The 142718-nt window shown below is 47.9% G+C and overlaps 3 protein-coding genes and 1 pseudogene across 4 annotated transcripts in view; 1 reads left to right on the top strand and 3 right to left on the bottom strand.

The window, feature by feature from the left end:
* Positions 1–16159: 16159 nt before the first annotated feature.
* Positions 16160–22916, bottom strand: Plekho1 (pleckstrin homology domain containing O1). 2 transcript variants are annotated; one of them, XM_051157721.1, is made up of 6 exons: positions 22820–22916; positions 22561–22707; positions 19182–19322; positions 18426–18530; positions 17992–18093; positions 16160–16908 (listed from the first exon to the last, which is right to left on the bottom strand). In XM_051157721.1, exons 1-6 carry the CDS (start codon positions 22844–22846, stop codon positions 16216–16218), a joined length of 1215 nt encoding a protein of 404 aa, XP_051013678.1. In that variant the 5' UTR covers positions 22847–22916; the 3' UTR covers positions 16160–16215. The 2 variants fall into 2 exon arrangements, with proteins under 2 accessions (XP_051013678.1, XP_051013679.1); XM_051157722.1 differs by lacking the exon at positions 17992–18093.
* A 4285-nt stretch (positions 22917–27201) lies between these two features.
* Positions 27202–88545, bottom strand: Vps45 (vacuolar protein sorting 45 homolog). The gene is made up of 15 exons (XM_051157723.1): positions 88346–88545; positions 87648–87782; positions 83785–83845; positions 78437–78516; positions 76968–77036; positions 76712–76849; positions 75834–75944; positions 72718–72852; positions 72105–72218; positions 71272–71439; positions 62930–63088; positions 62068–62175; positions 59997–60118; positions 49293–49424; positions 27202–27324 (listed from the first exon to the last, which is right to left on the bottom strand). The coding sequence occupies exons 1-15, from the start codon at positions 88436–88438 to the stop codon at positions 27240–27242; spliced, it is 1710 nt and encodes a 569-aa protein (XP_051013680.1). The 5' UTR covers positions 88439–88545; the 3' UTR covers positions 27202–27239.
* Positions 47630–48050, bottom strand: LOC127199595 (cytochrome b-c1 complex subunit 7-like; annotated as a pseudogene).
* A 39222-nt stretch (positions 88546–127767) lies between the features above and the next one.
* Otud7b (OTU deubiquitinase 7B) overlaps positions 127768–142718 on the top strand; it is a 50191-nt gene continuing 35240 nt past the window's right edge. Inside the window, exon 1 of the mRNA XM_051157724.1 lies at positions 127768–128046. The gene's annotated coding sequence lies outside the window, so the exon portion shown is untranslated. The remainder of the gene's footprint in view (positions 128047–142718) is intronic.

The following is a 142718-nucleotide window of genomic DNA, read 5'->3' on the forward strand; positions in this document are numbered from 1 at the left end:
TAAAGGAAGCGGGGAGGTTAGTGCTCTGTATTAAAAAAAAAAAAAAAAAAAAAAAGAACAAAAAACTATGTGGGGCACACTAAAGAATAGTAATAAACGAAACAAGAAAAAAATCCTCAAAAAACAAACAAACAAGGATGTTTTGGGGAAACTGCTTTTAGAGATATTTGTCAGTCTGGGTCTTTTCAGGTAGTCATGTCAACAGTGTGAAGATTTAAAAAAAAAAAATTAGGTTGTTGAGGTGAAATTCACCCCCCCACCCCACCCCCGAAAGATTCTTGTTCAAATTTGGAAAGAGACGTGGTTGATCTGGAAAGGGTGGGAGGGCCCCAGGTGCGTACTATTTGGCTTTAAAGCTTTTGGTGCCCTTGGACCTCTCTCTCCCTCTTGACGCCGCCGCCCGCGCCGGTTTCTCTGAGAGGCGAGGCCTTCCCTAACAGCCGAAAAGCAGGGACTTGGGTGTGGGGTGGAGCACTTTAAACTTTTTCTTTCCTCACCATTTTAACGCGCCCCTCGCCGCCCCTGTCTGTCACTGCGTGCGCGCCCCAGCGAGCGCAGAAAGGAAATGCTAAGCGAGACAGCTGGACGGGAGGCTTTGCCTTTTAAAGAAGTTGACAGACAAATGGCACCGGGGTCCCTGCTCTTGCCAGCTGAGGGCTTAGCTTCCAGAAAGCGCCCCTCTAGGGGGAACAAGCGGGGCAGTGTGGAGCTGCTGAAAGGCCTCATTGAGGCCACAGCCCGAGGCTCTTGTAGCGCATTGTCTGGTATGCGGCGCCTTTCCGAAACCGCTCTCCACAGTTCTGCGCCCCCCAGCACCCCCAGAACTCAGAAATCAGCCCGCCCATCCCACCAATTACGCTTGGTGTTTTTAAGGGAAACTCTCAAAAGGTATTGGCTTTTGTTTTTTGGTTTTTTTTTTTTTTTTTTTCCTTTCGCCTTTGGGAGTCAGGCGATGGTTCCCACACTCGCTGGAGTCCCTGCGTGGTCCCTGACGCTGCGCTCGTGAGACGCTCAGGGCTGGAGGGAAACTCAGCGCTTCGCATCACTTCTCTGGCTCCAAGAATCGTTGGGAGAGTTTTAAATCTACACCAAAGAACGGCTTTCCCAAGGCTTCAACAGTTACTGAGTTGGCATCAGCGAGGTTTGCAGAACCATCCAGAGACCCTAGGGGGACACACAGCCATCTGATAAAGTCTGGGGAACCCTAGTTACCTTTCGGGTATTGATACAGATGTTAGGATGCGCCAGACTTGAGAGGCCCTGCGCTTGCTTTGAGGAATCCAGAGCCGCAGCGCTCTGCACTCCGCGCACGGTGGTCAGCATGCGCCCCTCACTCGGAAGCAGAGGTTCTTAACCTGTGAGGCGGAGACATCGGGAAACACTGGGAACTGAGACACCGCTCGGTGACAGCCAAGGCGGCACAGAGAAACCCTGTCTCAAAAAAACCAATGATGATGATGACGATGACGATGATACTTTTATGGTTGGGAGGTCACCACACCATGAGGAGCTGTGTTAAAGGGTCGCAGCATTAAGAAGGCGAGAACCACCGCTGGACCAGGAGCTCCAAGTCCTAACTGACTGAGAGCAGATCTCACAGCAGCAGGGTGGGGGTCCGCCGTCTGCCATGGGTGAAGAAGCTGCCTTGTGGCTGTTAGCGGGAAATTCAAGCAAATATGGTTTGTGTTATGGCCTCGACCAGCAGGGCATTCTTTAGGGTCAGGGCTTTTTTGTTTTTGTTTTTTTTTTGTTTTTCGAGACAGGGTTTCTCTGTGTAGCCTTGGCTGTCCTGCAGTGACAGGGTTTCTCTGTGTAGACAGAGGACCAGGAGATTAGAAGACAAAGAGAATGAAGACAGAGAAGACAGGAAAGTTTGGGATCTGGACGACGTCTGCTATTCCTTCTGTGTAACACAGGGCCTCAGGGGGAGCCGGTCCACACAGGTGAAGTTCCTGGCGGGAATATTGGCATATTTCCAAGAGTGTGGCCTGGACACTACAAGATAACTTGATCTCTGTTTTTTATTGTTTGAGGTCATATGTAAATAAATAAATAAATAAAATCAAGCCGGATATGGTGGTGAATGCTTTTAATCCCAGTGGTTAAGATCACTGATTGCTCTTCCTGGGTGCATTCCCAGCACCTAATGGCAGCTCACCGCTGTCTGTAATTCCAGGATCTGACACCCACAGACATACATGCAGGCAAAACACTAATGCACATAAAAATAAATAGATTATATATATAATATATAGCATATAATATATATATACATACATATATATGCCAGGTGTGATGGCACACACCTGAAAAGCCTGTCTCAAAAAACAAGACAAAACAAAAAAACAAAACCCCAAAATCGTGTCCTTCAGTTCAAGCATGAAGAAGGCTTTAAATTCTTCAGACCATATGTCTGTCAGGCTGATATAGCTTCCTGAAAACAATGAAAGCCACCAGCGCTGGTGCCGTAGGGGTGTGTGCGTGTGTGTGTGTCAGTCTGTCTGTCCGTGCACATGCCACGGATGTCTATGGGAGTGCGGTTGAAGCCCTTGAGCTGGAGGTTTGTGAAGAGGTCAGTTGCCGGGATCTGGCCCTGAACATCGTCTCTCCAGCCCCAGGCTCTGAGCTTACTGAGCAAGCTTGTTAGGTTATCCCACCTTTGGGGATGAACCCCAGTTTGTTACAACATCAGCTCTTCCCCAGGAGTTGGCTTTGGAGGAGGGGCTTAGGGGGGCCCTGCTGTAAAGAAAACGAACTACTCTTCCTAACTCTGCTGGTCTTAAGACCTGCCCCATCTCACTTCCGCACTCTGCAGTTTTCTCCTTTTGCAGGACTTAATAAAGAGAAGCTATGGTCCTTTTAACACAAAGGACGCTTGTCCCAACAGAAGGCTGCGCCGCAGAGAGGCCAGCCTGTGGGGGTCTTCATGTTTGGCCTCCCTGTGCGTTTATTTTGGTAACTGCTCTCAGTTAGGCTGATAGATGAGGAGGAGGAGGAGGAAGGAGGACGCCCCCCCTCTCGACACCGCCCCGCTCCCCTGCCTAACAAGTTCTATGAAAGAGACTGGAGAGGGAGGGTGGGCAATATGGGTATTGGATTTGAAAATTGCAACCAATCTCATTGCACTGTGGCAATGGATTGTGGGAGAGGAGAAAGAGAAAGGGTGTAGAGCCGGTGGTAGACCTAAGCAGAAGGTGGCTGCAGTGGCTGAGCAGAGACTAAGTCATAGCTCGAACTAGAACCCTAAATAGTGACTTCGGCATTCAAGATGAGGAACTCGAAACCTTCAAACAGCTGTGTCATTCAAAACAGGGAACTAGCGACTGGAAACACATCTTCTGTTAATGTCAAGCCCAAGCTTCTGAGAACAAGAAACCTCTGGAATACTGATGATGACATAATAATGTTATTGTGCCATTACAAATAGAGCTGGAAATGGCCATCCTGGGACAGGCTTCCACAGCAAGGCTAGGGGCCAGTGGGAAGCCCAAGTACAGACAAACTGAAAGTTTAAGAGAAAGAAGTACACATTGCTTACATTGAATCTTCTTTTTTCTTCTTTTCCAGTGCCAAAGACTGAACTCAGGCCTTGTGCTTCCTGGGCAAGCAAAATGCCGCCCGATGCTGAGCTGCAACCCCAACCAAACCCTTCCACCTTTCCAGTCAGATTCTTACTAAGTTGCTCAGGCTGGCTTTGAACTTGCTGTGCTCGCTTGTGTCGTCTCCAGAGTAGCTGGAGTTACAGACCTGTGCCATGAGACCCTTCTGTCTGTTTGTTTTTCTTTTCCTTATTTTTTGAGGCAGAGTTTCAGGCTGGGATTACAGGCTCTTTAGGGAATTCTTACCATCATTATTATTTTTAAAAAAGATTTATTTATTATTATGTATACAGTATTCTGCCTGCCAGAAGAGGGAATCACATCACACTACAGATGACCGTGAACTACTATGTGGTTGCTGGGAATCGAACTCAGGACCCTTGGAAGAGCAGGTGATGCTCTTAACCACTGAGCCATCTCTCCAGCCCCCCATCATTATTTTTTTAGATGGTGTGTGTATATGTGCGTGCGTGTGTGTGTGTGTGTGTGTGTGTGTGTGCACATTCATGCATTTGGAGGCCAGAGGTCAACCTCAATCACTTCAAAACAGTGCTGTTTTTCAGTGAGTGTCTACCTTGTCAATCAAGACAAGGTGTTTCATTGGCCTAGAGCTCGCAGAATAGGCTAGGCTAGGCTAGCTAGGGGCCCCAGGGACCCACCAATTTCACCGATTTCTGTCTCCCCAGTATGCCAAGCATTTAACAACTGAACTGTCTCCTTTGCCCCAGATTTCTATATATGATAAAGCTCTCCATGGTCAGCAAATGGACTTTAGCAAGAGTCCTGTCTAATTGGACCTCCTAGCAAGCCTTCAAGAAGGCCACTTTGTGCTCCTCCTGTAAGATGACATAGCTGAGGTCCAGAAAGGATCGAGCCTCGGGGGAGACAAACATAAGTAGCAGAGAGGCCACAGACGTGTCCTGTCTAGACCCCTGGTGTCCCCACTGAGGAGGTCATGTTCCCAACGACTGGGACTGTAGTAGCTGAGAGCACGTTGGCTTCATGACCTCTCACAGCTTATGTCTTCGCTCACAGTAGAGTCTGGTCATAGGGCTGACTGGGGGCTGCAGACACTGCACCTTTTTTTTTTTTTTTTTTTTTTTTTTCTGAGACAGGGGTTCTCTGTGTAGCCCTGGCTGTCCTGGACTCACTTTGTAGACCAGGCTGGCTTGGAACTCACAGTGATCCACCTGCCTCTGCCTCCTTAGTGCTGGGATTACAGGCGTGCACCACCATGCTCGCCTCTCGCTGCCCTGGTTTGAGCACACATCCAATGCAGTGAGCGGGCCCAGGGAAGATAAAACGTCAGTCTAGTTTGCTGAATGCCTAGTGCTTTTGCACCATTATAAAGTTGAAAGAGTATAAGCCTGGCTGTTGTGGCTGGGGACCGCCGTTCTTTAGGACTGCCAGGGGGAGACGCAGTCCCGCCCTCAGCCTGCCCAGGCTTGCAATCCCACGTCTGTTCTCTAGTCATCCTTTAAGATGTATGCCATTCATGGGAAACTCACAGGTGCCTGTAGCCTCAGCACTCGGGAGGCAGAGGTGAGAAAGGTCAGGAGTCCAGGAGTTTAAGACTAGCCCTGGGGTTGGAGCGGGGTACAGCATTTGCAAGATGATAGCTGTAGGGGTAGTGACCTTTAAAAAGAAATGATCCGGGCGTGGTGGCGGCGGCGGCGGCGGCGGCGGCGGCGGCGGTGGCGGCGGCGGCGCACGCCTGTAATCCCAGCACTAGGGAGGCAGAGGCAGGTGGATCACTGTGAGTTCAAGGCCAGCCTGGTCTACAAAGTGAGTTCAGGAGTCCCCGGAGTGCTGGAACTACAGGGGTATGCTACCGTGCCTGGCCCTCACACCTTCTTAAATTGACTTTGAGGCATGGTGTGACTATGTTGCCCAGGCTGGCCTCAAACTTGGAATCCTTCTGTCTCACTTGGCTTTCTAATTAGCTGGGATTATAAAGTGCGTGGCTGGGCTTGGCTTTTACAAATATATATATATATATATATATATATGTGTGTGTGTGTGACGCATGTGTGCATGAAAGTGGTGCGTGGCTGTTATGTGGAGGTCTTACCGCCACCATTTTGACAGCAGGAGCCGTTCCCCACTGAGCCATCTCACGAGCCCCTAACAAGAGGCCTTGATGGCAGAATAATGGTTTACTCCAAAGCTATTGACCACAGCAACTTCTATAAAAAGTGGGAGAAAGAAGCCACAGGCACCGCACGACTCATTCACACATGCCAGTGTGTAGCCCGCCCCCTCCCAGAGGAGAGCACCTGAATTCTAGAGTTCCTACAAGCAGCTGGCATTTTCTTGGCATGTAATTCTGTAATTTCCAGCAGGAAATTACAGGCTGTCGTGTTGCAGTTCCTCCCGAGAGAGTGCCACACGCAGATTACAGGGGCAAGTTATGCCGATGGCACTGCCCAGCACTGCAATGGCTTTTTTCTTACCAGATACAATTCCTAAGTCTGGCTTCTCTATCATGTGGGAAAAAAAGAAGCCAGAATGATTTACTTAAGCAGCTATTCTCCACTTCCAGGCCCGAGTCCAGGGCCCTGCACATTGCTAGTAAGTGCTCTGCCACCGGGCTATACCCCCAGCCTAACAGTAAATTAAACGACAGAGGAAAAAAAAATTAAATGACACAGAAACCCTGTCTCGAAAAACCAAAACCAACCAACCAAATAAACAAACAAATGAGGAATTACTTTTACCCGTTGAGAAATCTGGCCTTGGTCCCACCTACCATGATTCTCTAGGGACCAGAAGCTTCCTGGGAGTTGGGCTCCTGGCCTGGAAAACTGAGGCTGACCCTGACATAAGAACTTGCCTAGTGTGTGCAAGATTCTGGATTTGATCCTCAGTACTGGAAAAGAAAAGTATATTTTGTTTTTAGTTTTTGGCCTTCCGAGACAGGGTTTCTCTGTGTAGCCTTGGCCATCCTGGACTCGCTTTGTAGACCAGGCTGGCCTCAAACTCACGGAGATCCTCCTGCCTCTGCCTCCCAAGTGCTGGGATTAAAGGTGTGCGCCACCACTGCTTGGCTCATACATTTAACTGAGGTTGTAAAAAAACCAAACAAAACAAAACAGAATAGATCCTCATTTTATTTTAGTTTATTTTTTCCAAGGAATAAAATATAATTTAAAAAATTATTTTATTTATTCTTTTTTAGTTCTTTTTAAATTTTTATTTTAAATTAAGATTATTCGTATTACATCTCAATTGTTATCCCATCCCTTGTATCCTCCCATTCTTCCCTCCCTCCCGCTTTCCCCCTACTCCCCTCTGCTATGACTGTGACTGAGGGGCCCCCCCAGTATATGCTCATAGGGTGTCTGACCCTCATGTTAAGCACACATAACTCTGTGGTGTTACACACGTTCCTAGCTTTGTGCAGCAGAACCTGGGATCTCTTCATATCGCAGCAGCAAAACTAAACCCGTTAATAAGCAAATCCATGTTTCCCTCCACGCAGACCCCCAGCAGCCACCGTTCCACTTTCTGTCCTCCGGCTCTGGCTACTCTACATAGCCTGTGTCCCCGTGTCCGTGGAATCACGACTGTCCGTCTTTTTGTGAACCATCACTTAATGATGGTTCATCTGTGTCGTATCATGTGACAGGATTTCCTCCCCCTTTTAAGGCTGCATACAGTTCCATCAAGTCTTTATAGCACATGTATGTGTGGGTGCACATGTATGTGTGGGTGCACATGTATGTGTGGGTGCACATGTATGTGTGGGTGCACATGTATGTGTGAGTGCACAGGTATATATGCTATACGTGCATATGTGCACCCATGTGGTTGGAGGCCATAGATCGACCTTGGGTGTTACCCCTCCTGAGTCATCCACCTTGTGAAATATGACAAGGCTCCTCAGGTGGCTGCCTCGTAAGCCCCAGGCTTTTTCATGTGCGCCTTCTTGGCTTGAGATTACAAGACGCTAAGCCTGCTTTGTGCGTGGCTTCCGGGCACTGAACCCAGGTGCCCACACTTCCACGGCAGGCACTTTACCAGATGAGCCCTCTCCCGCCCTGCCACACAGTACTTGCATGTTTACTCACCCCTCCTCACTGGAGTTGCCTTTCTTCGTTTCCTCCTCCCGCTTCTGGTTTTTCAAGACAGGCTTCCTCTGTGTAGCAGCCCTGTCTGTCCTTTGTCCTGGAACTCGCTCTGTAGACCGGGCTGGCCTCCAACTCAGAGATCCACCTGCCTCTGCCTCCTGACTGCTGGGATTAAAGGCGTGTGCCACCAATGCCAGTCTGATTATTTCTCCTTTAAAAATTACCTATTTGAGGGGTACCTTGTACGTATGTGCACCTCATGCCTGCCTGCTGCTGTCCAAACCCAGAAGGCGGCGTCACTGGAGTGATGAGGCTGTGAGCTGCCCTGTAGGTGCTGGGAATGAGACGTTGGTCCTCCGGAAGAGCAACCAGTGCTGGGAATGAGACGTTGGTCCTCCGGAAGAGCAACCAGTGCTGGGAATCAGACGTTGGTCCTCCGGAAGAGCAACCAGTGTTTTTACCCATTGAGCCATCTCCCAGCCCCTGGCGGTTCTTCCTTCCTTCCTTTCCTTATTTATTTTTAGTTTTTTTCGAGATAGGGTTTCCTTGTGTAGCCCTGGCTGCCCTGGAACTCACTCTGTAGACCAGGCTGGCCTCGCACTCACGGAGATCCACCTGCCTCTGCCTCCCCGGGTGCTGGGATTACAGGCATGCACCACCACTGCCCGGCTGCGATTCTCTTTTGAACTGTCACACACTTCTTTGTTATCAGCAGTGCGGAAGGGCTCCGGGTCCCTGAGAATCTGTAACTTCTTGCCTGCGCTTGGGTTGGCTACATGCACTTAGACTTTGTTGCCATCCGTTGGCCCCTAAGGTCCTCATGCGCTGTCAGCCAGCTGAGCTCTCCCTGTGAGTCAAGCCCTTGGCTCCTGGCCCTTTGATTTTTCTGGCCCTGGCTTCTTTTGTAGCCCCTGGTTTCTCTTGCTTGGTAATGGAGCTGGGAGTGGCAATCAATAGCCTCTGTCAATGACCCTGTTATTACCTCTGCCTCTGGCCTGCAGAGGTCATCATTAGTTTAGTGATGGGGGCAGGGGTGGGGGTGAGGGGGTAGGGGTGAGGGTGGGGGACACGACCCTCACCAGCACCATTCTTACAGCTGTGATGGAGTGAGTGGTGTGTTTTCCATGACTCATATCCATGCTTACGCCTTTTTAAAATTAAAAAAAAATTTTTTGAAGAATCTTGTAGCTGGGTGTGGTGGTGCACACCTTTAATCCCAGCAGAGAGGCAGAGGCAGGGGGATGGCTGTGAAATGGAGGCCAGCCTGGTCTACAAAGTGAGTCCAGGACACCCAAGGCTACACAGAGAAACCTTGTCTCAAAAAACAAAACAAACCAAAACAGTCTCAGGTATCTAGACCAGCCACAAATTCTACTAGTAGCTGAGGATGACCTTGAACTTCTGACCCTCCTGCCTCCTCCTTTTGAATGCTAGGATTACGACCTTGAAACACAAAGCCAGTTTTATGTGGTGGAGGATATGAAACCCAGGTCTCCGGGTCTCACCCATGCTAGGCAAGCATTCTACCAACTAAGGTTTCAGAAGAAACTGGAAGCCAAAGATCTCCAAGTGGCCAATACAGTGTGGCACATACCCATAATTCCAGCCACTTATGGCATGAAGCAGGAAGACCAGACCTGGGCAATGTACTGAGACACTGTCTTTTTTTTTGTTTTTGTTTTTCAAGACAGGGTTTCTCTGTGTAGCCTTGGCTGTCTTGGACTCACTTTGTAGACCAGGTTGGCCTGGAACTCGCATTGATCCACTTGCCTCTGCCTCCTGAGTGCTGGGATTAAAGGTGTGCGCCAACACCCCCGGCTGACACATTGTCTTAGAATGGGAAAATTAGTTCCTGATTAGAAATCAGACTCAGCTGCCCCTCAAGACAGCACGGATGGTTTTCCTGACATGGTTACAGAAGAGCTCCCTCAGAGCTGCCTCGGCTCATGCCCTGCCTGCCCGTGTGACAACTATGGCTAAGTCACAGCGTAAGTCAGCAGGCAGGCAAGGAGGGGCAAGTGAACACACCGTGGTGCGGTCGGGAGTGAGGGAGATTCCTGTGGATCCAGGGTTCCATGATCCTGGGATAGGAGGCTGGGTGAGTATCCCAGTCTTATTAACAGGGTCCTCATGGCACCTGCAGCTGGTCACAGTGGCAATGCCTCCTGTTTTAGGTTTTAATGATGGCAACGTTCTGCTTCTGCAAACCAGCTTCTTGTTTTCTTGTGCACTGCCCAGTAACAAAGCACCTTCAAGCTGGGAGTGGTGGGTGGTGCACGCCTGTAATCCCAGCACTCCGGAGGCAGAGGCAGGAGGATCTCTGTGAGTTCAAGGCCAGCCTGGTCTATAAAGTGAGTCCAGGACAGCCAAGGCTACACAGAGAAACCCTGTCTCAAAACAAAAACAAAACCAAACAAAGCACCTCCAAGTCTCAGTGCTACAGGTAACAAGGATTGCTAGTCCCTCAGCTCTTTTTTTTTTTTTTTTTTTTTTTTTTTTTTTTTTTTCGAGACAGGGTTTCTCTGTGTAGCCTTGGCCATCATGGACTCGCTTTGTAGACCAGGCTGGCCTCGAACTCACAGCAATCCGCCTGCCTCTGCCTCCCGAGTGCTGGGATTAAAGGCGTGCGCCACCACGCCCGGCTTGTCCCTCAGCTCTTGTTCTGGAACTTACTCTGTAGCCAGCCTGGCCTCAACCTCACAGAGATCCCCCTGCCTCTGCCGCAGCTGCCGGTTCCCTCAGATCTTTCCGGCTTCTTTGGGCCCTTGATGTCTGGTTTGGCTGTTCTACTGATTCAGCCGTGGGGCTCCAAGGTCTTTTCTTTTCTTTTTTTTTATCCTGTGGCCTTTCGCTTAGGATGCCGGCTGAGGCTTCTTACATGCAGCAGAATTTTAAGAGAGTCAAAGCTGAGGCAGGCGGGAGGCAGAGGCAGGCGGATCACTGTGAATTCGAGGCCAACCTGGTCTATAAAGGGAGTCCAGGACAGCCAGGGCTACACAGAGAAACCCTGTCTCGAAAAAAAAAAAAGTCTCTTGGGGCTGGAGAGATGGCTCAGAGGTTAAGATCACTGCCTAGTGTTCCAAAGTACCTGAGTTCAATTCCCAGCAACCGCATGGTGGTTCACAACCATCTATAATGACATCTTGTGCCCTCTTCTGGCCTGCAGGTGTAGATGCAGACAAAACATTGTATACAAAATAAATAAATAAATAAAATCTTAAAAAAAAAAGTCTCTTGATGTGTCTGCGCATGGATATATGTGTGTGTGGGTGCAGGTGCCGATGGCGGCCGAAGAAGGTGTCAAAGACCTGGGAGTTGTAGTTACAGGTGGATGGGAGCTGACTGGACCGGGGGGGGGGGGGGGGGGGGGGATGGTGGTGCTGGGAACTGAACTCTGGTCCTCTGCAAGAGCCGCGGTCTTTACCGCTGCGCCATCTGTCTCTCCGGCACCGAGGAGAAAGGAGTTTCTGTTCTCGTTGTTCTAATATTTTGAAGAATGAAAAGCAAGAATGAGATTGAGAATAGTAACTGAAAAAGAACAGAGTGGTTTCTGAGTTCTCCCGAGCCAGCAGGAATGGGGGGTGAGGAGGAGCGGCCAGGAGTTAGCGCTGAGGCCGCTGCAGACCCAGGTCCGGGGTGGGGGTTGGTGGTGGTGGGGCTAGCTGCAGACCCAGGTCGGGGGGGGGGCCTCGCTGCAGACCCAGGTCGGGGGGGAGGCCTCGCTGCAGACCCAGGTCCCGGGTGGGGGTGGGGGTTGGTGGGGGGGCACGCTGCAGACCCAGGTCCGGGGAGGAGGGGTGCCTCGCTGCAGACCCAGGTCCGGGGGGGAGGGGTGCCTCGCTGCAGACCCAGGTCCGGGGGGGAGGGGTGCCTCGCTGCAGACCCAGGTCCGGGGAGGGGGTTGGGGGTGGGGGCCGCGCTGCAGACCCAGGTCCCGGGTGGGGGGGTGGGTGTGGGGGCCTCGCTGCAGACCCAGGTCCTGGGGTGGGAGGAGGGGGGCCTTCTCCGAGTCACTCTTCTTCATAAAGTTCCACCAGCCTCTGTGCTGGTGGCTAGGGGAAGTTAGGAGTCTGTAGTTCCTCTGGCTCAGGCACGGCTTGCCATCCTCCTGCCTCAGCCTTCTAAGGCGCCACCATGCCTGGCTGGGAATCTAAACTTTCCAACTGCTCCCTTTTATATTTAAAAATAAGAAGATAAGATGCCAGGAGACGGGTATGATATTAGGTGAGGAGTTTATTAAATGAGCACGGTGGGGGGGGCGGGGAGAAGGAAAGGGGGGAGGGGTATGAGAGAGAGGGAAAGGAGGCAAGGCCACGCCCCCATGGCAGGTAGGCAATGGTGTCACAGGTAGACAGTAGGCAGACTGGAGCAGACTCCTAACTCTTCCCCACCCTAAATGTTCTCCTGTTGGTTAAATCTCCACGATTCCTGCAAATTTTCGCACTAACCCCATCCTTGCTTCAACCAGAGAACCACGGTGCGGTTGGACTGGGGGCACATTCACGACTTCCTCACCCCACCCTGTTTTCCAAGTGGAAGTGGACTGCACTAATTGACCTCGAGGGTCTCAGCTGTGCTAAGTTGGGTGCTTGTTAGAGCTCGTTAGGCTTGTAATTAGTGCAGGGAATCTAGGTCAGAGGCAACCAGTTGGAGTGATGCTCTCCTGGGGCACGGATAAAGGTGGGGAGAGAGAAAACACATCCCTTGTTTTTTTGAGGGTGGAGTGAACCAGGGACAGGGGACAGTGGGGCTCAGACGAGGGTCACCACGTGCAGAAAAGCTCCTCTCTCTCTCTCTGTGTGTGTGTGTGTGTGTGTGTGTGTGTGTGTTCGCTCCCGCTTTTACTCGGGTTTCCTCCAGCCTCTCCTTATATGGTATGGCTCTAGAGCAGGCTGGGGATTGGCTGCTGTTGTTGGGAGACCGGGAGGCAGGAGAGAAAAGCAGAAAAAGAAACCCAGCGTAGGGAGGGAGGGGAGAGCGTGCTAGGCTGGCTTCAAGGGTTACAGAAGGGGCAGCGGCCTGTGAGGTGTAGATAGAGACTTTGGGATGGGTTTCTAGGGAGAATGGGGACACGGTTCCTGCTGCTAGGGGCCTAGGGGAGTGGGTGGGGATGGGACGAGGATGGCTGTTGCTGGCCCTAGGGTCACAGCCTTAGGCTTAGAACCAGTTTGTGAGGGGGCCCTAATGGAGAGGGAGAGGTCAGAGAAACTTGTGTTCAGCCCCTCCCCTTTCTTTTCACCCTAGACAACTTACAGCAATGCTGTGGAAATCATATGCAAATTAGCTCATTAGCTTTCCAGGCCAACACCTCAGACCTCTTCCTAATGGAGGAAGCTGGAGACTGTACTTTCATCAGCCCCCTCCAGCCCTCTTCAACAGCTTACGGAGAGAAACAGGCAGAGCGGAGGGGAATGCCACTGAAAAAATGAGTTAAGCATCTGGTGCTTAGACTTACCTGTCTCTACTCTTGAGTCACCCTGGTTCAGCTCTGTCCTGGGTTCCCCCCTCCCAGTCCTGGGGCCTCCCAGGGGAGTTTCCCCTCCTCAGATCACTTGGGTAAGAGGATAGAGCCAGGCTGTTGGGAGGGAGGGTGAGTATAAACATCCTGAAAATGTTTGTCAGCAGCCACAGGCTCCTCCTCTCTCCTCCCCATGTGGAGGTGGAGAGGTGAAGAGAGAGAACGGCAGAGGAGGACAGCCAGGAGGAAACTAGCTTGCCGTGATCCTGTCACACTGGCGACGGTCTAAACATTTTTACATGATCAGAAATCTTGCTGGCAGCCGCCCCCAGCCGCAAGCGTGGAATTTAGGTTGCTTTTCTAGCGTGAAACATGGTTTGTGTTAAGCCCTGCAATAGTTGCAGAGCAGGAATCTCGCTTTTTCCTCTTACCTCGCGTGCCCTCCTCTCAGGAGAGCGATAGGCAAGGCCTGTGGCTCCTTCGAGGATGTGGGGTGGCGTGGCAGAGATTGGCCCTGTGGCCTGTGCCTCAGTCAAGCTATGGCCCGGCCACCTGAGCTTGCTGTTCATGACTTACTGAGCTAAACTAGTCACAGCAGCCTTGGAAGCCACTGATGGACAGACAGACAGACCACTGGCTGTTCTTTACCACGCAACAACCGTAGTTTGCAGAGGAGAAAACAAACTCTTCACCCAGGGCCTCTTAACCAAAAAGTGACAGTTGGGAACTTAAATCCAGACCCCTGTGGTTTCAAAAACCGAGGCTCTTTTTATCACTGGTAGAGACTGGGTACTGGAACACCTGCTGGGAGCCGCTGGCTTTGGCTCCCAGAGCCTAGAGCTTTCCCGCTGCTCACCTGGCATGTTCCTCCAGTGTCCGCTATGGTGTGCGCATGTGTGTGTGTCCCTCCCCTGGGTTCCACAGATGACTGGCATGTTGGGACACATATGCCATTCTTGTTTGCCTTTTTCTTTATTATGTGGGTGCAACGACAAGGAAAATGAAAAAAATGCTGATAAAATGAAAAGACAGGAAGGCATAAAGTGTATCCTTGGCAGCTGGGCGTGGTCGCGCACGCCTTTAATCCCAGCACTCGGGAGGCAGAGGCAGGCGGATCGCTGTGAGTTCGAGGCCAGCCTGGTCTACAAAGTGAGTTCAGGACAGCCAAGGCCACCCTGTCTCGAAAAACCAAAAACCAAACCAAACCAAACCAAAAAAAAGTGTAGCCCTGCCAATATGTGGCTCTGCAGACTCTGGGGTCAGAGTTGTGGGGAGTGAAGCCTCTTGGGGGTGGGGGCAGGAAGCCTGGGTCCCTTACTTTGGCCCCCTAGGAGAGCCCTGGGGCACAGGAAAGGTGGCACTTTGTGTACTTTCCTTGGCTCAAGTGTAGATTGCTCCAGGCTAGGTCTCGGAGAATGTTGATGAGGACAGTGAGAACAAGAGTCCCTCTCCCGGCAGGCTGGGGAGATGGCTCTGTGGTAAGAGCACTTGTGAGTTCAAATCCCCAGCCCTCCTGTGTGCCTGAAAACCCAGAATCTCTTTCCTCAGGATGGCTTAGTCTGAGGGACTACCCCAACACTTTTACAAGGCGACATGTCCCAATAGCGATGGTAACCCGATGCTGTTGCTCACGCCTAGAACCCAGCACTCCAGAGGCTGAGGCAGATCAAAGGGGCCAGATCAAAGGGGGTCCTCCCCCTAAAAATCTGTTAACAGAGCAGCCAGGGCCCCTGTTGCCTGTCCTCCCTCTTATTTCTCTAGGAAATGGCTGCAAGGGTGAGACTTCAGGAGGATCCAGGACAGAGGACTCCAAGGACAAGGGGCACTTGTAACCCCGTATTTGCCTGATTCACGTGGCTCTAGGACCCCTTATTTCTGGAATTATTCAGATCTTGCCCTCCTTAACCACTAATAAACTTCATCTTAGAAAATAAGCTCATCAGCCGGGCATAGTGGTGCACGCTTTTAATCCTAGCACTCCAGGAGGCAGAGGCAGGTGGATCGCTGTGAGTTGGGGGCTAGCCTGGTCTACAGAGCGAGTCCAGGACAGCCAAGGCTACACAGAGAGAGACCCTATCTCGAAAAAAACAAAAAACAAAACAAAACCAAAAATAAATAAATTAATTAAATAAAAAAAGCCCGACTGCCACAGCCGGGCCTCCGAGGAAGCCAGGCAGGTGGCAGTGTGGGGAGAGCTGCTCCAAGGAAAGGAGGTGGGCAGGGCAGAAGAAGCCTTGGCTTGGCAGAAAGAGGAAACTGGGTGTAGGTCTGGTTTCCCCTCCTTCCCACACAGGCTCCATCGCAAGGCAGTTTCATTCTTAGTTCAGTTCTTGCACTGGGTCAGCTGCTTCCCAGCTCCTGTATTCCTCCACCCAAGTCAGAGGACCAAGCTAGGCCCAAGCTTGTATCTTCAGATCTTGGTGGGAGGTAAAGGGAGCCCGGAATAAGATAACCAGGGCAGCTCAGCCTTGTTGGAGAAGATACAAGGGCCTCACCTATGCTGGGCAACCGCTTTGCCGCTGAGGGGCAGCCGCAGCCTTAGGTAGTATGAACTCAGACCCCCCCCCCCATACACACCATAGTGAGAAGCCAGTGATCGGTTGGGCGACCTTAGTCCCACACACCCTCCTCAGGGCTGGGGTAAATTTCACTTCTCTTGTGGCATGGACAGGTGGCATTGGCCCCTGTGTCCCTGGAACTCAAGTTGCACAGCTGAAATTTCACCCTCAGAATGAGAAAATGGACGTCCGAGGAAACCTCGTCCCCAGCCCGTTCTAACCCAGACACACGTGTGCATCCGTGTCCACTCCCTGCTGGGCCTGGGAGCAGGCGGCCTGAGCATAGGGCGCAGGCTGCCTACACGTAAGAGCTCCTTACTGGGGCCTTAAGGCTCACCTCCTCCTTCTGACTAGGGAGTTGACCCGGAGTAGGTAGGAAAAGGCGATAGTGGGTCAGGCATCAGCAAAAGCAACGGATTTTTTTTCTTTTTTCTTTTTTTGGATTGAGGTAAATTAAAAAAACGCTTTATCCTGCAACATTTAAAGAGTCTGTGGCCCCCAAAATTCCAGATTCACCGCCCCCCCGTCCTTCACATGAGGCTCTTCCGGTATTGACTGTGCTGGGAGGTCTGTCTGAGGTGGGAGTCAGGGGTGTGCAGGTCCATCTGTCTGTACAGGTCTCTCAGCTCCCTGACTTCCTGCAGCACCCTCTTCGCCTGGCTCCAGTTGGACGAAGCCTCTCCCAGCAGCCTCTCGGTCTCCAGCAGTAGCTGCTCCGACTCGGAGTCGGGCGGAGACTGTGGGGGGTCCTTGGCCTTCCGCTTGCCGTCCCCCAGTCCCTGAGCCTCCGCCAGCAGCTCCTGAGTCTTCTCAAGTTTCCTTGCTACCAGCTCCTGGATCCGGGACAGCTGCCCCGGCGGGGCGGGGGCGGGGGCTTCCTCGGCTCGGAGGTGGAGCGGGCGGGCTGGGGCAGTGTCCCTCTGGGATAGGATCTCCTCCAGGGAGGCACAGCGGCTCTTCTCTGGAGCGGGCAGCTTCTTCGGTGCTTGGGGGGTGTAGGTGGCTCCCTTCTCTGGTTTTCCCCAAGGCCGAGAAAGGCTGCTCGCTCGATGTGCCGAGGGCTGGACGCGGTCTGAGTCTGCTCTCCGACGACTGCCGGCCAGCTGCGCCACGGACTTGTCCAGATCGACCCGAAAGCTCTCGGCACAGGAGGCTGGCTCCTCCGGGGAAGGGTCTTCTATCAGGTCTAATGTTAGCATCCCGTCTGAGGTAGAGGTCGAAGCCTGGTCGGGAAAAAAATGTGAAAGGCGCAGTGAATGCGGAGTGCAAGCCTTTCTCAGCTTGCCTTCCCTGGAGGAGACCCTTCCAGCCCAACCCCTCCCCTTTGCAGTTTCCGGCCCCTCGGATGAGGATTTGAGTGTTGTTTGTGCTCTGTGCTCTGTGCTCTGTGCCCTGCTACCAGCTTCCCCAGGAGAGTCTACGTCTGTGTTGTGGACCCTTTAAGCATCACATGGGAGATACAGACAGAGGAGGGTGCTCTACCCTGTCCTCTCAGCCACAGCCTAGCCTGCTCTGATATTTGACCTCTGAATTTATGCCTTGTAATAAAACTTGTCTTCTTTCTTTTGATTTTTCAAGACAGGGTTTCTTTGTGTAGCCTTGGCTGTCCTGGACTCACTCTGTAGACCAGGTTGGCCTCGAACTCACAGTGATCCACCTGCCTCTGCCTCCCGAGTACTGGGATTAAAGACGCGTGCCACCACGCCTGGTGGCTTATTTCTTAAGTGCTATAATTTAGCAGAAGTGGTAAAGGGAATTGGGTACTTTCTATGCTGCACGTGTGCTGTGCTGACCATTTCTCACAGAAACCCTTTCCCGCAGGAGCCCTCAGTGCCTGGCTTTCCAGGCTACAGACCCACTTTAGGGTCTGCTCTGCTGACTTCAGGGCCTGTGCTGCTCCTCCTGTGTGGGCAGCCTCTCCCCCTAGACTTGGAGCAAGGATGAAGGGGAGAAACCTTGCCTTCACTCAGTAGAGGGTTTGCTGTGGGAGTATGTAGCACCTACCATCACCCACCAGGGTGGCTGGCCACCAACTGCTCCCAACACTTCTATCCTTCACCTTCCTAGGGCTATTTCTCATTTCCTCAGAAGTTACTGAGAACAGAGATGTCTGGTGGCAGGGTGCTAAGTAAGCCATTTTAATTTGGAGGAACTAGGCAGGGGCGTGGGGTGGAGCGGCCTCCTGAGCCTTTGGCCGTAGCTATCAGGACTCCCACTGGTGCTCCTGCTTGTACGTGGTTCAGATGGACCGACCTGCACAGAACTGGCCCCCAGGCAATGTTTGCCTTCTTGCAGTTTTAACATACCACAGCCATGAGGTGTCCCCGAGTTGGGGGGCGGCGGGAGTGTTGGATTTTCGCTCTGTCTCGAGTAGGGTGGGCAAGATAGCTGTCCTCCTCAACAGTGACCTGAAGAGATGTGCTTTAGGGCTCTATCCCAGCCGGGTGACTCCTAACGTGACTGGGCAACAGGCCCATCCCACCAACCCCTCCTGAGCAGGGCCCCAGACACATGGATTTACGGACCCAGTTGAACCAAGGCTGCCTCAAACATCATGAAGTTGGGGGGACAAGTCAGCAGAGAAAAGAGTTAAAAGAGGGTGTGTGTGTGTGGAAATGGACAACAGGGCCTTTAAAGAAGCCGAGAAAGTAGAGCTGGGGGGAACTAAAGGGGCCCCTCCTCTAGTGAGTCACAGCTTGCCTTCCACCCCAGCACCCCCTTCCCGGAACAGGTCCCTGACCTCATCCAAGATCCGGTTCTTAGCTCTGGTGATGGCGGAGCTCAGGGCGTTGATCCACGACTCCTTTTCTTCAGGGCTCACAGCCAGGAAGATCAGGTTGGGTGCCTGTGGGGGGAGGCACTCTTGTTTTAGCTAAAGTTTTACAAATAAATTAGACCTGCCCCCCACCCTCCACTCTCTCCCCCCAAAAAAAAGAGAAAGAAAAAGGACTGGGAGTCTCTTTCCCTTACAACTAGCTCTGCAAGGAGAGACTCTTTGGGGCTCATCAACGGTTCAAAGAAATCCCTGATCGATCCGCTCCTGCAGAACGTGCCCCATTGTGTTAGAAGAGGTGGAGGAAAAGCTGAGAGACACTGGATTTGGAGATGATACTGGGGGCAATTAGGGGAGGTGTGACAAGGCTTCTGTGTCTGAAGACACAGAATGTGACAAGCGTGGCTTCCCTGGGAACTTCAACCCTGCATCAGGGCACAAGGATCAATAACTTCTTCTAAGAGAAAATATGTGTACACACGGTAGGGGTGTGTTTGCATGTGTGCGTGTGCGCATGCGCGCGCGTGTGTAAGTGTGTAAAGGGGGTGGGGGGGGGTAGAAAAAGATATCTTTATGGCTGAACAGGATTCAGGCTGGCCTGCCCTGAGGAAAGGAAGTGGTCGGAATATTCTCCAGTTAACTAATGAGTGCCAAAGGGAGGATAAATCTGAGTCCTACAGCCAAGACTGCCTAGCCCTTCGGTGGCCAGGGCAGCGCACCTACCGTGGAGCCCGGCTGCTTGCATCGGGCCAGGGTGAACTTGCTGTGGTTTTTTTTGCTCCTGCTCTTGGATTTCCGGAGCTCTTCACACTTCTCATAGTCACTGAGATCAAACACCTCCTGACTGGTTTTCTCATCTTTTACCTAGGGGAGGTTTGGGGTGTGAGAAGGGTAAAATTATTCCGCTTCTCCTCCTGAGGAAAGGGCAGTGTGGCCGAGCAGGGAGCCCTCCCACCCACAGGGTGTAACTGGGAGTGGGACTGAGACCCAGTTCCTGTGTGGGGATGTTCAGCCCCCTCCCCACAAGCTACCATCCCATGACCCTCATGGTGTCTCTGAAGGACATAGCGTGCAAGTCCTTAAAGGGACATGGTGAACGGGCTGCTCTGGTCATTCCAAGTAAGGAAGACTATTAACAGCCATGGCAAGGTGAGGAAGGCAGCCATCATCTGGAAAAGGGACTTGCCTCAGGCCTCAGGCAATACTGTGCATCACCAGAGCGTTCCTTCCCACCTGGTCTCTCTTCTAAGACAGGGCCTTATAAATTTTCCCTGATCGGCAGGCTGTGCCCCTCTCTTCTACTTGGTTGGAAATAGGCCAGGAATGAGTGGGTCATGTGTCCCGGGAAAAGGTTGAAACTAAGCAAATGTGGATTGGTAGCCCCATGTTTCCCTTGGCAGCTGCCTACAAGCTTGTAGTTGATCTATTCCCTTTGGTTTGCTCATCACACGTGCTGGGGTGGGGTGGGGGTTGGAGGGGGTGTGGGGGAGGCACATTTACCAATCTCCATTTGTCTGGCAAGGTTTGTTTCTCCTCTTTCTAGGGCTCCCTGACTTTTTTTGGCTGGAAAGTGACCTTAAGAGGCCTTAAACATCAAGGCGGACATGGGACAAGGTGCCACAGGGAACATTCCAGAACAGTTCACAGGAACTGTGGGATGTGGGATGATACGTCAACCTCCTCTCCAGAGAGGCTATCAGCAGAGGCCAGAAAGCTTGGAGAGGAAAGAGCTGGTGTGTGCAGTCAGGGGAAGGGCTTACTTGTTCTGCTTTCCCAGGGGAAGGGCAGGGAAGGGGAGGGGAGGGGAGAGGAGGGGAGGGGAGGGGAGGAAGCTCTCCTGGCTGGGACATGGCTGATAAGGCATTCTGGGAGCAGGAGGTGTTGACAGAGGTTAGGAGTGGCACCGGGTGAGGCAGGCAGCAGAATATGTAGATGCCGGTGCCCAGAAAAGACAGATACTCTGGCATCTTGTTCTCTGTTGTAGTCCGTCTTTTCTGTCACACTCAAGTCCCGAAGTCTTATTTTTGACTACATCTTCCAAATTAACCCTTCCTTCTCATGGTCCACAAGCACAGTTGGCACTGCTTTCACGCTGACTTCCTCTACGATGGAGGCACCCTAATGTGTGGGTCTGTTCCTCCATCTGGGCCTCGGACCTAAGACACCCCCGGCCCTCTTTAATTGAAAGAGTGCCCTTGGGGGTTAAGGAATGACCCACAACAGGGCCTCACAGGGCGCTGCACAGAAAGGCTTCTCTGGGTGGAGGAAGCTGTGGAGGCCTTGTTCTCCCAAGGAAGGAAGACTGAGGTGGGAGGATCAGGAACGCTTTCTTTCTTTTTTTGTATCTTCAATCTACTGGTTTTCTGCTACTTTTGTTTACAGGCAGAATAAATGGTGTCCTGTGGCAGCTTCCCTTTTAGCCCAGGCCCGCTGGACCATGGAATTGACTCTGAACAAGGGTCAGAGTCCGGTGTGGTTCCCTGTTTTCCAATGCCCTTCCCAGTAGGGGGCATCTGGCCCCAGGTCTAGTCAGATGCTCCTGACTCAGAGGGCAGCAGACACTGTAGGCTGAGGTCATTCTGTCCTGGCTCTGCTCTGCAGCCCTCCCTTCACACACACGGTTATTAACAAACTAACCATGCTTTGTTTTTTGTTTTTGGCCCCAAGTTTTGTCTTTTGGACAAAGAAAAGGGGGAAAAAAAAAAAAAAGGCCACGTTCTGTTTCCTTTAGCCTTTCACTGTCCTCTGGTTTCTCGTCTGGCTTGTGGGAAGGCCTGACTTGATGCTCACTGCATTTCCTGCCATTATGAAGTTCAGGGAAGACAGGAGATACAACACAGTGACACTTGCTGCTGGCTTTTTTAGAATAAACAAAACAAAAGAAGCAAGCAAGAAAATCGCGGGAAGAGCTCTCTCTGTAGGGCTAGATAGATAGCGGTGACCCTGAAAAGGAAACTCTGGGCCACGTCTTCCCTCAGCTGGCTCTCAAGCCTCTCCAAACCCCTGTCTAGGCCCTCTGGGGCTCACGGCTAGTTAGCACTCTCCGCTGCCTCAGTAGACAGTTTTCGGACGAGTGCAAGTGTTGTCTGCTTCAACACCATAAAAGGACTTATTCACCCAAGTACAACGGCAGAGTGCAAGTGTCTCGTGCCGAAAGCAGAACAGGGTTAGAGCTCAGGGAGGGGTTCCTGGTTGGTTGGTTCTGGGCAAGGGCACACGGGCCAGGGAGGAAGGACCAGTCTAAAAGGGACACAAGCTGTCCAGCATGCTCTGGGGACAGCCACAGGGAAGCAAGCCCCGTTTTTGTTTTTTCTTTTTTTCAGCGTTCTCTCTAATGATTCAAGATTTAGGGCTTTACAAAAGGGGAAAGGGGCGGGGGTGGTGGTGGTGGTGCCTGCGATTCCATGACCCGGCTCTAGATTCTGACCCAACGTGGTCAACTACAGAGCCAAAGCCACGCAGACACTCACAGATGCTCACAGTCCTAACTCAATCCCCCCACTCCACAAATAAAGGTGAGGATATGAGTTTCTTTCTTTTTTTTTTTTTTTCCTTCTCTCTTTTTTTTTCTCTTTAAGTGGAGTAGAAGGTGAGGAACCTGCCTGGCTCAGGACGCTGGCTCCTACAAAAACCTAGCATCACAGCTACTCTACCTCAGGCCCCAGAGACTCACTCCAGGGTGTGTTTTCTATGATGTGGGTTACTGTGCTACCTAGGGGACCTACAAATGCCCCTGCTACAGACAGGGACAGAAAGGGTGGTGGGCTGGTGTGGGGAAAGGCAGGAAGGGCGAGAGACAAGATGACCAGTGTGTCTCAACAGCAAATTAAAAAATAAAAATAAAAAAATCTCGTATTTCAGGGGGCCAGGATAGGGTAAAAGGCGGCGGACATTCAGAACTTCTGAGAAAGGTGTCCGCAAAGGCACATTAAATAAGTAAACTCCTAATTCCCACTCGGTTCTCTCACTCGGGGGTGACTTTTCTCCGCAGACACAAGACTTTTGCGACCCCTGAACTTGCAGGGAGGGAGGGCGGGGCAAGCCGGAGAACAAGCCGCCGTGGGGACTCGGGGGTCGGGACGGCTCGGGCAAGGGCGCCTACCTCCTTCTCGGAGACGTAGAGCTGGTCGCCTTTCAGCACCACATAGCGGTTTTTCCAAATCTCCCTGAAAATCCCTTTCCCGCAGAATTTCCGGACCCAGCCGACCTTCTCGGGCGCCGCAGAATGATGGTTTCCATCCGGAGGTCCCTGTCCGGGCCGAGACAGGGCAAGGGGCGGCGGTTCAGGCGGGTCTCCGCGCCCTCCCCACCCCCCAAAGCCCGGCCCCGGCCTCATTGTCCGCGCGCGGCGGCGCACTCACCCGCTTGCGGGAGCCGCTCTTCTTCATGGCCGGATCGGGCGGCCGCGCCCGCTGCTCGCTCGGCGGCTCGCGCTACCCGCAGGCCGGGCCCCCGCTGCCCCCGCTGCCCATGCCCGCCCCCGCCGCTCGGGCCCCCGGCCGCCGCCGCCGCCGCTGACGTCGCGGGCTCCGAATGAAGGGCGGACCGCGCCGCCGCCGTGCGCTCCCCGCCCCCCGCCTTTGTTTCCGACCCGGCGCCCGGCGGAGGCGCGAGCGGATAACCGGGAGGCGCGGCGGCGGCGGCGGCGGCGGGGCGGGGGGGGGGGGCCCGAGGCGTGGCGAGCGGAGCGGAGGCGCTGTGGGAGAGCGGCCGGCTTGGCCCCCGCAGTCTCCCGCTAGCTGAGCTCCGGGGAGTCTCCGGTCTCGACCCACGCCGGGGCGCCCCGCGAGGCCTGCGGGAAACACGCGTGCGGCGGCGGGCAGGCCCGGCCCCGGGAGGATGCCCCGACCGGGAGCCCCGAGTTTCTGATGAGGCTGGGGGGGGGCGGAGCTCAAGTTTGAGCAGAGCTTTGCTCACCGCCGCTCCGAGGTCTCCGCTCTCCCACCTGGTGAAAGGAGGGAGGTGAGAGCCCTGTGAGGACCAAGTTTTGTCTTCTGGTCCAGTTACCACCACACGATAAGTCAAATAAACCCACTCCCTGGTGTAGGGTGGACACACCCACCACGAAATGAGTTAACATCCCTGGCACAGAGCAGGAGAATCTTTTCCCAGAGCCGTCCAAGATGAAGTGTTGGTAAGTTTGTGGTTTGAGGCGTGGAGGATTTTTTTTGTTTTTTGTTTTTTTTTTTGGGGGGGGGGATCTGTTAAGAAAGACGCCCCCTTCTCAGACCCACTTTCCAATTCTGTAATCTCATTGGCCACGCTCATTGATTTCTTTTCCAGGTGGATACAGTGCCTTATCCTTTAAAAACACACTTATTTTGGTACTTAAAACTGTCCAGTGCCATTTTGTAAGGCACATAAGAGAATATTATCCCTCGGGAAATGATCTGTCGGGCACGGCGAACCGAGTGACGCGCTGCCGTTACAGGAGTTAGAATGTAGGTTTTCTGACCCCCGTCACAAACGACACACTTCCCAGACTGTCCCCACGCCGTCTCACCATCGCAGTTTGGTACTGTCCTGTTTAAAAGGCGATGAAAAGAGTGAGAAAACTCAAGCTATGTGGGGAAGCAAATGTACCAGCCTGGGGATCCAGCTGAGGAAATCGGCCCCCAAGAGCTTTTGGGAACTTGTTGTCCGGGCAGGTAAGAATGGTTTAGGTTGAGGTTTTTTTAATTTTTGTTTTTTTTCGAGACAGGGTTTCTCTGTGTAGCTTTGGCTGTCCTAGACTCACTTTGTAGACCAGGCTGGCCTCGAACTCACAGCGATCCGCCTGCCTCTTTCTTAAGACAAGGTCTTACATAGCCGAGGCTGCTTTCAGACTCACTACATAGCCTGGGCTGGTCTTAACCTGCCAATCTTCCTGTCTCCACCTGACTTACCTAGTTTAAATAGGGGCTGGGGGTGTGTGTGGCTCAGCCGTTTGCCTCCGTGTATCACCAGCGCTCCAAGGAGGAAACAGAAGGATAGATTCTGGCTCAGGGGGTAGAAGGAATTCATGACTTCGCCTGTCTCTCTCCTCTCAGGAGCTTTCATTTAGTCAACAGATACTAGAGTCTCTCCGGTGTGCAAGACAGGGCTTTGTGCATAGCATCAGACCCGAGCTGGTGCTTTGCAAAACATCAGGCTTGGGGGGATGGGGGTGGGCGGGGTGGACTCGTAAAAAAATAACCAAAGTCATTTTCAGACTCCAGAGCAGATGCATGTGGGCTGCAGGACCTTCTCTGCCTGTCTGCGTCTTAAGACATTACATAAATCTCTGGCTGGTCCCCATCCCTCCCGGCTCCCGCCTTCCCAGCAGCCGCGACTATGAGGAACTGCTGTCCTGGCTTTCTCTCTGCCTTGGCTTCATTGGACCTTCCTGTATGCCAGCCGTTTGCTCTAACGCCGGCTTCTCTCCCCGGGTGACCCTCATGGCACCTGAATCTGGATCTAAGCGGGATTGTTTCTAGAGATCAGAGCTTACGTGAGAAAGTGGAAAAAGCACTTCTGGTTTTCTTTACATGCTGTAAAGACACACACACACACACACACACACACACACACAGCACACAAACGCACGCACATACCACACACCACACACATAAATGCACACACACACCACACACACCACACACATGCACACACACACACCACATATGCGCGCACGCACACCACACACACATGCATGCACAAATATAACTTGAGCCAGTTTCTCTGGGGAGAGAAGATCCGGGGAGGACCCCTGTGGCTTAGCGCGCCCACGTGTAAGGCAGCACTGCCACAGCTGTACTCCACAGCCGGGCCTTTTATAAGTGCTCCACTGGGGGGGAGCAGAAACTCTCAGAGGTAACATCTTGTGAATTGCTGCTTGTAAGTTTACAGGGCAGAAATATCTGAGTTGACATTTAAAAACAAATATCCTTGAATTCAAAATCCTATTTTTAAAAACAGGATTGGCATTTTTCTCTCTCTCTCTCTCTTTTTTTTTTTTTTTTTTTTTTTTTTTGGTTTTTCGAGACAGGGTTTCTCTGTGTAGCCTTGGCCATCCTAGACTCGCTTTGTAGACCAGGCTGGCCTCGAACTCATAGCGAGCCGCCTGCCTCTGCCTCCCGAGTGCTGGGATTAAAGGTGTGCGCCACCACCGCCTGGCTCAGGATTGGCATTTTTGACTAGGGCATTTTAACCTATGGGGCAGAGAGTTATTAAAAGCATTTTAATTAGAAGGGTTTTTTTTTGGCCAGCTTGGTGGTGCACGCCTTTAATCCCAGCACTCGGGAGGGGGAGGCAGAGGGAGAGGCAGGCAGATTGCTGAGAGTTCGAGGCCAGCCTTGTCTACAAAGTGAGTCCAGGATAGTCAAGATTACACAGCGAAACCCTGTCTCGAAAAAACAAAACAAAACAAAACAAAAACAAAAAAGGGGGGCATTTCTAATAAGGACCCGTAATAATAGGCTCTCTCCGCTTTTTGCTCTCTCATTTTATTTACTCCTTACCATCACACAAGGAAGGCACTAACTAGTCTCCCTTTATGGATGAGGAAAATGAGCCAGATCAATATTTCCAATATTAATCACATAAATATGACATACATTTGAATAATGCTAGAGGATACTTACCAATATGTAGGTTGAGGAGCCAGAGGGACGGCTCAGCAGTTAAGCACGTGGGCTGCTCTTACAGAGGCCCTGGGTTCAGTTCCCAGCACCCACATGGACAGGCTGTAACTCCACCCACGCATGTGTGTGCTTGTGCACACACAAACACACACACAACCTTAAAACATTAAAAAACGCTCTATAGAGAAACAGGGGAACTGTGCTGTGGGGCCTTTGCCCCAGGGATGGAGGACACCTTAATTTCCTGCCATCGTTGCCACGGCCACTTTTTACTGCGTTCAGGAGAGGCGAAACCCAAGACCAGGGCTTTCATTTGCTCTGGTCTAATTAAACACGCCCTGGGTACAGGCTGTGCCTTCGCTGTTCGGTATAAACACCATCGCAAGTCTCACCTTACGGATTCCCATGAACAAGCCTCAGCGAAATCAAACAAAATCACTCGTATCTCTGCAGAATGAACTCTTACCGCAGCCAGACGTGGGTTCTCCATGTGACAGCAAATGGCTCCCCAAGGACCGAGGTGAAGTGGACAAGGGGGCCGTCGGTGGCCGCTGAGGCTGGTCCTGGGACCCTGACCGGGGCAGTGGGGAACGAGGAAAGAATAGACACACACGGGTACAGAAAAGCTGGGCAGCTGGGCTGTGTACACTCTGATGGACCTGCAGTCGCGGCCACGGCAACCTGGAGCCTCAGTGCATTTCTGTACAGTCCAGGGGAGATGTTAGCTGCAGGCAGTGGGTGGTATCTACAGGGGAGCAGTCTCGGCTGGTGTCAGTGGGTGGTGTCTACAGGGGAGCAGTCTTGGGCTACAATCATCCTGGAGGAGGAAGTTGAGTTGCTAGTTTCTGTGGAGAGGAAAGGCTTTGCCAGCTCTCCAAAGGTCTGCTTCCAAGTCCTTAACATGGCTCATGTCGCTCAGACATCAAGAGAAGATGGGACCCAATGATGGCACCATGTATGACACGGGCCTTTCTGAACCCCTCTTATCTCTGACAACCATTTCTCATGATCAATTGCAACAAGGCCCAAATACACAAAGATGTCGAATACACAAAGAACACGTTTATTTGATACAGAATCACAGGTGGGCTTGTCACGGGCAGTGGGGTGTCTGTACCAGCAGTTCAGGAATCAGGGGAAGAGGGAGGCCGGGCCACTCCTGCGGCTCTCCATCGCTGTCTCACCTTCTGCTTGCTGGCCTGGAGGTGGGCTGTGAGCTCTCCCTGCGCTTGTGCAGCCCAGAAGCCAGGACTTCCTCGAGGAAACTGACAAGGAAATTCCCGGTTAATGGAGAGAAAAGCAAAAGTCTCACTGAAACAGAGCTGCGCCCTCACGGTGCTGACCTGACCTGAGTAAGAAACAGGGATAAAGCTGGAGGCTGTGTGCTGTGTGCTGATGGACGCTGTCTGCTGATGGACGCTGTGTGCTGAGTGCTGATGCTGTGTGCTGAGTGCTAATGCTGTGTACTGTGTGCTGAGTCCTGATGCTGTGTGCTGTGTGCTGATGCTGTGTACTGTGTTCTGTGTGCTGTGTGCCATGTTCTGGACTCAGGCCAGGAGGAGGACAACATCTTCATGCTCATTATTGTGTTTTCTTAAAAATTTTTTCCTTTATTTCTCTTTCTTTTTCTTTTAGGATATGACTTTGTGACACAGCTCTTGCTGCCTGGAGCTCACTGTGTGGCCTTTTCTCTCGGCCTTGTAAATGTAGGTGCCATCCTGTGTTATGCCACGAGCCACAGTGTTTGTGTGAACGGCAGAGGACACCTTGGAAGGGACCATCTCAGGTCATCAAGTGTGGCAGCAAGTGTCCCTACCCATTGAAACTTTAAAAAGAAATTACAGGACCCCAGATCTTTTAAGGGCCCTTCCTGACGCTGCGACCCTTTAATACAGTTGTCCACGCTGTGGTGACCCCCAGCCAGAAAATTTTGTTACTACTTCATAACTGTAATTTTGCTACTGTTAGGAGTCATAATGCGAACATATGATACACAGGGTATCTGCTGTGCCCATGACCTACAGGTGGAGAGCCTCTGCCTTAGGACCATGTTACATTATATACTGTATTTTTTCCTAAAACAGATTTGATCCTGTGGGATGTTCTTTCCTCTCTAAATTCTTTCTCAAAAGCCTTTGCACGTGTGATGCGTGTCACGGCGTGCATGCGGAGGCCTCAGGTGTCAATGCGTGTGTGATGTGTGTCACAGCATATAGAGGCCTCAGATGTCACCTGGGTTCTGCCTCTCACTGACACAGGGCCTGCTCATGCCAGAATAAAGTTTTATTCAGCTGCTTCTCCAGGGCTTGGCAAAGACACACAAAGCACACAAGCTGGACAGAGGAGTTACAGTGGCTCCCACGGGTGGGTGACGCTTCTCTCTGACATCAGAGTTATTTTGATGGCATTTGTAAGCACAGCTCCACGGGCAAGGGAAGCACGGAAGGCCCATCATCACCGCTTTGCAGTTCAGAGGACTTAAATTCTAAACTCTGTTAGAGACGAAGAAGCAAGGGAAGGAGTAGACAGCCATCACTTCCCTTCCAGCCTCAGACTGGAAATGCTGGAGGACACTGAATCGGGGTCAGGAGAGGAGGCAGCGGCCTCTGGCAGGTGATTTCTAGTAAGAAGGAAGCTGTCCCTATAGGATCTTGTCAGGTGATCTTTGCTCACTTTCAATTCCAGTACGCGGGGGGAAAAGAACTTGCTAAAATTATACAGTGCGCTCCTCCCATGTGCATCAATAAGACCACACATTCCTGACTGCAAAGAGAAAACACAGCATTTGCCAAACCTAATTTTGCTTCCCAGGGCTATTGTGACTTTTCAAACATCTATTTAGGGACTTTGATGAGTCACTGCTCAGAATGCTTAAAAACTATGGGCAACGAACATATTGGTAGCTGCATCCTAAATTTAGACTATGTTTAAAAACAATGAAACAAAAAGAATGCCTTGTCTAGATTAAAAAAAAAAAATCAATCTCACCAAAAACAAACTTCAAATCTGCAAAGCTAGGATCCAATGTGGTTCAGTTAAATTGAATTTAACAAATGTTTACACACACGATGGACCACAGCTTATGAGTCCTACCTTCAGGGACAGATGCACAACCACATCTGGGCAGGAGTGTGGCATAAACAGCACAGAGACTGGCTGCCAGCGCTGCAGCTCTTGCTCTGTCAGCAGGGTGCTGGGCCACAGAGCTGGCTCAGTGCTTAAGCATTTCTAGAAGACCTGGGTTCAGTTCCTGGCACCCACACAGTGCCTCACAAACACTTTAACTTCATTTCCAGGGGATCAGATGCCCTCTTCTGGCCTCTGCAGGCACCTGGATGCATACAGTGCACATGAACACACACATGCAAACACACATAACATAGAAATCTCTTAAAAATGCTTGTATCAGGCTGAGCATGGTGGCACATGCTTTTAATCCCAACACTGCGGAGGCAGAGGCAGGTGGATCACTGTGAGTTTGAGGCCAGCCTGGTCTACAAAGTGAGTCCAGGACAGCCAAGGCTACACAGACCCTATCTCGAAAAACAAAAACCAAACCAAACCAAAAGTGCATATCATCTTACGTTCTAGTCTCTGCAGTGTTACTGTTGTCCTCGGACTAGCTGTTGGCACACAACACAGCAGTACTGCGTAAGTGTGTGCACATCTGAACCAGCATCTGCGTCCTTTTCACTGTAGTCCTCAGGCAGGCATTAGGACGTGTGAGGGAGGATGGAAAGGCTGGTTCGCAAAGACTGACATCATATGATGTATACATGCATTGAAGTCGCTGGTGAGGAGGCTCTGTGGGTGAAGGTGTGTGATGCCAGCCTGGTGTCCTGAGTGGAAAGGAGAAGTGATGCCGCTAAGCTGTCTTCTAATGCCCGTGTGCGCCATGGTAGCAAACCCTTATCTACGCCAATATGAACAGTCACGAGCAGTGACAGAGATAAACCTTAGAGGCAATCCCTGCTGAGAAAAGCATAATGCCACTTTTGCTGTGATTAACGCCATGCAAAGTAAACGTGTGATTTAGAAGCCCGTGCCTCACTGGTGAACATGCACATTTGTAGCAAAGCCAGGGAGGATTCGGGGTGTAACTGCAGAGATGCAAGCCTGTGGGCGCGGGGCGGTGGTGTGTGCCTGAGCTGGGCCCACGGCGCCCATGCTCACTGCAGTGTGCTAAGGACATAGGGGGCGGAGGTGTGTGTCCAGGTCGGGCCCACGGCTCCCATGCTCACTGAAGTGTGCTAAGGACATAGGGGGCGGAGGTGTGTGTCCAGGTCGGGCCCACGGCGCCCATGCTCACTGCAGTGTGCTAAGGACATAGGGGGCGGAGGTGTGTGTCCAGGTCGGGCCCACGGCTCCCATGCTCACTGAAGTGTGCTAAGGACATAGGGGGCGGAGGTGTGTGTCCAGGTCGGGCCCACGGCGCCCATGCTCACTGCAGTGTGCTAAGGACATAGGGGGCGGAGGTGTGTGTCCAGGTCGGGCCCACGGCTCCCATGCTCACTGAAGTGTGCTAAGGACATAGGGGGCGGAGGTGTGTGTCCAGGTCGGGCCCACGGCTCCCATGCTCACTGACACACGGTAAGCCCACCATGCGAGTGGATCTTCTCTACGGTTCCTCAGTGTCTTTACATGCTAATGTGCCTTGTGACTTTCCCAGAGAACAGCCAGTGCTTTTCAACCGTGTTGTCTGTGCACTTCTTTCAAAAATGGATCTATCAGTGCCTCCTCAATCACTCTCTACAGAACGTACTGAGAAACGCTGACCTAACTAGAACTGCCGTGACAACCATCCTACTGAGGCTCCTTGGACCTCCTGCTGAGCGCTACAACTGTTGGCTAGAAACAAAGCTGCTCCCTAATTCCTGTCTTCCACTGATGCCCAACTTAGGAAAAAAGGAGAAGGAAAGCAGACAGGGGCCTTGGCCATTTCTCCTCTGGAGGGGGGGGGGGGGCACATGTGAATCCAGCACCGTGTGTGCTTGGCTGACGGGAGAGGAGGGAGGGAGCAGGCCCTCAGCGCCTGCCAGGGAAACTGAGTCAGGAGAAAGAGCTGCTTGTGCTATCAGTCACGCAGGTCCAAGGGGAAGCCGCCCAAGGCTAAGCTCCTTTCCCACCATGAACACCCAAGAGCAACCACAACTACAGCAGGAAAATCAGGAGTTCAAGGCCAGCCTTGTCTACAAAGTAATTTTAAGGCCAGACAAGGATACATAATACCATGTCTTGAAAAAAAAAATTTAAAAAGAACAAAACCCTTTCTCGCTGGCAGTTTAGCCTTTAAAAATGTTTATGCCTTATGTACAGTCATCTCTTCCCGCTGCTGCCCCGAGAAGGTGTGGGCTCAAACCCTGGCTCTGCACTTCCCAGACGGGATCCAGCAAATCACTCCCAGCCTTGGTTTTCTGTGGATGCTGGGATCACAATGACCTTATTTCTTGGACTAGGAAGGTCAGATGAGATGCCATTCGCACTGAACAAAGCGTTCCGGCACGTGACTTGTGCTCAATTGCTACCCAGATGGATGGTGCATAAGAATGCATATAAGATATTTATAGCACTGTCTCCAAGAGCGAGAATGCACAGAGACTGTCAGCAGGGGCTGAGGATGTGCCGAGTCAGCCCTGGGTTCAAGCCCCAGCACCACACACAGCAGATATGGTAGTGTACACATGTGATCTGAGCACCCAGGAGGAGAGACAGGAGGATCACAGTTCAAGGCCACCCCTAGGGCTACATGAGACTCTGTCTCAAAAAAAAAAAAGTCAACTAAGTGGGGAACGGTGGCACACGCCTTTAATCCCAGCACTCGGGAGGCAGAGGCAGGCAGATCACTGTGAGTTTGAGGTCAGTCTGGTCTATAAAGCAAGTCCAGGACAGACAAGGCTACACAGAGAAACCCTGACTCCAAAGACTAAAACCAAACCAAACCAAACTAAAAAAATATATTTTTGGGACAGGGTTTCTCTGTGTAGCCCTGGCTGTCCTGGACTCACTTTGTAGACCAAGCTGGCCTGCAACTCACAGAGATCTGCCTGCCTCTGCTTATCGAGTGCTGGGATTACAGGCATGCGCCACCACGCCCGGCTTCCATATTGTTTTATGACGGAAAGGTGTCTTTAGCTTAAGAGATTTGAAGAAGTTCTAGTGTGTACATACAATAGAGTCAGGAGACATACTTGGGTTGAATCCTGATTAAGTTCAACTTTGTCTTCTTACGTTAACCAAGCTTTTCTGTTAGGCACAAGGCTGCCGGGCACAGGGCTCCTCTCCCCAGCACCATGAACAGAACTTCACACACACTCGTACAGGGGAAGAGCTGGTCAGGTGATGTGGTCCCCAAGCTTTCAAAGGGGACCCTGAAATGCCCCAAAATGAAGGACACTGGTGTCTGGATCCCTTTCTCTTTGAAATGCAAATTCTGTCATAGTATCCCAATTTTTCTGTAAATAATTCAGGGATTGAGCTAACTTGTGGTTACAGGAGAAGGGCCAAGTTTCTAGTGTTACTTGCTAAGAGCGATCCGCAATGCACTTGCTGACAACATGCAATCAGCCCCTCCTGGCTTCAAGTCTGCCCAGGTGTCCTAAGCCTTCATCAGTTACCACTGAGGAATCAAACTAATTGTTTTGATCTACAGTTTACTTGGGATGACAAGAGCCCTAAAACGAAATGACTCTGGCTCCTTGTTTTATATTAATTCCTTACCCAGCAAAAGGCTGCGTAGTTTGCCTGCCTTACAAGTGCATTTAAAAGCAAAGGTAAATCTTCCCAAAATGTTTTCTGAGCTGATTTCAGGTGTTCAGGGCAGAAACAAACTGGGCTGCGTTCCAGCCCTACAACTGGATAGCTTGATGGCCTTTTACTGTGTCAGTTTCTTCATCTGAGAAATGAAGTCTCGGTGGGGCCAGGTGTGGTGGTGGCACACGCCTTTAATCCCAGCGCTCGGGAGGCAGAGGCAGGCGGATCTCTGTGAGTTTGAGGCCAGCCTGGTCTACAGAGTGAGTTTCAGGACAGCCAGGGTAGTTATACAGAGAAACCCTGTCTCAGAAAAAAAAAAAAAAAAACGAACAAAACCAAAATTGAAAGTGTTTAGCAGGTATAAATGTGAGCTACAGAGGTGATTTAAAATGTTCTGGTAGTCATAAAAAAAATGAAGGGAAATTAACTATAATGAATAGTTACTTAATTCATATACCCAAAGATTATTATTTTAGCACATTACCTTATGTTGCAGGATATTTGATCATACTGTGAACCCTGAGATTGTGTCGTTTACTGGAAAAACCTGTTTCTAGTTGTGATGTAGCCCAGCCCTGGCACATACCTTTAATCTAAGAGTTTTCTGCTTTAATTAAATAAAATCAATCATAGGTCAAGAGGCAGAGCAAGCATAAGTGAACGTAAGGAAAAACCACAGAGTAAGAGGAAGTGAGGAGGGCGGGCAGGGAGCTGCGCAGGAAGCAGCAGGGACATTCGGTTGGAGGTCCCTCTGAGCAGCCGTGGGTGAGGAAGGAGGTTTCCTTTTTTTCTGGTAGCTGAGGCAGAGAAAGCTGCGCAGGAAGGAAGCTGCGTATTTTCTCCACCTCCTTGAGCTTTCACCCCAGCTTCTGGCTCCCCAGTTCTTATTGGTAAAACTGAACATTTGGGATTTTGTCAAAAACAAGAACGTTAAAATTATTAATGAGATATTTTGCATTTTTTGCATTTTCTTTGAAATCCAAAATGTCTTTTACACTTGCAGTGCACCTCCAATCCAACTAGCCACAGTCAAGAGCTCAGCAGCCGTGAGTGGCTGGGGCCGCTGCACACACAGCACAGGGTGTTAAAGCAACGTGGAGCACACAGAAAGTGCACAGTGTAATTTAGTCCTCAGTGTTATATCTTCTTTAAAAAATATTTATTTTTATTATTTTTAAAGTTACATATGTGTCTGTATGCAGGTGTGTGCTGGATTCCCTGAGCTGCAGTTGCAGCCCACCAGAAGCCACCTGACGCGGGGGCTGCACACTGGACTTGGGTCCTCGGTAAGAGTCATACTCATCCTTAAGGACTGGGCCGTCTGGCCAGCCCTGTAATGTCCTCCCTAGGCGCTGCTATAGAGTGTATTTCCCAGTGTGCACTGCAGAGCCGGTTGACATCAGGTGGTTGTGGGCACTGACGTTCAACCGCACTGGGCCCACGATGGATCAAGGAGAAGGATGAGCCTGGTGCTGTAGAGCTTCGCTTTTTCATATCTTAATTTTGTTGCAAGTGGGGCTGGGGACTGACTAGGTCAGTACTCCACACCAGGCTACATCTCCTCAGTCCTACATTCTAATCTTAAAATTGAGATATAATCCATAGACTATAAAACTCATATTTTAAGGGCATGATTTGATAAGTGGCAGGTGGATAACGTCATCAGTGGAGACACAGGATGTTCCTGTGCCCTGAGCTGGAGCTTCTGAAAACCAAGAGACCAAACTCAACAGGAGCCATCACGCTGAGCCCACACTTGAGCACACAATACTAAGTGGCTTTCCAGAAATGTCAAGCAAATTTACATTTCCATTTAAGCCATACTTGAAACCACCTCACCATACATTTAAAAATAGTCAAGCCTAGGGAGGATGAATTTATTAATAGGCATAATAATTAGTATAGCATTATGTACTTTAAAATGCAATCGAAATGTCTGATCACAATAAAGACATATCATTTACATTTTAATTAAATTAAAATTATTGTAAAGAACATTTGATATCATAGGAAAATGTTTTCAATATAACAAAAATAAGAAAACCAAGTATGATCTGGACGTGGTGGCTTACAACTGTAATCCCAGCGCTCTGGGAAGGTGAGACAAGAGGAAAGCTGTAAGTTCAAGGCCAGCCTGGGCTATGTGGCCGTATGCTGTTGCACAGTTCTTCCTTGCCCAGTATAAACCTCGTATGAAATGGTCTACACAATACTATCCTAATTATGTCAAACAAAACAAAACAAACCCCAAAAGCCTTTATGTGGGCTGGTGAGATGGCTCAGTGGGTAAAAAGGTGACAGGAGTTCAGTTTAGGGGATCCACATGGTAGAGAGAGAAAACTGACTCCTGTGAGTTGGTCCCCACATACTGTGGGGACATGTGACTCTCACCAGACCCCAATACACGTGTGTGTTTAAACCTTTGTGTAAAGAAACAATTCAAAGAGCCACAATGGCTTGAGTTACCTCACCCTGAGTGGTTTGTACTTTCATATGGATTTCCTTATCGGCTACAGTGAGTAGGAGGAACGCCTGGTAAGGGGCTGCCTGGCTATCTGTTGCTGATACTACAAGCCTTTGCTAGTTGGAGGAAAGCAATTGGAAAGTGAGCTCTTTAATTGCTTTGCAGGTTTATAGCCACTGAGGGCTTAGCTGAATGCAGAGGACCACCATGTGTCGTGATTATTACTGATTCCAAAGGGAATCTGGCAGGGAAAAGATGGCTTGGTGTCACCTAGCAGGAGGCATCCTTGTCAAGAGTCTTTTTTTTTTTTTTTTTTTTTAAGATTTATTTATTTATTCCGTACACAGTGCTCTGCCTGCATGTACACCTGCAGGCCAGAAGAGGGCGCCAGATCTCATTAAAGAAGGTTGTGAGCCACCATGTGGTTGCTGGGAATTGAACTCAGGACCTCTGGAAGACCAGTCAGTGCTCTTAACCTCTGGGCCATCTCTCCAGCCCCGTCAAAAGCCTTAAGAAAAAATGGCTGGCTGGTTCTGGAGACTGACACTCCTGCGGGTCCTCTCGGCCAGCTAGCTAGCACAGTCTCCTCCTTGCCTTTCCCCTGTTCCGAATGCTGTGGAAACAAGGGCCCATCAGAACTGTGCTCCTACCAATCAGGGTCGTGGCCTCTTGGCTCACACAGCTGACCCAGCTGCTGCCAGTCAGGACTAGAGCTCTCTAATATCGACTGCTAAGGCTTAAAGTCCAAAGCAAGATGCTCACTCCTTTGCAAGGAAGGATTATGCTCTCCCAAAATACAAAAAGATGAAGATCAATTTATTGCAGGTGAATAAATAGACTATAGTTTACTGTACCTAGGATTCTGAGTTTTCATACTAAACAAATGTTCATGGGGAGGAGAGTGCTTTTAGTTCACATTAGCTTCTAAATGTCTTCTAAAAAATTTGTTTACTTTTAATCTATGTGTATGTGAGATAATGTGCACCTATCCATGCAAGCGCCTGTGAAGGCCGGAAGAGGGAGTTACAGGCAGTTGTAAGCTGTGAGCACTGGGAGCTAACTGAACTTGGGTCTTCTGCATGAGTGTAGCGCTCTTAACTGCTGAGTGCTACCTCTAGCCCCCCATGTTAGCCTTGGTAGCTCAGATGACACTCATAAGACCAATGTCATAACTCTTTTTAAACCCACAGTGCACAAAGGCTGCACAGAAATGTTCTGAGTAGCATTATTCATAGGAGCCAAAAGAGGAAAACTACTCAGATATCAAGCTGGGTGAGGTGGCACAAGCCTTTAATCTCAGCACTTGGGAGGCAGAGGCAGATGGATTATTCAGAATTGGAGGCCATCCTGATCTACAAAGTGAGTCTGGGACAGCCAAGGCTACACAAAGAAACCCTGTCTCAAAAACCAAACATACCTCAAAACCCAAAACTATTCAGATGTCAAGAAAATGTGGTCCATGCAAACAGTGAAGACCTCAGTCATAAGAGGAATGAAGTATGCTATTACACCATGGGTGAGCCTCAGGAGGGGTGCTAGTGAAAGAAACTACTCAAAAGAAAACATGTAATCCCTCACAAACTGCCTAGAGAAGAGACGCCGATGTGGACAGGGTATGAGGCTCTTTTTTTTTTTTTGGTTTTTCGAGACAGGGTTTCTCTGTGTAGCCTTGGCCATCATGGACTCGCTTTGTAGACCAGGCTGGCCTCAAACTCACAGCGATCCGCCTGCCTCTGCCTCCCGAGTGCTGGGATTAAAGGCGTGCGCCACCACGCCCAGCTTGAGTATGAGGCTCTTTTGGGGAAAATGAAGTGTTCTGACCTAGACTGTGATGAGGTTTCCCATGCTGGTAAATACACGGAAGGTCAGTGTACTCTACACCAACTACGTGAGAATGCATCTCAATAGAGCAGCAGCCCAGGCTGGAGAGGTGCTCTTGGTAACAAGACTTGCTGCTCTCCGAGGGCCTGAGTTCAGTTCCCAGCACCCACAGTGGGTGTGGCTGCTGCTAACCCTCCTCTAGGGGATGGGTTGCTCTCCTCTGGCTGCCGTGGGCACCCTCCACAGGTGCACACACACTCATACAGACACATAAGCCTTCAACTGATCTGCCATGTTCTAACTCACAGTGAAAGCCCGTCTTTATAACACGCTGCATGCCCTCGGGATCAGGCCTCAGGGGCGTCTGATTTCACACCCTTATATTTCACACAGACTCGCCAGCCTCCAGCTCCCCCAGTGCGCTGTGTGGTTCTGTGCTGGGACACTGGGCCCATGAGGCTTTCTTTCTACATCAGTTTGCCCTTATGTCTTTGCGTAAATCACATTAAGATGGTTTTCCTGACACCATATTGAACAGTGTGACCCACTCTCACTGCCTGTAAGCAATACCAACTTCCCTTTACCCTGTATCCATGTACCCTCACAGCACACATGGCTTTCTAGTTACTATGAAATGTATTGACTTGCTGAGTTTATTTGTCTCTTCTATAGCCCTTTGCTCACTAAACATTTGAGCAAATGAACTACTGACTTGTATCATTTCCATGTCTGTTCTAGCACCCTTGGGGGAAATGGCTGCTGCCTGCTCTGTGTAAGCGTTGGTGAAGGCACCTGTGGTTCTATGGCAATGTTCATATGTCATACGTACTTCATAGAAGCTGAAATGCGGCATTTCCACACCTATTTGAAGATATAGTAGGCTCATGTGATTAATGAGACAAATGAAGAATTAACCCTGTAAGAAGAACACTACTAAGGAGGTGCTGGGTGGTGGTGGCGCACACCTTTAATCCCAGCACTTGGGAGGTAGAGGCAGGTGGATTTATGAGTTCAAGGCCAGCCTGCTCTCTGGAATAAGTTCCAGGCAGGGCTACATAGGGAAACCATGTCTCTAAAAAAGAAAGGAAAAAAAAAAAAAAAAAAAAAAAAAAAGGAAGGAAGGAAACAAAATACTACCAGAAAAGCGTGGTCTTAAAGAAGTTACTTAAGAAAGAGACACTTAACTGGATGCTGTGGTGTACGTCTGTAACACCAGCAGTTGAGAGACTGAGTGAGGCAGGAGGATTGCTGTAAATTTGAAGTCAGCTTAGGGAACAAAGTGAGACCTTGTCTCAAAAAGACAAAAATGAATACACAATCAAACAAAATGTTTTTGTTATAGTGGGTCCATGTTAATTATGTTGTAATAAACAATCATTTTTAATATGGTTCTCTCTTGGTCATTTGTGTCTAAGCTGCCATGGTAGAAACAGCCAATGGCTCTTATCTGAAAAACTGTGTGTGTATGTGTGTGTGTGTGTGTGTGTGTGTGTGTGTGTATGTGTGCATGTGTGTGAAAAGAGACAAAGGCCTCTTTCTTTGAATGGCAACTTGAATTTTAGATTGAACTGTATATTTTCCTTGAAGCTCTAAAGGAGAAAGCCAGGCAGGGTGTGTGTGTCTGTAATCCTGCACTGGGAAGGCAGGCAGGGTGTGTGTGTGTCTGTAACCCTGCACTGGGAAGGCAGGCAGGGTGCCTGTGTCTGTAATCCTGCACTGGGAAGGCAGGCAGGGTGTGTGTGTCTGTAACCCTGCACTGGGAAGGCAGGCAGGGTGTGTGTGTCTGTAACCCTGCACTGGGAAGGCAGGCAGGGTGCCTGTGTCTGTAATCCTGCACTGGGAAGGCAGGCAGGGTGCCTGTGTCTGTAATCCTGCACTGGGAAGGCAAGGGTAGGAGGACCTTTCTCAAGCCACGCAGTGACTCCCAGGCCCTGGTTCAAGGCGCAGATGGGTGGGGCATATGTTTCCAGGTACCTTCTGGCTTAAAATGAAGAAATTTACTCAAGGTTGTATGTCAAAACTGAAACTAAACCAATAACAAACCAAGCAAAGGCCAGAGGCAGTTCTCTAGAATGTTCAGGTGCTGGATCAGGTCTTAGCATTGTCCCATGACCCCCAACACTGCAAAACAAAACAAAAAGATTGCTATCACCAAAAAATTATCTTAGTCCTAGATATCCCCTACGGCAAGAAGGAAAGACTAGTTTTTTATTTTTTATTTTATTTTTTTAACCTGAGATGAAACTCAATACTGAGCCCAGGCTGGCCCCAAATTTAGAGTTCTCTGCCTCTACCTCCTAAGAGGCTGGGGCTGCAGATGTGTGCCACCATGCTGGTGTTTTTATTCTTTATTTGTTGGTGCAAATAAAGAATAAACTTCACAACTAAGATTTAATTTCAATTTACAGCAGACAGTTAATAAATTTAGCTTGGGGAGAGAAAAGGAGCCTGGAACTTTTTGGAAAGCAGGTCAACTTTGACCCATTTATCCTGCACTTGAAGTAACTTCTGCCAGATTATAAACTGTGGTGTTTATGTATGTTGTAGCAAGTGATGTTTCCAACATTCATCTGCAGAATAAATCTATGGTAGGCTCAGGTTTTATTTAAGATTGCAAAGATCAGGGGAACCAAGTGACCTGTATCCACTGCAATTCTACAAGAAGCACTTCAGTCTGTAAAGACAGTGGCTCTGTTGTGGCCCGTCCTGTCTATCAGGACACGGTGACACGGCCATGCTGCCTCTTACACAATTCTGAGCATTCCTGAAGGGCATTTTCTATGGTTCTAAAAGTAGATTGCTCTGTAACCTCCACGGCTTCCCAAAATGATACTGAGCTGCAGAGCTCCTGAGTTCAAGGCTGCGACACAATTTCATCCTTTGGGTGTCACACACTGTAAAGCAACAGCCTCTTAGATAGAACCATAACAATTTACAGAAACAAATTACCCAGCTTATTTTCCTGACATTGTCTGTAGCGCAAGCTCACAAGCAGCCCCACTGTATCTAGCTATATAATTTTTTTTAATTTTTATTTTTATAGAAGGCTCCCGTCCTCTGTCTCCAGGGCCTCGTGACTGCTAAATGCTCACTCCACCACTGAGCTGCATGCCCAGCATAGGACTTCAGTGGTTTAAGGGATGGGAAACTGCTGGGCGTGGTGGCACATGCCTTGAATCCCAGCACTCGGGAGGCAGAGGCAGGTGGATCTCCGTGAGTTTGAGACCAGCCTGGTCTACAAGGTAGGTCCAGGAGAGAAGCCCTGTCTTGAAAAACTTAAAAAAAAAAAAAAAAAAAAAAAAAAAGCCAGATGTGGTGGTGCATGCCTTTAATCCCAGCACTGGGGAGGCAGAGGCAGGCGGATCTCTGTGAGTTCGAGGCCAGCCTGGTCTACCCAGTCAAGGCTACACAGAGAAACCCTGTTTTTAAAAACAAAACAAAACAAACAAAAAACAACAACAAAAAAAGAGAGATGGGAAGTTGGTGGTTGGTGGTTGCTCAGGCCAACCTGAGCAATACAGTAAGACCTTGACTCGGAACAAAAGAACAAAAGGAGTCGATTACTTAACAACTCAGTGACACCTCAGGTAGTGTGCACTCATGAACACAGAGCCTCTCCACTAAAAGTTGGATTTCTTGAATTACTTAAGCTTTCATAATAAATAGCCTTTGAGATGCAATAATAATAATTTCTTATTGTTAATCATATATTTTATTATTTATTTACTGGCTATAGGCTATATATATCTATAAAAGGAAACTATAAAAATCTGATATTGAATTGTTTACAAATTAATAAACATCAATTTTTTTCCCCTCTCCATTTGGCAATTGTCATAGCAAGTCCCTCTTCCTAAAAGCTTCGTTGGTCAAAAGCTATAAACGATCCTGTACTCAGTGTAAATATTTAGCATGCTATCAGGCAGACAAATGTAAAACCAAAGTTAGATGCACTCTGAAGGGCCTTGAGGTTTTTTCAGGGCTGTCTTCTTTCTTTTTTAAAAAATTAGTTCTGTGAGAATTTTAAACAATGTATTTTAGTTATGTCACCCCTCCCCCACCTCGCCCAGGTCCTCCCACCTCCCTTCCCAGCTCTGGGTCACCCCTCAGCTCCTTCACATCAAGGCCAGCTCGTGCTGCCCAAGTATTCTTGCGCGTGTGGCCGTCCATTGGGGTGTAGCTGACTTGTCAGGAGCTGACTCTTAAAAGCTGACCCTTTGTCTCCCAGCAGCCAGATGTGATGGGGTAACCAACCACTTCCTGATTGGCTTAAGGACTGCTGCTCCATAAGAGGACACTTATATCTGACACCATTTGGGAGCTCTTATTTCTTAATTTCACACACACAAAAAAATCATTTGCTCAGTAACGTTGACACTAATTTATGAAATTAAACATTTTTTTCCTTTGCTTTTTTAAACAGTAAAGTGAAATTTTGCTTAAAGCACTAATAATCAAAATCTGGGAATATGCATTTTTATTTACACATGGAAAGACTATTTTATAGGGATGTGCATGTGTCTATCTTTCTAACTCTACTTATTTTTAAAATGAGATATAGATGTTTAATTTATATACTTCTGATAATTCAAGTGAAAGGAAAAATGTTACTTTCTTAGGCTGTAGAGCTACAAAGACCTCAGAAGGTATATTTAAAGTGTTTAAAGGTCAATTAATCCTTTTGAACACTGATATTAGAATCTATTAAAAGCAAAAAACTATCTAAGTACATTTGAGCAAACTTATTTGGATCAAGAAGATAAAAACCACTGCATGGCTGCTGGCAAGCTGGGCTGTGAGTGTCAGAGAACAGGTGGGGACCAGGGACATGTGAGCTATACTCATGACACAAATGCACACTGGGCTCTGCCTTCCAATCTCAGTCTCGGTCTCTCTGTCTCGTTAATTAACTGCTCAGGATTAAGTGGATATAGGTAAAATACTTAGTATTGTCCTCAGCACACAGTATATGCCCAGTAATTATTAAGTGTCTTCATTGTTTTTTTATTAGCAGAAAGGGAAAAATCTGAACAAGATGATTATGAAAGCATTACGTCATTTCTATGCCACACCCCTCCCCCCAAGTTCATCTTATTTGCCACTGAATTAGGTATAAAACTTTAAGTTTATCATTTTAGGATGCAAGGCTGCCTTTAAATTTTTTATCCTCTAAAAGTTTGAAAATGAAATTTAATGTCATAACTATTCTATACACGCCCAAGTCCTAACTGTTAATTCATGAATATTTTTATTTCTGAATTTAAGGCAGATTATATAAAGGTTCTCTTACAACAGAACACATAGAAAGGCAAGAAATGCTTAAGCCTTAAACATGTATCTAAATGCTTCAAAAGCAGAAGGAAACAGGGCAGTGGCTCATCCTTTTGATCCCTGTTCCCAGGAAGCAGAAGCACTGGGACCTCTGAGTTTGAGGCCAGCTAGGAATACATAGTGAGATTCTGTTGAAATAAGCGAACAGCAAGACCCTTCAAAGGAATCAGAAATTAGATGGGTAGAGGATAAAGCAGACTATGGGATGGGGATGGACCAGCATTCTTAAACAAGGCCACAGCTGAACATTAGTGTGTGTGTCTATAATATGTAATGCTTATACAGCACACAAACGACAACCAGGGTGCTTGACCATTAGCTGGTGCTGTTCTTTCATGTAATTCACATTACAGAAGTAAAGTCTTAACTTCATTCTGAGACTTACCCTTATATCCATATACGGATGTATGCTTATATGCACTCACACACACACACGTGTAACAATAGTAATCAGAGAAAAAGAGGCCATTGAGAGGGTCTAAGGGGCATGGGAGGGATTGGAGGGAGGAAAAAGGAGTGATATATTTTAATTAAAAAATTATAGGACTTGAAGCCAGGCTACACAGAGAAACCCTGTCTCAAAAAAAAAAAAAAAAAAAAAAAATTATAGGACTTGAAAGAAATGAAGAACTCGGAAGCATGAGAAGAAAAAAAGAACATTAACAAAAGTCAGACAAATTTGAACAGGAAACAGACAGAGCATAAAGTATAACATAAACTATTCTAAAATAAAACTCAATGGAGACGCTAACCACAGAGTCCGCAGAGCTACAGAACAGCTGAAGTGGAATAGCGATCTGAAAATTCACACAGAAGCGAGCACACAGAGATGACAGAGTACAAAAGGGAAACTAAGGCATACAAGGGTCCAAAATAGACCTCAGCTCTAGGAGGAGACACCACAGGGAGTAAAAGAGTGGCAACTTTCGAAGAAATGTGATGAGAATTTTTCCAGAAATTACGCCAAACATACAATTTTTTAAAAGGTAACACATATAAGAATAAACTCGGGCTGGAGAGATGGCTCAGAGGTCACTGACTGCTCTTCCAGGTCCTGAGTTCAATTCCCAGCAACCACATGGTGGCTCACAACCACCTATAACGTGATCTGATGCCCTCTTCTGGCCTGCAGGTGTGCACACAGGCAGAGCACTGTATAATAATAATAAATAAATCTTTTAAAAAAGAATAAACTCATATTTATATTCAGAATACTAAAGCTAAAGCACCAAATATAACAAAGAAAGTCTTTAAAGAGAATAGAAGAAGTCGGACGCAGTGGACGCCTTTACTACCAGCATCTGGTCTACAGAGTGAGTTCCAGGACAGTCAAGGCTACACTGAGAAACCCTCACTTGAAAAAACAACGAAACAAACAAACAAACCAAAAACAAAAAAAGAATCAGAATATTGACTTTAAATTAAAAACAATTATAGTAAGAAAAGACTTTTTCTGCTTTTGAGGCGGAGTCTCTTTCTATGTTGTCCTAACTGGCCTTCTGAAAGTGGCCATGTAAACCAGGCTAGCCTCAAACTCACAGACATCCACCTGCCTCTGCCTCAGGAGTGCTGGATCAAAGGTGTGGGCCACAATGCCCAGCCTGAAAGAATATTTGTCAGTAGTCACAAGTGAAAGTAACTCCACTGACCAGGTCCTGCCTCCAGGTTCCTGCCCTCTGAGTTCCCTCCCGACTTCCTTCAGTAGTGGGCAGCATAGGGAAGTGTAAGCTGAATAACTCACCCCCCAAAAGAAAATAATTCCATTGACTTTTAAGTGCTGAACAAAAATTATCAGCCCAGAATTATTTTTTTATGAGTCCCCTCCCTCCCTCTCTTTCTAAAACAATTCATTTTAATTTGTGTGTGTGTGTGTGTGTGTGTGTGTGTGTGTGTGTGTGTGTGTGTGTAGAGGTCATCAAATCCCCTCATCTGGAGTTGTAAGCAGTTCTGAGTCACCTGCTGTAGACTCTGATCTTGGGTCCTCGGAAGAGCAGCACGTAATTTAACTCCTGAGCCATCTCCCCAGCGCTCAGCCCTGAATTCTAAACTCAGCTGAAGTAGCACTTTAGACATGTCCAGGTGACCAGCGGCTGGAGGAAGATGTTCTTTAGTGAGAGGAAACCTGTGTCAAAGAAAGGCCGAATGACAGGGACAACTGGGGAGGAGGGACAAGTCTATGTGGGAGGAAAGTTAAGTCGGACTGAGTTTAGGCTCTGTGTGGGCGGGGCGCCACCGTGTGTGGGTGGGGCGCGGCTCTGTGGGGGTGGAGTGCAGCTCTGTTGGGGCGGGGTGCACTTAAGTAGCACAGTGCTTGTAGCACAGATCCTAAAAAATTTAGTCTCAGGGCTGGAGAGATGGCTCAGAGGTTATGAGCACTATCTGCTCTTCCAGAGGTCCTGAGCTCAATTCCCAGCAACCTCATGGTGGCTCACAACCATCTGTAATGAGATCTAATGCTCTCTTCTGGTATGCAGGCAGAGCATTGTATACATAATAAATAAAAAAAAATTTTTTTTGTTTTTTGAGACAGGGTTTCTTTGTGTATCCCTGGCTATCCTGGAACTCTCTTTGTAGACCAAGCTGGCCTCAAACTCACAGAAAACCACCTGCCTCTGCCTCCCAAGAGTGGGATTAAAGGCATGGGCCACCATGCCCCGCTAATAAAAATTTTAAAAAGAAAAAAAAAAAATTAGTCTCTATATCTATTTATTAACTTATCTTCTTTTAACATTTTTTATTTTGTTTTTGATACAAAGTCTCACCCTGTTGCCCTTTTGGTCTAAACTTGAAGACCAGGGTGGCCTTGAATTCATAGATTTTCCCGCCTCTGTTTCCCAAGTGCTGTAATTAGGCATGGTCCACCATGCCTGGCTAACAAATATCTTTTAAGATCAGGTAAAATCAATTTCTGACCACAGGAATCCCACAAGCAGTGATGACCTAGGGGGTTGAGCAGATGCAAGAGGGACATTTATCTCTGAGGACACTGGCTACAGAGGTGTATTCAGTGTGACATTTCACTCAGAGGACTCCTCTATGTGGAATGACATGTATGCAGTACAACAGAGAGAGGGCTTTGTCCCTATTCTTGGCACAGAGCCCCTAAAACCCGGGCGTTTCCTGAATGTCTTGTTTCAATGAAGCTCCTCTTGTGGCTTCGGGATTCGGAAGAGACCAAGGGATGGTCAGAAGCCTGGACGTTCAGCCCGCGCCTCGGCCTTTGGGGAAAGTGTCTGGAGTCTTAGTCACTAGTGCTCAGTGATCTAATCAGTCACACCCACACAACAGAACCCCACAAACGCCATTAAATGGCAAAGTTCAAACGTGTGTCAGGCTGGTGTGTGCAGCTCCCACCCAGCCCACGAGACCTTGCCCTGCCGGTTCCTGATGGACACTCCTGAGCTGTGAGCTTTGTAACAAGTTAGCAAACAGAATGAAGTGTTTCCTAAGTCCTGCACATTGTTACCAAACCCACAGAAGGAGCTGTGGAAGCTCACCTTGCGGCAGGTAAGTCAGAAGGCACCTGCTGCATCTGAGGGGGCAGTCAGGGGAGACTGAGGCACTGCAGTCTGTGAGGTCTTCGCTAGCTCTAGGTAGAGTGGATGCTCGCCGTGCAGCCAGTTAGTGTCCAGAGACGTGGGAACGTGGTGTTGAAGGTGTCGGGAGGAAAGAACTATCCATAGAATCTATACAAGCTACACATCTCCACCACACAGCTTAAACCACGATGAAATAGATATTTCTGTTAGACTATTAAGATGCAAGTTTAAATATGAGTTCTAAAAGTAATAGTAAAGTTGTTAGCATTTATAAGCTTGGTTGGGAAAGAAATTTAACTTTCTAAGCATAACATCAAAGGCAGAAATCACTGGAAGCTTAACTACATAAAAATTAAAGACAACAACAACAATAGAATATAAAACAAAGCCATCTGGGGCTGGAGAGCCGGCTCGGTGGCTGAGAGCACTTGTTCTCGCAGAGCACCCGGGTTTAGTCCCCTGAGCCCACGCAACAGCTCACAGCCATTCTTAGCTCTAGCCCCACAGGCCCCAGGGCCTTCCTCTGACACCAGGCACAGGTCACACATGCTGAAACACACGCAGGCAAAAATACTCATACAGAAAATTAAATAGGGACATAAATATTTAAGAAAAAACTGTGAGAAAGATTGGAAAATGCAACATTAGTGGTTTTATCCTTAATTATAAGTACAGGAATTTAAAAATGATTATGAAAAATGGAAAGAATGCTCTAATTGTAAGTGGGCAGGGACATTAGCTGGCAACGGGCACACAAATATGCACGTGTCAGCACGCTCTGGCACTGGCAGTGGGGCCAAGTGACTTGTCCAAGTTCTCGAAAAGAGGCAGGAGAAAGCTAGGGATAAAACCCAGGCAGCAAGCTGGGTGTGGTGGCGCACGCCTTTAATCCCAGCAGGTAGAGGCAGGTGGATCTCTATGAGTTCCAGGCCAGCCTGGTCTACAGAGTGAGTCCAGGACAGCCAAGGCTACACAGAGAAACCCTGTCTCGAAACCGCCCCCCAAACCCCAGGCAGCCTGCCTTTTAAAAGTCTGTCAGTGTAAACTATTCAGTCCTAACAGTACTTACGGCAAGCTGCCAAGGGCAGGTTCTAGAGCAGGACCGCAGTGAGCAGTGAGGCCCCTTTTGGCTCACATGCTACCATGAATGTCTGTGCAGACCTGGGAGAAATGCTGGAAGGACCCTCGGATTAAGTGGCTGGGCAGTGGGGTTTTTCCTTCTCTGTATACATTTTGAACTAAAAAATGAAAACCCTTCACAATGTGTGCACAGTACCTCCACAATAAAGGCAAAATTATGTTGGAAAATAAAAAATGATATGCAGTGAAAGAACATGTAAATATTTTTCATGACTCTTAGTTACCCAAACCCACACATCTCAGCACAGACCCTCGGCCACGGACGACATGGACCCTCAGCCACGGACGACACGGACCCTCGGCCACGGACGACACGGACCCTCGGCCACGGACCACACGGACCCTCGGACTAACCGCTATGTGCAAGCATGACTGAGTTCTCTAGTCTCGGCGGCGTCACCCGTCAGGGCCACGGTACTAGTCCTAAGACACCATGTTTCCTGTAATTTTACTGCTTAAAAACTTCAATATTTTCCATTTTCTTTCTCTCTTTTTCTTCTTCTTTATGTTTACAACAGACTTTACTTAAAGTGAGGCATCTGCAGAGCCAATAATTCTTAAATTGTGATTTAGGTTGAAATACGTACATAAAAATATCCCGAGACCAGGCACAGCCACAGATCCCAACTGTGAGATCACTTCACCCACTCTTCTCTCTTTTCTTCCTCGAATAACCTCCTTCAGGGGAGGCTCATGGTAGACTTTGCCCTCCTCACATTTTGTCCACTGCTCTTTAGGCAAGGTCCGCAGCCTCACGCCAGGTCCAGGGCTCTGCTGTTAAGAAGGTCCTCAGCGAGCCTTCCTATGGCTTCTCCCACACCCTCAGCTTCATACACTGTGTCATCTCACACTGACCCCAGTTTATAGAACCCTGCAGCATTATAATACCATTGCAAAAACCACCCAGCCACGTGCTTCACACGGCAACAGCAGGCCTGCCTGCCATTTTGACCTGAGACTGAAGAGAGCTCTTTTTTTTTTTTTTTTTTTTTTGAGACAGGGCTTCTCTGTGTAGCCTTGGCTGTCCTGCACTTGCTTTGTTGACCAGGCTGGCCTCGAACTCACGGAGATCCACCTGCCTCTGCCTCCCGAGTGCTGGGATTACAGGTGTGAGCCACTATGCCCAGCTCTATTTTCTTATATAAGAAAATAAAAATTCCTCAGCCCCATACCCCAGGCCTTTCATACTATGGCACTTAGTTAAACCCTTTACTTTGAGGGTCTGGAGAGATGGCTCAGAGGTTAAGACGCTGACTGCTTTTATTTTATTTTATTTTTTTTTCTGACTGCTTTTTCAGAGGTCCTGAGTTCGAGTCCCAGCAACCACATGGTGGCTCACAACCATCAATAATGAGATCTGGTGCCCTCTTCTGACGGGCAGGAACACATGTGCGCAAAGCACTAGATACATAATAAATAAATAAATAAATAATGTTTACTTTGGCACGTGCCTTTAATCCTAGCATTCGGGAGGCAGAGGCAGGCAGATTGCTGTGAGTTCAAGGCCAGCCTACTCTACAAAGTGAGTCCAGGACAGCCAAGGCTACACAGAGAGAAACCCTGTCTCAAAAAAAAAAAAGGTTTCCTTTGTCGTGGGTGGTAAGCCCTGCAGCTCTCTGTTTATAACTTGCTCCTGGAATCAACTCTAGGGTGTGCCCGTCTTCATACCCTCAGGTTTTGTGTGAGGCCCTGCTAGCGTATTCTGCCACATGAGGCACTTGCCAGTTAGCTCCCTTTGCCTCTTGAAAACCCCATAGTTCCTTTCTCTCTCCCTGGGGCCTTACTTCCTTGATTCTGTTCTGCATTTCCTGACAGTAGGACTTGAGATGGACTCTTCAGCTTGTCTTTGCATCCTTCTCTCTAAATACATACTGAACAGAGATAATCCACAAACAGCAACCCAAAGCCAAGAGCGGCACTGAGCATGCTCAGCTTTTGTCAAAGTGCCTGCCTGATCAGAGAGTCTCCTCTGAGCACGGAGAACATGGCTTGCTGGCAGTCCAGCACAGACTGTGCCTCGCACACTCAGCTCCTCAGCTCCGAGAGCTGCCTTCTTGAGGAGAAGGCCTGCAGGTGCCAGCGCATTGTGCTTTATGGCAGTTTGGTCATCAATCTTGCCAAGATACAGGGAATTTGAACCTTACTGCCCAAGGGCAGGGAGGCCTGGAGGGCCGAGGCGGTCTTTTACCTTTTGGTGTTGTGTACTGTTGTTCCTCCCAGAACAATCCTCACCCCAGGAGTGGTGCGGTTCAGGTTATAAACTGTCAGGGCTTCTTCATAGGTGGCTCCTCCAATGATGAACACGATGATGTCCTGAGGCCTGCGATGACGAAGACAGAGAGCATGTCACAGGCTAAGTAAGCCATAAAAGGGGGGCTTTTAGTAACAAGGAAAGGTCTGTTTTTATTATATGCACAACTTCAACTTCTGAGGTCCTCTACCCCGTTTTTGGTGAAGGAAGCAGAATAAAGGGTTTAAAAAAAGTTTTAATTATCTCAAATTGGCAGGAAAGAGAAGGAAATGCTGAATAGTGATTTGCTTTCTGCTTATGAGCGGATGTCTTATTTCTGTGCTGGGGATTTCAGAATAGCACAATGGTGTTTGCTGGAACCAAATGCAAAAATATTCTTTTATATTCGAGAGGCTGAGAAGGCTGTACTGCAGCACGCTTCAATAAGGCAGTGTTTATGCTTGTGCCACACATCTCCTTTCAACTACAGCCCTGTGCCGTTTACTGTGGCCCCTGCCAAGCGCTGCGGACGTTTTGTGGAACACTGGGACGTCCCTGTCCTGATGGACTAGAGTCCCTGAGTGTGATGATTCTAGTGTGATCTCACTTCTTCTTTGATAACAAGTGTACGGCGTGGCATTATCCCTGCAGAGCCAGCTCGGCCGCTGGCGTCATCGGGTGGCACTCAGCTTCTTCCTGTACTTCTCTTATCAAAGTGGCTTCAGAGTCAAAGAAAACAGGTCCTGTGAGCTCCTGCTGCAGGCGTGACGACATCTTACTGTCAGTTGTTAACGTTTTTCTTACTTTTCCTTTTCTGTGCCATCAAAAGAAGAGGAAACTGACCAGACAAGCAGTTTTGTTACCACACATTGTGTAAACTACAGCAAGCAGAAGCATCCATTTTGGAAGTCAGGGCCCAAAACTACGCATGCGTATGTGCAGATTATGGAAAAACACAAGTGTACACTTCTGTGATGTGTCTCCTTGTGTCTTTCTAAATTGCCTTGAAGCAATGAAACCAAGACCGTATTTATTTTTACAGGATCTCATGGAAACAGAATCAGATATTGTAGCTATTTAAATAAGGTCACTCGGGAGGCAGAGGCAGGCGGATTGCTGTGAGTTCGAGGCCAGCCTGGTCTACAAAGTGAGTCCAGGATGGCTAAGGCTACACAGAGAAACCCTGTCTCGAAAAACCAAAAAAAAAAAAAAAAAAAAAAAAGGTCAGAAGGCCCCTGAGTTGCAGAAACTCTCCATTGTATGCAAATTTGAAAAGATAAAGAAGTAGTTATAGCCGGGCGTGGTGGCGCACGCCTTTAATCCCAGCACTCGGGAGGCAGAGGCAGGCGGATCACTGTGAGTTCGAGGCCAGCCTGGTCTACAAAGTGAGTCCAGGACAGCCAGGGCTACACAGAGAGACCCTGTTTCAAAAAACAAAAAACAAAAAACAAAAGAAGTAGTTATTGTACAGTTAGCTAGTTGAGGGGCAATTATGACACTTCTGTGGGACTTAGGATGAAAATCTTGTATTTAATACTAAATTTACTTTTAAAAAATAATTGTATTTGTTTTTCTTTAATGTGTATGGATGTTTTGCCTGCATGGATGTCTGTGCCCATGGAGGCCAGAAGAAGGTGTCAGATCCCCTGGAACTGGGCTTATAGACAGTTGTGAGCTGCCATGGGGGTTCTGGGAATTGTACCCAGGTCCTCCACAGGAGCAGTCAGTGCTTTTAACTGCTGTGCCATCTCTCTAGGCCCTAAATTTACCTTTTAAGATACATTTCATTTGAAACTCTGACCACAGGCTGGGGACATCCTGGCATGTGCAAGGCCCTGGGTTCCGTTCTTAATCCATAAAACAAAAGAACCCCCCCCCCCCCCCCCAGGCCAACAGCACAGCCAGCCACAGCACTCTAAGGGTCACACACTGCTGCATCGCACACAGAGTTTACACGCTGTCGTTTACAAGACACAGCTTTGAAGTTGCATGTGGGACACACCTGCACTTAGAAGGCGTAGGAATCTGGAGATCTGTGATTGATTTAGTCTGTGTCAGGCAAACCAGGCCTCTATAGTGACATATATATAAAATTAGAGCCACCAAGATTGGGTGTTAATGGGTAAAAGTGCCTGTCACCAAGCCTGAAAGCCTAAGTTTAATACTCAGAATCTACATGGGAGAAGGAGCGAACACTCCTGCAAGTCATCCTCTGAACACCATACATGTGCTGACACAGACATAAAATAAATAGGTGTAATTTAAATGCTGAGCCAACCATCCAACCAATAAGCCAACTAACAACAGGTAAAGACTCCCCAAATTGTTTTGAAGTAGATAAAGCCAAGTACACAGCATGAAACACAAAACCCACTGAAGACATTTCTTCTTACTGCGGCTCTTTTGCTGTCTCGTCCCTGTCGTGCCCTACCCCCCTCCCCCGGCCCCCTCCTCTATCCCCTTCCCCCGGCCCCCTCCCCCAACACCTAGGATTCCTGTAGAGGTGAATGTTGTTGCTCCCCTCTGTGTGTCCCTTGAATGGCACTTTGAAACGCAAACACAAAGCCTTCCACACACAGTGCTCTGATCCTTCCTTCTCTTGGACACACAGTGCATTTGAATGTGTGTGTGGGGGGGCCATGTATTCCTGTACATACCAGATCATGTGTGTGGATTGCCAAGGACAACTGTGCGGATTGGCTCTCTCCTTCTACCGTGTGGGATCTGGGGAATTCACCTCAGACCCTCAGGCCTGGCAGCAAATCCCTTTGCCGTCTTGCCAGTGCCCTATTGTACATTTAAAGGTTTGAGAGAGGGAACTGGCAGATGGCCCAGTGGTTAAAATCAGTTGCTATTTTTGTGGAGGACCCAGGTTCAGTTCCCAGAACCCACATGGTGACTCTCAGTCATCTGCAACGTCGGATTCAGAGCATCCTCTGAATCCGACACTCTCTTCTGGCCCTGTGGGCACCAGGCACACACATGGTGCACTTATTTGCAGGGAAACACTCATAAAAACATCAAATCATATTTTAAAAATTTGAAATTGGGTGTGGTGGCACACACCTTGAATCCCAGCACTGGGGAGGCAGAGGCCAGCCTGGTCCACATAGCAGCTCTAGGCTGGGTAAGGCGTCACAGTGAGGCCTTGTTATTTTTGTGAGTTGTTTCTTATGTATCACAGTGCCAGTACAGCAGAGCACCGACTCCTCACACGCCAGGGCTGTGCATTTCAAAGCCGTGGGTGACAAAGCGGGGTCTCATTGTGGCTTCGTGTTATGCTCTGGTTATCTCATCTTAAGCTAATTTCAGGCAGTTTGGCTCCAGACCCCACTAAGTAACTTCTGTCCTCAGGGTGGAGCCCGTGGCTAACTCCAAGTTGACACCTTTCAGTCTCTGTCTTTCTTCATGTGCCAGCAGCATCTGACAAGCTCGTCACCTGCTTCTGGATAAGCTTTCTCCATCTAGTTCCCAAGACATTATCGTCTTGGTTTTCTCCCTACTCTGTTAGTGGCCCCTTTTTGCTCTCTCTGTGTGGCTCGGTTTCACTGTGCCAACCTTTTAATGAAGTGCCCAGAGTCCAGCCCCGGGGCCACTTTGTACCTACATAGACCCCCTAGATCTCCTTCAGATGTGGTCATTTAAATGGACGTAATTAAATTAAAATTTCAACTCTTCAGCAGCACTAGCCACATGCAGCTAGTGGCTGCCTGCTAGGGTTTGAGGAAATGTAATCCCCATTGGGAGTGGGGGCAAAGCTGCCCCTGAGTACAGTGTTTAGAGGAGGGGCCTCTGGGAGTGCTTAGGACTGGCTAAGGTAATGGGGGGCAGGGCTGAGGACTCAAAGACAGAACAGAGGACAGACACATCATAGGCTCAGAAAATGAGGTTGGTTGGTTTGTTTTGGTTTTTTGAGACAGGGTTTCTCTGTGGCTGTCCTGGAACTCACTCTGTAGACCAGGCTGGCATCAAACTCACAGAGATCTGCCTGCCTCTGCCTCCCGAGTGCTGGGATTTACGTCTATGAGTGTTTGCCTGCATGACTCTCGGTGCAGCACGTGCACACCTAGTATATATGGAGATCAAAAGAAGACATCAGACCCCTGGAATCACAGCTGTGAGGTGCAGTGTGGGTGCTGGGAATTGAACCTGGGTCCTCTTCAAGAACAAGTGTTCTTAACTGCTAAGCCATCCCTTCAGCTCTTGCAAAACTTCTATAAAAGGCCTCAGGGCTGGGGAGATGGCTCAGTGCTTAAGAGTACTTACTCCCTTTGCAGAGGACTCAGGGTTGGTTCCCAGCGTGCACATCCGGTGACTCACGACTGCCTGCACCCCAATGTCAAGGTGCCTGATACACACTGGCCGTCACCAGTGCACGCTCATGGTCACATAAGTCCATGGAGGCAAACTCACATACAATGAAAATAAACTTACATTTATTTATTTATTTAAAAACAGGGGTTCTCTGTGTAGCCTTGGTTGTCTTAGAACTCACTCTAGACCAGGCTGGTCTTGAACTCACATCAATCTGCCTGCCTCAGCTGGGATTAAAGGTGTGCACCACCACTGCTAGGCAATAAAAAATTTTATTTTTAAGTCTTCAAAACTGGGTGTGGTAACTCATATCTACAGTCTCAGTACTTGGGAGTCTGAAGCAGGAGGATTGTTGCGAGTTGGTAGCCAGCCTGACTTACAGAGTGAGACCTTGTCTCAAATAGAAAATTAAAACATATTAAAAAATATCATAACAAAAAAAAAAAAAAAAAAAAAAAAAAAAAATATCATAACATTTTTCATTTCTATTCTTTCCCCTCAATGAATTTTGAAAGATGTCCCTATGAGACCAGCAGTAAAATACATAGAGAATCTTTTTTATGCGATGGGACACATAACACCAATTCTATGTGCCTCTTTTTGTGCTCTCTAGTTCACTATGGCAACCAAAAGCATTAATTAAGTAGTCAGCAAATGTTAGAAAACAGCAGCCGGTTCATGCTGGATCCAGCTACACAATTTGTGTCTTATTTTGTCACATCCACCTTCCTTCCCACTCCTACACCATCCACGCCACAGCCTGACATTGTGGATGAAACTTACCTATATTAATATTCATATGCCACGACATTCTGCACTGCGAGCTGACCACCAGCTCTTACCCCCCTGTCCAATCCCTGGACACAGGCTGGACCTAACTGTCTTCCTCACATTTAACCGTGTGTAGTTCAAGTGTCCTGGAAAACTGCACGCTAAGCTCACTCGGCACACGTTAAGTCACTGTCCAGTCACTTATGGAAGTCCTGCTTACATTTCTGTAGTAAGTTAGAGTCAAAGACATGCTGCCATCTCATCTCTTACCGTATCGACCTCCTAATTAAGCTTGCAAATCTTGCTGACACTTGGGGCCATTGGGGCTTTATTTTTGTCACTTGTTTTTACGTCTCAGCAGACTGGACATGGTCTCCACGTGCTTCTCTGTGAGACTCAGCCTCTGGGCTTCTCTGCTGTGCTCAGTCTTACTGTTGGCTCCGAGCCTATGTTCAGCGCTGCTGGACTCTGAGCAGTGTTTTTTTCTCTTTCTCCTTTAGTCATCCTATCTGATCTATATGATCAATGTCTTATCAACTCCCAACTTAATATAGATTTTTAAAATTAAGGTTCTGCTATGGAATCTAGGCAAGACTTCAACTTTCTTTTTTCTTTTCTTTTTAAAGATTTATTTATTATGTATACAATGTATCTGCATTGTATGCAATGCAAAACCAGATCTCATTATAGATGGCTGTGAACCACCACGTGGTTGCTGGGAATTGAACTCAGGACCTTTGGAGGAGCAGGCAGTGCTCATAACCTCTGAGCCATCTCTCCAGCCCAAGCCTTCAATTTTCTGTCTTAGGCTCTTTAGTGCTGCAGTTACATGTGTGGGCCACCATACATTTCTATTTATTAAATAGGCATCTTTTAATTTCTTAATTTCGTCTCAAAATCTGAGTTATCCTTCATTTCTGTTACTCTAGTTCTATCAATGTACTTTCTCAAACAGATTGATTTTCCTTCCTTCTCACTGCCTAGGCAAACCCTCCTCAGTCTTGTGTGGACTGTCAGCACCTCTCTCAGTAGTCTCCTTGCTTCTTTGTTTTCCACTAGCAATGCATGTCTCACATAGTTGTCATTTAAATCACAGTCTGGAGCTGGGTGTGACACAAGCCTTTAATCCCAACAGTAGGGAAGCTGGCAGAGAACGGTGTGAGTTTAAGGCTAGCCTGGTCTAATGCCAAGCCATCCACCAGCCTGGTCTACATGCCAAGCCATCCACCAGCCTGGTCTACATGCCAAGCCATACACCAGCCTGGTCTAACGCCAAGCATCTGTTGTATCAAAGGCTAAAGCCACACAGTTAACTGTATACATGTTTAGATTACAGCGATAACGCCGTCAGACGGCAGCAGCTAATAAGCACGTTGGGGAGAGCATCATCTTGTGCTTTGTTTGGCAAGGACTCACAAGACAGGAAGGTCTGCTGACGCTGCTACTTCGCTCCTCTGGTCCATGGCCTCCTTTTACCAATAAGTAGCTATTTTTTTTTTCACTTAGCAATTCTTTAATTTTTAAAAATCAAACATTTTTAATGTACCTGTCTGTATGAGTGTATACTGTGTACGTGTGGGTCTCCATAGAAGCCAGAAGAGAGTGTGGGATCGCCTGGAGTGGAAGCAGCTGTGAGTCCCCAGCGTGAGTGCTGAGAGCCTGATTTCAGGGTCTCTGGAAGAGCCACAAGCGCTCTTTTTTTTTTTTTTTTAAATTTATTTATTTATTATGTATACAGTGCTCTGCCTGCATGTACCCCTGCAGGCCAGAAGAGGGCATCAGATCACATTATAGATGGTTGTGAGCCACCATGTGGTTGCTGGGAATTGAGCTCAGGACCTCTGGAAGAGCAGCCAGTGCTCTTAACCTCTGAGCCATCTCTCCAGCCCCGCCACAAGCGCTCTTAACTGCACTCAGCAACTCCCATATGAAATCTGTAAACGCATTAATGTTTTTAGTCTTATCAAATGAATTAAAAGCCTCAAGAACAAGGTTTTCCAAAAGCTTCCCAAATAGATGAGTAAACTGCACTGGTTTTTATTTTTTTTTATTAGCTAACATCCAAATGCACGGTCCCTACACAGCTTGTTCAAATGATTGGACTGTACACTCAGAACTTAACACCAGACGTTCAGCCATAACATCTGGTGTTAACACTGGGTTAAAAAAAGGGGCGGGGGGCCTGGAGAGATGGCTCAGAGGTTAAGGGCACTGACTGCTCTTCCAAAGATCCTGAGTTCAGTTCCCAGCAACCACATGGTGGCTCACAGCCATCTACAAGGAGATCTGGTGCCCTCTTCTGGCCTGCAGGCAGGATATTGTATACATAATAATTAAAGAAATCTTAAAAAAAAAAAAAAAAAAAAAAAAAGGGCTGGAGAGATGGCTCAGAGGTTAAGAGCCCTGCCCACTCTTCCAAAGGTCCTGAGTTCAATTCCCAGCAACCACATGGTGGCTCACAACCATCTATAATGAGATCTGGCTCCCTCTTCTGGTATGCAGGTGTACATGCAAGCAGAACACTGTATACATAATAATAAATAAATCTTTTTTTTTTTTTTCCAGACAGGGTTTCTCTGTGTAGCCTTGGCTGTCCTGGACTCACTTTGTAGACCAGGCTGGCCTCGAACTCACAGCAATCCACCTGCCTCTGCCTCCCGAGTGCTGGGATTAAAGGCGTGCGCCACCATGCCCGGCATAAATAAATCTTAAAAAAATAAAAAATAAAAAATAATTCTGGACCAAATAACAGTTTTCTTTTTAACAGACTAAGATTAAAAAAAAAATATCACTCAATGTACAAGAGTCACTCACCTATAAATCTCAAAAACATTTTCTGAATTTCATTATATCTATAAAACAATAAACTGCCAATGATCTTAGATAATTACTGGTTGAAATAATAGATGAATTATATCAACAGTAATATTCTCACATTAAATTACCCAACTGGGGGCTAGAGAGATGGCTCCAAGGCTAAGAGCACTGACTCCACCTCCAAAGGCCCTGAGTACAATTCCCAGCAACCACATGGTACCTCATATCCATCTATAATGAGATGCCTTCTTCTGGCCTGCAAGCATACATAATAAATAAATTTTAAAAATTTACCCAACTGACACCAACTACTCCTTTATATTATGTGATTTAAAAAATACTATAAAATTTTAGGTTGGCTTAAGTAAAACTGTCTGGACAAGTTTTGTTTTAATTAAAATTAACTAACCACTGGGTTAAAGTTCTAACTAAAGAACATCATCTTGTTCTCCTGGGACACAAACGGCCTTTGCTAATCAGGACTCTCAGTTTGTGTGCTGGCCGGTCCTCACCCAAACTAGTGACAACCTGCTCTGGTTGCCGGTCAAATAGCAAACCTATTTTGGGCATTAATGTTTGAAACGCCAAATGGCAGATGCTGTAGAGCACATAAGGAAGCGGATGCGCTGCTAAAACACCAACTAAAGGCCCGAGGCCTCTGGGAAACCCGCCCCTGTACTCCAGAGCAACCAGAGCTTCCGGCTTCAGGCTCTGCTGGGGAGTGCTCGTGTAGTGCTGACACAGCAAAAGCAGAGACTCTGGCCTGAGGCGGCAGGAGACAGAGGCAGCAGCAGCAGCAGCTCAGCGTGGTCAAGACGGGCCTGACTCCCCATTCCTCAGGGCACTAACTTATTGTCATTACACCGATCTGTGTGTGTGTGTGTGTGCGCGTGTGTGTGTGCGTGTGTGTGTGTGTGAGAGAGAGAGAGAGAGAGAGAGAGAGAGAGAGAGAGAGAGAGAGAGAGAGAGAGAGAGAGAGAGAGAGGAAACCTGACTCAAGTTCCCAGCTGGGACTCAGGCTGTCCGGCTTGCTGGTTAGAACCTTTGCCTGCTGAGCACCTTGCCACCTCCTCTAGTTTTTGTCTTTGCTGTTTATTAGTCTATTTTTTATTGTTATGCAACAAAGTATCAGAAAGCTGAAGAGTAATAAGAGCACAAGTTTATATGATCGAAATAAAGAAACTGTCAGAGCCAGAGAAAAATTTTGATAACTCCTCTCAGAAATGACAGACATTTAATGTCTATTCAGGGGCTGGAGAGGTGGCTCAGAGGTCAAGAGCACTGACTGCTCTTCCAGAGGTCCTGAGCTCAGTTCCCAGCACCCGCATGGTGGCTCACAAACATCTATAATGAGGTCTGGTGCCTGTGGAGTACAGGCACACGTGCAGGCCGAACATTGTATAATAAATAAATAAATAAATGAATCTTTTAAAAAATGTCCATTCAGTAGATGATTAGCTTCAGCCTTGACACTGGGGAGAGCCCAGCTCTTACAGAGGTGGTTTAGCACCAAAACTTTGCTTCTGGAGTGCTTGCGATGTGAGCTCTGAATAGTGAACACAGAAATATTTTATTCTGATTAAGTTTGAGCTTTAACGGTTTTTTAACTACTTTAATTTTTGAGTAGAAGGAAGAAGCCCAGAGTCCCACGCATGGTGGACTAGTATACTTCCACCGAATTATTTTCTCATCTTTTCACTTAAAACTATCCTTTCAGCCTCGGGAGGCAGAGGCAGGCGGATCTCTTTGAGTTCCTGGCCAGCCTGGTCTACAAAGCGAGGCCAGGACAGCCAAGGCTACACAGAGAAACCGTGTCTCAAAAAACAACAAAACAAACAACAACAAAAAAAGCCCTCCCTTCCCCAAGGCGTGTCTAAGTTATGCAGGTTTGAGCTCCCCCTGCAACCACAGTAAGCGGTGCATTTGCTGTCCCACTGTCTCAGCCTCCATAGCACCAGGAGGTTAGGCCCGCAGTGCCAGACCAAGCTTGAACTTTGATAAGTAAAACTGACCAGTTTGTAACATGCAAATGCCGCCACACAGTTTGCAGATCTATAGTTTCTGTGGATCCAAAGTCCATGCCTAAGTCAGATCTGAGTTCTTCGCTTGGGGTTTTACCAAGCTGAAATCACGCCATGAGCCAAGACCAGGCCCTCACCTTAAGCTTGGAGACAGTCAGCGGAATTCAGATTTTTTAAAAATTACAATTACAGGGCTGCGAGGTTAGGAGCACTGGCTGCTCTTCCAAAGGTCCTGAGTTCTATTCCTACAACCACATGGAGGCTCACAAGTATCTACAATGAGATCTAGTGCCCTCTTCTGGCCTGCAGGCACACATTCAGGCAGAGCACTGTATAAATAATAAATAAATAAATATTAAAAACAAACAAACAAGGGGCTGGAGAGATGGCTCAGAGGTTAAGAGCGCCGCCTGCTGTTCCAAAGGTCCTGAGTTCAATTCCCAGCAACCACATGGTGGCTCACAGCCATCTATAATGAGATCTGATGTCCTCTTCTGGCTTGCAGGAGTACATGCAAGCAGAGCACTGTATACATAATAACAAATAAATCTTAAAAACAACAACAACAAACAAACAAAAAACAGATCACAGGGCTGCGGAACCCAGCTTTTATCAGCACTCCCTGCTCCCCTCTACACGGCAGGTCACTTCTTCAGGACAAAGACCTGGATGTGTTGGGCACTTGTTCACCGGCTTGTTCTGCAGGCCTAGTTTTTACTTCCTGTCTTTGAGGCCTTACCTGTCCCTGAGAGTGCTGGGGCCTAAGTAGGGGTAGAGGCTTTCCTTGAGCTTCCCCTTGATGAGATGGTCCAGGGTCTCGTGCAGGAACGGCTGGTGCTGTGTGTATACATTCTCCACTCCCTAAAGGATGGACACGGCTCTGTGTTATTTGAGGAAGCTCAAATATAGTGCTAATGATATATCAGAAAATGGACATGGCTCCGTGGGAACCTTATGAGACAAAATCAAGTGTGAATTGGAAAGGAATCAAAAATTGAATAAAATGTTTGTGTATATAAGCTGTGTGTGTGCATCGTGTGGATGTCACAGGTCAACACCGGTGTCTCTGTCATATCTTCTGAGACAGGGTCTCTAACTGCACCTGGAGCTCACAGATTCAGCATGACTGGCTGGAGAGCCCCAGGAGCTCCCCGCCCCCTTCTCTGCACACACTGAGGCACTGCAGGGTACAGATGCACACCACTGTATTTGGCTTTTTATGTGTTTGCTGGAGATCTACACTCAGGTTTGAGCAGCAAGCATTTAACCAAATGAACCATCTCCCCAGTCCAGAATTTTAGAATATTTAAAAATTATTTTAGTTAGACAAAATTGTTCCAATCTTACAAAAGTACTCATTTTTTTCAAGAGTTATTTTCAATGAAGTTTCAAGAATTTTTCAAGGAATTAAAAAATCTGGAATATTTTACCTTGTTTGAATCTCATTCTTTTGTGAGAATGTTAAATAATAGGAAAATAAACAAAAAGAAAGGACTGTATAGAGGAGATGGTAAGCCACAGGACCCCAAGAAAAGATGAAAGCTGTGCGGAGCAGGCTGGGGCTGGAGAAACAGCTGTTGGTAAAGTGCCTTTGACCAAGGAAAAAGCTGGCCTAGAGGAACCCACGGCAGGACGGTCAGCTTGGCAGGTCCTAGACTTACCTGGCAGAGGGCCTCTAGCAATGCCTGTGGGGAAGTGCCTTGGCTATGTTAATTTAAGTGGAAAGATCCATCTTAACTGTGGGCAAGGCTTCAGCCAGTAAGTAGAGAAAGTGAGCCAAACACTAGGCACGCATTTATTGGCGTCTTCTGACTGTGGGCATAATGTGACTGACTGACTTACCTGGAACTGTGAACTAAAATAAACCCCTTTTCCTTTAAATGACTTTGACAAAGTATTTTACTGCAGCCCCAGAGGACACTCAGACACGCCCACTTGTGCCCCTGGCCCTGGGGAGGCAGAGAGAGACCCCTGGCGCTCACTGGCCAGCCAGCCCAGCTCACTCTGAGAGGCCCAGGTCTCAGCCTAGAAAAAGCATGGTGACTGGCTTCAAAGAATGTTACCAGAAAGCTGGGTGTGGTGGCGCAAGCCTTTAATCCCAGCACTCGGGAGGCAGAGGCAGGCGGATCGCTGTGAGTTCAAGGCCAGCCTGGTCTACAAAGTGAGTCCAGGATGGCCAAGGCTACACAGAGAAACCTGTCTCGAAAAACCAAAAAAAGAATGTTACCAGAGGGGGCTAGAGATGGCTCAGCAGTTAAGAGCACTGGCTGCTCTTCCAAAGGATCCAGGTTCAGTTCCCAGCCCCACATGGCGGCTCCCACCTGTCTGTAGCTCCAGTTCCAGGAGATCTGACAACTTCACACACACACAATCAGACATATAGACAATACACCAATGTACGTAAAAATTAATAAATAAAAAAATTTTAAAGAATGTCACCAGAGATTGACCTTTTTCATCAGTGCACATGCATATGTGCACACACACAGAGAGAGAGAGACACACACACACACACACACAGAGAGAGACACACACACACACACACACACACAGAGAGAGAGAGACACACACACACACACCATGGAGAGGGAGAAAGAGCTGTGACTAGCAGAACTGTTTACACTTGCTGAAAGCCAGGTGTTTCCCACTCAGCTCCTGCCCGGGGCAGGCACAGAAGACACCCATCGCCTCCTGTGATTTCACTGGGTGGACACAGCACTACAATCAAGATCATACTGCTAAATCATACCAGCTCACACTCAACCTCAGGGTTTTTTACTGTTTCTCACTCACAGAAAAGAGAGCTATACCTTCAGTCCTTTGAGGAACTGTTTGGTAATAGCCACAGCGTCTTTGGGGCTGAAGAGGTCGCTTCCTCTAACCCGTTTACCACCATATTCAACCACTGCCGACACAAGCTGTAAAAGAAAAAAAAATGGCAACAACATTTTATTGCTTAGGTACCAAGAAGTTCATTTTATAAAACTTTATTAGGGCAACGAAGACATGAGAGGACAGAATTATAGGCCTTGTGCATAAACAGCATGATTTATCTTTTGTTGGGGCTGAGACTAACAGACTTGGCCCCTGCGGGTGGGCTTACTATATACATTTGGAACTGGGTATTGTGGCACGCTGTGAGAGACTGTTCTGCAAGCTGAGCAAGTGCTGTTGGGAGCTCAGCTGCGGCCTCTCAGCGGGCTTGCTGACTGCCTGTGCCCCACCCCTACCCAAGCCGCCAGCTGCTCCTTACCACCTGTTGTATGCGCAACGCTGCCTTTCCGGCACCTGGTGTCGGGAAGGGAAGGAGCTGGAGCACAGCGGGAGGGGAGGCCAGAGAAGAGGGGCGCCATCTGTGCAGCCATGGGGAGCACTCATCCCCGCCAGGGGAGCACCCACACCCCTCCCCTATGCTCTGTAAGGAAGCCCAATGACCTGATTGGCTGCTCAGAGTGAACCTTAACAGGACTGGTCCTTGGCGTGTCGTTGGGGCCTAAGGAAGAGGGTGGACCTGGCTTAAATTTCTCCCAGGAAAGAATTTTAGCAACACGGTACATGCCAGGAAGCCTAGCATCTGGGGAGCTGAGTTAGGAGGGCCTTAAGTGTGAGGTTCCCCCTAGGCTGCACAGTGAGACTCTCTCTCGATTGAGAGGCACGCACACAGCAGGCTACCTTGCGGTACTTGTCAGAAACACCTTTGCTCCTGAGGTCCATTATGAGGCCTGGCAGGCTGTTGCTGCTGTGTCTCTCATAATGCAGAGCGTAAAGCATCACCAGGCGAGCGGCATCCAACTCTGTGACTTTAGGGTTCTGCAGGAGTCTCTTCACATTCTGAAGACAGACAGAAGCAGTGTTAACCCTTTCACTTGAGTGGTCCCTGTGTGATGCCCGGGATCATTAGTTTATTCAGTGGCCGAGATGCAGCTCAGCTGCCGCACGCGCACAACACCCTGTTCCAACTATAACAGAGCAACTGTTTCTTATTCAGTGGAAGAATTAAACAGGAGCACTCCCCCACTGTGGTGGCCTTAGGAAGGGTGAACTCAGCAGCTGTTTCCCTTGCCCGAGTTATCTCCGTGGTGAGGTAAGGAGCACAGGCCACTCCACTTCAGTCAACTTGGCGCACAAGAGAAAGGAGCAGTGTCGGGCCGGAGGCGTCCTGCTAGTGTTGCTCACCCCCGTGTCCAAACAGACGCAAGCTGGCAGACTTCCACAGGGCCGGGCCTAGTCTCTGAGAAAGGCCAGAAGTAACAACATGTCTCAGGATGGTTGAGAGAAATGTGTGTATGTGTTAGCGTGGAATCTCTAAGAGGCAGGAGCCGGAAGCAAAGGGACAGAATAAGTCACGTGTGGGCTTTCTCACCCTCACACTGAGGGCCTTCCCACATGGCACATGTCTATGTTTATTACACAGCAAAGCACATATTTTTGTTTGTTTTGAGACAGCGTCTCTCTGTGTAGCCTTGGCTGTTCTAGACTCACTTTGTAGACCAGGCTGGCCTCAAACTCAGAGATCCGCCTGCCCCTGCCTCCCGAGTGCTGGGATTAAAGGTTGGCACCACCATACCTGGCTCACATAATTTAATTTAAGCCAAAAATACATTTTAGGCCCCAGGAGGCAGCATTCCAGGCACTGTTGGGGAAATGCTAATGTGTTTTGGGCGATTTCTGTCCTCGGTGAGTTCACAGACCGCTGAGGGAAGAAACGAACATTAGCCACTCTGCCACAAAGCATGCGGCTTCATAAGACTGAAAACTGGGACCGTGTATCAGCTAATACAGAAGACATAGTGGTTCACATGCCAAATTCCCAGCATGGACAGGCTTCCTTATGATTAAAGAGGACACAGTGCCATGTGTCACTGAAAGGAGACACAGCAGCCCTGCACACGGGCTTTCTGCAGGAAGTGTAGCTCCCTGGCTTTAGGAGCTGCCACACTTCCCAACACACTAAGTGTCTGGGAAAGGGGCAAAGGCCAATGAGGGGGATGCAAAGACATTTCACTGTAATCGAATACAAACAAACCCCACAAAACCCCAGACTGACGGGTGAAGACACCTTAGCTGCCATCGTCACTTGACAAGCATGTTTAAGGCCTCAGGGCCGAAGGAGAACATCCACTCCCAGAGCGGGGTGGGCGGCTTCTTTCCGACGCGGGTGCTGCTGCTCTAACTGCAGTGCTGATACTTCACTTAGCATTTTGGCTTCTATTGGAACTATGATTAAGCAGCATTGAGGCAAAAATTTCTTATGACATAAAAACCATGAATTATCGTACACATTACAGGTGGGCTCCATGGTCCTGGAGAGAACCGCCCTTTCTTCTGGTTTTAGTTCACTCTTTAGAATCCCTCCCTTGCTGTACAAACAGTCGGCGAATGACAACACAAGCAACAGACTAGGCCAGCAAGGTGAAATGAGCAGACGGCTCAGCAAGCTGTTGTGATCAAGCAGCTCTCACCGGGCAGTCCAAGACCACGTGCTGCAGTGCTGGGGGTCAGGAGTCCCAGGAAGACGGGAGGAGGGAGGCAGGGTCTGACCTCACTAACTGGTAATGTGCTAAGTCAATGTTCAAGTTTCTGGTTTGAGCCAGGCCTCCTGCCACTCAGGCTGACCTCGAACTCACTGTGTAGCTCACGATGGTCTTGACCTCCTGGTCTTCCTGCCCCTTAAGTGCATGGCTACAGGCAGTGCCAGCAGGCACGGCTGTACAGCGGCACAGGATGACCCAGTATTTTAACCCGGCACTTTGGAGTGTGAGAAAAGAGGACTGCCTCAAGTTAAAGGCCAATCTGGGGTACTGAGTGAGACCTTGTCTCAAAAAACAAGACAAAATCCCAAAGATGGGCCAGCAAGATGGCTTAGCAGGTAAAGGTGAGTGCTGCCAAGCCTGATGACCTGACTTCCACGCCTAGAACCCACGTGGTGGAAGGAAAACAAACTCCCGCTGACCTCCACATGTGTATCATGACATGCACGTGCGCGCGCGCACACACACACACACACACACACACACACACACACACAAAATAAATAAATGTAAAAAAAAACAAAGAAAAGCATTAAGCTGGGTGTGGTGGTGCACACCTTTAATCCCAGCACTGAGGAGGCAGAGGCAGGTGGATCTCTGTGAGTTCAAGGCCAGCTTGGTCTACAAAGCGAGTCCAGGACAGTCAAGGCTACACAGAGAAACCCTGTTTCAGAAAAAGAAAAAGCAAAAACAAACAAACAAGAAAACCCAAGCATTATTAAATTTTATAGCACAAAGGGGAGCTAGTCACCATATGTAATAAGCACTAGCATTTTCTCCCACTTTATAAACAAAAGGGGGCTGGAGAGATGGCTCAGTGGTTAAGAGCGCTGCCTGCTCTTCCAAAGGTCCTGAGTTCAATTCCCAGCAACCACATGGTGGCTCATAACCATCTGTAATGTGATATGGCACCCTCTTCACACTTGCAGGTGTACATGCAAGCAGAGCACTGTATATACATAATAAATAAATAAATCTTAAAAAAATAACTAACTAAATAAATAAAAGGACTGAGGTTTAGAGCAGCTAACAATTGTTTCCAAACTCAAGTCGCCAAAGCTCAGGCTCTGCTGCTGCTGCAGTGGCTCCAGCCTGGGCTCTCCCTCTGAGGTGTCTACGTGCTGCTAACACTGTGATCTGAGATTTTTGCCCAGGATCAGGGAGCAAGGCGCAAACAGGCTAGCCCTTCCTTCCAGATGAAGAGCAAGGCGGTGGCACCACAGGTGCAGGCTGGGGCTCCTTGCTTTCTGAAGATGGTTCTCTTCATGACATGAAAATCTGCACCCCCTAATCAAGTCTTCACCCCCAAATCACCCCTTCTGAGGGCATGCTCTTACTTCAATGGTAGCATACAACACTTTGTTTCTAATTAAATTCATCCTAAATCAAATTCGCTTGTTTTTTTAATTAAATATGCATTTATATTATTACACTCCTGTTAGTTTTTATATAACTGGTTAGAAGTGGCAGAAATTAAAGGTTAATTTTTAAGTGGGATATGAGCTTCTTTCTTACCATGGCACACTTACTATTCAATAATGTAAATCCCATCTCTATTTTTAAAACCCCAATTCATTGCTTCATGACGTACTTTTAGTTAAGGTCGAGACATCTGGGGGTCAGGCCCTGGCAGCCACTTTATCAAACAAAAGTTCCCTTTATGGACTATTTAAATCACATTGCAAAGAAATCCTTTGTGGTCAGGAAAGCCCAAATCACTGCTGACTGTAAAACTTTAACATATCGCACAAGAAACCTTAAAAATATATGTTCCAAAACAGTGATCAGATCATAGACAGAGCTCTTTTCTGTTTGTTTTTGAGACAAGGTCTCATCCTTGGCCCAGGCTGTCCTCAAACTCATGGCAGACCTTCTGCCTCACACTCCTCAGTGCTGAGATTACAAGCATGAGCAATTCCTGGGCTACAGTTCATACTTTTAAAAATATCTATTATCATTTTATTTTAAAAAATAGAAAAACTAAGAGGGCATGATGGCCCATGCATTAATCCCAGCCCTCAGGAGACAGAGTCAGAGAAACCTGTCTCAACAGCCCCCCTTCAAAAAAGGCGCAAACACTACGCTTCATGTAAAAAGAAAGCAACAACTTTTTTCTAGCTGATTTCCATATGGTAAAGAGTTGTAAATAAAAACAGTAAACAAAGTTGACTAGTGACAGCTTTGTGTCTATCTTTAAGAAGGAAAATATCAGCCACTAAAGAAGCATGAGAAAAAAAAAGAAAAAAGAAACATGAGAAAATTTAAATTTAATTAAGGACAAAATTTTATTTTTATTTAGAAAAGGGTAGAAAATCATGTTCATTGAAATAATACAGATATTTTTAATAGGCTAACAAAACAACTATAAACTATTATTGGTTGGGCTATTTAAAGTAAACTGGTTAAGCTAAATGTTTTATCTTATATCTTTGCGAAAGCTAACACACAGTGATTAAAAATGAGCCCCAAGGTGGTTAATGCATGGACTCAAGACTGGTCACAGTGCTGAGAGCTGAGCACCTGTTGAGTGCTCCCTCCTAAGACGGTATCTGTAACACTCCCCCAGGCCCAGGAGGGCATTGTGGGAGAAGGGTGGGAAGGCGTTGGGGCCTGACAGGTAACTTAAGCAAATGCGTTGCATAAGCTGCCAGCCTGAGGTTGATCCCAAGGAACTACAGAAAAGTAGAAAAGAACCAACTCCACAAAGTTGTTCTCTGACTTCCACATGTACACTGTGATACATGCACACACAAACACATCACACACACACACACACACACAAACACATCATACACAGACACGCACACACACACAGAGTTAAAATACAGAGGGAAGCTAGAGCTGCAGGATGGGAGGAGGGGCGTGAACGCTGTGCTTTGGACCCGATGTGGCTTTACTCCTGAATTCACAGCAGCTGTGCTTGGCTGCCCAAGACCTATACAAGATGGAGCCTTCAGCTGTCACCACGCACAGGGGGCTTCATGAGGCTGTATCCTCCCTTGAGGAGCTATGGTAGTTAATGGTAGCTGGGGGTCGGGGGCCAGGGGACATTTTCTTCAGTTGTGTAGCTATTGATGCTCAACAGCTGCCCGGACCCCGGCTAAGACCTCACTAGCTTTGTTCATGTAAGATTTAGCAGCTCACAAAACCCAACAAAACAAGGCAACAGGCATGAAAGTAGGTGAGGTCCTGCTGGGGAGAAGAGAGAGCTCGATGAGGGCAGGAGGATGAGAGGGCAGAGAGGGAACCAAAGTGCATTATACACATGTATGGACTTGTCAAAGGATAACACATTTTTAAGAAAATAAAATAAAAATATATAAGATTGAAGGTTCTGATCTGAAACAGTCTCTTGGATTATGGTTAAGTGAGAAAATAAAATACAGGTCTCTGAAGAGTATGGTACGACTTGAATTAAAAAAGAGAGATACCCAGCATGTGGGAGGCAGAAGTAAGTGGATCTCTGTGAGTTCAAGGCCAGGTTGGCCCATGTAGCAAGTTCCAGGCCCGCCACGACTACATAGTGAGACCCTGTTCTGAACATAACAGAGATGTGCACACACGCGGCTTAGGAAAACCTGCGTGCGGGGTACATGAAACCGCGAGCAGACCCAGGCTTCACCATACACCCCTTTCAACCTGTACTTACGTCTGCTTAGGAATTAAGAAATCATGTTAGTCTCATGTTAGAGTTCTTTGTGAAGACTTGGGAACTGTGGACAATATTAAAACACTGATGCAGCACATCACATAAATATAGAGAAAACAGCGTCTTTACGATTTTTAAAATGTTGCTATTTACAGAAAATCTTGATAAACATTTTAAACTTAAAAGCAAGACCTGTGGATGCCAGTAAAGACTGTGGTGGACTGGAGTGCCCGTACGCACTGCCACCATTTGCTTCTACTGTGTGTAAAATGGCTCAGGGTGAGGGACCCAGCGCCACACCACATCCTCACTGCAACACAGAAGCCTGAAGTTGCTATTCCTAGAATATGGGCAAAATAAGTCATTTTCCCAAAGAAACTTTGGTGACTAGGCCATGGGTCAGGCTAGGGCAGTCTGCCATGCCCAGTACACCTGGCCGGCTGTGCTGACCTGGGAGAGGAAGGGAAGGCGCGGTTTAGAGTGTGGAGCCTGTCAGTGGGGAGATGAGCTTCTTGTAAGTGGCTCAGAAACTGCTGCCTCTCAAAGGCCTTACTCCTTCTCAGGGCATCACATACAGATGAGTCATCTTTGCTTCCTGTCACTTTGACAGAATTATTTCAGCATTTCTCAGGAACCTTGGAGTCACCTCTTATCTATTCTTCCTGTCTGATTTGAATTTGTCCCTGGCTGTTTCCTCTTTCCTCTGTGACTTCTAGAGTGGCCCCTTTGCTGTTTAATGCTGTCACTATAAGGCTACGGCTCCATCTCTAGTGCATCCCACGTAGACGTAGTTTTCCACATTCCCGCGTGTGCCGCCGGGTCTCTGCCCATCTCAGCAGGCAGGCTCCTCGCACGTGCTTCTTAGCTTGGCTCCTGCTTGACAACTCAGTTTTCCCTTCTAGTTCTCCTCCACACCCTCTCTCAATAGGCCACCCTGCTTACTGTTTCCTGCGCACTGACACTCCTTTCCCAGCTCCAGCCGTTCCCCTGGGTCTACCCTAACAGAGGCTTCTCTAAGGAAGGCTTCCTAACAACCTGCCTTCTTACGGGCAGAGTTGCAACTTTGACTAGCCTGAAACATTATGTAGTTTTTTCTTGTGTTTTAGCTCTGTCTATTCAACCAGATTATATATTTCTTAAGCTTAGAGTCTGATGATAATTTTTCTTTTAAAACTCTCTGGTGACTCCCCTCATTTTAAAATATGTATGTATGTATGTGTACAGTGCTCTGCCTGCACATACACCTGCACACCAGAAGAGGGCAGCAGATCTCATTACAGATGGCTGTGAGCCACCATGAGGTTGCTGGGAATTGAACTCAGGACCTCTGAAAGAGCAGTCAGTGCTCTTAACCTCTGAGCCATCTCTCCAGCCCAACTCCCCTCATTTTAAAATTAAAGCTGAACCTCCTTTCAATACCACAACCTGGTTATTTTCTTCTCTGTTTCTCTGTCTCTGTATGTTTCCCTGTCTCTATGTCTCTGTCTGTGTCTCTCACGTGCGTGCGTGTGTGTTATAAGGGATTGAACCCTTGGGTATGCCGGGCAAGCCCTCTAGCACTGAGCCAGCCCCTACCCTTCCAAGCATCCTTCTCAGTCATCTAAAGCGCACTCCGTAGTGCCCCTGTCTTCCCAGCTCCATGCCTGTTTCTCCGCGCTGAGAGGGCGGCTCATTTTCCCCCTCTGCTTGGCATATGTACTCTGACGTATCTGCCCAGAACTAGTTGTTACAACCTCTTCATCAAGAATCTGAAAGAAGGGGGCTGGAGAGATGGCTTAGAGGTTAAGGGCACTGGCTACTATTCCAGAGGTCCTGAGTTCAGTTCTCAGCAACCACATGGTGGCTCACAGCCATCTAGAATGAGATCTGGTGCCCTCTTCTGGCCTGCAGGTGTACATGCAGGCAGAATACTGTGTACATAATAAATCTTAAAAAAAAAAAAAAAAAAAAAAGAATCTGAAAGATCATTGTTGGGAAAATGGTTGTTTTTCCCCTGTGTTTCCTACTTCCGTGTGCCTCTGTGAAGGCCGTAGCTACAATGCTTGCTACGTGAGATTGCAGTTCCTTATCACATTATATGTGTGTATGTCCCTGTTAGATGTGCACACGTATGATCAGGGTGCACCTGGATACCCCTACTTGTAGAAGCCTGAAGCTGATGCTCAGTGTGCTTTCTTGATTGTTCTCCACCATGACTGTCTTGAGACAGGGTTTCTCACTGAGCCTGAGGCTCACCAGCTGGCTACACTGGTTGGCCATTAAGCCCGTCTCTGTTGCCTAGTGCAGGGGCACAGGTGTGCACTGCCACGCCCGGCTTATATGCGGGTGCTGGAGACCTGAACTCAGATCTTCACATTTGACTGATAAGCACTTTGCCTTCCTCTCTGCAGCCCACAGTTCTTTCAGATTGCTTTCTTCCGTCTTACAGTTGAGCACGCGGAGAGGAAGGGTGGTGTTCACTTATCTTTACCCCTTGGTCCCCTCAGCACAGCGTTTAGATGCAGCACGGTAGCTTGTAAGATGGAAAGCAATCTCTAGCAACGAACTCCTTCCTAATGCTGCTGGGAAGTGAACATAGCCTTTATTTATTTTAAGACAAGGTCTCACTAAGTTGCATGTTCAGGCCTTAAATTTGTGGTCCTCCAGCCTCAGCTCCCAAGGGCTGTGAGTGTAGTTGGGGGCTGCCAACCACACCTGGCTTATATCCATCTTAGATGTGTTCCTAACCCTGTGGTGAGCCACATTCCGTGTTGGGGAAGAAGGGTTACTCGCCTCTTCAGCTCTCTGCCTGGCAAGTGCTCATGCACAGCAGGCGCTCACCCAGTTACACTGACCTGGAGGGCACTCGAGTGGTCATTCTGACAGGCCAGTTCTTGCTCAACCTCTGAGACCTCCAGCAGAGTCCGCTCACTGACCAACCGAGACAGCTCTCCGACCACTGTCACGTGCTTTGACACAGTCCCAGACATCTTCTTGAACTGCGGATAATTCTCAACAAAGGCCTGCCATGGAAGAGACATTAGTGGGAGCTGCTGCTTCATTCTAAGAACAGGCATTTGTAAAGAAAAGATTGTAAAGAACTGGGGTCACCTTCCTACCTGGGGTCCGGCACCAAGGTCCCCAACCACACGGCATTATGGTATTATGCTTCGGCAGAGAAATGCCGGCCCATGTCCTCAGCGCCTTCATAGAGGCAGACATGAGAGAACGGAAAGAAATACATGGCTCATCAAGGAGAGCCCTCAGAGAAAACGCCTCATCCTAAACAAAATGACTTGCTGAGGGGATGAGCACTCGGGAGGCTGAGGCAAAAGCGCCGCCGCGAGTTCCAGGCTAGCCAGGTCTATAGAGCTACCGTGAGTGCAGCCTCTTGTAATAAATGCTGTTTCAAAAACAGAATCAAACAACGAAAAGCAAACGCAAACAAGAAGCCAGCTGGGCATGATAACCCACACCGAGAATTCCAACACTTGGGCGGGAATGGCAGAATTTCACTTCGCAGGCGTCAGGTAGCTGAGTTTCGTAGCAGTTACCAGCCAGTGCCACAACACTCAAAGAGAAGCAAAGAATCACAGTAGACATCAGGCCTGGGACACTCCTACATGCTGCCTTCACACGCAGCTCTGAAGTCTCGTCCGTGCGACACCCACCTGTGCGAGTCACTTACCTTCATGTCTGCTATGGATTCCAGCTTTTGCTGTTCTTTTGGTTTCTTCTTCTGGAAGTCTTCCATGAGATTCTTTATGTTGCTCCCAATCTCTGCAAAGTTCAGGTACATGTTCTGTAAAAACGGAAGTCAGAAGTGAAGCTCAAAACTAGTCTGGCCTGGTTTTTGGACATCACAGAAGAAGTGGAAAGGAATTTTGGACACAGACTCAAAAGACACATTCCATTTTAATTATCAAATCTGGACATTAGCCAGGACACTAGCCAGGACATTAGCCAGGACACTAGCCAGGACACTAGTGATGAACACCATTATTATTCACACAAAGAGCTGCCAGAATGGAAAAAAGTCAGTAACTATGTGAGAACGCTATGAAAAAGAAAAAAGAAAGAAAGAAAAAAAGCAGCCAGGGCCAGCCCCCCAGCCAGGGCCAGGCCCCCCAGCCAGGGCCAGCCCTCAGCCAAGGCTAGGCCCCAGCCAGGGCCAGCCCCCCAGCCAGGGCCAGCCCCCAGCCTTTGCAGTCCTAAGATGCAGCCTAGCTGCGTGTGTCCCCCTTCCCACAAGCCAGTACTGATACTTTACATTAAAACAACTTAAAATTAAAGTCACCTACGTTAGCATAGAATTCATCATTCTCAGCAGACAGGACCACCTCCCGCAAGTCCCTGCTGATCCCTGGCACTCTGGAAAGGTCAATGCGGTTGTTGTTTATGCCCAGCAGCTCATGGACCATGGCCTGGTATGTCCACTGAAGAAGGAGGACAGAAAGAATTGGCAAATGACAACATGGACATATCAAGTGTTTAGGAAAACAAAGAATGACAACATTCCTAACATCTAGCCTGCTTACGTCAAATCTCTCTATTTAGTCCATATGCTTAATAACACGTTATTCCCTAGTAAGTATTAAGATTGTCACTTGAACTGCTTAAACACTCAAAAAGTCAAAACACTTTCATATTTCACATTCTGGAGAAAACGCAACACGAATAATACCTCTGATAGAAAGAAAACAATTACAGCTATCATTAGCTCTGATTTTTGCCTGTGAATTAAGAGTTTATTTTTGGCTTCCTAGACAGGGCTATATTGGGACCACGGTTACAAGCTGCGTCCTGTGTGCTCCTGAGACTCTCTGCGCCTGAGGAGTGTGCTCTTGCAGATCTGAGTGCTGCTGGATTATCCTGGAAACACTAATATTATCAGAAAAAAACCTAACAAGTTAATCAAAATACTGGCATAATCACACACTTGCCCTGGAATCCATCTTATATGTTTTTAACTGACTAGGAATTGTGAAGAAGGGTAGATTTCCAGCCTTTAAAATGCAAATTTGCTTGGTTAACAACCAAACAGGTGAAATGCCACAAGTCTCTCTTCTCACCATTTATGGAGACTCGACTTTTAAATCCAGTATCTTTTAGCAAGTTATTATTACATCAAAACCCAAATGCTAGAGATCTTCATATGTACATTTATAACAAACTAAATTTATTAAGAAGTAATTTAAGAGGCCAGAGAGATGGCTCAGCAGTTAAGAGCACTAGCTGTTCTTCCAAGGACCCAGGTTCAATTCCCAGCACCCGCATGGCAGCTCACAACTGTCCATAACTCCCGTCCCAGACCCAGCGCTCTCTTCTGGCCCTCACAGCACCGGCACACGCATGCTGCACGGGCACACGCATGCTGCACGGGCACACGCATGCTGCACACGCATGCTGCACAGGCACATATTCAGGCAAAGCATCCATATGCATTTTTTTAAAGAAAGAAAAAAAGTTTAAGATGTAATAAAGGAAAGTACTTTTTAAAAAGTCAGTCTTGTGCATATGTATGTGCCACATGAGTGTGGCTGCCCAGAAGAGGGCATCATACCCTGTGGATCTGGAGTTAGAGGCAGCTGTGAGCTGCCCAGCATGGGTGCTGGGAACTGAATTTGGGTCCTCTGGAAGAGCAGTCAGTCCAAACACTCAGCTGTTTCTCAAGAAGGTGCTTTATTGCCTAAAAGATTTGTCAAAGAACTGGAAGTAAAGATGGCTCAGTGGTTAAGAGCACTGGCTGCTCTTCCAAAGGACCTGAGTTCCGATCCCAGCACCCACCTGGCACCTCACAGCTGTCGATAACTCCAGCTCCAGGGGATCCAGTGCCCTTCTGGACTCCGTGGGTACGAGGCACACAGATGGTACAAAGATACACACAGGCAAAACAGTCATACACATAAAAGAAAAAGAAAAGAAAGAGGGTTTTCAACCTCCACAACAAATCAAAACAAACAACAAAAATACAGACTTGCCATGAGGATTGCTTGTAAACCAGTTAGCTCCCTCTAGGCATGGACAGCAAGTACAGCAAAGCAGCAAAGTCTGTTTTCTCTTCCTTTCAGTACATAGGGTTTTGTTTGTTTGTTTGTTTTTGTTTTTTGTTTTTTAAGGACAAGAGCTTCTCTCTTTTAACCTTACTTAAAATGCTTAGCTTACTACAAACATGTAACAAGCTCTCAGTGAAATTTGTTTTCTTTGGCATACAGAATTACAGATAATTACTTTTCTTTCTACTGCTTTTATTAGTTTTATTTTCTTAATTAGTAAGCTTGAATGTGGGATTGTGCATGAGTTGTGATGCCTGCAAAGGCCAGGCAGGGCATTGAGTTCCTTTGGAACAGGAGTTAAAAGTGTCTGTGAGCTGCCCAGTGTGAGGGCGGGGAATAGAACTCAAGTCCTCTGCAAGGGCAGCAGGTGCTCTTAGCCACTGAGCCAGTTTTCTAGACCTTTGTCCATCTTTCTTTCCTTCCTTCTTCCCTCCCTCCCTCCCTTCCTTCCTCCCTCCCTTCCCCCTTCCTTCCTCCTTCCCTCCTTTTCTCCCTCCCTCCCTCCCTTCCCTCCCTTCCCTCCCTTTCCCCCTTCCTTCCACAGTGAAATGCCCTCAGCACTGACATCACTATGTCCTGCGCAGGACTGACTTGGAAATGAGGACTTTCTCTCTCAATCGGAAGTTGCCATTCACAGCATAACTACATACAAGGAGCTGCTTAGCCTGCAGAAGAGTAAACATGGGGGGCACTGGCCACCTTAGGAGTGTCAAAACACCCAAAGATACACAACTTGAGGGAGAAAGCAGGCCCTGCCTGGCTGAAGCAGCCTCTAAAAAGCTTCTCTCTGGCTTTTGAGTGGCTTCAAGGGAGAGATGTTTCCATAGGGGAAGTGGGAAGAGAAGCCATGCCAGACACCGCACAGTGGCAAGAAGCCACGTAGGCCTCTGTAGCAGTGAGCTGCCGCTGTGTGTGAAGTTGGGTGCACATCCTGAACCAGGTTGTTTTTAAGCCAGGAGGTCAGTGGGAAGGCAAAGGAGGCAGCCCAGGAGTGGAATGCCGAGGGCTGTCGTTTAGCAGCCTTGGTTTTGTAGCATACAGAGCTGAGACAAGAGAGAACCGAACAGCCGCCCGAGGCCTCACCGTTCCCGCCTGAGGCCGGGGATCAGACCAGCACACTGAGGTCGGAGAACGTGACGCTGGGACGCTGGGCTCTGGACCCTGGAGCCCAGAGCTGAAGCTGCCTTGAAGAGAGTGGGTTTGCGGCAGGAGGGAGAGTAGGACAGAGGCAGAAACACCAGATGACATAAGGCAAAACCAAGAACAGCTGAAAGCAAGGAGGTGGGCAGAATGCGACCCGTCCACACTTGCGTTTTAACGAGCTCCAGGCAGAAGCTCCTGTGCTGGCGAGGGGCCCACACCTGGTTGAGCAGCGGGGTGATGGCGTCATCACAGCGGTCCAGGATGAGAAGCAGGGGAGGGACCTCTGTCCGCCGGAATTCAAAGAGCTCGTATTCTTTACTTATCACTTGCTGAGGAGAAGAGAGCAAAACGGTTTGGTTAACCAGTTAGCTGCAAGATGGCAAAAACAACGAACGAATGAAAAAATGAATAGAAACACACGTGGCGGTTCCCGCCCTCACAGGCCTCCCATAAAAGGGTCCGAGAGCTTCAGAAAGTTTTGTAGCGAGTTGTTTAATAAGTCAGGACTTGCCAGGCATGACCTTTAATCCCAGCACTCAGGAGGCAGAGGCAGGTGGATCTCCACCAGTTCAAGGCCAGCCTGGTCTAAAAGCAAGTTCAAGACAGCCAAGGCTACACAGAGAGACCTTGTCTCAAACACCTCGGGGGAAAAAAAAAGAAGGCAGGACTTGAAACCCTACTTTACAAGTGATTCAGCTGGGCGCCTAAAGTTAAATAGCTGGGAATATTCTTTAGGTTAAACCCAAGGGTGATAAATTTGTTCCTTTTTTATTTTGAGTTATATAGCCATACTTCTTTGCCAACAAAACTGGCACATCTTCTCCTTTGGTCCCCGCCCCGCCCCTGCCCCTTGCCCCCCCCCCGCCCCACCCCCGCCCCTTGCCCAGGCTGTCTGTCTATCTCCAGCTGCCTTTATTTTGAGACAGAGAACTTTCCTGGCCCGGACTTTGCTATGTAGACTAGGCTGGCCTTGAACTCACAAAGATCTTCCTGCCAAGGCATATACCACCATGCCTGGCACGTCAGATATTTCTTAACCATTACAGGGAAATGACCAGCCATGAAGTTTTAGAGCCAGCAACCGGGGACGCTGTACCTTAACACATTCTCCAAGTCTCTTTGCAGCCTCTGACGAAAGCTGGTAACGAATCATGGGGCACTTCTTGAGAGATAAGAGGAGAGCTGTCAGCCCTTGAGTTGTTCTGGATAGCTGGGCTGGATCCCAATTTCGACCCTTTTTTGGTTAAAAACATATTAAAAGAAAATATATTATTTTTCTCCTATAACTCCAGTTACTTGAGGAATTAATTTCCACTTGAATAACTTATTTTGAAAATCCTTGCCTTCCATACCTGACAGCAACCCAAAATATTGAGGGAAAACAAATGTGGGTTCACAGCAATGTAATCACCATAAAATTCCTGCAAACGAAAAGCATCAAGATTAGTCAATATATGGTCTCCACCTGCACTGAGAGCTATAGGCTCCACCTGCACTGAGAGCTATAGGCTCCACCTGCACTGAGAGCTATAGGCTCCAACTGCACTGAGAGCTATAGGTGCCAACTGCACTGAGAGCTATAGGCTCCACCTGTACTCGGTGCTATAGGTTCCAGCTCTACGGAGTGCTACGGACTCCAGCTATACCAAGCACTGTAATCAAATGGGAACACAGAAAGTGAAGAGATACAAGATGATCAAATAATAACTAAGCAGCAATGGCCAGCATATGGGAATTGAACTAACTATAAATACCAGCAATGATACATCTTCTGTTAAAAAGTTGAATCATAGTACTGGAGAGGTGGCTCAGAGGTCAAGAGCACTGTCCGCTCTTCCAAAGGTCCTGAGTTCAATTCCCAGCAACCACATGGTGGCTCACAGCCATCTGTAATGAGATCTGGTGCCCTCTTCTGGGCTGCTGACTCACATATGGGCAGAATACAGTATAAAATAATACATAAATAAATCTTTAAAAAAGAGTTGAGCCGGGCGTGGTGGCGCACGCCTTTAATCCCAGCACTCGGGAGGCAGAGGCAGGCGGATCGCTGTGAGTTCGAGGCCAGCCTGGTCTACAAAGTGAGTCCAGGACAGCCAGGGCTACACAGAGAAACTCTGTCTCGAAAAACCAAAAAAAAAAAAAAAAAAAAAAAGAGTTGAAGTACATACACCAAAGTAAACTTTCAATTAGTAAAAAAAAAATTCAAAACAAAACAAAAATAAATAAATAAAACACTGCTGTAGGGTACAGCACATTACATGCACGGGTAGTCTTGCGTGGGGACATGATTGAAAGCAGGCCATTCTTGTGTGCTCTATCACTTAAAATATCTTTTTGAAAAACTCAGAACTAGTTTGTTTGTTACCTGTGAAGACAGTACATTTCATGTAGGTCGTAAATATATTCAAATATTTCGATAAATGTATTCAAGAACACTGAACTATTCAAGATGGAAAAAAACATTATACGAGCTAATGTTATGACATATCATATATCACACAAAGAAATGATTAGGAATTTCCAAGTTTTAGCCTAGTGACATTAGCTCCCAAAGTACGAGTCCCTCACACAGAACACAAGGAAACCTCACTCCCAGCCCGATGCCCAGTCTCTCCCACTCAGGCACAGTCTTACTGGTGAAAGTCTTTAAGGTCCCCAACTGTGGAAATGTCCCAGCAGTCAGTCAGCCCCTCTGCTCCTTCCCAATGACCCCATTAGCTCTCTTTCTACCCAGTTTACAGCCTCCTTCAAACCTCCTGAATACAAGTCTAGTCTGGAGCGTACACATTCGTTCTCTCTGATTAGAGAGCCACAGCTTTACCTGAACTTCAGCCACGACTTCCTGCTCGTCAGCCTCAGCCAACGCCTTCACATCACTCTTGCTGATCACGTTACTGAAATCTGAAACAGACATACTGCATTTGACTTAAACAGCACCAGCTCAGCTGCAATGAGACTTAACCAGGCCTGTGGTGAAGCCGAAAGACTCAGGACGGTTAGCACAGTTGGGGCACATATTGGAGTCTCATACCTTCAGGCTGGGACAAGGAGCATAAATGTGTTTAAATCCCCAAGTTAATACTTTGAAAAGACCACCACTAAAAACAACAGAGGACGCCACAGACTCAATGCATTACCTTCAACAGCAAATATGAGAATGAAATAACCCTTTATCTTCTCTTTTATATGTAAGTTGTATCAAATAAGACATGAGGGAAGTTTAAAAAAAAAAAAGATTTACTTGTTTACTGTGTATACAGTACTGTGACTGCATGTACCCCTGCGGGCCAGAAGAGGGCACCAGATCTCATTACAGATGGCTGTGAGCCACCATGTGGGTGCTGGGAATTGAACTCAGGACCTCTGGAAGAGCAGCCGGTGCTCTTAACCTCTGAGCCATCCAGGGAGACTATACAGCATCACCTATTTAGTATTCTTGGCCATACAAAATCAAAACTTAATCCATTCAGGTTCTTTACCCACTTACAGATGTTCACGCATAAAGGAACTGGTTTAAGTTGAAGGAACATGTGGAACTACGCACAGTGACGAGATCAGGAAGACGCAGCGTGCAGACAGCTGCTCCCTCCGTGAGCCTGGAGGGAGACCTACAGAACATCAGGGAGGCGCAGCACACTGACCAGTGAGCTTTCATACGTGGGCCTTATTTTTATACAGACTCAAACAAGGGGCAGGGGTGGGGTGGGGCGGATTTGAAATCTGAACACTGAATTGAGTTCATGAAAATAGAAGTCACTTTTCATTTTTGCGCACATGAACCTATCTCTATTAAAGATACACAATGAAATACTGATGAGTAAAACTTACATGACATCTTAGATTTGTTTTTAAAATACTGATGGGCAGGAAATGGGGGCTTAGCTCTCACAGGACTAGTGTGCCTGGGTGCACTGGAATTTTTCATGCTATTTTACTTGTGAGCTTCTGACATTATCCATAGTGTTTTCAAGTAGTTTTCTTTACTAAAAAAGGCCTGTTAAGTAAGAGATTTAGCAGATCTCAAATTATTAAAATTGAGAAGGCTAATTAATTTACTATTAAATTGTGCTAAAAGTCTATAATGAATAAAATAAGTAAATACTATTATGCTTTAACCAATTAAAATTCTGAGATGGATTGCTATACCCTACCTCAGCAGTTCATATTTTATAGGACTTAATGTTAGTGTACTTTTATTCTGTTTTGTAGATTTCTAGCCCAAATCAAACAATCTTTACAAACAGTAGACTCACCACCCTCTGCTGTGCAGGGACGCTGTGTGGAGGAGATGAGGCGTCTATACCACACAACCCCATTCCACTTTCAGCAAAGGGACTCAGGAAAGGGGTGCTTCTATTATATACTGACTTAAACACAGAACCTCAGAGAATATCTATCTGTCCTGGACTCACTCTATAGACCAGGCTGACCTCAAACTCCCAGATATCCTCCTGCCTCTGCCTCCTGAGTGCTGGGATTAAAGGTGTGTGCCACCATGCCCAGCTTGTAATTTGACTCAAACGAACAAACACCCCAAAACTAAAATGAGCGTGCGCGGGCATGAGCACACTAAGGACCAGTGCCTCAGAGCCGCTAGGAAGTCAGCAAAGCCCTGGCCTAAGGCTCAGAGCGATGGCAAAGCCTTCCTGTGGTGGGAGTCAGGATGCTGCCCTGTGTGGGCAAAGACTGAACCGCAGCTTGCTCCTCCTGCCGTTGACAGCTGGAGAAAGTAGCTAACCAGCTGCCCTAATGCTGCAACCCCAACCATAAACTTATTTGTGTTGCTACTTCATAACTGTAACATTGCTACTGTTATGAACCGCAATGCAGGATCCCGGATGTGCAGCCCCTGTGAAAGGGTTTGATCCCCGCAGGGGCCGTGGCCCACAGGTTGGGAACCACTGAGCTCGCCCCCCCACCCCCTTCCTGCTGAGGTTCCTGCTGCTGTACAATGGGCGCTGCCCCGTCAGCGCGCACACGCCCACCTGACCCCGGCTTTCCTTCTGTGTCTGTGTGTCTATCCCTCACCACTCTTAGATTCCCAGGACCGAGGTGCACCCCTATCGCAGCGGCTAAAATGGGAGTCAACAAGGAATGAGTGCAGGGGTGCAAAGCTACTGGACTTCCCTTACAGTGCTGGGGGACACTGAACGTGCCACTGCATACGGCCCAGCATGGTGCTACTGGCCGTCATTTACCCCAAGGAAATGAAGGCTGTGTTCATGCGGGAAACTGTCACAGCCCAGGTGTCCTTCAGTGGTGAGCTAGAGAACACAGTGGGACACTCCTCAGCAGCAAAGAGAGGGTGACGCATACACACGGCAACCTAGGAACTGTGCCGCGCCACACGCAGAGCCCGTGCCCTGCCATGCGCAGGGAGCCCCTGCCTCGCCACGTGCAGAGCCCGTGCCACGCGCAGAGCCCGTGCCGCGCCACGCGCAGAGCACATGCCACGCCACGCGCAGAGCACATGCCCTGCCACGCGCAGAGCCCCTGCCTCGCCACGTGCAGAGCCCGTGCCACGCGCAGAGCCCGTGCCGCGCCACGCGCAGAGCACGTGCCGCGCCACGCGCAGAGCACGTGCCGCGCCACGCGCAGAGCACATGCCCTGCCACGCACAGAGCCCCTGCCTCGCCACGCGCAGAGCCCCTGCCTCGCCACGTGCAGAGCCCGTGCCACGCGCAGAGCACATGCCGCGCCACGCGCAGAGCCCCTGCCTCACCACGTGCAGAGCCCGTGCCACGCGCAGAGCCCGTGCCCTGCCACGCGCAGAGCACGTGCCGTGCCACGTGCAGAGCACATGCCACGCCACGCGCAGAGCACATGCCCTGCCATGCGCAGAGCCCCTGCCTCGCCACGTGCAGAGCCCGTGCCACGCGCAGAGCCCGTGCCCTGCCACGTGTAGAGCCCATGCCGTGCCACATACAGAGCACATGCGTGCCACGCGCAGAGCACATGCCCTGCCACGTGCAGAGCCCATGCTGTGCCACATACAGAGCACATGCGTGCCACGTGTAGAGCATTCTTAGAACAACAAACATTACAGAACGAAGAGCAGAGTGACAGCTGCCAGGGCTAAGCATGGACTGAGGTAGACGTGGATACGGTCAATAAAGAGCAGTGTGGGGACAGAACGGTTCTGTTGTTGACTGTGTCGCGGTAATACCCTGGCTGTGACCCTGACACTGTCCTGTTAGTGCTACATGAGGGGAGACTGGGTGAAGACATATGGATCTCTGCAGTCTGCATAACTACGCATCACTTTAGTCTATTTTCTGTGTTCAATATCACTGTCTAGTAAGCTACAAGAAAAGAGGTCTATATTGGCTCAGAGTTCTAGTCCTAAGTTTAGGGGCTGCAGGTGTGGACCACGCGCTGATGGCGTGGAGACGTGCAAGGCCACACTGGCTTTAGAGCAGACTCACTCTTAGGACGTTAGCCCATCAGTCACGCAGGCATATCAATTTCCTCTCACAGGTCCCATCCCAATATTTCATAGCAAATTGAATTTCAACATGAGGGTTTCTGGGGTGGGGGAGGGTGGAGTGAGAATGACAAGCGAGCAGGCACATGAATCTGCACTTCTAAATAGTTTAATTAAAAATAAAAAACTTTGATTATTAACTCAGTGAACAAAAAGTAGGATGAGAAACTATTAAAAATACTTTTACCTGTTAGATGACATAAACGCTCAAATAAAGTAAGAGACAGCTCATCGTAAAATTTAAAATATTAGAGCCGGGCGTGGTGGCGCACGCCTTTAACCCCAGCACTCAGGAGGCAGAGGCAGGCGGATCGTTGTGAGTTCGAGGCCAGCCTGGTCTACAAAGTGAGTCTAGGACAGCCAGGGCTACACAGAGAAACCCTGTCTCGAAAAACCAAAAATAAATAAATAAGTAAAAATTAAAAATTAACTCTTGGCTTCATTATTTTTTGTTTTTGTCTTTGTTTTGAGTCAGAGTTTCTCTGTGTAGGCCTGGTTGTCCTGGACTTACTATGTAGACCAGGCTGGCCTGGAACTCAGAGATCTGCCTGCCTCTGCTTACAGGGTGCTAGGACCACTGCCTAGCTAATTTTTGGCATCATTAAATAGTAATATGTGGTAAAAGAAATATGTATATCTTAGATAATGGTCTAAACCTCCAAAGCCTGAAAATCTCTCAAATATCCTAACCCTCCCGCCCCCTCTCTCTGTGTAGCTTTGGCTGGTCTGGGACTCACTGTGTAGACCAGGCCGGTGGAGTTCTGCCTGCCTAGGCTCCCGAGTGATGGGAGTAGAGGCAGGCCCAACCCACCAGGCTAATAATGCTCCAACCTTCTGGGTGCTAACTGTGCTCCCTAGTTTCAAAACCAGCTCCAGATTTTACTAATTCTACAAAGAGCAATGGTGCCACCTAGAGGACAACGATCGCAACTTCCATAGCAGAATGGAAGAAAAATCCAAATAAATTTTGAGTGGCATGAACCTAGCTCTTCCCCAGGCTTTGCCTCTGCACAGGCAATGTGTCCTTCATGCATCGCATAAAACAGCAAAGCCAAGTGGGCGAGTGCAGCTGGGGAGGGGACACATTTCCTTTACCCAATAGATCTCCGTGTATCCGTCCCTGAACTAATTAGTTTCTATACCTCAATTCACAAGTGAAACACAGAGTAGGTAAATATTTTAATGGAGGAAAAATATGCAATTTAGCTACTTATAATTTTTGGCTAATAAATCAGCCTTTTAAAATGCAAAGCAAAGTAAAAAGCCTTTTATCTAAGCAATCATGGATGAATGGAAATTGTTATTTTGGTTTCAGAAAAAGAATTATGGCTACTACTTAATTTTAAAAGGTTTATTCATTTTTATCTTATGTATATTTTTGCCTGATGTACATCTGTGCACCATGTGTGTGCCAGAAGACAGTGCCAGATCCCCTGTAAGTGGAGTTACAGATGGTTGTGAGCCACTGTGTGGGTGCTGGGAATTGAACCCTGGTCCTCTGGGAAGAGCAGCCAGTGCTTTTAACAGCTGAGCCACTGTCAAGTCCCCACAGTGCGCCTAATGCTTTGAGTCCATGAGCCTCTCAGTGCTGAATTCAATGAACTTGACGGTACAGTTACCTGAGAGCCTGGCCTAGCTGGGACGCACATACGCACATCACTGACAAAGGGAACTGACATACTTACAAATAAAATAGATGCTGTATCTGGGTCTTCGGAGCTCCTGAATTACATAGTCTACATTCTCCTAGAAAAGAAAGCAAACACAGCGTGAGCACAGCTGTTCCGTTAGAATCAGGGCGATGATAGTGAACCTGATGAGTAACAACAACAAAAACCACAAAAAAATAAAAAATAAATAAAAAAAAAATAATGGGCTGGCAAGATGGCTCAGCAGATAAGAGCATTTGCTGCCGAGTCTGATGACCTGAGCTGAGCCCCTGCCGCGTACATGGCGGGAGGAGATAGCCCACCCCTGTGAATTGTCCTGCAACCTCTGTGAATGTGACCTTAAAAATAACAAATGTTAGAAACAAAACAAACAAACAAACAAACAAACAAACAAAAATCAGTCTGTTTAAGATTTAAGTTTTTTGCCAGGCGTGGTGGTGCACACCTGTAATCCCAGCACTCAGGAGGCAGAGGCAGGCAGATCGCTGGGAGTTCGAGGCCAGCCTGGTCTACAAAGTGAGTCCAGGATAGACAAGGCTACAGGGAGAAACCCTGTCTTGTAAAACAAAACAAAACAAAACAAAAAAAGTTTTTAATTTTGTGCAAATGAACCTGTGTGCACACACAATGGCCTGGGGAAGGCAGAGGCCTCAGATTCCACTGGCCCTCAAGCTACAGGTGGCTGTGAGGTGCCCGACACGGGTGCTGGGCATCACACTTGAGTCCTCTGTAAGAGCGGTGCACACTCTTAACTAATGAGCCGTCTCTCCTGCCCAGCTCGTTTTACAAAGTCAAAACATGAGAATTCTAATCCCAGGCCATTCTGGCGAACACTTGATCTGTTTTCTGATACCAGAACACATGGTTAAATTTCAAATTACATCAGGTTTTAAAACTAAAATTTGTGGAGACAAATTTGTGGGGGTTCTGTTGCTTGTGTCACTGTTAATATATTTTAAATTAAGCACTTTAAAATTTATTTAAATCGGGCTGGAGAGATGGCTCAGTGGTGAAGAGCACTGCCTGCTCTTCCAAAGGTCCTGAGTTCAATTCCCAGCAACCACATGGTGGCTCACAACCATCTATAATGAGATCTGGTGCCCTCTTCCGGCCTGCAGGTGTATATGAAGACAGAACATTGCATACATAATAAATAAATAAATATTTTTTAAAAATTTATTTAAATCATGCCATTTAAAAATAGTTTTAAGAAGCACTCACTGCAACCTCAGATGGTGCTGCACACAAATTCCAGTACTCAGAAGGCAGAAACAAAGAGGATGTAGGGTTTTTGTTTTGTTTTGTTTGTTTGTTTTGGTTTTAAGAGACAGGGTTTCTCTGTGTAGCCCTGGCTGTCCTGGACTCTTTTTGTAGACCAGGCTGGCCTCGAACTCACAGAGATCTGCCTGCCTCTGCCTCCCGAGTGCTGGGATCACCACCATGCCCAGCTGAGGATGTGGGTCAAGTCAGCCTGGATGACATAGCCAGACCCTGTCTGAAGGCTGAAGGCGAGCAAGCAAAGGAACAGGAGTGTACAATGCCTCCTCAACGAGGAAAAGTCTTTGCATTGCCAGTCAAACTACAGAAAACTATCTTTACGATATAAACATTTATACTGTAATGATTAAGAGATGTATTTATTTGTAGGTGTATCTGCGTGAGCACATGTGCATGTGGGTGTGCTTGTTCCTGGGGTTGCAGGCTTGCAGCCGCACCCAGCTAACCATGTGGCACTGAGACCTACACTCTGGTCCTCCTGTTGAGCCATTCTCCAGCCCTTTCTTGCTTTTGTTACTGTCTGAGTTAGAAGAACATGTGGCCCAAGTGGGCTTCTGACTTACTGTGTAGCTAAGGGTGACTTGGAACTGTTGCCTCTACCTGCCAAGTGCTGGCATCACAGACATGTGCTACCATGTCAAGCTCACTGTATAGTCCTAAGGACAAACTGTTTTTAACAAGTAGTCTAGGTATAACATTACTCCTTTATACAGCCAGGGAAAAAGGTAAAAAAAAAAAAAAAAATGTGAAGCCAGGAGAGTTTGAGAGAGTGTATACAGCTATCAAGAAGTCTCCTCACTTTATGCCAGGAAATAATGAACTAAGTCATCTCTAAGACCCCTCTTCATGACCAAAATCACGAATGTGAAAAACAAAACAAGAGAAAACCAAAAACCTCACATTATTTCAGCAACTATTTCTTAGGCATCTTTTATGTGGCAGGCACTGTGGGAACATAGCAGGATGGCTGAGCAGACCCGGTTTCTGCTGACTTACTGTGGTAGGCCAGCTAGGTGTCAATCACAGAAGCCACATAACTTCGTCCAGTAAGTATCCCATGCCTGAAACCCAGCACTCAGGAGGCAGAGGGGGGCGGGGGCGGGGACTACTGCAAAACTGCAGCCATCCAGGCCTCCACAGTGACCCCGCTCTGAAAACAAACACCTTCAATTGTAAACCAGTGCCGGAGAGGAAGGCGGTGCTGTTTATGACAGGGATGTCTGGCCGGCCCAGTAAGGCCAGGGAAGATTTGCTTGAGGACGTGAAGGAGGGGCCATGTGAAGGCCACACAGCGTGATGAAACATCAGAATGTGAGTGGACCGAGGGGTAGCGTAGCCAAAGTGCAGAGTGGCAAAGAGGCTCAAAAGCCACATAAGAACTAGACCACGCTGGACTCCGCAGGCAACAAGGAAGGAGTCTGTTTCTACCATTAAAAACAAAACAAAAAACAAAGAGAAGCCAGGCAGTGATTTCAAGCACGGTGACACAATCAGTTTGCCATTTGGGAAAGTACACAGTGTGCAAGAATAGAAGCAGCCAGACGTAGCGGTGGCGCACGCCTTTAGTCCCTGCTACTCGGGAGGCAGAGGCAGGTGGATCTCCGTGAGTTCGAGGCCAGCCTGGTCTACAAATTGAGTCCAGGAGAAACCCTGTCACAACGCCCCCGCCCCAAATAAATAAATAAATAAAATAATAGATAGGCTATTTAAAAATAAGAAATAGGAAAGGTTGTTTGTTTGGTTGTTTGTTTGAAAACAAACAAGGGGGTCAGAGAGATGAGCTGGCTCAGTGGGTAAAGGCATCTTCCACCACGTCTGAGCACCTGAGTTTGAGTCCTGCGACTCGGAAGGTAGGAGAAAGCCCTACTCCCGAGCTGCTCTCTGACCCCCACCCTCCACCCCAGCGTAAATACGGCACTGGAGCCAGATTTGCAAGGTGATGCACAGAAGCCGAGAAATGGCTTACAAACTAACTTTCAGATGATGCGACGACAGGACTTAACCGAGAGAGGGGTGATAAAAAAAGACCCTTCTGGCTGTAATGTCGGAGCAGAACAGGAGCGCAGGAGGGTTCAGTGCGTAAAGGAAAACCAAAGGGGCGGGAGGATGGCCTTTCCCTGCGAGGCCACCGGACTTCACTGCAGGCGTGAAACTGAGCCACCACAGCCACCACGGAATGACTTCTCGCTGTTTTTATGATAAAGACAGATTTGTTCCTAAGCACAGATGGGGATAGAATGGTAGAGGTTCAAGATGGTAAGAGCTGCGTGAGCGCGCCCCTCGCACACTGACGTGCAGAGCTGGGTGCAGAGCTCAATCCAGCACTGAAGAGATCTAGGTTCCCAGAGCTCGTGGCTTTGGGGATAGCTATTAATCCGACCCCCCAAAATAATAATAATATATATATCTTGAAGGAAAACCTGGCTGTCAGAGGTAAACTGAGGCATGGGAAGGAGAGGAAGAACAGTCACAACACTGACAAAACCGGGTAATTATGATGCCACAAACGATGGTAACACAAATTTATTTTGCCTTCTCAATGCTTTCAGATCAGTGTCCCGCATCTGCCTGCGGAGACGGCAGCTCAGCTTGGGTAGTACCTTTGTGGGTCGAAGAAAACAAATTGCTTTTAGGTGTTTCATGATCTCTCGATTTGGAGAATCGATTCGCTCGAAGAGGTACACTTCCTTCTGGAGGATCTCTGACTGTGTGTAGACCATACTCACTATGCCGGTCTGTAAAGAAGGAGAGTGAACTAAGGTTACCCTAGTCCAGGCTAATAAAAACACCATCAACAGAGAAGCCTTTGCCATTAACACCTGGCTAGGTAACTTAAATGCTAATTTGGGGAACGACATTTACTGACTATCCCAAACAGGTTGCCATGTGTTAGAACGAAGACCTGCTCTCTCTGAGCAGGGACAACGCAAACTTCTAAAGAGGGTTTCCCCGCTCCTTTAGAAAGTTCTTTAAAACAAAACAAAACAAAAAAACCCTTGTGGCCAGCAAATAATCTGTCATTTCATCTTGAGCTCCAACAATTAACTTTTAAAAACAGCGTTGGGTGAAATAACAGGGTCGCCCTAAAAACATCTTCCAAGTGTTTCCTGTGTCACCAAACAACTTCTTGGCAGACACTCTTTCATGTGCTAGAAGTCTCGCGGCTCCGGTTAGAGCCGGTTAGACCGCACGCCCGCCAGCAAAGCTTTATACAACTTTTCCAGCGCCAGACAGAACAGACCATGGTCGGCAGTGAGAAGCTAAGTCCTTCATAAACACTGAGCAAAAGCGAACTCACCGTTTCTTTATCCATGAGAAGCACCTTCATGCCGGGCCCGCTGTCCTCGATCATTTTGGAAATATACTGCTTCACAGCAAAAACCACGTTCATGGTGGCGAACTGACAGCTGCCCCCGACAGCCCTTCCCGCCCCCTTTCCTGGCTGAATTAACCTCGGGCGGTAGGCTGGGTCTCAGCTGCTTCCGGCCGGCCAAGCATCGGTTTCCGGGAGTCCGGGTAGCTCCGATAACTGGGAACTGTAGTTCCTCTGTGAAGCGCCGGCGCCATTCCGCACCGTCGTGGCGTCGGGAGTGGGAGGCAGCCGGTTCCCTCAGAGAGCGCGGTGCGTGGAGGGCTTGGCGCGTCGCGGTAGACAGCTGTCCCGAACACAGGAACCATCGCGCGCGGCCGTGCCCACTGCTGGCCGAGCATCCCTTCTGGAGACCCGCGTGGCCGAGGCCGCGAGATGGCAGGTTCGAGACAGATCTGTTCTGCATAGCAAGGACCCTGAGAGCCCAGGCTGGGCTACGTAGGCAGACGCTGTTTCAACAGTGTCTGACAAACTTTAAAGTAGCATCATCATGGGACGGACTCCCCTGGTGGTCATTGTTAAGGCAATGACAGTGCCGGGTGTTAGGGCTGAAAATGAGACTCAAATGCATTTTCTTCTTCTTCTTCTTTTTTTTTTTTTTTAAGATTTATTTATTATAATGTACACAGTGCTCTGCCTGCATGTACCCCTGCGGGCCAGCAGAGGGCACCAGATCTCATTACAGATGGCTGTGAGCCACCATGTGGGTGCTGGGAACTGAACTCAGGACCTCTGGAAGAGCAGCCGGTGCCCTTAACCTCTGAGCCGTCTCTCCAGGCCCTCAGTTGGATTTTCTAAAGAAAAGCTGAAGTAGATCACACGGTTGTTGAGTGAAGGAATAAAGCGAAGCCGTTAGGGAGACCGCAGGGACCGCGAGCCCACATCGCCCAAAGCGCTGGACTTCTCCGTTCTGCAGGGTACCTACCGGGTTCCAGGGCCCATGAAATGGTCTGGGGGCGCTGACGCAAAGTACCTTGAGAATTCAAAGGGAAAAACATTTTTATCTAAGAAGCAATGAACGATTAGCAGTAAAATGGATCCGTACCGTTACCAGGAGAGTTGTAAAATCAGGGACACAAATAACTGCGACAAATCAGTGACTATCGGTGCTTCAAACCTTTCCACCACTCTGTGTGTGTGTGTGTGTGTGTGTGTCTGTCTGTGTGTGTGTAGTATCTGTGTCTGAGTCTATGTGTGTGTCTGTGTGTGTGTCTGTGTGTGTGTGGTGTGTCTGTGTGTGTCTATGTGTGTCTGTGTGTGTGTCTATGTGTGTGTCTGTGTGTGTGTGTGTGTCTGTGTGGTGTGTCTGTGTGTGTGTCTATGTAGTGTGTGTGTGTCTGTGTGTGTCTGTGTGTGTAGTGTGTGTGTGTGTCTATGTGTGTGTGTATCTGTATCTGTGTGTGTGTGTCTGTGTGGTGTGTCTGTGTGTGTCTGTGTGTAGTGTGTGTCTGTGTGTGTGTGTGGTGTGTGTGTGTCTGTGTCTGTGTCTATGTGTGTGTCTGTGTGTGTCTGTGTGTGTATCTGTATCTGTGTGTCTGTGTGTGTCTGTGTGGTGTGTCTGTGTGTGTGTCTGTGTGTGTGTATCTGTGTCTGTGTCTATGTGTGTGTGTCTATGTGTGTGTCTGTGTGTGTGTGTGGTGTATCTGTGTCTGTCTGTGTGTGTGTATCTGTATCTGTGTGTGTGTGTGTGTGTGTGGTGTATCTGTGTCTATGTGTGTGTGTGTGTGTGTGTGTGTGTGGTGTATCTGTGTCTATGTGTGTGTCTGTGTGTGTGACATGAAACTGGAAAGGAGATCACCAGAGGGGAGAAAGGGGTTTTAAGAGAGGAGGACCCGGGCAGACAGAGTAACGGAATACAAGGGGCACAGAACAGAAGGAGGGTCTATTTAGTAGCGGAAGGGAACCGGTGAGCTCTGGGAAAGGTGCAGTAAGGGGCTGCAGGCGGGAGGACAGGGAAGGAATTAGAACAAGCTATAACTGCCATACGTATGAAAGTGCCAACTGAAAAAGGAACGTTAACAACCAGCGCACGCAGCACACAAAACATTAGTTCTTTCAACATGTTGCAAGAAATATGATGGCGCGCGATTTTAATCCCAGCACTCGGGAGGCCGAGGCAGGCAGATCGCTGTGAGTTCGGGGCCAGCCTGGTCTACAAAGTGAGTCCAGGACAGCCAGGGATACACAGAGAAACCCTGTCTCGAAAAACCAAAAAAAACAAAAAACAAAAAACAAAAAAAACCCAAACTTTAAAATCACAAAGTAGCTGGGCAGTGGTGGCACATGCCTTTAATCCCAGCACTCGGGAGACAGAGGCAGGTGGATCACTGTGAGTTTGAGGCCAGCCTGGTCTACAAAGTGAGTCCAGAACAGCCAGGGATACACAGAGAAACCCTGTCTCGAAAACCCCTCCCAAAAATAAACAAACAAACAAACAAACAAATAAATAAAAAGAACAAGCCGCTGGTGGTGGCGCAAACCTTTAATCCCAGCACTCGGGAGGCAGAGGCAAGTGGATCTCTTGTGAGTCCCAGGCTAGCCTGGTCTACACAGAGAAACCCTGACTCAGAAACCAAACCAAACAAAGGGCAAAGAGTAGGAAAAGGATTGTCCGTGAGATCGTCCAAGCAGCTGGTAAGAGAGGAGTGGGAAGAACCCTTTAGCTGTTTATGTTCAGACAGCTGTGACTTTTTGAAGGAAGGGAGAAATATCTACTTTGACAAAGTTCACTAATTCCCATTTTCCATAAAGTTCCGAGGAGGCCTGCGACAGTGTTACTTTATCCGCTGAATGAAAACAAACATAGCCATAAGCATTTTGGAGGAGTTGTTACCCACGCAATGGACGCCGGGATGGAGCTGGCATTCGACAGCACCCTTCTTTCCTGAAGAAATCCACACAAGTTATTTTAATTGTCTCCATAGTAAGGACTTCTTCTGTATCCCTGTGTATCTAAATTTAAGACTGAAATGCCTTGTGACTCATCCAGAATAAACCCAGACTGATGTGTTGCAGGCAAGAGAAAGCACATGCAGAAGGCAATATGAGATGCCTTACTTATTTTTTTAATTGTGTAAGTAAACTAATAAATATTTGAACAATAAAGAGATTAAATTTTTAAAAATAAATCACGACGTTCTGCATATATGAGTGATTATGTGAACTATAAAAGACTCCAATGATGGGCGTGGTGGCGCACACCTTTAATCCCAGCACTCGGGAGGCAGAGGCAGGCGGATCGCTGTGAGTTCGAGGCCAGCCTGGTCTACAAAGTGAGTCCAGGACAGCCAAGGCTACACAGACTTCCTGTCTCAGGGGAGGGAGGAAATTCTAGAAATAGTTAGAAGTTTATTTTTGTGTTGGGCATAGTGGTGTACACATTTAGTCCTGGTGCTTAGGCAGAGGAAGAGACAGAGAGGCAGAGGCATCTCTAAGTTCAAAGCCAGCCTGGTCTACATAGTGAGTTCCAGGCCAGCCAGACTCTATTTTGGGGAAGGAAAAAAAAATCGGGGTTGTCTTCATTGGATTCTAGAAACTGTTGGCTATAAAGCAGGAAGTTAAAATATGATACTGATGTCTAAACAGTTTATTTAGACTTGTGCCTATACGTATAAATCAAATAAGTGATAATTATCAAAATAATGTCATGTACTTTAGCTTTTTATTCAAAATATGTACTATTTGGACATTTAAATACCTGTTCTGTTTTGTTTTGTTTTTTTAATTTGAATCATGGCTTTTTTCTCTTTAAGAACTCAAGGCTTCAATAGAAAACAAAGGCTTTATAGATAAGTTTTATATAATATAGATAATATGAAAGTTCTTAGTTACAAATTTACCATCCTTGTTGCTTCATGTAAAGTCATTCTCCTCTCAAGGCCTGGATTAGAAGAAAATGAAGATGAAATTTGATGGAACGATAGAACTGAACTTGCTTAGATCATGGGTCACTGTGATTTGTCAGCATTCTCCAGAGAAAGGGTCTGTCTGTCTGTCTAACTGTCTGTCTATCTATCTATCTATCTATTTATCTATCTTTGTTTTGTTTTTGAGACAGGGTTTCACTGTGTGGCCCTGGATGTCCTGGAACTCTCTCTGTAGACCAAGTGCTGGGATTAAAGGTGCGCCACCACTGCCCAGCTAAAGTTGGGATTAAGAGAATGCCTAATGACACCTCGCTCACTTAAATATCACCAATTTGGAGACAAACATGGTACCTACCCGCTGTCATGTTTTCTGCAATTAAACCTCAATGTGTTTGAATAGTTCCTCAATTATATACTTAAGAATCACCTGGTGTGTGTGTGCACATGCAGAGACTCACCTGGGGAGCCGGGGCCTGAATTACCTTCCCTGAAATTCGAGAACGCATCAGCCTGGGAGAAGCTACTCCTTCCCTGAGCAACTTACTGTTTCCTCTTTCTTCCTTCCTTCCTTCCTTCCTCCTTCCTTCCTTCCTTTTCGGTTTTTCAAGACAGGGTTTTTCTGTGTATCCTTGACTGTCCTGGACTTGAACTCACAAAGTTCCACCTGCCCCTGCCTCCCAAGTGCTGGGATTAAAGGTGTGCGCCACCACCGCCCGGCCCTATCTGCTTCTTTGTGTCCCTTCCCTTTACACATTCTGTTTTAGACAATACGTCATCCTTTCCTTAAGGATAGAAAAGGTCCTTATCTATTCTTTGCCCTTAGAACTGTGTCCCGCCCTTAGGAGAGAGCCACTAAATATTTGATGTTGGGCGAACTGCTGCAGTGGCGCTTTAAATAAAGTGTAGTTTTACACGGGCCAGAACAAACAAGAGGCCGCAGGAAAACATGAAACTTCTCTCCAAAACCTCAAGTAAAGAGCAGGGCTGTTGCTTTACTTGTTCCAGGGGTCTTGTAATAATCAAATGACGTGCTGTATTTTTTTTTTTCCTGACCATCCTCCAGTGGCCATTAGAGATAGGGCCGATTCCAGAAACTGTTGAGTAAGGATTTCCATGAGGGTTGGGAGAAGGATCCCCTGGGAAAGGTCTTGCTGCCAAGACTGACCACCTGAGCTGGAGCCCAGGGTCTCACATGGTACAAGGAGAGAAAACCAATTCCTATGAGCTCCACATGTGTGCCATGGCACAGATGCACACACATTCACCCCCACACCCCACTAAGTAAAGTGTGTGTGTGTGTGTGTGTGTGTGTGTGTGTGTGTGTGTGTGAGACTGAGACAGCATTAACTCTCTTTAGCTTTGGATTTCTTTTAGTATTCAGGCAGAGGGAGCCCTGGGATTGCCAAGAGGGCACTACTAAAATATGGGCTCTAAAACTGGGAGCTGTCCATATATATACACATATACGTGTACACATACACACACACACACACACACACACACACATCTATGCAGATGTCATTTCTGCTTGTATCCGCTGCCATGGCTGCCAGTGTACCTCTCAGTGTGGACATGTGCTGGCTAATTTGTTAACTTGACACCTCAATTTAGTCAGATTGGCATATAGGCAAGTCCGTGGGACGTTTTCTTGATTGATGGTTGATGTAGGAGAGCTCAGTGTACTGTGGGCAGGGTCATCCTTTCGCAAGTGGCATCCCAGCACTTGGAAGGCAGAGGCAGGTGGATCGCTGTGAGTTCGAGGCCAGCCTGGTCTACAACGCTACACAGAGAAACCCTGTCTCGAACAACCAAAAAAAAAAAAAAGAAAAAGAAAAGAAAAGAAAGAAAGAAAGAAAGCAATGGAGCAAGCCGTCGGGAGCAAGCCAGTACGCGCGTCTCCTGCACGGCCTCGGCTTCAGTTCCTGCCTCCAGGTTCCCGCCTTGAGCTCTGGCACTAACTTCCCTTCATGTGGACGGTGAGCTGTAAGAGGAAGCAACCTTCTCCCCTTGGTCACAGTGTTTACCACAGTAATAGAAAGCAGTCAGGAAATGACCTGTGTTTGGCTCTTTGCTAAGCATCTGATGTGTCTGGTTCTCAGTGACCTAAGTGGTACCTGCCATCTTCCCACTCCTCCTTGTGTTTTTGAGACAAGGTCTCTCTGTGTAGCCCCGGGTGGCTGGAACTTTTTATGTAGACCAAGCTGGCTTTGAACTCATAAAGATCTTTCTGTCTCTGCCTCCTTAATGCTGCCATTAAAGGTGTGTCCCACTTTTTTTATAAATTTTACTTTTTTTTTTTTTTCCCTTCTGAGACAGGATGTATCTATGTAGCTCTGGTTGTCCTGGAACTTGCTTTGTAGACCAGGCTGACCTCAAACTTATAGAAATCCCCTGCCTCTGCCTCCCGAGTCGTGGGACTAAAGACGTGTACCACCACCACCACCACCACCACCACCACCGGGCTTTACTTATTTTTAGTTGACAAAATTGTATGTATTTATTGTATACAATATGTTGTTTAAAAATATATAGTATTCTCTTTTTTAAAAAACAAAAACAAACAAACAAAAAAACAAAAACAAAAATAGCCGGGCGTGGTGGCCCACGCCTCTAATCCCAGCACTCAGGAGGCAGAGGCAGGCAGATCGCTGTGAGTTCGAGGCCAGCCTGGTCTACAAAGTGACTCCAGGACAGCCAAGGCTACACAGAGAGACTCTGTCTTGAAAAATAAAAAAAAAAGAAAAAGAAAAAGAAAAAACTAGGAGAGGGTGAATATGATCAAAATATATTAAAAAACAAAACAAAAAAATGCATGAAAATTTCAAAGAATTAATAAAAAATTGATATTAAAAATGAGAATAGACATTAATATCAGTTAAGATTACTTCTACTAAGGGAATAAACTGGATTGGAAACCTGGCAGTGAAGGACACAGCCCTGGGTAACACCTGAGAAATTTTACCGCAAGTGGCAGTTTCCCTCTATCACCACAAACGGCTCAAGGTGTACACATAACGAATTTGAGTTTCTTTCCTTTTAAACCTTCAGTTATTGTTGAAAGTTCAAAGCAACACTCAAGCCCAGCATACCGGAGTTTAGGAATGCTATTGGGAAATTAGACTTTTAATTCCCTGGCGATGCAAGTCTGGGTGCCGGGTGCCGGAGAGCTGGGAACAGGGAGCCTGCTGGGCGCTACAGTCTACTGCTCGCATCCGGCATCCCGCGAGCGTGGGGGTAATTTATCTCGGGGGGCCTTTGCATTAGGTATTTGTTTTTAACCCGTGTAGGGTCCCTAGAGCTGGAGTTACTAGGGATTTTGAGCTGCCCAAGGTGGGTGCTGGGGGTCCAATGCCTGCCCTCTGGGAGAGCAAGCAGTGCTCCTAACCGCTGAGCATCTCTCCAGCCCGACCTCTGCCTTTTAACCGAAGGGGGGAACGGGGCGGGGGAGGGGGGCGGAGTGGGGAATCGGGGGTGGGTGGGGTGGGGTGGGGCTTAATTTCAGGATTTTCCCTCCTATGGACTCTTTCTCCTGTCAAAGCCACGTACCATGCGCTGCGCCGCTCTTCTTCTCTTGGAGCAGAGCACTGATAAAAATTTAACCATGTCACAACCTGCTCTAGCACCTGTGAGATCCTCAGAATGGTAGAATGGTGTTGGGGCAAAGTCACCTCCATTGGCCTTTCTAGGACGTTTCTTTACTCTGTCTGTGGCTTGTTCATTCCTTCTTTCATCCGGATTAAAGCATTCCCTTGGGTGGAAGATAAGGAATTCTTTCTTTCTTTCTTTCTTTCTTTTCTTTCTTTCTTTTCTTTCTTTCTTTCAAGAACAGTAAGTAACTGCTGCCAACCTATCTCTCCAGGCCATATTTAGAAACTTCTTAAAGATGAGCTTTCATACAAACTCACCATTTTGCTACGGATGACCCTGAGTCCCTGATTCTCCCACCTTCATCCCACAAGCACTAAAATTATAGGACTGTGTCATGAAGCGTAGATGAACTTTTATTGCTACGACTAATACTACTAACAATAAGAATTAATATTGTTTATTAAAGAAAGGACTAGAAGGATTCCAAAGTCTAAGCAGCTTTATGGATACATTATAGAAAGCCTCTAAGAAGAAGCTCACTTCCTCTGTGGATGGGGAGTGGTTGGTGGGGTGCTTAACTCGTGTTCAGGGAGCCCTGGGTCTGGTCCCCAGCAGGGCATGAAACAGCTGTGGCATTGCACACCTCCAATCCCAGCACTTAGCAGGTGGAGGCAGGAGAGTCGGAAGTTCAAGGCTATGTTCGGTAGGTTATATGGAGTGTTGGAGGTTAGCCTGGGCTACATGGAACCCCATGTTAAAAAAGGGAAACAAAAAGATAAATTTATTAGTTATGTACACATGTGTACAGCACAGAAAGTAATGAAACATGTATCTACTTAAGGTTAAACATTAAAAAGAAGGCAAACAAGTATAACACAAGAGAGAGAGAGAGAGAGAAAGAGAGAAAGAGAGAAACAAATCAGCCGTGTTTGTGAAGGTACATATTCTGTGATGAATAAAATAAACGATAAGCCAAAACTTATCTTCGGAACCATTGTCAGCTGACGCCCTCCTCAGGCCTCTCTGGGCACCAAGCAATGTGGTGCACATACATACTTGCAGACAAAGCCAAGCGTGGTGGTGCACGCCTTTAATCCCAGCACTCGGGAGGCAGAGGCAGGTGGATCGCTGTGAGTTTGAGGCCAGGCTGGTCTACAAAGTGAGGCCAGGACAGCCAAGGCTACACAGAGAAACCCTGTCTTGAAAAACAAAACAAAACAACAACAAAAACTACACCCAGACAAAACACATGTACACACTCAAAATAAATAAAAGATAAAATAAATCTGAAAAAAAAAAAGAGAGAGAGCTGCGACTCTACCCTGAGAACACGCGATGAGCGCTCTCAGGATGGGATAGTACGCTGTTTTTCTCTTTTTTAGAGACTGGCAATTCTAGAGGACGTTAAGTGCTCCCAATGTCTTTATTTTGCTTGGGTATCATGCGTGCCCCCACCCTGTTCGCTCTCCGGCCCTTAGACTCATTCAGGCTGCCCACTCCCTCCTTCTCCTCAGTTTAAGTACTGGGAGGAAGCTGTCAAGAGCGTAATTTATGAAGAAAATTATGCAATGAATTCTAGTATTGCAAAGTGTGCGGACATATTTTTTTAAATCCATTATTAATTATAAAATAAAGCCCTGCAATATCCAAAGTATGTTATTTTGGATAAATCGAGGCCCACTAATATATTTTAACTAGCCCAACAACTCAAAAAGCAACTTAAGAGCGTGGGCACTCCGATTTTAGCACCGGAAAAGAGATTTCTAGATTATTCTGACAGAATCCTATCTGCCAACAGCCAGAGAGGGATGAGCTGGCTTCAGATGGGTTTGCAGAAATGACTTCCGTTTTTAAAGTAGCTCAGTCAGCTGGGAGCAGAAAAAGGGACAAAGCTTGCTGAGTGAGGCTGAGTGAGGAGTGCCTGTCCCAGCTCTGTAATTGGCATTCCTGCTGCAGCCAGAGCAGCCTAAGGGAGCGGAAAATCTATAGTATTGTCATCCACACCGACCTCAAAGTGCTCACTGGAGCGATGTTACGTTCTAAGTGCCCAGAGCGCGCTGGCTCTGACCTCGGTAGAACAGGCGGCGGGCTCCCGGTTCTGTCTTGGTCTGTGATGAGCGCGCTGTCAGGCCTGATCTATGAATTGGTTACCGTACTTCTTCCTTATGGCCACACCCTGCTTGGGGCAGCCTCTTTGGAAGCCTTGCTGAGAAACGGAAAGTGCTAACCAAGGGGTTAGAGGGAGAACAAGTTCACAGCTTTCTTAGCTCCAGCGGAGGGCCCAGCTCTGGTTCCCAGCACCCATATATGGCGGCTTACTACAGTCATCGGCAACTCCAGTTCCAGGGCATCCGATGCCTGCTTCTGGGACCCAGGAGTACCAGGCACATACGTAAATGCAGACAAAATACTCACACACATGAAGTTTTGTTTTGTTTTGTTTTGTTTTGAAAAACCAAAACATTAAATAAAAATGCTAAACAAAAATTATTAGAGGTATCTAGTTTTCTGCTTGAGATTTAGAGTCGCCTGGGCTTGAATTTTGGCTTTTGCTTATTGTTATGTATTTTCATACAATATTTCCCTTTTCCTCTCTCTTGACTTTTCCTCCCTCCGTCCCTCCTTCCTGTCCCTCCCTCCCTCCCTCCTTCCTGTCCCTCCTCCCTCCCTCCTTCCTGTCCCTCCTTCCTTCCTCCCTCCCTCCTTCCTGTCCCTCCTCCCTCCCTCTCTCCCTCCCTCCTTCCTCCGACAGGGTCTCGCTATTTTTCCTGGGCCAGCCTCGAGTTCACCATCATCCTATATCTGTCTCCTAAAGTGCTGGGATTACAAATTGGCTTCACACAAGTCCCTCCCTCCCTTACTTTCTGGTTTCTCCGAGACAGGGTTTCTCTGTGTAGCCTTGGCTGTCCTGGACTCACTTTGTAGACCAGGCTGGCCTCGAACTCACAGCGATCCGCCTGCCTCTGCCTCCCAAGTGCTGGGGTTAAAGGCGTGCGCCACCACGCCGAGCCACACGAGTTTCTTGACCCTGAGTTTCGCTCGGTACAACCTTGAGTAACGCTGATATTGTGAGGGTCCCTGAAGGGGCAGCGAGCAGCGGATGGCAGCTACTGTTATGAGCACAGAAGCGATTGGACCCGCGCTAACCTTCTCTTTTATTGACGGAGCTCCGCAGAGGCTGAACGCGTCCTCTCTCTAACTGCCCACCACAACGGGACCTGTGAAGCGTGGAGGAACTCGGGTGCTCCTGATGACACAACACGCTTAAAATCCTGGGCGGGAGCGGGGCTGGAGAGACGGCTCAGAGGTTAATGGCGCTGGCTGCTCTTCCAGAGGTCCTGAGCTCAATTCCCAGCAACCACATGGTGACTCACAACCATCTGATCTGATACCTGCGGGTGTACATGCAGGCAGAGCACTGTGTACATAACAAATCTTAAAAAAAAAAAAAAAAAAAAAAAAATTACGGGCTGGAGAGATGACTCTTGCAGAAGACCTGGGTTCCATTTCCGTTACTTGTATATCGACTGAAAACTGTAACTCCATTTTCAGGGGATCTGATCCCCTCTTCTTGACTCCTTGGGCACCAGGCAAGCAGCATGTGGTGTACATACACACAGGCAGACAAACACACCCGTATATACATAAAGTAAAAGTTTTAAAAGAATGTTCTTCCATGCATGATACTGGATTAAATCATTTAAATGGTCACGACTAAGGGCTGGCGGTGGTAGAGCTGGAGAGGTGGCTCAGCGGTTATGCAGGTATTAATCTTTCAAAGGACCGGCATGTGGTTCCCAGCACCCACATTGGGTGGCTCACAGGGGCCAGTGACTCCTGCCCCAGAGGATCTGGCGACCTCTTCTGGCCTCTGTGGGCACTTGCATTCATGTGCACATACTCACATGTAGATGCACAGGCACCCACACAGTCAAAAGTAAAAATAAATCTTAAAAAAAGGACAGAGGAAGGACTGGAGATGTACGTTCATCGAGTGGCGGGGCACTTGCCTCGTGTGGTTGAGGCCCTGGGTTTGATTCTCTGTAGCACAGGAATATATGGGGGAGGGAGAGAGGGAGGGAAGGAGAAAAAGAGGAGGAGGGGGGATGGTTGTAACATAAAAGAAATAATATGCAATCACTGCAAATCATGTTTGAGTATAAGGGACCTCGAATGCCTTCAATTGGTTATCAAGTGAACTGAGTGTGAGGGCACGGGAGCAGTGAGGGCGTGCTCAGCTGGAGAGCTTATACATTCAAAATCAAAATCTAAAAAAAAAAAAAAAATTGTGTGCTGTCAAGAAAAGTTATAGTTGGAATTTTGCCTAGGGGTATACTGTGGAAGATTGAAATGTGGAAAGATATTTGTAGCATACTTTTTTTTTTTCTATACAGGGTTTCTCTGTGTAGCCCTGGTTGTCCTGGACTCGCTTTGTAGACCAGGCTGCTCTGGAATTAATTCACCATGATCTGCCTACATCTGCCTGCCGAGTGCTGGGATTAAAGGCGTGCGCCACTATGCCCGGCATTGTAGGGTACTTTTAAGTGACAAAAGCAAATAAGAAAAATATAACCAAGGGGCTGGAGACATGGCTCAGTGGTTAAGAGCACTGCCTGCTCCTCCAGAGGTCCTGAGTTCAATTCCCAGCAACCACATGGTGGCTCACAACTATCTATAATGAGATCTGGTGCCCTCTTCTGGTGTGCAGGCAAAACCTGTATACTTAATAATAAATAAATAAATCTTAAAAAGTATATTATACACACACACACACACACACACACACACACACACGCCCTAAGGGTCTTATTCATGAGTGGAGCACTTGTCTGGTGTGGGTGGGGCCCTGGGCTCCATATCCACTGCCACATAAGGAAAGGAAAGTGTAGGTACAGAATGACTCCAGTATTTTTATTTTTGAAAATATTTAAAGTGTGTGAGTGTTTTGCCAGCATATATGTGCACTATGTGTGTGCCTTATGCCTGTGGAGGGCCGAGGAGACTATGGGATGCCCTGGGAAGTAGAGTTGCAGGTAGTCAGGCACAAGACAGCGTGTGTATGTCAGGAATCAAACCTGGAAGAGCAATCAGTGCTCTAAACTGCTGAGCTATTTCTCAGCTTCCAAAAGGAGTCTTTTTATACACAGAAAGTGAAATATATATATATGAAATAATAAACATCTCTCTAGTCTCACTTGCAATATTTTTTTAAAGTAAGTGTGTTTATAAGGATATCCCTTTCTGCCTACTGCTCTGTCTGTCTTAAGTATTTGGAAGGCGATTGGCCAAAACAAAAATAGAAAATAGGCTTTACCATGGTCAGGGATTGTCTTAAGCACGTGTACTAGCTAATTAAATCTACATAGATGGCAGGGCCATCATCACCATCGGTGGAGAGCTGAGACATGGAGAGATTAAATAACTTTCCTGACACCAAACAGCTAAACAGTGAAGAGGCTTAGGCGGTAGGACCGGCTCTCAACTGCCAGGCCATATTAAAAGAAAAAATGTGCTGGGCGTGGTGGCGCACACCTTTAATCCCAGCACTCAGGGAGGCAGAGGCAAGAGGATCGCTGTGAGTTTGAGGCCAGCCTGGTGTACAAAGCGAGTCCAGGACAGCCAGGGCTACACAGAGAAACCCTGCCTCAGGAAAAAAAAAATGCCATAACTGGTGACTTACCCTGGTTTTGTGTATACTTTTATTTTCTTTGTGGGTTTTGGTGCTTCATTCCCCGCCCCTGCCCCGTGATAAGTATGTAGCTCATAATCAGGAAGAGTCCACTATTTTGTTTTTACAAATCCACATTTATTGCCTGGGCGTACGTTGCCCTGGGCCCCTCTTAATTGCTGCTCGCTGTTAATGAGAATGAGTTTCTGTGATTTGCTGGCTGAAAGCGTAGGCCCCGAAGGAGTGAAAAATAGGACAGGTGAGCTGTACAGAGGTGGAGGGAGACAGATGGGAGCAAGCAGGCCTGCAGGCCTGCCGCAGCGTTCAGCCATGCTGGAACCAGCAAGTGTGAGTTAACGTGCACATTGTGGAGGCTGTCACTGAGAAAAGTGTAGTGTGGGCCTGGCCCCCGTTCACCGAAAGGATGGTGGCACTTTGCTCCTTCAAGTCATTTGAAATTTTTCTTTAATAACTGTCCTTTCAATTTCTCCTGGTAAGGCCCAGTGACGCATATACACGGTAATTTAGTAAGGGAGACAACAGAGACATATGTTAATTTCCAATAAAAGGCTTTGAAGGCTTGAAGTAGAAAGAGCTCTGTTTATTTATGATTTGGTGGGGGGAGGGGCGTGGTGAGGTGGAGTCTCGTTGGTCCAGGCTTCCTGGAAACTCTCAGTGTGTACCAACATGGCATCCACCTGTGATGATGCCCTGGTGTCTGGGGCTCCAGGCATGGCCACTGCCCCCAGCTTTATCCCACGTTTTTTGCTTTATGCCAAATCTTACAGATCCTGAGGCGATCAGACGCTGCGACAGGCACAGCTCCTACAGTCTGTACTCTAAAATCAAGGCAGAGAAATGATTATGACTTAACCCAGAGAAGGGAAAATAATTATGGCTTAGCCCAAAAAAGAAAACTGTCCAGGTCAGTTTATAACCCACGGAAGCCGGGATGGATACTCAGACTACACAAAATAGCACCCAGAAAGAAAGCTACAGGCCACTCTTCCTTTCTTTTTTTGTTTTTTTGAGACAGAATTTCTCTATGTAGCCTTGGCTGTCCTGGACTCACTTTGTAGACCAGGCTGGCCTCGAACTCACAGCGCTCTGCCTGCCTCTGCCTCCCGAGTGCTGGGATTACAGACGTGCGCCACCATGCCCACCTTTCAGGCCCCCCCCTTTTTTTTTTATGAACGCAACCACAACGTTTTAAATATTACTAGCGTGGATTCTTTCACAGCAATTGGCGAAAGAATGACCCATTGTGACCAAGTCGGATTTATTATAGGTCTGTAGACATGGTTTAATATTAATCTTAGGAAGTCTATAAATAAAACTCACTAGATCCTTTAGATGGTGGAGGGGATAGGCTACAGGAGCATTTGGAGGCGTGGCTCGACTCTGAGGAGGTGAGTGTGGAGGGGGCACGGGGTCCATGCAAACAAGCATCACCGCTGGCAAGAAGGAAACTCGGTTCTGCACGACGACGTAGTTAGTTGGCGTGGATTCAAGCTCCTAGAGTCTGGCACCAGGCCGATTATCATAGACATATTTAAGTCCAGCACAATTTTGGGGAAAAGTTTCCTGCTTACAATTCTCTCTATCCCACGTGGGCGACAAAGCTTCGGTGTGACTGCATCAAAATTCGTTTGCAAAGTGCATGTGGCCTCTACCGTGAGGACGGGCTCTGGAGCTTACGGGCTTTGGTGTGGCCTCTGACCGAGACAGTGTGGCGGTCAGCAGGCTGTAAAGCACCTGTGGCAGCTCCCCTCAGGGTGGGCTCTAGGGAGGTAGAGTCTGGGATAAACTTTCTGGGGGATTTGGGTGAGGCCTGGCCCTACGCAAAGGAGCATCGACAACCTCCCCTCCCAGCCTTTCAGCTGGAAACTAGGTGTTCGCTTCGCGCCGTCCACTGCGGAGACAACCCTGCGGCTGCAAGGCTCCTGGCTTCTCCAGGGTTTATCTGTGAGCACTGGCGCCCTCTACAGGTGAAAGCGGGGCACTCAGGCCAGGATCCAGTAGGCAGCAGCTTGAAGGCCAGCCTGGGCAACCTAAGACCCTGCCTCAGAAAACAAGCACAACGCCAACACAATGTGACAACACGAACAGTGCACACACTGGAAACGAAGATGTCTATTTGGAAAACGACATAATGATCTGTAGAAAGGAGCACAGGTGAGCAAATCACTGAAGCCACTCACAGTAGGCATACCAAAAATGTAAAAACATTCTTCTACACGTATACAATATGTTTGGGGCGAATCTACTTCTTTTTTTTTTTTTTTTTTTTTTTTTTTGGCTTTTCGAGACAGGGTCTCTCTGTGTACCCTTGGCCATCCTGGACTCACTTTGTAGACCAGGCTGGCCTTGAACTCACAACGATCTGTCTGCCTCTGCCTCCCGAGTGCTGGGATTAAAGGCGTGTGCCACCATGCCCAGCCTCAAATCTACTTCTTGTTCTGTTCTTGTCCCTTCCATCCATCCCTCCCCTGTCTGCCACCACTTTCCCCTCCCACCTCAATGTTCTCTCTTTCTCTCCCCTCCCTCCTGCGCGTTCTCTCTCTCTCTCTCTCTCCCATTAAGTATATTCAATGTTGCCTGGATATGTATCACTGTGGGATGCCAAATGTTTTCTTATTACGTTGCAGTGACTGATTGAGACAAGAGAGAGAGTGTTCAGTAGCCAGAGGGCAGCTTGCAGAAGCCAGTCCTCTTTTTCCACCATATGGGTCCTGAGCATTGAGGTCAACAGGGTTGAGGAGATGTACATTTACTCCCTGCGCCATCTTGCTTGCCCCCAAAATGTTTTGCTGTACAGCAGCTACCAGGAGCACAAAGTCACTCCCTGTCAACCAGACAGAAGAATATCTGGAAACTTCAGAGCCACATAAGCCACAGCCAGGGTAGCCTTGGTGAATGTCGCTGCTCCTGGGAGGCCGCTTGCCACGCTGCGTGCCCACCACAGGGTCAACCTCAACAAATGCTACCCAGGTTACTTTGAGAAAGGTGGTATGGGGCTTTACCACTTAACCTGGATAAATTAAGGACGCCAGTCAGTGAGCAGACACTGCTAAGTGTCACCCAAAAATGAGGCCTTTGACTAATGGGATCTGATGCTAAAAGACACAGCGAATGTGACAGTCAAGATGGCAGCAGGTGTGGGAGATTGTCGCTGATTATGACCTCAGGGGTTTTAAGATCTCAGAAGTGGCCGGGCAGTGGTGGTGCACGCCTTTAATCCCAGCACTTGGGAGGCAGAGGCAGGTGGATCGCTGTGAGTTCGAGGCCAGCCTGGACTACAAAGTGAGTCCAGGACAGCCAAGGCTACACAGAGAGACCCTGTCTCAAAAAAACAAAACAAAACAAAGATCTCAGAGGTGACAATGAGCTGAGACAAAACTTCGACTTTAGAGACCCCCATCAACAGTTTCTCAGCAACATGACTCACGGTGAGTTACCTAAGTCTCTCTGATTGGAGGCTTCTTTGTATGAAAGGTGGGGAGGCCAGGAGAAGGCTGCCACAAACTGTCCCGGGGACTACAGAACCTGAGGAAATGAACGGTGTCTAATGGAGGTTGCTGCAGGTAGACATCTCCCTAGAGCCCCCAGTTGGGTTTTGGACGTCTCCTGACTCTGTGGTAAGTTCACTTTTGCTCCTTTGGTAGCTGACATCTAAAGCACGCTGAAGTCACAGGGTCGTAATTACAGTCCCTTACCAGGGTTACTTACCTGCTGAACCTAGACCTTTCAAATACCAAGGCTTACAGGACTTGAACGCAGTCCAAATATAGATAGATTCCTGCACACAGCAGCATGCCGGCGTCAGACTCCATGCTGTGGGCTAAGTAGGCTTTTTTTTGGCATGGATCACTCTGTTCTCAACGTGCCAAAGTGGAAGCTGTGGTTTCCCCCTCCCCTACTTCCCCCTCCCCTACTTCCCCCTCCCCTTCTTCCCCCTCCCCTACTTCCTCCTCCCCTACATTCTCCTCCCCTTCTTCCTCCTCCTTTTCCTCCTCCCCTTCTTCCTCTTCCCCTTCTTCCATCTGCGCATCCCACACCTCCTCCTCTTCCTCGTCTTCTCTCTGGTGGTGCTGCTGGTTGCTGAGCACGGAAGTCCAGAGCCGTGTGCATGTAGGGCAAGTGCTTGGCCCCTGCGATGCAGGCTTGGCCAGTAAAAGCTTCGTGTTGAACTCACAATAATGATCTAATCTGCGTGAGCAAATATATTCCTTCTGGTATCTTTGTGTATGTGTGTGTAGGGCAGAGGTCTAGCTCAGAGTGTTCCTGAGAACGGCTGCCTGCCTTGTTATGTGATTTGTGTGTGTGGTGTGTGTGTGTGTGTGTGTGTGTGTGTGTGTGTGTGTGTGTTGGGGGGGTTGGTCTTATTTTTAAAAAGTCTTTTTTAACTTTTAATTTTATTTATTGTTCTGGGTGTTATACATATGTGCATCCCAAGCCTGCCTGGTGCCTGTGACAGTCAGAAGAGGCGTCAGACCTTCTGGAACCGCTCTTACAGAGAGCTGTGGAGCTGCTGTGTGGGTGCTAGGACTCAATCCTGGGTCCTCTGCAGAAGCAGCAAATGCTCTTCAGCCTTGAGCCATGTATGGATCCGGCCATGGTTTTGAGACAGGATCTCGTTGGTTTGGAGCTTGACGATTCATCTGTGCTGAGCATGAGCACTAGGCCATCCCATCTCTCTGCCCCCCCACTCCACGCCCCCACCCCTCCAGCATTAGGATTTTAAGTCAGTGCCACCACGTCAAGCCTTTTGTACATGGAAGCAACCCTGGGTCCTTCATGTTTGTGCAGCAAGCACTTTACAGGCTGAACGTCCTCCCTAGTCGTCTTTCTGCGGCGTCTTCATGAGCCTTAGAAGGAAGCTGAGCTTCCCAACTTACCATCCGTGCAAACGTTTACCTAGTGTTATTACAGAAATAAGCTGACGCTAGAGGGTGTAATATGCAACTTTAAATCATAAAACAGTGTAGTCCCCGAATGTGCATTGGCGGGTGAATGGATAAACAAAGACAGTGTCTGCCACCTGCTATCACTGCTGTGTTGTTATTCAGCCTTAAGGAGGGAGGGTATGGGCTGGGTGCGGTGGCGCACGCCTTTAATCCCAGCACTCGAGAGGAAGAGGCAGGCGGATCTTTGTGAGTTCGAGGCCAGCCTGGACTACAAAGTGAATACAGGACAGCCAAGGCCTGAGAGACCCTGTCTCGAACAAACAAACAAACCAAAACAAAACAAAAAACAGAGCGAGGAAGATATATACAACTGGCTGAACCCCTGAGCATAACGCTAAATGGAATAAGAGTAGAGTCACAAGAAAAGGCAAATATTGTACGGCTTTATTCAGGTGAGGAACTCAAGTAGTAAAGACCACAAAGACAAAAGAAACTGTAGGAAAAGGTGGTGGGAGCCGCAGAGGATGCTGGGAATACTTGAGTCTTTGGTTGCAGTCTTGCTGAGATCTGGTCCTGTGTTTTGCCTTCTTTGATTCACCTAAGACCAGGTTGTGGGGTTTATACAACTTCACCAAAGACTTGGGTTTAAAAGGTCTGCCGATGGAGTCAAGTGAAAGAAAGTCCATCTACCCTTGTTTTCGTATGGCCTGTAACGTACTCCATCATAGCACAACCGGGAGCTGTTGATGTTTATTTCCGTTTAAATTGTTATTTAACTTTTAGTTTTACATGTATGTGTGAGTGTCTGCATATATGTAAATGCACCAACCACAAGCATGCAGTGTTTACCTAGGCCAGAAGAGGGCGCTGAACCGGGCACCACAGACCATTTTAAGTTGTCCTGTGGGAACTAGGAATTGAACTCTGTGTTCTTAGCCACCGAGCCCTCTCTCCGACCTTATTCCTATGTGATTGTTCTTGTGAGAGCTTTGCGCTCTAACTTCTATATTTACGTTTATTATTCTTGTCACATATCTTAAGCTCACCTGAAAAGATCAGGAATAATTTCTGTAGTCTATACGAACACTGAGGGCTGAGGCCAGAGCAACAGTGTCCACCCTTGCTTAGGCTTCTTCTTCAAGCCATCTGTCCCCCCCCCATGCCCCCACCCCAGTCCTTACCACCTAAACCCTTTATCCTCTTTACTGTTGTACCCTCTAAGCCTCAGAGTGCAGAGGCAGTAAACAGGGTCACGCTCCTGCCAGGAGTGAATGGCTGCTGTGGCTTTTGTTTGCTTGCTTGCTGTTTTGTTCTGGCCTCAGGAAAAGAAAAAAAAAGTCAAATGGCTCTCTATTGGAGAAGTCCTGGGGTTTGGAATGCGTGATGGAGTGCAGGGAAGTGAGGCAGGGACTAGAGTTAGCTCACAGGATAGTGTGCTCTGTGCGGCAAGCCCCTGCAATCCAGCGAGAAACACTGTCTGTCCATCTTAGCATCACTGCGAGCTGGTGCATCGCAGGGAGGGAGGGCGGAAAGAAAACTGTGCTCCGCTGAGGTAGTTAAATTCTGTCATCGTTCATTAACATGTAGGAGAGGAAACGAGACGTGTCACTGTCACTATCACATTGCTACACCTTTGAACATTTCTAGCTGACGGATAAAAATGGCACCTATGCTCGGGGGACCGTGTGATATTTTGATATTATGTGTGTGCACTGTAGAAAGATTGAATCAGCCAGGAGCGGTGGCGCACGCCTGTGACCCCAGCACCCCGGAGGCAGAGGCACAGGGATCTCTGAGTTCGAGGCCAGCTGGGTCTACAGGGTGAGCTCCAGGACAGCCAGGGCTACACAGAGAAGCCCTGACTTGAAAAACCAAAACCAAAACAAACCAAAAAAAACCAAAAACAAAAAACCAAAAAACAAAAACAAACCCAGATTGAATCAAACTGTGGCAAGAATGTCCAACATCTGTCGCAGTATAGGAACACAAGTGTGGGTGCCGCGCTATACCGCTCTCTGGAACATGTCCCTCCCATGTAATAGGAACTTCCTGCCTTTCGCCAGGAGTTGCCAGTCTTCGCTCAGTGTCTGTAAACTCAGCCTTTCCGGCTGTAGCGAGTGAGGTCACACGTTGCCAGCCTCTCTGTACCTGACTTATGTCACTTAGTGTAACGTGATGCAGCTTTGCCTGCGCTGTTCCAAGGGAAAAGATCCCCTCCTTTGAAGGGTTATATATGGTTTTATATAAAGGGCAGGGTCTGTGTTGTAAAAATAATTAAATTAAATAATTTTCAGTGGTGTTTAGAGCCCAGCATGGCAGCATATGGCAGCAATCCCGGCGGCTCGCAGGAATCTGAGGTGGGAAAGTTGTGAGTTAGAGGTCAGCAGGGCTACATCCTGAGATTCTACCTCAAAACAAACAAACAAAAACAAGCGAAGGGTCTGGAGAGCTGGCTCAGTGTTAGGGGCACTGCTGCCCTGTAGAGGACCTGAGTTTGTTTCCCAGGACCAACATTGTGGTAATCGTGTGTAACTCCAGTTTCAGAGGATTTGATGCCCCTTTCCGGCCTCCAGCGGCACTGTATGCACACTGTGCACAGACATACATGTAGGCAAAACCATCCAAACACATACAACAGAAAAGGATAAATCTTTAAAACAAACAAACAGCCTTTAAATTAAAACAAGCAAAAACCGCTAGGCAGTGGCAGCAGATGCCTTTAATCCCAGCACTGAAGAAGAGGAAGAAGGCAGACAGGCAGGCAGAGCTCCTAGTTCAAGGCCAGCCTGGTCTAACAGGTACATTTCCGGACAGCAGACTGCACAGAGAAACCCTGTCTTTAAAAACAAAACAAAACAAAATAAACAGCTGGGCGTGGTGGCGCACGCTTTTAATCCCAGCACTTGGGAGACAGAGGCAGGTGGATCATTGTGAATTCGAGGCCAGCCTGGTCTACAAAGTGAGTCCAGGACAGCCGAGGCTACACATAGAAACCCTGTCTCAAAAATAAATACATAAATACATAAATAAATAAATAATGAATAAAAATAAATAAAAATATTCCCCCAAACCCACCTACCAAACCAACCAAACAAAAAATCTCTAACCCAAAACAAAAGGCTGCAGAGGATGCAGCTCAGTGGTGGAGTGCTTGCTTAGCATCGCAGGCCCTGGGTCTCATCCCAAGAACTAAAAATAGAGAAAGGTTACCTAGCATTTCATTACGTCTATAACCCATATTTTTCAAAACCTTTCATACACTGATGGACATTTAAGTTGTTTCTAAATCACGGCTTTGGGAACAGTGTGAAAATTAGTGTCTATTTGATGTACTGATTTTTTTTTTTTGATATACGCATAACAAGATTGCTGATTCTGTGGTGATTCTAATGTTAGGTCTTTGAGAAAGCTCTGCCTTGTTTTGCAGCATGGCCACGCTGGTCCACACCCTGCGGGCAGCACGCACATCTCTACCAGTGCTGTCTTCCATCCTTCCCACGGCAGCCGTTTGGCTTGGTGTGGGGAACCAAGTTTCCGCACTTTCGCCTCTGTGCACTTGCAATGAGGACTTCTCGGATCTTTTATTCAGAAACCTTCCCAAATGGAAGTATTTTCTAGTACCCTGCTCCCCACTACCAGCCATCATTTTGTTGTGATAAACTTTTTGGCCACAGTGTTGGCAAGCAATGAAGTCATGGTGGGTGCCAATCCTGTTTGGTGCCGCTGGTCAGAGGCTCTTTGGATTCTGGAAGAGTGCTGAGGTCAGGAGTTCAAGTCCAGTCTGGGTAACATAGTGAGACTCCCATCTCTAAAAAGAGCAGAGGAAAAAAAAAGCAGAGGCTGGGGTCCCTTGAACTTCTTCATCAACACTGTGCTTCGAGACGTTTATCTCTTTTTTTCTTTTTTTCCTCTCTCCATTTCTCAAACATATATACCATTGGACAGGAAATACGATGGAAGTTGACAGGTTGTTTTTATTACTATTTATTATTGTTGTTGTTGTTATTGTTATTAGTTTGTTTCTATATAGGTTTTCTCTGTTTAGTCCTGGCTGTCCTGGAACTCTGTAGACCATGGTGGGTGGCCTCGAACTCGGACCACCTGCCTCTACCTCTTGTGTGCCAGAATAGAAGGTCTGTGCCACCGCTGCCAGCCTCTGGGGTTTCTTTTTTTTTTTCCTTTGTTTGTTTGTTTTTCGAAACAGGGTTTCTCTGTGTAGCCTTGGCTGTCCTGGACTTGTTTTGTAGACCAGGCTGGCCTCGAACTCACAGCAATCCGCCTGCCTCTGCCTCCCGAGTGCTGGGATTAAAGGCGTGCACTGCCACTGCCAGCCTCTGGGAGGACAGGATAAACTCCTGCCTTCCGCCATCAGTTTGCAGAATACTGAGATGCCTTTCTAGGGCCTGGTGTCTGAGCCCACCCAGCTCCTGTCTGTTGTCCCCAGGGGTTTCCAGATGCCGTGTGTGTGTGTGTGTGTGTGTGTGTGTGTGTGTGTGTGTGTGTCTGGACACCACACTCTGAAGTCCATGAATTGTGTGTGTTGAGTATGTGGTTACTTCTGCATGTTCCCTCGACCACAACAGAAGCTCCGGGCCCCAGGCAAGAGGTGGTATAGTATTTGTCACAGGTGGAGACGGAGGAGCTAATGACTCATTATTCCATTATGAGTTTCAGATTCAGGCAGGAGGCAGGGAGGGGGGAGGGAGGGAGGGAGAAAGAGAGAGACAGACAGACAAACAAGACAGACAGACAGAGACAGACAGACAGAAATAGAAACAAAGAGAGACAGAGGCAGAGAGACACAGAGAGAGGAAGAGAGAGAGAGACAGAGACAGAGACAGAGATAAAGAGACAGACACAGACACCCATGGAGACAGAAAGAGTGAATGAGCCGACAGCCTAGATTTTTCCTTTGAATGAAAGACGATTTGTGTTTCTAAATGACTGGGTTGGATATAGTATTTGGTGGCAAGAAAAAAATATATAGTAACCTAACCACTGTGACTGTAATTTTAGTGAACTTTAAATGCCCACCTTTACACCTTTTCCTTCCTCTCTTTAGGAAAGCTGCTGAAGTGGCCGGTCACATTTTAGTAAACTTTCAATGGTCTCTGTAAATACTGCCGATTAAAGAATTAAACCCATCACGGAGCACATGTGCTCTCCGGAGCCGTTGCTGCTCTGATGCCTGCTATTGTCTCCCATGTTCCGTCTTTTCTCGATAACTCTGAGCTGGGTTTACCACCGTTGCTCACCCACAACAGGAGCCGCGAGACCCCCGCCCACGGCACGTCGAAGCACGCACGGATCTCCTTCACCTCATACCTGCTTTAACCACGGACCGAGAGTTCCTGATCTGTGAGTTCCTGATCTGTGACATCATCATCTATTTTGGGCCCTGGACTTGACCCTTAGACTTGATGAGATGACAGGAACTTGTTTTTCTGCATTGATACTTAACCCTTGCTATGCCTCCACAGACAGGGCTTTGTGCTCGCTGGCTACATTCCCCCCAACTCGGCCTTGCCTTCCTCTTCACCCCACTAGGAAACACCCTCCTTTCCCCCACCCCAACATCTACAACAATGTAGCATTTGATACGGCAAAAAGATCATGTTCCTGTGGAGAGGCTGTGACCTCCACAAGGGAGAGCTGAAGCATTAAAAATTTTGTTTAAAAATAAAAAATAAAAAAGCCGGGCGATGGTGGCACACACCTTTAATCCCAGCACTTGGGAGGCAGAGGCAGGTGGATCACTGTGAGTTCGAGGCCAGCCTGGTCTACAAAGTGAGTCCAGGACAGCCAAGGCTACACAGAGAGACCATGTCTTGAAAAACAATTTTTTTTTTAATTTTTTTTTTTTTTGAGAGAAGGAGAGGGTGGGGGGAATTTGCTATTAAACTTAATACTCAATGACAGAAAACTCTTTTAAAACTATGATGTACTTAAAAAAACACACTGCTGGGGCTAGAGAGATGGCTCAGGGCTTAAGAGCACTGGCTGCTAATCCAGAGGACCCGGGGTTCAATTCTCAGCACCCACATGGCAGCTCACAACTGTCTGTAACTCTTGTTCCAAAGGACCCAACTCCCTCACACATGCAGGCAAAACACCAATGTATATAAAAACCAAACCAAACCAAATTAACCACATTGCTTTTGGGGACTGGAGAGATGCTTTGGTCGGAAAGTATTTGTCGCGTAGGCATGATTTCAGGTACCCTGCACTCCGGTTTGGGCAGAAACCGGAAGATGCTTGCTGGCCAGGTCGTCTTGCCAAGCACGTGCTCTCCCAATTCAACAAAAGACCTTCTTCCAAAAACTAAGGCAAGCAGGCCGGTGAGACGGCTCAGCAGGGAACGATGCTTGCTGTCAAGTCTGATGACGCAGGCTGCAGACTTGAGCCCTGAATCCTACGTAGTGGAAGGAGGTCGTCCCTGATGTCCACTCGCATGTTGTGCTACATGCACACGTATACTACAAATAATTGTAAAATAAATAATGTGGAGAGAAAGATACAAAACAGACCTCTGGCGTCCACGTACATGCACACACATGTGAACATATAGATACACATACAAGTGTGTACACAAACACACACACACACACTTTTTGTTCTGTTTTATTTTTTGGTTTTTCGAGACAGGGTTTCTCTGTGTAGTCTTGGCTGTCCTGGCTGGCCTTGAACTCACAGCGATCCACCTGCCTCTGCCTCCCAAGTGCTGGGATTAAAAGCATGTGCCACTACGCCTAGCTTCCCACATGCATTTTGTTTTGTTTTGTTCTGGTTAATGTAAATTGTTGAGAGGGAGAGAGAGGCTAAGTAGAGAAAAGCAGTGGTGTGTTTATCCCAGGACATTGGAGCCTGAGGACCAGACTGGAGTAGGCTCTCAGGTAGGCTTAGGCCTTTTAGGTTGGGGTCTCCACACTCCTGGGCACTTACAGGGTGGTCTTGGGTTTCATCATCAACAGAAAAGCATGTAGCCCTGAAATGCTAGAGTAAGACCTTTTTCAAATTTAGGGCTCAGGGCAGGGAGGACCTGTACCTTGGGCCTCAGGTGAGCACCATTTTGTCCCTTTAGTTAGTCTACCACTAACCTGCGCTTATCCTCTGCCTTTTTCCGTTCTCCCTCAGACCTCGGGAAGGCCTGCCACCCACTGTTCTGCTTGGATACTGGCTTTAATAAGTAGGACACCATGATCGCCTTTTCCATCATTTCTCTCGTCGGATCCAATTACTTCTACTAATTATATGTGGAGTCTTATTAGCAAAGTTTACTCGAGGGAGGCCCGTTGGTGAGGAGTGGGAGGCGGCGAGTCTGGGAACAGACAGGTGTTCGTCTTCTTCAGCGAGAAAGAAGGCTGCTCAAAGGGTTCTGCCCAAATCCCACCCTGTGGACAGAGGGACAAAGACTTCAAGGAGCATTTACACTGGGAAGGAAGAAACACTGCTGATGGGTCATAGCTGGAGAGGGGCAGGGAGCCCAGTCAGTGGCCTCCGGCCGGATGGCGGGACCATGGGGAGTGGAAAGGGAACCGGTCTACCCCCTAGGTACACGTTTGCTTTCTGGGGAAGTGGGCACTACATAGGGCTCCCATGGCGTCCCCAGGACAAGTGGGTAAAATAAAGACACCTCCACGCCTCACCTCGCCGGAACCCATTCCTGAGAAGGTTCAAAGGAAGTTGCCTTACCGCCGGGGCATGGTGGCACACGCCTTTAATCCCAGCACTTGGGAGGCAGAGGCAGGCGAATCGCTGTGAGTTCGAGGCCAGCCTGCTCTACAAAGTGAGTCCAGGTCAGCCAGGGCTACACAGAGAGACTCTGTCTCAAAAAACAAAACAAAACAAACAAACAAACAAAAAACAAAAGCCAAAAAAAAAGGGAATTTGCCTTAAGCCTGCCACCTTGCCTGTGGTAGGATTGTCCCAGTGTCCTCAGGTACCAAGGAACTCAGGATGAGCTCTGCCTGTTCTCTGGTGGCTAATCGAAGGCACCTTGCAGAATATCTTTGAGGGTGTCTGCTTAAGGTTTGGAGGGCAATGGTGACACCTTGTACTGCCGTTTCACTGGACCCAGTCTCTTCCTTTAAAGGCTTCTCGTCTTCCCGTGTGGCTTCCTTTTTATCTAATTTAATTTAATTTTTTTTGTTTTTTCCGAGACAGGGTTTCTCTGTGTAGCCTTGGCTGTCCTGGACTCGCTCTGTAGACCAGGCTGGCCTCGAACTCACAGCGATTCGCCTGCCTCCGCCTCTTGAGTGCTGGGACTAAAGGCGTGCGCCTCCACCGCCCCACGATAGTCAGGGATTCTTTAATGTGTCTCACTAGGTGATGAGACGGGCCAGCAGAGGCTTGCCAGTGGCCACCATTTTCTTCCAGTTCTGTTGAGCTAACGGGGATAGTGCGAAGAGTCATCTTACTGTCTATGTGCGTCATGTTCGCGGTCTCGTGGGTCAGTATCGATGCTACTTTTCTTTGTTTGTCCTACCACATTGTAGCCAAGGTTGGTCGCCAACTGGAATCCCTCTGTCTCATCCTCCTGGCGGCTTAGATAACAGGCCCAAGATGCCACGCCTGGTGCCTTTGGTTTTGAATAACAATATCTTCTTTCTGAGTTACACAAAGATTCCAAAAAAAACAGCCTATCAGTCCTCAGAGTTATTTTCATCCCCTGAGATGGATAACGCCAATCACAACAATAACCATCGCAGAGATGACGGTATCATTGTCTCTGCTGGCCGTAGATAAACGTCCCTTCAAGGACAATTGAAGGCCTTTGAGCAGAGGAAGTGAGGTGACCAGATCAGAGTTCCCATCTGAGTAGATGAGAAAAGACCGTTATCAGGGCAAGAGACGCATTGTGGAATAGGAAGGTCAGGGCTGGTGAGCTGGGACTGTGGGAGGAGGAGAACCAAGGGAGAGAGGCGCTGATGCAAGGGCTCGGTGCAGGGGCGCTTGATGCAAGGGCTCGGTGCAGGGGCGCTTGATGCAAGGGCTCGGTGCAGGGGTGCTGATGCAAGGGCTCGGTGCAGGGGTGCTGATGCAAGGGCTCGGTGCAGGGGTGCTGATGCAAGGGCTCGGTGCAGGGGCGCTTGATGCAAGGGCTCGGTGCAGGGGCTCTTGATGCAAGGGCTCGGTGCAGGGGTGCTGAGAACAGACCCAGACACTGACAACAGAGTGCTGTCCATAGCAGGGACACGGGTGCCAACTGGGCCACATAATTGTAGCTGTGCGTATGTGTAGTGCTGGGGACCCTGCAGGAGTCGTAGGTCAGAGCAGAGCCAATCTGGGGGCCTGTTCATCACTCAAAACTCACCACCATGCTCTCTTACTAAGTATTAGATGCTGTTGATGGCGTGATGGCAGACAGCAGGTACTTGTTATGTAAGCAGAGGAAGAAGAGACTAGGGCCACTCATGGGCAGCTCAAAGTCAAGGACAAGGGGGCCAGGTGGGAGCAAAGGCAGCCCCTTCTGTTTCTTTCATGAACATCTACAGTCTGGGGCTGCACCCTACAATCTACAGAATCTGACACGTCACTCCCCTGCACACAGGTGGGCGATGAAGGACATATGTCAAGCAGAAAAAGAATTTGGACTTCCTACTCCTAGTTCAGCCATGAGAGCTCAGAGCGGTGATAGAATCTCCGCCTGTCGCACACACAGCAGACACGGGAAACAGCAGCAAGATTCAAATGTAGTGAACTAATTTGCATTTTGTTGAGTACTTTTGGTTCACTAAGAAGGGCCTAGGGGTAAACGGGCTGCTACTTGGCTTGGCATCAGTTATTGGCAGTGAAAGTGACAATGCCACTCTTGTGTGATCCGGGGCCCAGGGAAGAGGAGGAAGGCCACTATTAGGGGCAGCAAGCTCACAGGTGTAGGGGTGGCATTCTCGGTTGGCACTTGGACCTTCTTCCAACGGTTCCCGTTATTCGACTGAGTTCTCCTTCCTGCCGCTCATGAGAGTCAGTGCTTTCTCACCAACCTGCCCTCAGGACTATACACTCCCTGCATCCTCACCAACCTGCCCTCAGGACTATACACTCCCTGCATCCTCACCAACCTGTCCTCAGGTTATACACTCCCTGCATCCTCACCAACCTGCCCTCAGGACTATACACTCCCTGCATCCTCACCAACCTGCCCTCAGGACTATACACTCCCTGCATCCTCACCAACCTGTCCTCAGGTTATACACTCCCTGCATCCTCACCAACCTGTCCTCAGGTTATACACTCCCTGCATCCTCACCAACCTGTCCTCAGGACTATACACTCCCTGCATCCTCACCAACCTGCCCTCAGGACTATACACTCCCTGCATCCTCACCAACCTGTCCTCAGGTTATACACTCCCTGCATCCTCACCAAACTGTCCTCAGGACTATACACTCCCTGCATCCTCACCAACCTGCCCTCAGGACTATACACTCCCTGCATCCTCACCAACCTGTCCTCAGGTTATACACTCCCTGCATCCTCACCAACCTGCCCTCAGGTTATACACTCCCTGCATTCTCACCAACCTGCCCTCAGGTTATACACTCCCTGCATCCTCACCAACCTGCCCTCAGGACTATACACTCCCTGCATCCTCACCAACCTGTCCTCAGGTTATACACTCCCTGCATCCTCACCAACCTGCCCTCAGGTTATACACTCCCTGCATCCTCACCAACCTGCCCTCAGGTTATACACTCCCTGCATCCTCACCAACCTGCCCTCAGGACTATACACTCCCTGCATGCACACCAACCTGTCCTCAGGTTATACACTCCCTGCATCCTCACCAACCTGCCCTCAGGACTATACACTCCCTGCATCCTCACCAACCTGTCCTCAGGTTATACACTCCCTGCATCCTCACCAACCTGTCCTCAGGACTATACACTCCCTGCATCCTCACCAACCTGCCCTCAGGACTATACACTCCCTGCATCCTCACCAACCTGTCCTCAGGTTATACACTCCCTGCATCCTCACCAACCTGTCCTCAGGACTATACACTCCCTGCATCCTCACCAACCTGCCCTCAGGACTATACACTCCCTGCATCCTCACCAACCTGTCCTCAGGTTATACACTCCCTGCATCCTCACCAACCTGTCCTCAGGACTATACACTCCCGGCATCCTCACCACCCTGCCCTCAGGTTATACACTCCCTGCATCCTCACCAACCTGCCCTCAGGTTATACACTCCCTGCATCCTCACCAACCTGCCCTCAGGACTATACACTCCCTGCATGCTCACCAACCTGTCCTCAGGTTATACACTCCCTGCATCCTCACCAACCTGTCCTCAGGTTATACACTCCCTGCATCCTCACCAACCTGCCCTCAGGTCTATACACTTCCTGCATCCTCACCAACCTGTCCTCAGGTTATACACTCCCTGCATCCTCACCAACCTGTCCTCAGGTTATACACTCCCTGCATCCTCACCAACCTGCCCTCAGGTTATACACTCCCTGCATCCTCACCAACCTGCCCTCAGGACTATACACTCCCTGCATCCTCACCAACCTGTCCTCAGGTTATACACTCCCTGCATCCTCACCAACCTGTCCTCAGGTTATACACTCCCTGCATCCTCACCAACCTGCCCTCAGGACTATACACTCCCTGCATCCTCACCAACCTGTCCTCAGGTTATACACTCCCTGCATCCTCACCAACCTGTCCTCAGGTTATACACTCCCTGCATCCTCACCAACCTGCCCTCAGGACTATACACTCCCTGCATCCTCACCAACCTGTCCTCAGGTTATACACTCCCTGCATCCTCACCAACCTGTCCTCAGGACTATACACTCCCTGCATCCTCACCAACCTGCCCTCAGGTTATACACTCCCTGCATCCTCACCAACCTGTCCTCAGGTTATACACTCCCTGCATCCTCACCAACCTGTCCTCAGGTTATACACTCCCTGCATCCTCACCAACCTGCCCTCAGGACTATACACTCCCTGCATCCTCACCAACCTGTCCTCAGGTTATACACTCCCTGCATCCTCACCAACCTGTCCTCAGGACTATACACTCCCTGCATCCTCACCAACCTGCCCTCAGGACTATACACTCCCTGCATCCTCACCAACCTGCCCTCAGGTTATACACTCCCTGCATCCTCACCAACCTGCCCTCAGGTTATACACTCCCTGCATCCTCACCAACCTGCCCTCAGGACTATACACTCCCTGCATCCTCACCAACCTGTCCTCAGGACTATACACTCCCTGCATCCTCACCAACCTGCCCTCAGGTTATACACTCCCTGCATCCTCACCAACCTGTCCTCAGGTTATACACTCCCTGCATGCTCACCAACCTGCCCTCAGGTTATACACTCCCTGCATCCTCACCAACCTGCCCTCAGGTTATACACTCCCTGCATCCTCACCAACCTGTCCTCAGGACTATACACTCCCTGCATCCTCACCAACCTGTCCTCAGGACTATACACTCCCTGCATCCTCACCAACCTGTCCTCAGGTTATACACTCCCTGCATCCTCACCAACCTGTCCTCAGGTTATACACTCCCTGCATCCTCACCAACCTGTCCTCAGGTTATACACTCCCTGCATCCTCACCAACCTGCCCTCAGGTTATACACTCCCTGCATCCTCACCAACCTGTCCTCAGGTTATACACTCCCTGCATCCTCACCAACCTGCCCTCAGGTTATACACTCCCTGCATCCTCACCAACCTGCCCTCAGGTTATACACTCCCTGCATCCTCACCAACCTGCCCTCAGGTTATACACTCCCTGCATCCTCATCAACATCTTTGGCCCTTTTCTAGCTTTTGGTTTTTTCCATTAGTTTCCTCTGACCTTAGGATTTTATTTCTTCTTAAACTAAACAATTATATATTATTACATATGTTGCCTAAATAATAATATTTTTTAATGTTCAGATAGTTTTTTTTTTCTTTTTCCAGCTTAAGAAGCAACTTCCATTCATTAATTCTCTCTGAGTTTTTGGTAATGATCTACAGGCTTCTCCACAGACCAGCAGCAGCGTCAGGAATACCCACAATGCTTCAGTACGTTGATCCAGAAGACAACCATCAACATCGTGTCCCTGAGAAAGTCTAGTCAATGCTAACTAGATGTGGTCCCCTTGCAGAAGTAAGCCTGCATCTATAATGTAGGAAAGCATTCTAGTGTTTAACATCAGTCATTACTCACATTTTTTTTTAAAGGACCATTTAATTAGCGAGTAGCAATCGGAGCTTTACTCGGTCACCTGTCTTCTGTACCCCTGACTGTGCTTGAACCTGGCTTGCTGCCCAGTGCTGACCTAGTCAGGGGGCAGAGCGGCTTAGTCACTCCGTTTCTGGGCCTCTCCTCAGTGTCTTGGCTAATGTGTTAGCAGGCTTAATTATTTGTTTCCTCCAAGCCCCGAGGTGTGTCAGCTGCAAGGTGGAGATGCAGCGGACCCACCTGGTTGGCAGCCCAGTCAGGTAAGGTAGCACTTATTCTCCCCACAGCCTCAGGAAGTGGCTTCTCCTCTCTACCAACCTGCTGGCCTCTTTTGGCCTTAAGAAGCCATTCTAATATCCTCCGGGGATTTGCCAGGACCCAAATCCACCACGGGCCCTTCAGGTGATGTCCTATGCCACCTCACCCAGGGGTTGTGTGTGCAGTAATTGGCAGCTGATACTTCTTATTTGCAATAAAGCATCTCCGGCTGCTCTCTGGCCATCATGGGACAGGGGTGTTCTTCTGAGGGATTTCCCTAATGCCTAATCCCAGGAAGTCTTTAGAAGTGCACAAAGGTGATCTAGTGTCGCTCACTAGAAAATTCTTCTGGTATTTTTATTACTCCTCATTAAAAAAAAAAAAAAATCAATTGAGTAGTCAACTGTGACTCTTGAAGCTTCCTCAGAGCATCCTCTCTCTCTCTCTCTCCCTCCTCCAAACCTCCTTCTCTCTCTGGACTCTGATATTTATATGCTCTCAGAGTCCTCAGAATTAAAGTAACTGCTTCTGGCAAGGATCACGCTCCCTCTCCGAGCCACACAAGGCAATTATCAGCTGTGGATAAACTAAAAGCACCTCAATATCCCACACTTGGGATTAAAGCAAAAACCTGTTTACATAACATAAATGAGTTTTTAAAGAAACCAAAACTTCCACTACATAAAAATGCCTTTTTTCCCTTTCAACAAATTGTGTGTGTGTGTGTGCGCGCGCGCGCGCGTGCGCGCATGTGCAGTGCTGGGTACCAAACCCAGGGCCTTATGTATCCTAGACAAGGCTTCTACAATTGAGCAAACATCAACAGTCAACAGGTTTTGAAGGGGTACAGCGATGGGTCAGTGCCTCATGGCACTTGTTACTCTTGCAGGAGAGCCAGGTTCGGTTCCCAGCACTAGATGACTCACAGTCACCCATAACTCCAGTTCCGGGCCATCTGACATCCTGCACAAACACGGTGCACAGACATGCAGTCAAAATACTCAAATGCATGATATACACATTTAAAAAATGATTTTGAGATTAACCAATGTTATTGTACTTAAAGGTACCTTATCTACATTTTTTTAAATAAAAATTCTGTGGTGTAGACAACATATATGTTCACTTTTTATTGTGGTCATTTGAAAGGTTTCCATTGGGTGGCTAATAACAACCAAGGTGTTATTACATCTATATATAAGCTTTTTTTGTAGACATATTTTCTTTTCTAGTGGGTAAATACCTAGGAGTAGAATTTTTGGCCAGGAATGGATATAACTTAGAAAAAGCCATGGATTAAAAAAAAATCTGTATGGATTTATGGTCTTCAGCCCCAAGAATTCTGAGTTAGCCTGACATCCCTAAGCACCCTAGAACCACTGGTCTAAATTATAGTCATAGTGGTAGAAAGGAAGTTATTTTGGTTTGGTTTTCTTTTCTACCACAAAAACATATAAATGCAAATAATTTCTCCTTTTTTTTTTTCTCCTTCCTGGTTAGCTGCAAAAACAGCTTTTTCTGAATATTTCTCCTGCATGGTATCCATCAAGCTCTGGTTGAGTCTCCTGTGGAGGGACTTTGGTACAGTGCAAGTTAAAGCTCAAGGGTTTTTGTTTTTTGTTTTTTGTTTTTTTGAAGCTCAGTATCACTAAGATGAGGAAACAAAAAAAAAAAAAAAAAGGCAGTTGTTAGGGTGGAAAAGGACATTGAAGTGAGTGGCAGGGGAGGGCGTGGCCTTGGCTACACTGGTGGGGTTTGCTCTGATGCCTTTCCTTACTATTCCACCTAGTAAAGAAAAAAAAGAAAGAAAGAAAGACTCAGCTGTACTCAGGCTGCTGTGACTGTTCTCTATTCGACGGTCCCTTTCTGAGCATCGGACACAGTGACAGCCTGAACGACCGACCGCCAGAAGAGAAAGAGGCTCCTAGTTTATAGGCTCCTAGTTTATATGGGGATGGGAAGGGAGCTTTTAATGGATTAGGGACTGGCTGAGCTGGGACCAGAACCCAGGTGGCCTGGCCTCCAGCCCAGCTGACCACACTGCTACCCACACAGACAGAGCTGGCCACAGACAAGCAGCCCATTGAGCGACGACATAAACAGCAATGACTGGCGGAAGGGTGGATGGTCAGAGTAAGGTGCAGGCACAAAGCAACTGCAACGCATCATTTCCTGACCCCTAAGGTTCCAGGCAGGCCTACACTGTGTGGTCACCGAACCGGTTTTGACCAGCAACTGGGCTCGGCTTTTGAATCTGGACTGCTTTTTGTGGTCACTGGCAAAAGAAAAAGATCTGCCTTGTACTCAAGGTGGGGAGGGGCCTTTCAGCTCCCACCTGGTCGGAGAGAGTCTGTAAGAGTGTGGCGTGCACAACAGACGTAGTTGAGTGATGGGCACGAGGTGCTCCTGGAGGCCTTGCTGGAAACGCCTTCAGTTTTGTACGGCCCTCCCTTCCCCACCTCAGACCCAGCTGGCAGGGTCTAGCACCATCTGTGGAACTCAACTAGAATCCGCAGAGGTGACCATATCCCACCCTCTTCTCCTCAAATGTGTCCACCTAACAGTGGCCACAGTCTGTAGTCTCTGAATTTTTTTTTTTTTTTTTTAAAGCTCTGGATGAATAGTTCTGCTTGTTAAATTGCATTGTAAGTTCTGGTATGTTCCATGCAAGGTCCGATGCTCTGCTTGGCAGAGGACACAGCCCTGGATTCTTCTGTAAACCGTCAACCCTGAACTTAAGAGATGCAGCTGTCCAGCCGGTTTCCTGTTTCAGGTGTCAGCGTCCGAGTCTGGGTATTCTAACCGCCTCAGAGAGAAGTGAAGAATGTGAAAGGCTGACTGCTTTTACGTTTTTATTTTTATTTATTTTTAACCTAAACCCAGGGAACATAACTTTGATAACAAACATTGCCTTGAATATGTGGACCAGGCACCACGACGTTAGGGGTCTGAACTACAATTTAGGATTCCTTTGGTTAGAGTATAGCAGAGGCTAGCCCCATTTTGTGTTTGCAGTGAAAGCGGTTCTTCTGCAAGCCGTCGGTAGTCCTTCACAGACATGGCAGGCTGAGGTGGCTTGTCCGTGCTCTCCCAGGTACAGCTCATCGTAACCGTGGCACGGACATTTGTTTCGCCTCATATAAAGTACTTTAATGCATTTTATTAACACTAAGTTGTAAGATCGCTGGTGCTTGGGATTTTTGTCTTGTTGATGTTTGCATTTCCAGGATTACGGAGTGCGGTGCCTTTACATAGTAGGGCTTCAGTAAGTACGGGGCATTGAATCATGCTGTAATGTTGTTAACAAACAAACAAACACCAAACTACATCATTAAAAAGTACTGAAAAACTTTTACTGCCTGTGGCGGAGGTGTCACTAGGGAGTCATTGTTACGCAAGTAAACGCTGTACAGAAAAGGGTACGTTCGCGTCAAGAGCGAAGGAACAAGGGGAATGCATAAGCCGGGCGGGGCTGGTGAGTAAGAAGCCATGCTCGGTTTCCTCCGGTCGGCCCGGGATTGCGCGGAGGTAACTAGAATTTCAACCTTCTTCTCAAGTGTTTTTCATCCTTCTCCCCTTTCGAGAGCCAGCCACTCCGCCCGTCTGCGTCTCTTCCCGAAGGGCTGGCGCCAACGGATGCGACCCCAAAGTCTTAGCAGCTCCAAAGTGCTCCAGCCCCGGGGGTTCGGGGGACGCGAGCCAAGTACGCGCGGGGTCACGCATCGGGCAAGCGCCGAACTGGCCGCAGCCCGAGAGCGGCCCGGTGGGCGGGGCCGGGCGGCGGTGGGCGGGGCAAGGCCGGGGCGGGGCCGGGCGGCGGTGGGCGGGGCAAGGCCGGGGCGGGGCCGGCCGCGGCGAGCGGGCAGGCGGGAGGAGGAGGCCCCGGGGGCGGCTGAGGGTGTCACCGCCAACCCGCTCCGGCCGGAAACGGGCGCTTGTTTCCGGCCGGACGGCCGAAAGCCACCGCCGAGCTTGAGCCAGCCAGCCGCTGAGAGTCGGAGCGGCGGACCCGGTGTGGAGCCGGCGGAGAGCCACGGGGGAAGAGGCCAGCTCCGGTCAGTCCCCGGCTTGGCTCCAGATCCAGAGCCTGTGGCGAGAGCAGCAGCAACAGCCGCGGTCGCAGTGTCCCGCCTCCACCTCCCGTCGTCGTCGTCGTCGTCGGGGGAGGGGCCGCTCGGACCCCGGGGTCACTGCCGAGGAATGAGGAGAGGCGGCCGGGCCCCGCGCTCCGCCCCGGCCTAGAGCCTTGCCCCAGAGTCGTGAGGGTAACGGAGCCCCCAGCCCCGACCCCCTCCCCAGTTCTCCCCGCCTCTCTAGCGCCCCAAACCCTGCCTCTCCGAGCTCCTCTGCCCCCTCTTTCTGACCAGACTTCACCTGAAGCCATCTCCCCTGAGCACCCGCTGCTCGCCTCGCAGCTCCCTGCTTGGTCTCCACCTTCTTCTCCCCGCCCCCCAACCCCCTTCACGCCAATCTCTCACCTGCGTCCCGCGCTCCCAGCCCCGCACAGCGGTTCCTCTCCTGTCCCGAGCTGTGCTGGGCAGTTTGGCATGGTCCCCTCTTGTCAGCTAGACTTTCGGGGGCGGGGGAGGAGGGATGGCAGAGTTTTAGGGTGGTCTAGTGCGGCCACTGGCCCCTTTCCCGCCCCCTCCCCCAGTAGGATAAAGTTCTTTTAAAGTCACTGTAAAAGTAAAATGAAAAGACAAGTTTGTTCTTATCGATAGCCAAACCGAAGTGCGTCCAGTAATGGAGGAGGAAGGGGGGGGCGCGGGGAAGAGAGAGGGGGGGGGAGGGAGGGAGGGAGGGAGGGAGAGGCTGAGGCTGTGTGAGAGTGTAGGTGTAGAAATTCTAGGGCAGGCTTATGGACTTTAGAAAAAAAGAAAAGTTGCTCCGAGGCGATGGAAACTTTAGAAGCTGATGATGAGTAAGCCGGGGGCTGCGTGATCTCACTCTTCTCATAATTACTAGGTTAACGGTGTGGCTCCTGTCGAGATGGAATGGGATTTGTTTACTGGGCCGGCGTATTTTTAGCCTGTCGGCTCACAAGGACCAGCCCTCAGAGTCAGTCTCTCCTCTCTGGCGATAGAGTGTCTATCTAACCCAGGTGTCTTTTCTGAACACAAGACACAAGTAAAACTGGGGAAGTTGAAAAGAAGTGGGCTGGTGAAATTTGATCTAACGAGTCCAACCCTCCTAAAGAAAAAAGAAAAAAAAAAACTTAGTAGGAAATTTTCATGTCTGCAAAGCCAAGAGCTAACTCGACTTTGGCATTTGCTGTCCTTACCTTTTGTGTGTGTGTGTGTCTGTACTACATAAGATGTCTTATTTAGGAAACTAGAAGCTGGTAATTTGCCGGTCTTTGGCTTTTCCTGCTATATACTTAGGAGGTCTTTCAGGAGGCTGGACCCCTTTGTCTCTCATTACGTGTCTCAGGTAGAAAAGCAAAGGAAAAGTAGTGGTGGTAAGACGAACCCAAAAGAGTAGCTAATTTCTATTTTAGTTTTTTTTTTCCCCTCTATATTGCATAACTAAAATGACACTTGGAAAATGTGTTTCTTAGTAAATGAGCTTCTGTCCCTGAAGGGATGGAGCCAGGGAGAACCAGCCTTGTAGTTAAATGTTGGCTGTGCATAGATTAAAAATGGACACATTCTAGGTAAATGATGAGGAATTATGTGCTTTGCCCTCACTGCTTTTCAACCAGGTCTTTTATGTTTACTAACCTGCTGTGCTAGTCCGTTGATATTTTGAAGGCTGAATGTGAAATAAAATAAGAAATCGCTGTTCCTCCTGGACAGAGCTGAAGAGCAGCAGCCTGTCCTGACTTCACTAGTGAACTGGCATCTTTAGAGCTCCTCCCTGACTCCGGCCGGCTGCTGTGTACTCAGAGATTGCACATGAACACAAATATTAGCTCACGCTAGGAATAATTGAGAAAGTAAATACGCTGAAGACATATATTCCAAAACCAAAATAGATTTTTTTTTTCGATTTTCCATCTCATTTTGGATTATCAGCACCTTTCTGCCAACCATTATCCATTAACGTGAATAATTTAGGATTGAATACGCGTCTGCTTTGGACATTACACATTTAAGCCACAAGTAAAGATGGAAGGTAGTTTCCAAACTACTATTAATTTATTTTTGGTGGTTAGATTTGTCTTATCCCTTTCATTAATTATCAGGGACTTCCTCTGTGGGCCGGGGGAGAGGAGAGGTAAGCAAAACGTGCCAAAGCAAAAGGTTGGTGTGTTGTATAAGGCAGGAGAACAGCAGTGGACTCTGATGCTGTGTTAGGCCAGTCCAGGTGTGCTGTGGTGGAGTTGTGTCACTAACTTAGAAGTGTTCTTGAAGTAATAATTGTTTTATCTCTTTTTTCCTTCCCCTATCTTCTTCTACCTATTAGTGGGAAAAATGCCTCAGTTGTAGTCAAAATTGGATTTAAAAATCACACATAATCCTCTTGGAGTCTTGACTGTTGTGTGAGCTGGCTGGTGCCAATAGCAGCTATGACACATGGGTGATTTCTACTCGTCGCTAGCTTCCCCGTGTTAGACTGCGTGGGGAGTGAAGAGTTTGAACAGAGCTAGGAACGAGTGTAGAACAGGCAGCCCAATACCTCTGTTCTTAGAAAGCTTTTTAGAAATTTGAGGTACATTGTATGCAACCAAGTGAGTTATGATGGAACAAGTCAATATCAAAAATAAATCTTTACTTTGTTATGGGAGCATTATACTGTGTGTTAAGGTTCTGAGCACTCAGATGCCTCAAGTATTGTAATGGTGCTGGCTGAGACTGGGGGGAGAGGGACAGGGAGGTGGGGGATCCTTTTTACCTCAAACACGTACCTCCCAAAGGGAAAAGGCAGTCCTTGAAAACGTGATACCAGCAGTGTGTCTCCTATGGACCCTGAGGGCCATGGAATAACAGACTGGAATCTTAGCGCCCGATAAATCTAGACAATTCAAATTTTGTGCAAGGCAGTTTTACCATGAATTTCTGAATTTGGTTGACTTCTTAAGATAATAGAAGAGAGGGCCTTAGAAAGTTCTTGCTGAGTAGTGACTGAGCACTCCTGTGGTTAAAGCAGCCCCTCGGCTCCAGGGGGCGGCCTGAAGACAGGCAGATAGATGTGAAACAAGTGTCTTTTCCCTTGGAGTAGGGGACGAGGAGTAGGGAGGTAACACGCGGGACACGGAGCAGGACAAGGGATGCTGGGGACAGAGCAAGAAGAAGCAATCCATGAGATTAAGCAGGAGGAGGCTTCTGAGTTAGTATGCTTTGACATGGACTGGGATGGGTTGTGGACTACTCATAAACTATGGGCTGTGAGATTAGAGGGACTTCGGTGCTTCTTTTTACCCTGACCTTGCCCGGGTCACTTCTCTGTCATTACCTATCAGTGTGTACATTGAAGTCAGTGAAAAATGTTCTCTGCGTTAGGAATAGAAGAAAAAGACTTTCTGAGGGGCTGGGGTTGCTTGCCTAGCGTGCAAGAATGCCCAGATTCTGTGCCCAGCGCGTCACAGGCTGGCTGTGGCGATGCAGGTCATCCCTGCGCTTGGGAGGAAGAGGCAGGAGGAGCAGACGTTAAGGGCACCCTTCCTTGGCCGTGTAGTCAATCCAAAGCCAGCCTGAGATAGGTGAAACTCGGTCTTGAAAACCCAAACAAAAAGCATTTTCCTAATAAAGTATAGAATGTACAGTGTGCCATGGTGGTATGTATGAATGACTAAGTTATGTGTGAGAGTGACTGGAGACAATGTGGGTTGGTCAAGTCATGGGGAGTAGGAGGGTGGAAGGGACTCAGAGGCCAGACTGTTGGATGCGGATAGAAGGGTCAATAGAGTCATTGTAGGCCTCAAACAAAGGACGGATTTAATGAGGAGTATTGAGCCCTTCGGTCCAGGACTCAGGGACTAGGAGTCAGGCAGGAACCGGTACATTGTGACGCTTCTGCTTCTTTTCTGTACCACCCTGGCCCAAAGAGATACAGCTGATAGACATAAGGTTTGGTCCAGAAGCTTCTGTGTTTGCATACCTTGCTGTCTGAGCTCTGCTTGTCCCTGTCTCATAGTGCACCAGCCTGTGGAGAAATCGCAAGACTATGGCGGGCTTCTGCTCAACGGCTTGTGGTAAGGATGACATTCTGTTTCCAGGGCATTAGCCCTACTAATGTACAGAGCACTGGCCTCAGAATTCAACACTTTAGGAAGAAATTTATTAGTTTTAAAATGTATTATCTTTAAAGCCAGACTTAGTATTTTGGGGGTTACACTGATGTTGAATTTATATTTCTAAGCCTATAATTTTGGCTTTAATATTTGCCTTTAGAAATCCACAAAATTAATAGTTCATTTATGGGTAATTAAATTTAAACTATATTAAGAGTCTTAACGTAGGCTATTTGAAAAATTGTGTAGGTCGAATGTGGCCTCTCAGGCTGCTTCCCTCAGCATAGAACAGTTGGTAGATCATGTCGGTGTTTTCGCTGGAATGGCTCTTCCTTCATTCACAGTATTTAGGGGAATCTCACTGCGTTATACTGCATTGTTAGAGACCAAGGTGGCTTTCTTAAAGGGCTTGGGTACTGAAAAATCTTCTGCAGATATCCTAAAGGGAAATTCTTTGACACTATGACTAATTAAAAGGGGGAGAGGTGAGAAGTCTCCACATGTAAACAGTAGACAAAAGCACACAGCTGTTCTGTAGTGGACTGGCCACCCTCACCTCTGGCAGCCCTCACCTCCCTGACCCTCACCTCCCTGTAGTCTTTACAGAGTTGTGACTGATGTCGTGAGCACCTGTTATTATCTACCTCAAGACAGGTGGTTATATTTGAGTTGGAAACCCGAGACAAAAGGTAGGAATTTTATCATATGTAGCCAGATTGAGATTATTTTCAACTGCATTGTTTAGTTACATGGCTTTTTTCTTTTTCTTTTTTCCGAGACGGGTTTTTCTGTGTTATCTTGGCTGTCCTGGACTCACTTTGTAGACCAGGCTGGCCTCGAACTCACAGTGATCTGCCTGCCTCTGCCTCCCGAGAGCTGGGATAAAAGGTGTGCACCACCTGTTTAGTTATGTCTTATCCTTTAATTTCTTCTAATAATTAGTTTGGGGTAAGAGCAATTAATTAAACTTGTTGTTTTTAGGGACCTGCTATGAGTTCAGTTCTATGCTGAGTGCTTGAGGATCCAGGGGTGGAAATGACAGTTTTGTGTCTTTTAAGAATTCTGGGTTCAGTTGCATGGAATAAGAATGGAATGGTTTCCTGGTGAGCCTCTGTTTACATGCCTGCCAGACACGATTTTTAAATTGAAAGTATATTATTAATTGCATAGTCCAGGCCTTATTCCATGGACACTTTAGGAGAGGAATGCTCTGGTAATTATAAAAGAAATCACAAGGAATTGCAGCAATTCAGGTGTTTTTTAAAAAGCGCTTTAGGAAAGTCCGGTATAGTAACACACACCTGTAATCCCAAACCCTAGTGCCTGAGAGGCTGACCATCAAAGCCTGTGGGTCCCAGATCAGCTTTAGCAGCGCTGCACAATGTCATCAAAAACAAAAACAAAAGCAAAGCAGCCGGGCCTGGTGACACACGCCTGTAATACCAGCACTTGGGAGGCAGAGGCAGGGGGATCGCTGTGAGTTTGAGGCCAGCCTGGTCTACAGAATGAGTCCAGGACAGTCAAGGATACACAGAGAAACCCTGTCTTGAAAAAAACAAAACAACAACAACAACAAAAAAGTAGATACCAGTAATGAAAAAATAAACAAACAAGCCTCCAAGAAATCAGAGGGACCAAGCAAAATCCTGGAAACAGGACAGTATTCAAAACCTTGTAGAGACATTGATTAGACGACCCGAGTGGTGCCAAAATGAGGATTGTTTTGGGGAAGAGGGAGTCTTAAAAAGCTAGGCCAATAAATTGATGTGTTAAGAGATGGAAAAGAAGCCAGGCGTGGTGGTGCACGCCTTTAATCCCAGCACTCGGGAGGCAGAGGCAGGCGGATCTCTGTGAGTTCGAGGCCAGCCTGCTCTACAAAGTGAGTCCAGGACAGCCAAGGCTACACAGAGAGACCCTGTCTTAAAAAACCAAAAACCAAAACAAAAAGATGGAAAATAGGGTCTAGGAAGACCTTGAAGATGTTTTATTAAAATATAATACGACGGTATGACAAAATTGGCTTGCTTTGAAGGGAAGAGAGAGGTCTGGAGTCGGTAAAGTGGTGCGGCCTGAGTAGGGTGGAGCACAGAGAAGAGTGGAAATGAGATAGTGAGGAGTTGAACCTGTGAGGACCAGGCAGGAGAGGCACAGGGCGCTGAGTCAGACAGGGCCAGGCAGGAGAGACACAGGGCCCTGAGTCAGGCTGGGCCAGGCAGGCCTGCGCTGTGGGAGACATTGGCTGAGATAGGACATGAAGATTTTCTTATTTTTAATTTTTAAACATTTTATGTGTATTTGAGAGGCTGCACATATGTGTGTGCACCATGTGTATGCCTCTTGGCCAGGTTAGGGGGCCAGGTTCCCGAAAACTAATTAAAGGTGGTTTTGAGCCATATGATGTGGGTGCTGGGTCCTGAACCCTGCTTCTCCGAAAGAGCAGCAAGTGCTCTTAAATGCTTAGCCATCTCTGTAGCCTCAGATTGCCGTATTTTTAAGGAAAATGTGATGAGTTTAGTTTGGGATATATTAGATTTCCCGTGGCACCTGTCCAGATGACAGTGGGTTTGGTTGTCAGAGCTAAGAGCCTAAGGTTGGGGAGACCAAGAGTCAGTGGGTGACGGTTGTCAGCCAAGATGCAGTAGCTCTCGTGTGAGGACGGGTGTAGAGGACGTGGCATGGTAAAGCCTGGCACTGAAGCTGAGAGTTAGCGTCTCTCCTGCAGGCCATCCCAGTTAGCTCTTATCCTTTCCTGTGTGTTTGGTTCTGTTTTCTGTTCTTCTGCCCCATGCAGTGTCTGTTGGCTATCTCCCATCTTAGAACTGCTGTCCTAGCCACTAGAGAGATGGAAACGGGGTCTAATTCAGCAGTTCTCAACCTGTGGGTTGCAACCCCAAACATTACCATCCATAACAGGAGCAAAATTACAGTGTGAAGTAGCAACAAAATAATTTTGTGGTTGGGGGTCACCACAGCACGAGGGATTGTGTTAAAGGGCCGCAGTGTCAGCAAGGCTGAGCACAGTTGTCTGGCTGAAAGACAGTAAGTTACAGATGGAGTGAAGTGTGGTGGACGCTGTAAGGGAAGGTACGGGGTAGAGAGCGGGTGCAGGCCACAGGTCAGTTCTGCCTTGAGCGCAGCCGATAGCACCCTGAGAGCAGCACACTCTAGGCTAAGAATATAGGTTGAGTAAAAAAACTTAACAGATTGTTTCATGTGGTATCTAAGAAATTAGGGCTGGCAAACAAGATAGGGCAAGGCTACATCATGTGGAGTTTTATCCCCTGTCAGTCTGTCTGTCCACCCACCAACCCGCCCATCCATCTGTCCATTTATTTATTGAGATGGAGTTCTACCCTGTAACCCAGGCAGGTCTGGAGTTTTACCCTGTAACCCAGGCAGTAAGTTACAGATGGAGTAAGTGTGATGGACGCTGTAAGGGATGAGACTTGGCCTCAAAAAGCAACTCAAACCAAAGCAGACAGGCAAGCAGACACTATATTGAGATTCGAACTCTTCCTTTCGCTTGTGGGAGGCAGTTGGCTCTAATGTGAGAGTTTGTGTGCTTGTCCGAAGAGCAGGACCAGCCAGGGAACGTTTTTCAATTTCCTGGTTCCCCTGGGGAAGTTAAGACACGGGGAGGGGGGGGGGTGTTGGGGGGAGTGGAGTGCGGAAGGATGGGTACCTTCTGACCGACTAGCGATTTCTTTTTGTTTTCTGAGCTGTGTCAACGTCTTCCCCCAGAGAAGTACTTTGGTTTGGAAGCTGTCCACTTGAGAAGTGCTGCCAATTCTTGATTCTTTCTCAAGTGGGCAAGGGTACATTTTGTTTTTGTTTGTGAGTGTTGGAGGAGGGGGAGAACAGGCACAGAAGAGCTGCTCACAGTCAGTCCTTGTCTGGATTCCTCTGGAGCTGGAAGTTTCCTTTGCTTTGTTTTGGGGAAGATGACTTGGCTCCACTGGCATTTAAGTTATTTAGGAAGGTGGTTCTCACTGCCCTCAGCTATCTGATATGGCAATAAAAACTTCATTTTTACTCGGATTGTCAACCACTCCTTCACCCTGTTCTAGACACTTCTGTGTAAAGTATATGAGGCTCTGCCGCCTAAAATGAAGCCAGTCACATGTTCCCTTAAAACAGTGGCTCTCAATGTGGGTCACATCCTTTTTTTTCCCCCGGGGGGCAGGGGCGGGGCGGTTGTCGAACAGACCTTAACAGGGGTGGCATATCAGATATTTAATTGCAGTTCTTAACAGTAACAATTACAGTTCTGAAGTAGCGACAAAATAATTTTATGGGTGGGGTCAGCACACCGTGAGGAGCTGTGTTAAAGGGCCGCAGCGTTAGGAGGCTGAGAGCCGTGGCCTTGGAAGGTTGGGGAGCTGTCCAGCTTCTGGTGTTGCTTACTCCTGGTTTTCCTCTGGTGCTGGGCGCCAACCCCAGGCCCCTTTGCGTGGGAGGCAAGGGCCGTCGGTTTCTCAGCTATCTAGCCCTTCCTTTTCACTTTGTTGTTGTTTTGTTTTGCTTTTTGAGACAGGATCTCTCTGTGTAGACCTGGCTGTCCTGGAAGTTGCTCTGTAGACCAGCCTAGCCTCGAACTCGCACAGATCCACCTAGCTCTACCTCCCGAGGCTGAGACTAAAGGTGTGTACCACCACTGCCTTTCAGGTTTTCAATTTTACCCGATGAGGTATTTTAAACATAAAAAATTTTAGAGAAGAAGCTCCAACAGGTAATTTGAGCTCACAACTCAAATTTAAAGACTATTAATATTTTGTCATACTTGTTTTAGATGTCTTGCAGTCTTTAAAATACTTTACAAATATAGCCGTCGCTTACTCTTTAGGCTTATTTCCCCTTTCTACTGCGGAAGAGAGCCTACCTAACCTTTGAACTTTAGTGTTTAATCTTTCAAAGAAATCTTGTTATTTTGTCCCCAGTGGGTACGGTTGCCCACCCCACTGCTGATGTGTTCTGTCTGTGTCGTGTTTTGGCTGGTTTGTGCCATTCGTGCACCTCTGCAAGCACTGTAAGTGCCTTAAGGACAGATACATAGTCTCCTTTATTTTTGTTATCCTTGCGGGTCTTCCTCAGGAATTAATATCAGGCTGACATTTCGCGTAACTGTTAGTTGTTACTAGTGAGCCAGTGGTCGGGTAGCAAATTAGAAAGCATGAGTTACCCATTGTGTTAGTGAGCTCTTGCTTTACTGTTAAAAATGTCGGTAAAAAAAAAAAAAAAAAAGTCGGTAAAGTACCCTGGGGCTAACTCCCCACAGGGAGTGGAAGCAGGAATCGATAGGTGACAGCATCCCAGTGGGGAAACTCCTGGGAATTGATCCTGGTGGCTTCTGATCCTCTGGGCTCCTGTGGCCAGACTCACTTTACTGGCTATCAAATTCTGCTTTTGTCCTCAGGTCTCAACATCCTCACTAGAGATGGATATTAAAATGCATTCTCTCTCCCTCCCTCCCTCCCTCTCCCTCCCTCCCTCCCTCCCTCCCTCTCCCTCCCTCTCTCTCTTCCCCCTCCCTTCTTTCCTTCTCTTTCTCTCTCTCCTTTCTCTCCCTCCCCTCTCCCTTCCCTCCTTCCCCTTGTCCTCTCCCCTTTACTCCTTCGTGCACGCACGCGCGCACACACACACACCAAAACAAAACAAAACCCCCATCCTCTCTGATTACTTAGTAAACGTTGTTGAGAACCAGGAAGTTTTGGCCTCTAAAGAAGAGATTGTGGTGCACACAGTTCTTGTGTGTGTGTGTGTGTGTGTGTGTACACGTACGTGTGTACGTGCACTTTGAACCCTGCCTCCGCCTTCGGCTTCTCACCTCCTTTGTAGGTAGGGTCTCACTAGCTCACACCAGCCTGCCTAGAACCATCTTCCTGGCTCAGCCTGTCCACTGTGGGGATTACCACCCCTGTCTACACTTCCTTTTCTTTTTAGTGTTTTGAGACAGGGTTTCTCTGTGTAACCCTGCCTCTCCTATAGACAAGGCTGGTCTCAAACTAGGATCACACTTCCTCTGCCTCTAGAGTGGTGCGATTGAAAGAGTGCACCACTATTGCCTGCCCTTTTCCACCCCAGGAGGGTAGGATATTTCAAAAGCTATAGATGATTTTTTCTTTATTTATTTTATTTTATTTTTTGGTTTTTCGAGACAGGGTTTCTCTGTGTAGCCTTGGCCATCCTGGACTCACTTTGTAGACCAGGCTGGCCTCAAACTCACAGCGATCCGCCTGCCTCTGCCTCCCGAGTGCTGGGATTAAAGGCGTGCGCCACCACGCCCGGCTGGATGATCGTTTTTTAAAAGCTTCAAAAGCATATAAGTTCTGCCGTGTGGAGTCCTACCTAATATATAATATTGTTTGGGCCTCAGTGATTTGCTCTACCCTCATGTAAGAGTGAAATATTAAGGTAAACTGTATAAATTGTTAATATGTAGATTTTTAAAAGTCCAATATTAGTGATTTTTTTTTTTTTTGGTTTTTTGAGACAGGGTTTCTCTGTGTAGCCTTGGCTGTCCTGGACTCACTTTGTAGACCAGGCTGGCCTCGAACTCACAGTGATCTGCCTGTCTCTGCCTCTCCAGTGCTGGATTAAAGGCGTGTGCCACCACGCCTAGTTTAGTAATTTTATTTATTTAAATTTATATGTTTAACATGAAGTTTAATTTCTTCTTGGGGTTTTGAAGCACAACATCATGAAGTTTTTGAAGTAGATACAGACAGAAATCCAGTTGTATCTCTGAAATGTACTTCTGAGTTTTTTTCTTTACAGTTATCATTAGGTCAGACTTTGATGGAATGTCTGTTTTGGATTGCATGTATCGGGTATTGAGAAGGTTGTAAGGGATTATGCAGGGTGGCTTTAAAATCTTCAGAAGCAAGACACTAAAAATTAGCTCAATTGATAACGTGCTTAGCTCTGGCCAAGAAGCCTTTGATAAAACCTTTTGATGTGACTGTGTACATGTAATTGATTGTGTTCAGTTTAATAGGTTCACATGTCCTATAAACGCCACCACCCTTTGTGTCTCCGTGCCCCCTCCACCCTTTGTGTCTCCATGCCCCCTCCACCCTTTGTGTGTCTCTGTGCCCTTTGTGTGTCCGTGTCCCTCTCGGCTCCATAAGGGAGATCTGGACTTGGAGAAATTGCTTCATTAAGGATTTGGGGAGGGAAGAGCAAAGAAGCTCCAGCCCCAGACTGCTCCAGGACTTTGTGGTTCCCAGAATATTCCTAGGTTGCTGAGGAAGATACTGAAGTCAGGGAAAGAGCAAAGCAGCAGAGGGAGCAGGTGCTGTAGCATAGAACTGAGGGCAGGAGCATCTTTCCCCAGCTCTTCAAAACCTGGTGTAGGGTTCTGTGTACGCTTTGTAAATGAACTACCTCAGAGCAACCCAGCCAGGGTTCCCACTGCTCTAACCCATTTGAAAACACGCACATTACTCTCTCTCCCTTTCCACAACAGTAACTGCTACATTGTATTTCTCTTCAAGTCCCTCAGGAGTCATTAGGGGAAGTCTTCACCTCACCTTCCATCGCTGCATGGAGCGCCCACGGCATGAGCTGACTCCTCACTTGGCCGCCTGCTGACATCAGTTGGGTAGCATCATATGTAAAACATGGCCGAAAAGGTCAATTTAGTGTTGAGCAGTAGGTTTGGTGTTGTTGTTGTTTTAAGTCCACTGTTTGTGCCTTTTGAATCATTAGCCACTAACACCAAAGGAAGGGGCCTTTCTGCCCTGGGGCCGTGGTGCTGGTAAAACTTGATGCTATGTGGAGCTGGTCTGCTTGGAGGAACTGCGGCACAGACAGTGGGAATGCCGGATACTGACAGCCGTGTAGTTCAGGCAGCGAGGCTTGTTTGCTGTTAAAGGCCTCTCTGAGCACTGGCTTCCGTCTCCTTTGCACTGGGGTAGCGCACTTGGCCTTAAGCCTGTCCTTTCCTTTGAGTTCCATCACTAGGGCACAAGACTCTGATGTCCGTGACCCTTGGTTACTGCTGGCTACTGGCCACAGAGGCTTCCCAGAACTACTCTCAGAATTCTGAAAGTAGAAGTTGAAAATTAGACAAATTTGTATTTGTTTGGCATAAAGTAGCCTCTCATTTTAACAACTTACGATTTCTTCTTTTTATATAATCTTTATAATTTTTTAATAATGTGCTTGTTCATGAAAATTAATATTGTGTAAATTTCCTCATGTTTGCTAACTGGTGAAGATGATACCTTCCTGTCTCCTGAGCACGCTGTCTACTGGGCTCTGGGCAGGTGAGCCACAGTGATGCTAAGAAGAGTGGGAGGCTAGGGCTCGCAGGAATCAACATTCTGGGTTAAATAGGACTTGGTTAGACACACACACACACACGTGTGAAATATGAGAAGCAAATGCAGACTATATAGCATACATAGCATCGTAGTTCGTTTTATTTTATTTATTTATTTATTTTGGTTTTTCGAGACAGGGCTTCTCAGTGTAGCCTTGGCTGTCCTGGACTCCCTTTGTAGTCTAGGCTGGCCTCGAACTCACAGCGATCCGCCTGCCTCTGCCTCCCAAGTGCTGGGATTAAAGGCGTGCGCCACCACACCCGGCTCATAGTTCGTTTTAGACCTGAAGGAGTTTTACATGTTACATTCATTTTCTAGTTGAGGAACACAAAGACTAGAAAGTTGGAATTCCTTGTCCAAGCTGGTAGTTAACAACAAACACTTCTTCTGTATTTGCTGTCTGAAAAGTTAGGCCTCTGGTACAGAGTTACACACACCAAGAAGTAAGTAATTGTGGTTTGGAGCCAGCTTGGTGCTTGCCAGTCACTAGTGTGAGGGGCTGCGCTTGATCCTCAGTGCTGCTGTGGTGGCGATGACGCAAGGACTGCAAGTCCCTCACCCGGGGACGAGCAGACCACTGGGTCTCACTGGCCGGCCGGACCAACACACAGGCGAGTTCCAGCCCGTGAGGCCCTCAAATAAGTAAGCAAACTGTAAGTGGACACACAGTAAAGAAGTAAAGGTGAGAGGGCACCGGATGTAGTCCTGGGGTCTCTACATCCATAAACACATGTGTGCCCACGTGTGTGTCTGTCCCTGCACATAGCGTGCACTGGTATACACATGAACAAAGAAGTTAATAATTAGTTGTGAGTATTAGATATTTGCAGAAGAGGTAACTGTTAATGCAAAATCATGAATACTAAATACCAAGTGAGGAGTCAGTTCATGCGGCGGGCGCTCCATGCAGCGATGGAAGCGGGCGCTCCATGCAGCGATGGAAGGTGAGGTGGAGACTTCCCCTAATGACTCCTGAGGGACTTGAGGAGAAATACAATGTAGCAGTTACTGTTGTGGAAAGGGAAAGAGAGTAATGTGCGTGTTTTCAAGTGGGTTAGAGTGGTGGGAACCCTGGCTGGGTTGCTGTGAGCTAGCTTTCTTGGGAAGGTTGCCCTGGTGGGAGTCTCCGGGGAAACAGACTGCAGCCAGCAGGTCTCAGCCAGTGCTGAATCGAGAACTGAACTTGTCACTGGTTTGTCTGCCCCGAGTGGGCAATATAGAGCTCGGCCCGTCTCGGTGTCCTCCTCTTCTGCCGTGTCGTATTGCTTAGGAGGAGGTAGGTCGTGGTTAAAAATGCAGGTCAGATGCCTGGGAAGTGGAATGGAAAGTTAAAGAGCACACTATGATGAGGTCTAACCACAAGCTGTTTCAGTTCTAGATCGGCTTTCTGTGCACTTAAACACTGGCTGTGCACTTAGAGCTGTCGTGCTCAGAGTGCAGTACAAGAAGTGATTAGCGCTGCCTTCTTTTGAGACTTCGTTCTTTGTATTCAAAGGGAAGGATTCCTTTGGAGTTTGAATTTAAATGCATAGTCTTTCTGACTCAGTTTTAAAAATGAAATAGTTTTTCCCTTGCAAGTGGGATGGCTGCTTGGGTTAGCAAGCTGTTTGTAATGTGTTTGGGGGCTAAAGGGAGGAGGTAAGTCTTAAATTCAACTCTTTCTGGCTTTCATGTCAGCAGTTAAGAATAAATTTCATACGTGCTCTCACCTAAAGAGAGAAGTGAGTGCTGTGCTGTGGTTTAATGTCTTTACTAACAGACTAGATGCTTGTTCTTGGCTTTAGACACACTAAGATAGTGCTTTTTCTCAGCCCCATTTCTTTTCTTTTTGGCCATGGTTTATCTACATGTTGACAGATGCTCACGGATTCAGAATAACATTTTCTGAGCTGGTGATGCACGCCTGTAATCTCACTGCTCACGGGAGGCAGAGACAGATGATCTTTGTTGAGTTCGAGGCCAGCCTGGTCTTCAAAGTGAGTCCAGGGCTACACAGAGAAACCCTGTCTCGAAAAAACGAAACCAAAACACAAAAACACAGAAAACAAAACAAGACCATTTTCTTAATTGTCATTTTTATATTTCTCCTGTAAGGTCCTGACACTGTTCCTAAGTTCATCTAACAAGACTGCATTTGCCGAGCTTCGTGACCGGGTATTTTCCCTTCCGGCTTCTCGGCTTCAGGGCCTCTGCTCCGTTCTGTTCTCTGCTGGAGTCTCTGTCATAACTTCCGACCTGGCTGGAGAATAGAAGGAAGGCCGTGCTACTGCTCGATAGTACAGCAGTCCCCTAAGGTAGATACCCTTACACGCTTAGGGATGGACCCATTCAACCTAGTCACTGCCGTTGTTGAGGCACTGTGGAAGGTTCTAAGAATGTTGCAGTGAATGTCACATGAGGTCCCTGCCAGAGTGACAAAGAGGCTAAAGAGCTTACCCAGGGCTACAAGCAGAAGAGTGACAGAGCTGGCATTTAGGAGTTTTGATGGATTCCAGGTAATGTCTGCAACCATTATTACACTAGGCTGTCATTTATATACATTGCACAGTCTATAAGTGCAGTAGTAAGGCACGTCAGTCTCTAAGTATGGTCGTAAGGCAGGTCAGTCTTTACAGTAGTAAGACACGTCAGTCTGTAAGTACGGTAGTAAGGGACATCAGTCTATAAGTACAGTAGCAAGGCACGTCAGTCTTTAAGTACTGCAGTAAGGCACGTCAGCCTTTACAGTAGTAAGGCACGTCAGTCCATAAGTACAGTAGTAAGGCGTGCCATGAAAACAGGTGGGGACTCCTGAATCTCTTTGTTCAAAAGGCTCTTTATCAATACAAGAAAGACTGTGTGTCTGTGCTCAGCCCACCTGCCCAGTATCGCCTTTTCTCTTTCCCCCCTACTCAATCCTCCCTGGGCATGGACTGGTCAGTGTGGCCTGCTTTACACTGTGTGCTTTGAAGACTGGGAAGGTTTTGTTCCCTGAAAGTTTCTTTCCTACTCCAGGTTCTTTCTTGTCGCTCAGGTGAGTAATGCATTGTTGACAGTGTCGGTTAGTCATTCCAGTTGGAATCTTTTTTCCTTTTCCCTGAAGAGTATGTGAACAGGAATACTTTGGTTAGGCTTTCCTTCTGCAGTTTATTCAATTAGAGAACACTTTATCACAGTTCTCAGAAAGGGTTTTGAATGGGAGAACATAAAAAGCTGGGTGTCTTCTGCCCAGATCAGTTTTGTTTGTGTTCTAAGTTGAGTCCTTAGTTTATGTTATTAAGGAGAGTACTCATTTAATTTAATTTATCCATTTATTTTGGTTTTTCAAGACAAGGTTTCTCTGTGTAATTGTACTGGCTGTCCTTGAGCTTACTGTAGGACAGGCCTGCCTCTGCCTCATGAGTGCTGGGATTAAAGGCGTGGGCTGCTATATTCAGCTTGAGAGTACTCATCTTAAATTACAGTCCTTGTTAAGATGTGATGATACCTGGGATAAGTGATATTCAGCAGTTTCAAAAGAGGCACAAGGGTTTCTTGTAGAAATTACTAGAAAGCATTACAAATGCTTAGGATCTTGATTTCATTTGTGTGCTAGAGTTTAGGTAGGATCAAAGTTGTATTAGAACTATTTGGTATTGAGGATGCAGTCAGTTTTGTACCAGGTGTTGTGTACGTAGCTTTTGCTCCGTTCTGTGACTGAGACCAATTTGCAATTTGGTCCAATTGCAACTGTTTGCCCAGGTTGCTTTTGCCTTAGCCCCTGCCTTCTGCAATACCTGGTGACTTCTAACAGGAAGGGACACTGGGGTGCTGGGCACACAGCTGCTTCGCCTGTCCTACAAGGATCCTAGCCTGCTCGAGAGCCTCTGAATCTCTCCGCCCCAGGCCCATCTAATACTCTGTATCAAGTTATACAGAGGACAGACAGCTTAGGCAAGATGGAGCATGAAAATCTGCCAGTACCCTGAGAGTCCCCGAGCGTCTGTAGCTCTTTACAGGCACAGGCACAGGGTGTTGCCGGGTTTTGTCAGGAACATTACAGGAATTAGATGCATCTTAGCAGACCATAAGAATTTTACAGCGGCGCCTGGCCCTTGCACGTGTGCAGACTGATCTCTCACCCTCCTTCCTTTAGATGCACCTTTGTGTGTCTACAAAACACAAAGTAAGCTAGCTTGAATGAATGTTGAGAGACTTGCTGCTTTGATGCCGTAGGCCTTCCACTTGTGGCAAACAGAAGAACTGTGTTAGAATTTGGTGTTTAGTTTTTCTCTTGGTTTTAGGTTAAGTTTTGTCCTCTTCAAAACTCAGCAGTAAATTTTTTTTGTTTGTTTTGTTTTTCAAGACAGGGTCTCTCTGTGTAGCCTTGGCTGTCCTGGACTCACTTTGTAGACCAGGCTGGCCTTGAACTCACAGAGATCTGCCGGCCTCTGCCTCCCGAGTGCTGGGATTAAAGGTGTACGCCACCACGCCGGGCTAGTAAATTTTTAATTAGTATGAGAAGTATATTCAGTAAAAATAATTTTATTCCGAAAATGTATTCTAGCTTCAAACTATCAACATAAAAATAAAAATGATGTCGTAGTGAGGCATAATTTACCCTGCTCTTTTCTTTAGGCCTTAGGGGTGTGAGGTCGTAGTACTTCCTCTGCCTTACTTGGTGTTGGTTGGCACACAAAAGTGCTTTGCTTTTCTCTGCCTCTCCGATGGTCTGTACAGGTGGTTTCATTTCTAAATATGGGTTGCTTAAGGGGTTGACTTTGTTTGGTTTTTGTTTTACAAGACAGGGTCTCTCTGTGTAGCCTCGGCTGAAGGGACTGACTTTGTAAGTGCACATCCTTTTCTTTGGTGCACGTCTGTAGAAGTCAGAGATTTATCTGGGCACCACAGGGGGAAATTGGAAGCTGGTGATATGTGACATCAGATAACAGTTACTGAGATCACTAGATTTATGGTTTTGGAACTGTTTTTATTACTCTGTGGCTTTGGAAAAGTGATTAAACCTCACTTACTTGGCTCTGAGTCCTTGTCATCTGTAGCTTGATATATGGAGTAAACTTGTCCCTGATAAGAAATGCTTCTAAAGTGTGACACAGGAAAACACTGACTCTCTGAGCTGATGGAAGCATGTGGTACCCCGTCCTAGCTCGTCTAGAACCATCAGGTTGCGGTTGTACTCGCACCTAGTTCTGTGTACATAAGCAGAAGAGACTTGCTTATTTGGTTTTGTTTTGGTTGGTTGGTTTTTTTGGACACGGTCTCTCTGTGTAGCCCTGGCTGTCCTGAACTCACTTTGTGGACCAGGCTGGCCTTGAACTCACAGCATTCCACCTGCCTCTGCCTCCTGAGTGCTGCAATTAAAAATGTATGTCAGCATGCGTGCCTGAGACTTGTTTATTTTTTTAAGATTTATTAATGCGTTTATGTATGTAGACCATGTATGTGGTAGACACCTTGTAGAGGTCAGACGAAGGCATCCGATCCCCTGGGATGGAAGTAACAGGTGACTATGCAAGAACAGAGCTGAGCTGTTGTGCAAGGGCAGCGAGGGCTCTTTAACTGCTGAGCCATCTCTCCAGCTCCACCATTGTGCTTACTTTATGTTCATAGTTGCTTGTCTACATGTATGACCGTACTACATACCTTCCTGGTACCAGCAGAGGCCAGAAAAGGCTGCTGGATTCCCCAGAACTGGAGTAAACCGAGGGCTACAGGTTGTGAGGTACCGGCAGTCAAATCCAGGTCCTCCGTGTTGAAGTTATTTTATAAAATTGTGTTTGTTTCTCTCAGTTTATTTCTTAACTCAGCCATCACACAAATGATTGAGACTTTATGATAATGCAAGCAGCTCAAGTCTGTTTTAAGCCCTCTATGCTATTTTGTCTTACTCCCAGCAAACATGTCAGCAATACTTGCACTTTATAGCTTTGGTTGGCTCTGGTTCCTTCCTCTAGCTCCTCCTGGGCCCCTGAGGGTGAGTCTCCTGGCTAAATCTTAACTCCTCTTCCCCTGGCTGGCGGGAAGTCCAGCCCTATTCTTTCCCTTGTTCACCGATTGGCTGTAAGCTGCTTTATTGACATATCAGAGGGACAGTTGGAGAGCAGTTTACACAATGATTAGACAGTAAATTCTCAGAACAAAGCTTGTAAACATGGTGGGTACAGAAATTAGCATCTAAACTACACAATAACCCTATGCCTACACCTCCAGAAGAGCAACCAGTGCTCTTAACCCCTGAGCCATCCCTCCTGCCCCAAGTTGTTTCCAAAAGAAACAAAATACTAGAGACAGAGCAATGTGCACAAGGGAAAGAAGCCCAGGTAGTGCTGG

The sequence above is a fragment of the Acomys russatus genome, chromosome 15 (genome assembly GCF_903995435.1).
Source record: "Acomys russatus chromosome 15, mAcoRus1.1, whole genome shotgun sequence".
Taxonomy (NCBI): domain Eukaryota; kingdom Metazoa; phylum Chordata; class Mammalia; order Rodentia; family Muridae; genus Acomys; species Acomys russatus.

Excerpts from the sequence above, each read along its gene's own strand:
- Plekho1 (XM_051157721.1), bottom strand. The coding sequence starts at position 22,846 with ATGAAGAAGAGCGGCTCCCGCAAGCGG. Across the intron at positions 19,323-22,560 it reads TCTACGTCTCCGAGAAGGAG|GTAAAAGATGAGAAAACCAG; the intron begins GTAGGCGCCCTT and ends AACCTCCCCTAG. Across the intron at positions 18,094-18,425 it reads AGAACCGGATCTTGGATGAG|GTCACTGTTGAGGAGGACAG; the intron begins GTCAGGGACCTG and ends ACATCTCTTCAG.
- Vps45 (XM_051157723.1), bottom strand. The coding sequence starts at position 88,438 with ATGAACGTGGTTTTTGCTGTGAAGCAGTATATTTCCAAAATGATCGAG. Across the intron at positions 83,846-87,647 it reads GTTTTCTTCGACCCACAAAG|GAGAATGTAGACTATGTAAT; the intron begins GTACTACCCAAG and ends TTTCTTTTCTAG. Across the intron at positions 71,440-72,104 it reads AATCCATAGCAGACATGAAG|GCCTTTGTTGAGAATTATCC; the intron begins GTAAGTGACTCG and ends CTTCCATGGCAG.